Below are 144,179 nucleotides of genomic sequence, written 5' to 3'. Positions count from 1 at the left end.
TGGTGTACACTTTAATACTATAATTGTATCAGTTAAAGCAGAGCTCTCAATTTCACCATCACCTTGGTCCTCTTTACACCTACGTTTGACAGCTAGTGCTGTCTTAGTTGCCCACTTAGTTGCCATTGATAACTTTTTAATCAATAAATCTCTGAATTGCATACGATTTAAAATTATTTTTCTCTTTCAGGAGAGTGCAAGGTCACCATGATCATTGCCACAGGAAACTTCTGTTGTGTTTATATCAGTGGTTTTCAAACAATTCTGTGTGGAGGAACCCCCTGCAAATATTCGCCTGGATTTTGTGGTCACCTGCGAAGGAATGACGCTTCCTGTTCACTACGGTGACAACTGCCCACAGACTTTTCACGGGCTTTTGGGTGTGGACTTACTGTCATCAGATGCCTGATCCAGCGCAGCGCCCTCTACAGGGGATCTGTGGCGTCTGTGAGCAGATTAAGCAACAGCGAGGCTCTTCAACCAATCAGATTGAGGAATTCCCACTGAGACACGCTGGCCCCGATTTTAATTTTATGACATGCTTGGGGTGAGGGGGGTGGCGGTGGTGCAGTCGGTAGCACACAGGAAACCCAGAAGTAAGTGCAGCACATCTGTCAGTGGCTTTTTAATTAAGCCAACTCATTATAATTTTACTTCCGAGTTTCCCATCCAATCAGTGGCAGTGGGCGTGATGTGGGTTAGGTTGATTGGCTATGATAAATTGACCCTTAGTGTTAGGGGGATTAAATACGTGGGGTTACGGGGATAGGGTGGGATATGTGTTGGTGTAGGGGTTACGGGGATCGGGTGGGATATGTGTCGGTGCAGGCTCGATGGGCCGAAATGGCCTCTATCTGCACTGTGGGGTTTCTGTGATTCTGTGATTCTGTGACGCGATTTCAACTCCAGTGTTTAAAGGGACAATCCAAACATGCAAGTTGAAGGAGTTTGGAGTTGGACAGAAAAGAGAAACAAGTGGCAGAATGGATTCCACACGGGCAAAGGCTGTGCCTAGTTTCAGTGGCGCCTCCCTGGTTGTGCTGCTGGGGGCTGTGAGGAGTCAGAGAGAGATACTGTTCCCTACTAACAGGAGAAAGAAGCCTGCAGTTGATACCAAGAAGGTGTGATTGGAGGTCATGGAGGAGGTCAGCAGCAGGAGCGTGGTGCCCTGCTCCTGGGTTAAGTGCAGAAAGCACTTTAATGATCTATGCGGGTCAGGAAAGGTGACACACAGGTAATAGAATTCACTTGCATCCTGCTGTGCATATCACCCCACCACCTCATTCTGCGTTGTCAAGCTTACTCCAACACATCACTCCTCACATCCACTTACCTTGAAGGTACACCCATCCTCTTTCTATGCACTTCCTCACATCTATCCATCCACCAGTCCCACTCACTCTCATCCTTATGCAATGGCATGCCTCTCCCTCATAGTCACCCTTACCAAATATACTCCATCCATCAGATGAACACATGCTATTACACTCACTCATACATCTCTTCTTTCCCTCCTTGCAGTAGAAGAGAGTGCTGAACACCGGGGAGAGGGAGGAGGCACTGGAGATCAGTGGAGTTTCGGCATCCCTGGCCATTGTAGATGGGGAACATAAGAACATAAGAAATAGGAGCAGGAGTAGGCCATTCGGCCCTTCAAGCACGCTCCACCATTCAATAAGAACATAAGAACATAAAAAATAGGAGCAGGAGTAGGCCATACGGCTCCTCGAGCCTGCTCCACCATTCAATAAGATTATGGCTGATCATCGACCTCAACTCCACTTTCCCGCTCGATCTCCATATCCCTTGATTCCCCTAGAGTCCAAAAATCTATCTATCTCAGCCTTGAATATATTCAAAGCCTCAGCATGCACAGCCCTCTGGGGCAGAGAATTCCAAAGATTCACAACCCTCTGAGTGAAGAAATTCATCCTCATCTTGGTCTTAAATGGCCTACCCCTTATCCTGAGACTATGCCCCCTAGTTCTAGACACTCCAGCCAGGGGAAACAACCTCTCAGCATCTACCCTTCAGAATCTTGTATGTTTCAATTAGATCACCTCTCATTCTTCTAAACTCCAGAGAGTATAGGCCCATTCTACACAATCTCTCATCATAGGACAGCCCTCTCATCCCAGGAACCAATCTAGTGAACCTTCGTTGCACTGCCTTCAAGGCAAGTATATCCTTCCTTAGATAAGGAGACCAAAATTGTGCACAGTACTCCAGGTATGGTGTCACCAAGGCCCTGTACAATTGTAGCAAGACTTCCTTACACTTATACTCCAACCCCCTTGCAATAAAGGCCAACATGTCATTTCCTTTCCTTATTGCTTGCTGTACCTGCATGCTAGCTTTCTGTGTTTCTTGCACGATGACATCCAAATCTCTCTGAACACCAACATTTGAAAGTTTCTCACCATTTAAAAAAATTTCTGTTTTTCTATTCTTCCTACCAAAGTGAATAACCTCACATTTCCCTACATTATACTCCATCTGCCACCTTACTGCCCACTCACTTAGTCTATCTATATCCCTTTGCAGACTCTTTGTGTTCTCACAGCTTACTCTCCCGCCTAGCTTTGTATCATCAGAAAACTTGGATACATTATACTCGGTCCCTTCATCTCGGTCATTAATATAGATTGTAAATAGCTGAGGCCCCAACACTGATCCTTGCGGCACCCCACTAGTTACAGCCTGCCAACCTGAAAAAGATCCGTTTATCCCTACTCTCTGTTTTCTGTCCTTTAACCTATCCTCTATCCATGCTATTATTATATTACACCCAACCCCATGAGTTATCTTGTGTAATAACCTTTTATGTGGCACCTTATCGAATGCCTTTTGGAAATCCAAATATACTACATCCACTGGTTCCCCTTTATCTACCCTGCTATTTACATCCTCAAAAAACTCTAATAAATTTGTCAAAAATGATTTCCCTTTCATAAAACCATGTTGACTCTGCCTAATCATGTTATGATTTTCTAAGTGCCCTGATACCACTTCCTTAACAATGGATTCTGTAATGTATATACCTTTAAGGGGGGAACTATCTTTTACAGCTCATGTATACTGCAGTACCGGCAATGACCACACCTGTATATAGCACTGAGTAGTAATCTGTACAGATCAGTTCCCGTGTGAGCCACGTTGAGTAAAGACCTGTTATACCGTTCTCCTGCAGTCTCTGTCTTATTATACACGGACACAACATTGGCGACAAGGCAAGTTCGAACCTACCTGCAACTCTGCATCACCTCCCGGGGAGTCGTTCCTGGAGATCAGTGGATTGGAGGTCAAGGCAAGAGACTCAGGCGTCGACCATGGGCAACTGCCCAGTCATCCAGCAGAGACTCGAGAATTGCGGGGGAGGCTGTCGAGAGCCAGGCTTGGCTTTCCAGTCAAGGTGGTCCAGCAAAACGGGCTGGCAACAGGTAGTGCGCAGACCCTTCCTGGACAGCGGCGGGCTAGAGCCCAACCGAGCGGCACAGCAAAGGGCCGAGCAGCGTCGACGGGGGAGAGAGAGGGCAGAGCGCACAGGGGGCAGCCGGTGTTCAGGGGCAGAGCAGCGTTGAAGAGAGGGAGAGAGAGACGCGCAGAAACCCGCGAGGCGCCGCCATTGCCACGAGGACCGCCGAGAGCAGCATTGGCAGCAGCGCAGGAGGAGCGCGCGAAACCTACAGGGCACCACCATTGCCATGAGAACCGCCGGGAGCGGTGTTGGCAGCAGCGGGGGAGGAAGGAAAGCGTGGGAGACGCCATTTTAAGCCATTGGGAGATGCCATTTTAAACCACACCCAAAATGACGAAGAGTGGCAGTATCACCGCGTTTGACAATGAAGTCGAAGATTGGACTACATATGTCGAACGAATAGAGGTATACTGCAAGGCAAATGAGGTGTCAGATGACAAGAAAGCGTCGATATTGTTAAATTTAATGGGTGCAAAGACGTATGGGTCATTACAAAATCTAGTAACCCCAACGAAGCCAATGGAAAAGAGTTTTGAAGACATAGGAACGATACTACAGGAACATTTAAACCCCACACCGCTACTGATAGCAGAAAGATTCAAGTTTCACAAACGGAACCAGCATAAGGATGAAAGCAATGCTGATTATTTAACAGAACTGCGCAAACTATCGAAACACTGCCAGTTTGGAGCGGGACTGGCAGATACCTTAAGGGACAAGTTTGTGTGTGGGCTTCAAAGTGAAGGAACCCAGAAACGGCTTTTATCTGAAAAGGACCTTACACTGGAAAAGGCTTTCAGCATTGCGGTATCATATTAAGCAGCAGCACGGGGCGCTGCAGAGATACAACAGAGACCGCAAGAATATGGCACAAACGAAATGTCATATGGAACAGAGAAGTGCTATCGCTGCGGCAGAACAACACACGACCAGAATGATTGCTGGTTCAAAGACAAAGTGTGCAGACAGTGTGGAAAAGTAGGGCACATAGCACGAGTCTGCAGGTCAGGAAAGAAAACCAGCAATAAGAAACCTACCAAAGGAAAGTAGAAGAAGGTACATAAGATGACGGAGAATAGTTCAGACGAACAAAAGAGTGATAACGACTCCGAAAGCAGGGAACTGAGTTGTCTGAAACTACATAATGTGATCACAACAGAGGATCACCGAACCATTTGGGTCACTCTCAAGATAGCAGGAGTCCAGGTAAAGATGGAATCGGACACAGGATCAGCCCTAACAGTCATAAACCGATGGGACTACGAGCGGCTATTCTCACACATACCCTTGAGAGACACAAAAATTATTTTGAAGACATACACGGGGCAAAAAGTCTACCCCAAAGGAAAAATAAGGGTGACCGTTATATATAACGGTAAGGAAACACCAAAACTAGACCTGTATGTATTGCAAGATGGAGGACCACCATTACTGGGATGTGAATGGATCTGGAAAATACAACTGGATTGGCATTTCATACAGGCACTGACTGTGGCTGACAAAAAGGATGACGACGTCACACCTGGGCGACTGTCAAAGTTCCTAACTGACGCGAAAGAAGTGTTCCAGCAAGGACTCGGAACACTAAAAGGCATGACAGCGACGATTAAAATTGAAGAAAACGCAAGCCCAACATTTTTTAAGGCCAGACCGATACCTTATGCGATCCGCCCAGCCGTCGAAGCAGAGCTGGAGAGTCTGGAACGTTCAGGTGTACTGTCCAAGGTAGACTGGAGCGAGTGGGCTACACCCATCGTCCCTGTGATGAAAAAGTCGTTGAGCAGCACGCCTGGGGAACCAAGGAAGGTTCGCATCTGTGGGGACTTTAAGGTAACAGTGAACCCGGTCCTTCACACCGTACAATATCCACTTCCGCGGATTGAAGATATTTTCGCCTCGCTATCTGGAGGGAAACGCTTCACTAAGATTGATCTGGCCCTGGCGTATCTGCAAATGGAGGTAGAAGAAGCATCAAAAAAATACCTCACAATCAACACCCATAAAGGTCACTGATATACCTATCAATTCATTCCATGAAAAGCGACGAGTTAAGATAGTAACTATAGGTTTTTATTGGCTAAATAACAGAGCCCACCCTCGTGGGCGATTGGTTCCAACAAGGGAGAATACTAGCCAAGCGGTCACCTTTATACCTGGGCAAGCAGGCGGAGCCATGGGCGGAGTCGGCTGAGGTAAGCCCAGGTATAGCAGTGTGCGTGGCAAGAGGTAACCTTGTGTAGCGATAACAACAGTGTAAACAGTGATAACAACAGTGTAACAATAGTGAACGGTTGTGAACGGTAACAGTGGTTTACCACATTCACCCCTTGTTTAAAATTGAGTCCGGCAGGGTGAAGTGTACTACCAGTTCGTGTATGTCAGTCTCTCAGGAGGCCTCGTAAGCCTTTCTGATCGGCGCAGCAGCGGCGGCGGAGGTGATGCAGTACCCGATGGTAATGCTGGTGTCTGCGTGGTCGACGAAGGCTCCTGGGATTCCGGCATGCCGTCTGCAGGAGCTGGATCTGGGGGAGTGGTGGGAGGTAACGGTGGTATCTCGGGGGTGCCCGAGGGTGCGAGGTCTCGCAAGGAGACAGTGTCCTCCCGCCCGTCTGGGTATGCCACATAGCCGTACTGGGGGTTGGCATGCAGGAGGTGCACCCTCTCGACCAGGGGGTCTGTTTTATGGGCCCTCACGTGCTTCCGCAGCAAGACGGGCCCCGGAGAAGTCAGCCATGTTGGTAGCGAGGTTCCCGTAGTCGACTTCCTGGGGTAAACAAACATTCGTTCATGGGGGGTGGCGTTAATGGCAGTGCAAAGCAGTGACCAGATGGAATGGAGTGCTGCCGGGAGGACTTCCTGCCAGCGAGAGATTGGGAGGCCCTTAGACTTTAGGGCTAAGAGGACGGCCTTCCAAACTGTCGCGTTTTCTCTTTCCACCTGGCCGTTCCCCCGGGGGTTGTAGCTGGTGGTCCTGCTCGCAGCAATGCCTCTCGCGAGCAGGAACTGGCGAAGTTCCTCGCTCATGAAGGATGCGCCCCGGTCGCTATGTATATAGTTCGGGAACCCGAACAAGGCGAACAGGTCGTTCAGGCATTTGATGACCGTGGTACTGGTCATGTCTGGGCAGGGGATGGCAAAGGGGAAACGGGAGTACTCGTCAATAATGTTGAGGAAGTACACATTACGGTCAGAGGACGGGAGGGGCCCCTTAAAATCGATGCTCAAGCGCTCGAAGGGGCGGGTGGCCTTGATCAGGCTTGCTCTGTCCGGCCTATAGAAATGCGGTTTGCATTCGGCACAGGTTTGGCAGTTCCTGGTCATGGTCCTGACCTCCTCGATGGAGTAGGGCAGGTTGCGGGCCTTAATGAAGTGGTAAAGTCTGGTGACCCCGGGGTGGCAGAGGTCGTTGTGGAGGGTCCGTAGTCTACCAACTTGCACGTTTGCGCAAGTACTTCGTGATAGAGCATCCGGGGGGTCGTTGAGTTTACCAGGCCGGTACAAGATATCGTAATCGTAGGTGGAGAGCTCAATTCTCCACCTCAAGATCTTGTCGTTCTTGATTTTGCCCTTCAGCTTGTTATTAAACATAAAAGCAACCGAACGCTGGTCGGTGAGGAGGGTAAATCGTTTGCCTGCCAAGTAATGCCTCCAGCGTCGTACCGCCTCCACAATCGCCTGGGCCTCCTTCTCGACAGACGAGTGTCGGATCTCAGGGCCCTGGAGGGTCCTTGAGAAGAAGGCCACAGGTCTCCCCGCCTGGTTAAGGGTTGCCGCTAGGGCGAAGTCGGAGGCATCGCTCTCCACTTGGAAAGGGATGGACTCATCCACAGCGTGCATTGTGGCCTTCGCAATGTCTCCTTTTATGAGGGAGAAGGCTGCGCCTGCTTCTGCTGTCAGGGGGAAGGAGGTGGACTTCATGAGGGGTCTGGCTTTGTCCGCATAATTCGGCACCCATTGGGCATAGTAAGCGAAGAGCCCCAGGGTTCTCTTCAGCGCCTTTGGACAGTGGGGGAGGGGAAGCTCCATGAGGGGGCGCATTCTTTCGGGGTCGGGGCCGATGACTCCGTTCTCTACTACGCAGCCGAGGATGGCCAGGCGTGAGGTATTAAACACACATTTATCCTTATTGTAAGTGAGATTCAGCCGTTGGGCCGTACGGAGGAATTTCTCCAGATCAACATCATGGTCCTGCTGGTCGCGGCCGCAGATGGTGACGTTATCTAGATAAGGGAATGTGGCCTGAAGCGCGTTCTGGTCGACCATCCGGTCCATCTCCCTTTGGAAGACCGAGACTCCGTTGGTGACGCCGAAGGGAACCCTAAGGAAGTGGTAGAGGCGGCCGTTCGCCTCGAAGGCGGTATACTGGCGGTCCTCAGGGTGGCTAGGGAGTTGGTGATAGGCTGACTTGAGGTCGAGGGTGGAGAATACCCGGTACTGTGCAATCTGGTTGACCATATCAGATATGCGGGGAAGGGGGTATGCGTCCAGCTGGGTGTACCGGTTTATGGTTTGGCTGTAGTCGATGACCAGGCGGTGTTTATCGCCGGTCTGAACGACTATGACCTGGGCACGCCAGGGGCTGGTGCTCCCCTCGATGATGCCCTCCTTCAGGAGTCGCTGCACCTCAGAGCTAATAAAAGCTCTGTCCCCGGCGCTGTACCGCCTGCTCTTGGTAGCGACGGATTTACAGTCACGGGTGAGGTTAGCGAACAAGGAGGGGGGCGGGACTTTGAGGGTGGAGAGGCCGCAGGTGGTACGCGGTGGGCGGTTTAAAATTTGCTGGTTGTAGACTGTGAGTGGGGGGAGGGGTCCACCGTAAGCCAAAGTGACACTTTGAAGGTGGCATTGGAAATCCAGCCCGAGTAGGACGGCAGCGCAGAGCTGGGGCAGGACGAGAAGTTTAAAATTTTAATATTCCGTGCCCCTAACCAACAGGGTCACTACACAGTAGCCGCTAATGTCTGTTGAATGGGACTTCGCCGCCATCGAGATCCGATGGCGCGCTGGCCGGACAGTGAGGGAGTAGCAGCTCACCGTGTCTGGATGAATAAAACTCTCCGTGCTTCCGCTGTCGAACAGGCAGGACGTGGCGTGGCCGTTTACTTCGATGTCCATCATGGACTTGGACAGATGATGCGGGAGAGCTTGGTCAAGCGTGACGGAGGCTAGTGTATGGCTGAGCGAGCTGCTGTAGTCTGCAGGCGAGGCGGTGGTCGGGTCTGGAGACAGAACGGCGGCTGAGTGCGGTGAACAAAATGGCGGCGCCCATGACGCGGGTCCCCACGAAGTTGGACAAAATGGCGGAGAAGATGGCCGCCCCCACAACTCACATGAGGCACTGCTGGCGTCTGTGGCCTTGATCAAAGATGGCTGCCCCCACGACCCACCTGAGGCAATGCTGGCGTCTGTGGCCTTGATCAAAGATGGCCGCCCCCACAACTCACATGAGGCAATGCTGGCGTCTGTGGCTTTCCCCCTGCAGGCGTTTACAAAGTGGCCTTTCTTTTTACAGCCGGAGCAGGTCGTGTTCCTTGCAGGGCAGCGCGCCCTTTGATGTCTCACCTGGCCACAGAAGAAGCAGCTGGCGGCCCGATCGCGGAGGTCCGCTGCCACAGCGGGTCCCGGGGGTGGCGGTCCCGATCGATTCCAGGACACCGACGCCATGGTGGGTCCCAGGGGTGGCGGTGCGAGGGGAATTGCGGCCAGAGTCAGGCCCGAGTCCCAGGGTCGCGCAGCACAGTACCTGGAGTATGCCTCGAGGTCCCGATGGGCCACTTCCAGAGAGCGAGCGAGGGCTGCAGTTGTATTCAAGTCGAGGTCCTTTGATTCGAGCAGTCTTTGCCGTGAGTAGTCGGACCGAAGGCCTTTCACGAAGGCATCGCGGATATTCCCTTCAGTATTTTCTGCAGCCGTTACAGCTTTAAAGTCACAGTCCCTGCCGAGTGTTTGTAGCGCCCGTAAAAATTCATCTACAGACTCTCCTGGCTGTTGCGAGCAGGATCTTAGGAGATGTCTGGCATACATAGAATTTACAGGGCTCCGGTACTGCTCTTTCAGCAGGTTGAGGGCATCCTCGTATGTAGCAAGATCCCGGATGAGTGCAAATACTTTAGGACTCACCTGGGCGGTCAGAACTCTTAGTTTGGATCCCGGAGGCACGCCAGATTCTCCCAGGTAGGATTCGAAACAGCTCAGCCAGTGTTCGAAGTCGAGGGCTGAGTTCGCTGCCTGTGGGTTTAGATCCAGGTACGGCGGTCGGAGGGCTCGCAGCCAGGCCGGCTGCTGTGGCTGTTGTAGCTGGCCGTTTGGCTGGTCGTTTGGCTGCTCCGATCAACTCATTTCAAAATTTAGCCAATAAAATTGATATACCTATCAATTCATTCCATGAAAAGCGACGAGTTAAGATAGTAACTATAGGTTTTTATTGGCTAAATAACAGAGCCCACCCTCGTGGGCGATTGGTTCCAACAAGGGAGAATACTAGCCAAGCGGTCACCTTTATACCTGGGCAAGCAGGCAGAGCCATGGGCGGAGTCGGCTGAGGTAAGCCCAGGTATAGCAGTGTGCGTGGCAAGAGGTAACCTTGTGTAGCAATAACAACAGTGTAAACAGTGATAACAACAGTGTAACAATAGTGAACGGTTGTGAACGGTAACAGTGGTTTACCACAGTCTCTACCAACACAACCGGCTGGTATTCGGGGTAGCATCAGCTCCGGTTATTTGGCAGAGGGCAATGGAACAAGTCCTGCAAGGGATCCCAGGGACCCAGTGTTATTTGGACGACATCCTGGTCACGGGCGAAAATGACAGTGATCACCTTGCCAACCTGGAGCAGGTGCTCACTAGATTGCAGGAATATGGGCTCCGAGCTAACCGCCCCAAATGCGAGTTTTTTAGAAAACAGATCTCGTATTGTGGCTCCGTTATCGATAAAGAGGGGTTACATAAGTCCCCAGAGAAGATTGAGGCAGTAGTCAAGGCTCCAGCACTGGAAAATGTGTCACAACTGAGGTCGTTCCTCGGGCTGGTAAACTACTACCATAAGTTCTTGCCAAATTTGTCTACAATACTACACCCACTGAACACCCTACTGCAAACTGGGGTGACACGGAAGTGGAGTGACGAAGGTAGATGAGCTTTCCAGAAGAGCAAAACACTAATCACATCAAAAGAGGTATTGGCCCATTACAACCCGGCATTACCAATTCGGTTGGCATGTGATGCGTCACCCTATGGCATTGGAGCGGTGCTGTCGCACAAATTTTCAGACGGCTCAGAGAGGCCAATAGCCTTTGCGTTACGATCACTAACCTCAGCCGAGCGTAGCTACGCCCAGATTGACATGGAGGCACTCAGCCTAGTGTGGGGAGTGAAAAAGTTCAATCACTATCTGCACGGGCAGAAATTCACCTTGCTGACTGATCACCAGCCTCTGGTTTCCATTTGTAATCCGAAGAAGGGCGTTCCGGTGATGACTGCGCAACGACTACAAAGATGGTCACTTTTTCTAGGAACGCACCGCTATGAGATTGAATATAAGGGCACGAAACAGCATGGAAATGCTGATGGGCTATCACGCCTGCCACTGCCTACTGCGGAGGAAGCAGCAGCAGTGGATCCTGTCGAAATATTCCATTCGACTATAGTTGAATACTTACCGGTAAATAATGCTTGTATCGAAAAGGAAACCCGAAATGACCCGACACTGTCTCGGGTATATGATTTGACGGTGAAGGGATGGCCAGCACATGGCGACTCACTGTTGCCAGCATTCTCGACAAGGAGAGAACAGCTGTCAGTGTGCCGGGGGACCTTGATGTGTGGATCCCGAGTGGTAATTCCACCCAAGTTAAGGGATAAAGTGCTCATTGAGCTTCACGAGGGTCATCTGGGAGGGGTAAAAATGAAAAGCCTAGCCAGGGCTTATGTGTGGTGGCCGGGAATCGATAAAGAAATCGAGGACCTGACCAAGAGCTGCTCAGGATGCCAGAAAGTCCAAAATGCACCACCACAGGCCCCTCTACACCCATGGGAGTGGCCCTCATCTCCCTGGCAACGGGTGCATATTGATTTTGCTGGTCCGTTCATGGACTCAATGTTTTTAATAGCCGTGGATGCACACTCGAAATGGCCTGAGGTCATCAAAATGTCCTCCACCACCACGGAGAAAACTATTGCAGTCCTACGGACCATTTTTGCCAGGAATGGCTTGCCAGAACAGATTTGCTCCGACAACGGACCACAGTTTGTGTCCGAAGAGTTCCGGAGATTCTTGAAAAAGAATGGGGTAAGGCATTACACATCCGCCCCGTATCATCCAGCCACAAATGGATTGGCTGAGAGGTTCGTACAAACCTTTAAGAAGGCAATAAAGGCTATGTACAATGACAACATTCCGCTGCAGCACAAGGTGGACAATTTCCTGTTCGCCTACCGGAATGTGACACATGCAGTCACCAACTAAGCCCCAGCCATGATGTTCTTTAACCAAAGGTTAAGATCTCGCCTGGATTTGCTCAGACCAAACGTACGAAGAGATGTTGAGAGTAAGCAATTCCAGCACATCCATGAGAAGCCAGCAAGGAGCTTCAATGTAGGGCAACCAGTCTTGGCCCACGACTACCGAACAGAAAAATGGCAGCCAGGAACGATATGCACACGGCAGGGCCCCCTAATGTACACAGTGGACGTTGGGGAGAGCATCGTGAGACGCCCTGCTGACCAGATCCTAGAGTCACAGGAACAAGTCAACCCCATGCCTCGCCCATACGTACCTGGTGATGAACCCGACGTACAGGTCGCATCTACCCCAGAAACAGTAGCATCGGAAGCTGATGAACCAACCGACGACAGGGGGCCAGAATCGCCTCCGCACCAAGAGCAAGACACTCGGGAAAGGCGCTGTCCAGAAAGAATCAGGAAGCCTCCCCAAAGACTGAGGCCTAGAAATTCGGTAGGCTTAGCCCCGCATTTGAGGCGCTAGAGGGCCTAGCGCCGGAGTTATGGCCAGTTGAGAAATTCCCTGGGGCCCTAAATCGGCGTTGCACCGGTAGCGCTGCGCCGGCACCGATGACGTCATCGGTGTGCGCAGCGTCCCGGTTGCCGTGGTAACCCGGCCCCAAGCCGAAATTCAGTTGCGCCCGCCTCGCCCGTGGCAGGCGCAACTAAGACTCTGGCAACAGAGTCTTCCCCCAGTGCGCGCCGGCGCATAAAGGTGGAGCGGCGGCCGGCCGCGTTCCCGGCGGCCGCCTGCCTGCACCTCCCTTCCCGGACTCCTGCATTCCCCCCCCGTGGCCCTGATCAGTGTCTCATGCGAGCCCGGCACTTCCCCGAGGTGCCGGGCTCAGATGTCGGGTCAATCCGCCGGACAGTTGTCGGCTGCAGGCAGCTCCTCCTTAACAGGAGGAGGCGGCTGTTAAGTCTGTGGGTTGTATTGTAAATAATACACAGACTCCACGATTAACAAAATAAAACAGGTCTTTACTATTCAGAGGTTCGGGCGATTCTGCCCTAGTTAACGTATCACAACCCTTATATACTGGTGTGGTCACTATCGGTATTACAGTATACATGAGCCAACAAATAGTGCCACCCTAAAGTAGTGCTCTTAAAGGCGAACGGTTACATTCTATAGTTCCCTTAAAGGTAAACGGTTACATACACAACACTCCTCCCTTTTTAGCTTATTACTTACAGAATCCCCTTTAAACGTACAATCTTCAACTTCATATAAACAGTTTACAGATATACTCTCGATGGAGTCAACATCATATAACTTCATGTTTAACATAACATAATAACATATATAACTTCATGTCAAAACAGATCACAGATTCAGTCTCTGCGGAAAACAGTTCACATTGCTGAAGTGACTCATTCAATAGTCCTTACAGATCACAGATTCAGTCTCTGCGGAAAACAGTTCACATTGCTGAAGTGACTCATTCAATAGTCCTTCCATGGATTTAACAGTTTGAACTTCTGAACTGATTTGGCTCCATTCGGAGGGACCACGTGTGTGATCTGGTAGAGGTGATAATGGTTCAGATGGGTCATCTTCTGTTTCGACTTTTCCTTTTCTGCTTCTTGGAGACTCTCTGGGCTCCACTGTCAGCTGCCAGCTGCCTGCGCAGTTCCTCCTTCTCTGCCTCCTGTTTCCGTCGTAGAGCCAGCTTCACCCGATGTTCCGTAGACTTTTGGTGCTCCTCCATGATTTCTGCACTTTGGGAGTCGAAGTTACAAGCTGGGCAGGACAGGACATCGCAATATTCGGTGTAGTCCACCAGGTCATGGTAATATTCGGTGTCGTCCTGAGCTCGGCCAGCGAGAGGGTCGTCTATTTCCTCCATACCCAGCTGGACGTTAGCCAGCTCTTGTTCCAAATCCAGACATCTTTCCTGAAGAGACTTCTTCATGTGTACCTCTTCATCCAGCTTTTTCTGGGCTTTCAGCAAGTCGTTTACTAATGACCTCATTTGTGATTTTAATACTTCAACTTCCTTTGGAGATTGATTGATCGGACTATTCAATCCCTCTACCGGAGCAGCTGTTTCAGTGGTCTGTTGTTCTACATTGACGTGAGTCAGCGTACTTTTGGTATCCAAGGGTTGCTCTGCTGCCATCTTCTCAGTCTGTGTTGCAACCTCAGCTATTTCCATAACTTTTGAGAGCTCCAAACCCCTCTCCTCTTCCACCACTAATGTTTCATCTATGGATGGAATCTTTACCGATGAGGCAGCCTTGGCCTGGAGCTCATCAAACATTTCCTGCAGCCTTTGGACTTCTTGCTCATGTTCAACCTTTAGTTGTTCATATGCTTCTACTGAAACTAGCTTTTCGGGGGTTGCCGAGTTAATCCCCTCCAGAATTGTAGCCTGGGCCTGTCCATACTGTTCTTTCAACTTCTCACACTCTGCTTGTAAGGGGTCGTAAAGAAGGACTGGAATAAAATCCTGGCTTCCTGAAGATTCCTCTGCAATTGTTTTTTTTGCAATTTCCTGTTGGAGTTCAGCCAAGGCTGCTATGCTATCTGCCTCTCGAAGTCTCACTGCCATCAATTCTTCTTTATTCTTGCAGTCTATCTCAGCCATTTCCCGTTTACTCTCATTTAACTGAGTGAGTAGCCCCTTATTCTGGGCTGAGAGATATTGCACCTTCTCATGTAGACCATAGCACTCCTTCTCTGCTCGACATAGCTGATTTCTGCTGATTTGGTTCTGTGTTTCAAGTTCCAACATCCTTTGCTTAGCTTCTTTCAGTTTCGCCTCAATAATCCCCTCTCGCAACATGTCCACATTATTCACATCAGGTAAAGAAGCGTTTCTCTTTTCCATGTCCAAGATTTGTTTCTGCATCTCCTTAAGAGCACACTGCGATTCAACTTCTCTTAACCTTGCCTGCACTAGCTCCGTCTCTAATTGCAGAACAAAATCCTCAGTGTAGTGTGGTTTGCCCTTCTGCTGTATCTCTAGATCATGCAAATATTCTAACCCCTGAACATCATAAGGGAGATGTGATCGGTAATTGGTCACGATGGCTCTATGGTCGCTCTCTGCTTGAGCCAATAGGTTCTGTTGTCTTTCCAGCCTCTCCCATTCGGTGTCATAGAACTTTTTCATTGTTTTCATCTCTTGTACGAGGCGGTAACTTAATTGTTCTAATTGTTGTTGTTCTTTGAAATAACGTTGAGTTCGAGCCCGGTGTTCCTCCGTAATGCATATGTCTGTAACTTGAACAGACTCAGAATTCTCTGTCTTTATGCACGCCATCGATTTTCCAACCTTAGTCCGTGAGTTCATGTTAACCTTGTTTTTGATACGTAAGCTGGACTTATCGTCTTCCGGCTCGGAGTCTGAGCTGCTTGTCTGCACCGAGTCCTCATTCGTCATTGCTTGTAGGTAGTGCCATTCCATGTCTATTTTCTGCATCCACTCCCGCCCTAGGAGTGGTGGTCCTCCCTCAGGTACTACGTACAGATACATTTGTGGGTGTTCTTTGCCCCTATCCCTCACTTTGACTCGTATTTTTCCCATGGGGTATACATTATGCCCCGTGTATGTCTGTAATACGAATTTGGTATTTCTTAAGGGTATGTGAGAGAACAGCCGGTGATAGTCCTTTTGGTTGATGACGGATACAGCTGATCCCGTGTCCAGCTCCATTCGTACCTGGACTCCCGCTATTTTTAGTGTGACCCAGATCATCTGTAGATCAGTTACTTTACCCACATTGTGGATTCTCAGACTTTCCAGCTCCTGGCTGTTTGGGTCTGAGTCTGAATTTTGTTCGTCTGAACTCTTTTCAGCCATCTGATGCACCTTGTTGTACTTTCCTTGTGGTGGTGGCTTCCTTTGCTTGTTGGTCTTCTTTCCGGACCTGCATACCTTCGCGATGTGACCCAGTTTGCCACATTTCCTGCACTCCTGGTTCTTAAACCAGCACTGATTCTGGTCGTGCGTTGTCTTTCCACAACGGTAGCATTTGGAAGTGCTTGCAGTAATTTGGTCCACCCCGAGTGCCGCCGCCTTTTGCTGCATTTCCACCGTTCCTTTCGCTGCGGCTTCGTGCGATGAAGCTATGAGGACAGCCCTGTCCAGTGTGAGGTCGTTTTCTTCCAGAAGTCGCTTCTGCGTTCCTTCTTTGGCCAAGCCGCATACGAACTTGTCCCGCAGCGCCTCTGTCAAATTCCCTCCAAACTGGCAGTATTTCGCTAGCTTACGCAGTTCGACTAAGTATTCCGCATTGCTTTCATCTTGCCTCTGGGTTCTGGCATAAAATTTAAATCGTTCAGCCAGCATCAACGGTGTGGGGTTCAAGTGATCCTTCAACACTGTTACGGTCTCTTCGAAAGTCTGGTCCACTGGTTTAACTGGTGCTATTAGATGTTTCAAAAGCCCGTATGTTTTTGCTCCCATCGAATTTAACAAAGTTATTGCCTTGTCGTCATCCTCAATTTCGTTGGCTACGCAATATATTTCTATGCGTTCCACATACATGGCCCAGTCTTCTATTTCAGCATTAAAATCATTAATATTTCCTCGCTTTGGCATCTTCTTCTCTTTTCGAGAACAGTACAAGTATTTCTTTACTTATTATTAATTTTCTTCTCTTCTTGAGAACACCACAAGTATTGCTTTACTTATTCTTATTTTTCCTCTCTTCTTGAGAACACACAAGTATTGCTTTACTTATTCTTATTTTTCCTCTCTTCTTGAGAACACACCAGCCTTTCTGAAAATTCTAATTAATTTTCTAAGATGGCGGTTTCCCACTTCTGTCTTCTTCCCCAGCGGTTTCCCCGTGAAAAATGGCGGCTTTCCCGCGCTTCTCGCTCTCCCCGCCCACTTCAATGGCGGTTTTCCCACGCTTGACGGTCTTCACCCATCCCCCGACGCTGTCTTTCAGCCCGAGTGCGGCCCTTATCAGCGGATGCGATCGATGGCCCGGCTGCGCCTCGCACTTGAAAGCGGCCCGGCCCTTATCAGTGCTTGCGATCGATGGCCCGGCTGCGCCTCGCACTCCAAAGCCCTTATTTCCCGATCGCGATCGATGGCCCGCGCTGTGCACCGCGGCTCTCGCGCCTTCAATTTCTGCAGCCGCTGCCCTTTCAGCCCGAGTGCGGCCCTTATCGGTGGTTGCGATCGATGGCCCAGCTGCGCCCCTCACTTCAAAGCGGCCCGGCCCTTATCTGCCGATCGCGAGCGCCTGTACCTCTGTCTTCCCAGCCCTGTTTCTTCTGCACTCCAGTTTTCAGTCGCTGATGGAGGCTGCAGGGTCCTAATGCCTGTCGCTTCCAGTGGGGTGGTGAGGATTGAAACCTCTCTTCAACGTCCTGTCTTTGGACGAAGCCGCCGTGGAATAACTGCCGCAGGGTTCGAATCCGACTCGTCGCCAGTGTTAAGTCTGTGGGTTGTATTGTAAATAATACACAGACTCCACGATTAACAAAATAAAACAGGTCTTTACTATTCAGAGGTTCGGGCGATTCTGCCCTAGTTAACGTATCACAACCCTTATATACTGGTGTGGTCACTATCGGTATTACAGTATACATGAGCCAACAAATAGTGCCACCCTAAAGTAGTGCTCTTAAAGGCGAACGGTTACATTCTATATTTCCCTTAAAGGTAAACGGTTACATACACAACAGAGGCCTGCAGTTCCCCTGCCTGCCGCACCGCATCGGGTGCCGCAGCGGGGGATTAGCGCCGGGAAACCCAAGTTCACGCCCGTTTTGAGGCGCTAAAGGAGGGTTTTAGCGCCCGCCGCCGTCTGGGCCCGGCGCACCCGAATTTTCGTCGCGCGCTGCCGCATTACCGCTGGCGCAAACTTTCTGACGCTACAGCCCTGGCAAGACCAGAACCCAATTTCTAGGCCTGAATGTATAAATAGACTATTTTCAGCTAATGTTGCATGTTAAAAGTGTTAATTGTAATTAGTTTGATATTTAATTGTTAAATGAGTGTTATGGTACTGTTAATCTAAAAGGGGAGGAATTGTAATGTATATACCTTTAAGGGGGGAACTATCTTTTACAGCTCATGCATACTGCAGTACCGGCAGTGACCACACCTGTATATAGCACTGAGTAGTAATCTGTACAGATCAGTTCCCGTGTGAGCCACGTTGAGTAAACACCTGTTATACCGTTCTCCTGCAGTCTGTGTCTTATTATACACGGACAAAGCAGATTCCAGCATTTTCCCGACGACTGATGTCAGGCTAACTGGCCTATAGTTCCCTACTTTCTCTCTCCCTCCTTTCTTGAATAGTGGTATTCCATTTGCTACTTTCTAATCCACTGGGACAGTTCTCGAATCTAGGGAATTTGGGAAGATCAAAACTAATACAGCCACTATCTCTTCAGCCACCTCTTTTAGAACCCTAGGATGTAGGCCATCATGATCTACCTCAACTTCATCTTCCTGTGTTATCCCCATATCCCTTGAGACCCTTATATCCAAAAATGTATTGATCTCTGCCTTGAATATACTCAAAAACTGCACATCCACAGCTCTCTAGGGTAGAGAATTCCAAAGATTCACAACCCTTTGAGTGAAGAAATTTCTCCTGAACTCAGTCCTAAATGGTCGACCCCTTATTCTGAGACTATGACCCCATGTTCTAGACTCTCCAGCCAGGGGAAACATCATCCCAGCATCTACCCTGTCAAGTCCTGTAAGAATTTTGTATGTTTCAATGAGGTCACCTCTCATTCTTCTATACTCTAGAGAATATAGGCCTAGTCTACTCAATGTCTCCTCATAGGACAATCCCCCCATCCCAGGAATCAGTCTGGTGAACCTTCGTTGCACTCCCTCTAAGGCAAGTATATACTTCCTCAGATTAGGAGATCACAACTGTACACAGTACTCCAGGTGTGGTCCCACCAAGACCCTATACAACTGTGGTAAGACTTCCCTATTCTTATACTCCAATCTCTTTGTAATAAAGGCTAACATACTATTTGCTTTCCTAATTGCTTGTTGTAACTGCATGTTAACTTTCTATGATTAGTGTACAAGGTCACCCAGGTCTCTCTGAATACCAACATTTCCCAGTCTCTCACCATCTAAAAAATATTCTGTTTTTCTAATTTTCCTACCAAAATGGATAACTTCACACTTCTCCACATTATACTCCAGCTGCCATGTTCTTGCCCACTCACTGGCCGGAATTTTCCCATTGCTGGGCGTGCGGGTTTGGGAGAGGGTCAGCAGTTAAAAACATAGAAAATGACAGTGCTTCGGGAACCCGCCGTCATCCCGCTGACTTCCGGCTTTCACTGGGGCGTGGTTCAAGGTGCGCCACAGACTCATTTACAGACCCTTAACTGCCTTTTTAACCCCAGGTTTGAACTTTAACTGGTTGCGCACAGGATTCATGAACCTCGGGAACCTCACCTGTGAAGGTTGAGGCGGGAGCTCAATGGCCATTGTGTGAGTTCATTAAGTGACAGCTGGAAAAAAGCACATAAATACTCACACCTCACACCTGCTCCCTTGCCGAAGGGAAAGGCTCTGGCTGACACCATTTTGTACAGAGATTTTGCTTTCAGGAATTTGCAGGTGATTTCTGCAACCTCAGAAGCCACTCTCACCACATTGCAAGTCACTCTCATTACATTGGAGGATTGTACCTCTGATCTCCACTTTACCTGGCATCTATCATATCAGCATAGGCACTGCTTATGCTGTCTCTCCTTGGACCTCAGAATCGAACCAAGATGAACACCTAACAGCACTGTGGGAGTACCTTCACCACACGGACTGCAGTGGTTCAAGAAGGCGGCCCAGCAACTTCGACTGGCACATTTGCTGCTCCATGTGGGTGGCCACCCTATCCATGGAACAGCACATCATCGCCATCGCCTGCGAGATGGTGATGCTCATGTTGGAGATCGACTCCTCCATTCTCTCTACAATTCCACACGTCACAGCTGCAAAAGCTGCCAGAGCCTCGCACACTTGTTGCTGCTCCTCCAAGATCACCCTCTTTCTCGACGGCCCCCGAGGTTCAACATCTGTACGCAGCTGAGCAGAGCTGGGAGCATCCTGCACCCTCCAGCGAGGACTCTCCACTGCTGTCCCTGTTTCCACCATCTGCTCTTGCTCACTTGTGATCTGTGAGACACCAGGTGACAACACTACTCCATTTCTCGCTGGACCCACCGAGGTGTGTGTATCTGAGCTGGTGCTGGGTGCGCATGGGTCTGGTGATGGTGCACCCTCAGAGAGTGGAGCTTCCACTGAGGAGTCGTCTTCCTCCACTGTCTGGACAGTGGGGTGGGGGGGGCACTTGATGGACCTGTGGAAGAGTAAAGACATGAATTAAAAATGTAATGATAAGAATGCGTGATGTTACCATCCTGCACATGATGATATTTCACTGGTTGCTGACATCAGTCACCATGAGTGACTGTTGTATGCCATGTGACTGTATGATATTTAATTCTGTCAGCAGGTTGCTGGGAGGTCCCCCTCTCTCCATCTCCCACCGCCAGCAGCTCTGCAACTCCAGTGATTTTCCGCATCTCCTCCTCTGCTGGAGTCAAGTTGGTGTAAATTGGAGGGCCACCTCCGGTTCATTGCCTCTCCCTGTTGTTCTGGGCTCTCTTCTCCTGCAAGGCGGGAAAGAAGAGAACTTTGAGTGAGAGTGATGGAATGAATGTAAGGAATGGATGGGCTACATCTGTAGAGGGTGACTATGAGGGAGTGGCATGGCATTGCCAAATGGCCTCCTTCTGTGGCATTACTTCTTATGATTGCATTAGGATGAGGGTGCGTGTCAGTGGTGGTTAGTCAGATGGGGATGTGTGTAGGTGCCTGGAGAGTGAGGGATGGGTGCACCTTGCAAGGTAGGTCAGTGTGAGGATTGACGTACAGGAGTAGGCTTGGGAAGGCAGAGTGATGGGGTTGGAGTGGCAGGCACATCAGGATGTAGTTGAATGTGGCATTGCACTCACCTTTCCTGACCTCGTGAGATCATTAAATCTTTTGCGGCACTGGATCCAAGACCGCCTTACTACATCCCTACTGCTGACCTCCTCCGTGATCTCCAGACATGCCCTCTTGTTGTCTCTGGATGATCTTTTGCACCCAACCCCAGGGAACAGGACGTCCCTGTGTGCTCGGACTAACTGGACCAAGACTTCCAGGGAGGCATCAGAGAACCTGGGCGCAGCCTTCTGTCGCTGTGACTCCATGTCCACCTGGACCCACACAAATCTCTGCGATATCAAGCAATTGCCACCTCTCCCAACCAACTTTATATCCCCTCCAACAACCTTCAACTGGGATGTGTGCAAGGCTGCTTTAAGTATATGAGCTGAAAACGAGTCATCGGTGACATCAGTAGACCCGCTCCATTTCATTGGGCCGGGAAACCCGCATGATTGTTTCAATTGATGTAATTGAGTTAAACGCGCAGTGCAGAACACACTGGCGACCTGCTACATGGCCCGCACACACCTGCCCCGACTCTCAGGTAAAGATTTCTGCCACTTAACCTGCCTATATCCTTTTGCAAAATAACAACAGAAAATGCTGGAAAAACTCAGCAGGTCAGGCAACATCTGTGGAGAGAAATTTGAGTTGACGTTTCGGGTTTGACCCTTCTTCAAAACTGGAGAGAAAAGGAACTAGATCGAAGGCAGGGCTGCGATCGGACAAAAGAATAAAAGAACCAAAAGAAGTAAAAGAGATTAGAAGCTAGACGAGATGGTAATAGGCTGGGATTAGGTGTAAAGTGTAATGGCAGGGCAAAAGATAGCTGCCAGGTGTGAGAGAGAAACAAAAGGAAAGGGGGGGGGGAGGAAGGGAGTGGAAAAATATAAGTAAAAATGAAATAGGGGCCGAGGTTATGATCTGAAATTGTTGAACTCGATATTGAGACCGGAAGGCTGCAGAGTGCCTAATCGGAAGATGAGGTGCTGTTCCTCGAGTTTACGTTGAGCTTCCGTGGAACAGTACAAGAGGCCAAGGACGGTGAGGTCCGAGTGGGAATGGAGCGGTGAATTGAAATGACAGGCGACCGGAAGCTCGGGGTCACCCTTACGGACTGAACGGAGGTGTTCCGCAAAGCGGTCACCCAATCTTTTGCAGCCTCTTTGCGTCCTCCTCACAGCTTACTTTCTCATCTAACTTTGTATCGTCAGCAAACTTGAATACATTACACTTGGTCCCCTCATCTAAGTCATGAATATAGATTGTAAATAGCTCAAGCCCAAGCACTGATCCCTGCGGTATCCCTTGAGTTACAGCCTGTCAATCCGAATATGACCCGTTTATTCCTACTCTCTGCTTTCTGTCCGTTAACCAATCCTCAATCCATGCTAATATATTAACCCCAATCCCGTGAGCCTTAATTTTGTGTAATAACCTCTGGTGTGGCACCTTATTGAATGCTTTTTGAAAATCCAAATACACTACATCCACTGGTTCCTCCTTATCTACCCAATGCTCAGTTTGGGTTCCACGTGGCTCCAGACTTCATTACAGCCTTGGTCTAAACATGGACAAAAGAACTGAATTACACAGGTGAGGTGAGAGTGACTGCTTGTGACATCTTGGCAGCATTTGACCGAGTGTGGCATCAAGGAGCCCTAGTAAAATTGAAGTCAATGGGAATCAGGGGGAAACTCTCCACTGGCTGGAGTCATACCTAGCACAAAGGAAGATGGTTGTGGTTGTTGGAGGTCAATCATCTCAGCCCAAGGGCATCGCTGCAGGAGTTGCTCATGGCAGCGTCCTAGGCCCAACCATCTTCAGCTGCTTCATCAATGACCTTCCCTCCATCATAAAATCAGAAATGGGAATGTTCACTGATGATTGCACACTGTTCAGTTCCATTCGCAACTCCTCAGGTAATGAAGCAGTCCATGCCCACATGCAGCAAGACCTGGACTTATAAATGGCAAGTAACATTCTCGCCACACAAGTGCCAGGCAATGACTATCTCCAACAAGTGAGATTCTAACCACCACCCATTGACATTCAACGGCATTACTATCACCAAATTCCCCACCATCAATATCCTGGGGGTCACCATTTACCAGAAACTTAACTGGACCATCCATATAAATAATGTGGCTACAAAAGCAAGTCAGAGGCTGGGTATTCTGCGGCGAGTGTCTCACCTCCTGACTCCCCAAAGCCTTTCCACCATCTAAAAGGCACAACTCAGGAGTGTGATGAAATACTTTCCACTTGCCTGGATGAGTGCAGCTCCAACAACACTCAAGAAGCTTGACACCATCCAGGACAAAGCAGCCCGCTTGATAGGCAGGCCATCCACCACCTTAGTCATTCACTCTCCCCACCACCAGTGCACCGTGATTGCAGTGTGTACTATCTACAAGATGCACCTCAGCAACTCGCCAAAGCTCCCTCGACAGCACCTCCCAAACCCGTGACCTCTAACACCTAGAAGGACAAGGGCAGCAGGCGGATGGGAACACCATCACCTGTAAGTTCCCCTCCAAGTTACACACCATCCTGGCTTGGAAATATATCGCCGTTCTTTCATTGTCGTTGGGTCAAAATCCTGGAATTCCCTCCCAAACAACACTGTGGGAGTATCTTCACCACACGGACTGCAGTGGTTCAAGAAGGCGGCTCACCACCTTCTCAAGGGCAATTTGGGATGGGCAATAAATGCTGGCCTTGCCAACGACGCCCACATCCTAGGAACGAATAAAAAAAAACATGCTAGTTACAACCTCAAAAAACTCTTTCAGATTTGTCTAACATGATTTCCCTTTCTAAAATCCGTGTTGACTCTGCCCAATCACATTATGATTTTCTAAGTGCCCTGTTACCCTAATAATAGATTCTAGCATGCGAGATGGAGAGCTCCCAGCGAGCTGGTAATACAATTAAATAAAATCCACCCACATGTCATACGGCACTCAGCCATGTTGTTTATTTCAACAGTGAGTGAAATATGATCATCTTCATAATGATAACTTGCAACATATTCTTACCTTGCTCGGACTATTTCATGTCTTTTATCTCCGACAGGGCCTTCACGCTTACAGCAGAAGTCAGTGCAGGTCGCTGACAATGATTCCTCAGAGGAGCTGAGTCATTCTGAGGGTGCACCCTCACAGGACCCATGCACCAACTCAGATACTCGCACTTTAGTGGGACCAGGAAGGTAAGATAGTTGGGTATTCACCTGATGACTCACACTTCACAAGTGAACAAGAGCAGATGGTGGAGACAGGGACAGCAGTGGAGAGTCCGCGTCGGAGGGCACAGCCCTCTCCAAACTCTGCTCAGTTGGACACAGATGCTGTACCTCAGAGGCCGTCGATGAAGAGGATAATCATTGAGCAGCAGCAGATAATGTGCACACTGACAGAGAGATTGGAGGAGTCCACCAGCATGGAGAGAGTGGCTAGTGCTATGGACCATCATGTGCTCCAATCAAATGAGTCCATGCACGCCTTCAACACTACCATGCAGACTCTGGATGCCAACATGTCTGACACCTTAACTAGGTCCACAGACACCAAAGTGTTCTCCAGCACAGTGGTAGCCGTGAAGTTTGGCTGGGCCATGAGAGGGATGATGGTGAAAGGGGAAATGAAAGTGGGGACTCCACTCAAAGCACTTCCACTTCTCACCCACAGCTCACCCCTGAGTCAGTACCCCACATGCTGCCTCATCTCCCAATGGCCATTTCTGCCTCTACACAGGTGCAGGAGGAGCAGTCTTTGACGGGGCCCTCGTGGGCTCCAAAACCCAGAGGATGTCAGCCAAGAACATCTCAGCAGGGATCTGAGTAGCCTACTGTTGCATTTCCTTGTGACATGGATGCATTGGTGCAACCTAAGTGAACCTTGCACTAATAAGGGCATCACTGATATCCCAGGCTGCAATGTGAGCAGCTGGGGGTGCATTGCCCTCACCATTCTCCTCCTCTTTTTCTTCCTCCATCTCCTTTGAATCGTCCGAGGAGGATCTGAGCTCTTCGCCTTGTTCCTCCTGTTGGTCCAAGCCTCGCTGTTGCACAATGTTTTACAGCAAACCACAACCATTCCGGAGACCCTGGCTGGTGCGTACTGAAGGGTACCTCCAGATCTGTCCAGGCACCTGAAGCACATCTTCAGCATGCTGATGGCCTGTTCAATCACACATCTGGTGTTGATATGGCATTCATTGAAGCACTGTTGGGCTTCAGTGGTCGGGTTTCTGATGGGTGTCATGAGCCAAGTTTGCAGCGGGTATCCCTTGTTGTCTAGCAGCCACCTCTTGAGTCTGCTTCCAGGTTCGAATAGATCAGGGAGTTTGGACTACCGCAGGACAAAAGCACAATGGCAGCTGCCTGGGAATCTTGCGCACACCTGCATAAACATCGTTTTGTGGTTGCACACCAGCTACACATTGATGGAGTGAAAGCCCTTGTGGTTGATGAATGCTCCTGGTCATTCTGGGTGTGCCCAAATTGCCATGTGTGTGCAGTTGATGACGCCCTGCATCTGTGGGAAGCCAGCCAGAACCGCACAGCCGAGCACCCACTCATTCTGACTGCCATCATTGGTGGCAAAGTTGACATAATTGCTGGCTCTGGCAAACAAGCCATCAGTCACCTGTCTTATGCATTTGTGGGCGGCTGACTGGGAGACCCTGCACATGTCTGCAGCAGATCCCTGGAAAGATCTGGAGGCTAAAATGTGGAGGGCAGTGGTGACTTTGACAGCCACTGGTAATGCATGGCAACCAGGTCCAGCAGGCAGCAGGTCGTCTTCTAGGAGGCTGCAGATTTCTGCCACCACCTGACATGACATCCTGAGCTCCTGAGCCACTGGGGTTCAGGCATGTCAAGGAAACTGAGCCTCTGCCTGTAGCCCCTGTTTTGAGCTGCATCTCTCTGCCGGAACCTCTTTGCTGGTCGCCTCTTTGCTGGTCACCTCTCTGCTGGTCCTCTCTCTACTGATCCCCTCTCTGCTGCGCAGCTACAGGTCTGTGAGCAGAAGGCTGCTGCGGGTACTGTTGCTGGTCATCTTTGTCCTTGTTTGAGGTCGAATCTAACACAGCATAACCGGCACCCATCCTGATGTGATAGAACAAACCTCCAAAGTGTAGAAAGTAACCTCTAAATTGTACAAAGTAATCTCGCAGCAAAAGTACTGTGAAAACACCGTTTCCCTTTAGCAGGTAAGTAATCAGCTGTGAGTACTGAGATTGGATCTTTGCCTGAGATTGCTTTAGCCCCTCAATTGCCACTGTGCACTCGGCTTGGTTTCACTGGCAAGTTTCAGGAAGCCTGTGGACCTGACGTTATTGGGGTAATTTTAAACCTACTCGCTCAGCAGAAACATAAGAACATAAGAACATAAGAAATAGGAGCGGGAGTAGGCCAATCGGCCCCTCGAGCCTGCTCCGCCATTCAATAAGATCATGGCTGATCTGATCCTAACCGCCAAACTACTATCACAGAACCATCTCCTGAATCTAACAGAATTAGACACACGAAATAGGAGCAGGATCAGGCTACACGGCCCCTGGGCCCGCTCCGCTACCCACAGGGCCATGTCCGATCCGAACCTAGACTCATGTCCAAATTCCTGCCCGCTCCCCGTAACCCTTAATTCCCTTTACTTCTAGGAAACTGTCTATTTCTGTTTTAAATTTATGTAATGATGTCGCTTCTACAGCTTTTTGGGGCAGCATATTCCATGGACCTACCACCCTCTGAGTGAAGTAGTTCCTCCTCATCTCAGTTTTGAAAGAGCAGCCCCTTATTCTAAGACTATGCCCCCTAGTTCTAGTTTCACCCATCATCGGGAACATCCTCTCCGCACCCACCCGATCCAACCCCTTCACAATCTTATATGTTTCAATAAGATCGCCTCTCATTCTTCTGAACTCCAATGAGTAGAGTCCCAATCTACTCAACCTCTCCTCATATGTCCATCCCCTCATCCCCGGGGTTAACCGAGTGAACCTTCTTTGTACTGACTCGAGAGCAAGTATGTCCTTTCTTAAGTATGGACACCAAAACTGTATGCAGTATTCCAGGTGCGGTCTCACCAATACCTTGTACAACTGAAGCAATACCTCCCTATTTTTATATTCTATCCCCCTAGCAATGAAAGCCAACATTCCATTGGCCTTCTTAATCACTTGCTGCACCTGCATACTAACCTTTTGAGTTTCGTGCAGCAGGACCCCCAGATCCCTTTGTACTTCAGTACTTTCCAGTTTCTTGCCATTAAGATAATAACTTGCTCTACGATTTTTCCTGCCAAAGTGCATAACCTCACACTTTCCAGTATTGTATTCCATCTGCCAAATCTCTGCCCACTTACTTAGCCTGTCTATGTCCCCTTGCAGGTTTTTTATGTCCTCCTCACTCACTACTTTCCCTCCCATCTTAGTATCATCTGCAAACTTTGATGTGTTACACTCGGTCCCCTCCTCCAAATCGTTAATATAGATTGTAAAGAGTTGGGGACCCAGCACTGACCCCTGCGGAACACCACTAGTTACTGATTGCCAGTCTGAGAATGAACCATTTATCCCAACTCTCTGCCTTCTGTTAGATAGCCAGTCCTCTATCCATGCCAGAATATTACCCCCAATCCCATGATTTTTTATCTTAAGCAATAATCTTTTGTGTGGCACCTTGTCAAATGCCTTTTGGAAGTCTAAATACACTACATCCACTGGTTCCCCTTTATGCACCCTATATGTTACTTCCTCAAAGAACTCCAGCAAATTTGTCAAACATGACTTCCCCTTCATAAAACCATGCTGACTTTGTCCTATTAAATTATGATTATCCAAATGTCCTGTTACTGTCTCCTTAATAAACCTGTCAGATGGGCAGTTAAAATCGTCCTGGCTCTTACCTGTCCATAAGCCCCCATGTTTGCAACATCTGCAATTTTAACCTGCTCTCCTCATTGAGACTCGACTGTAATTTTAAATCAGGCCTGAGCGGGGAATCCACCTGGAGTTAACAGTGTGTCAATATCATTCTAAATGAGCGATTAGCATATGAAAATTGACACCCCACCTCTCCCGATGGGATTGTGCGCACACAGTCTAATGTACTGTAGTCAAATGAGGAAATCGGCGGGTTGGAGCCGGTTTCCCGATGTGCTGTCAATTACGCCGGTTTTAACTCCACACCCAAACCCACCCGGTCTTCCAGATTAAAATTCAGTCATCAGATTCTAAACCAGGACATATAAGTTAGATTTAAACCATGTACAGAAAGCAAAATAAAGATTGGGAAAAAAAGATGGCATTAAGAGAGAAGATAAAAGAGATGACAAAAAAATTTAAAAATAAATTGTTAGTTTCTCCTAAATCACCAACACTAATTAAATTCTGAAGGAGTGAGACTCCATACTTGCAAATTTAAATTTTCAGGGCCAGAGAGGTAGTTTGGCAGTAATTATGACTGATCACACCATTAAAAATTCACTTACAACTGTATGCACTAGCCCACCTTTTTCTGGCATGTTTAGTGGGCAACTAATGGGTAAGTTTCGCAACTTCACACACTTACATTGATTTCATGCAGAATCTATCGGCCAGGTACTGCTATAGCGCAGCCTGTGGAGGATTGTAAAAATAGTGCAAAGAAAATTTAAGCTATTTACATTTGGTCAAATGTTGCTGCAATAATTATATATGCTTTAAAATAATTAAATAATTTGAACAAAGTTTTAGAATTTTTCTGATAGCTCAGTTGATAAAGGCAACATGCAATTGATCCATAAGGACTAGGAGGTCCTAGGTACAATCTCGTCTGTACTGAGTTAACCTGATGTCAGCTGAGTCAGTGGTAGGACCTCAGAGAAATTAGCCTTAGCACCAGTGGGTTAGGGAGTGTAAAATTGGCCACGGTTCCTATTCATGATTGTTATCCAGTGACACCCACTGGCAGTGCACATTTGTGGACATTGGGTGAATATATGATCTGGCTCAGATATGAGGTCTCCCTTGGATGGAAGGTTAGCAGAATCCACCATCTAGACTCACACATGAAGAATGGCCACTTCTGCAAGATATTGAGGGATGATCATATCTGTAGAGTCACGTGGCAGCAGAAGTTAATGCTTTCAGGGGAAATTCAGAGAAATTCTTGTTGCCTTATCACTTTTTTGTGTTTCTCAGTAACATTTGATAAAATGCCTGAACATTAAATAAAGCTAAAACACACTAATGGATTATGAAATACTTTATGTCACAAAAGCATGGCACCTTTACTTAACTACCATAGTTATGTTGTGATTAATACAAAACAGCAATATTTTTTGCCACAGTTAACATGACATCCCTAACCAGGTATTAAAAAAGAATGATTTACTTCAGACTGGAATACAAAGCTGTGTAATTTTTTCAGAACTTGTTATTTGTTACAACGCTATGCATTCTTATATTGCATTATACTATATCAAACAACCAATAGACACAGCATCTTGAACTGTAAACCACTACCATTAATAACATTGTGATTTTGTTTTAAAAAAGATGGCAATTAGACAAAGGCAAAATGCTATGACTTAGACGAGCCAACATCTTCAAACTCCTGACCAAAGAGCAACCAATTTTAATAAAATGGTACTCACACTCATTTACTCTTTATACAAACATATGCAGGGAGGTTTCTTGTTACATTAAAAATAGTTTCCAGTGTACAGTAGCAGAGTCAAACAGGTCTCAATTATTTTAGCACACTGTTTAAAAAGAGAAAGGACCAATGTGCTGAGCTAAGAAGAGAACAGATGAGCACTCCATTTACAACTAACTGTAAAACATATGGACCAGGACTTTACGCTTCTGTGCTCTCCAGCACATTAAAATGAACAGGGCTGGCCATATAGTCAAATTATTAAGTCACAACCATCAGAACTATATATAAGGTTACAGTGTTCATTAAGAAGTGATTGGCAGATCTTATTTGTTTGTTTGCTAGACGATCAATGTGACAATGGAATTTGCATTGAAATGTATAACTTCACTGCAAAATCATTATTACATCACCTGCTCTCTGGCAATAAAGACAATCCTGATTTAAAAAACAGCAGAAAATCTGATCTGCTGCCTCAGGTGAATAAGAAATTTGTTGAGTATTATTTTTCAATGTTTTTATCCAGGAGTGCCATGGCGGCTTTACACAGCGTATGGTGCAAGTTACCTAACAATTTGTCACAGCCAGCTCCTTAAAGGCCCTGTCACCTTCAAGACTTTCTCAGGCCTGATGGTAACTGCATCTTTCTGACATTCACCATTTATGGTGGATATGAGCTTGCAGATATTGATAGCTGACATGACATGCTACTGTGTTCACGATCATTGCTTTTGCAAACAAGAAAACAGACTAAACAGGGATGTTTAAAAGTGCAGAGTAGCATCTTCAGGTCAAGCGTAATTTAAATTCCAAGAGATTGCAAGGCTTCCTGTGACAATCTGATTCTCTTCAGTGTTTATTTGAACGTTTCCTGTATTTTCAGCCAATTTTAGGGCTACTGCTTTTTGATTCCTGAAAGTTAAAATAAAGAAATTTAAATGTGAAATGTATTTAAATCTGCTTGCAGAAATGTTCAACTTGTTTTCTATATGGTTGAGGCAATTGCTGCTGCACTGAGAGGCACTTGAAGATGTTTATAAGAACATGTTCTATAAAACTAAGAAGGATGGAGCATGGGCCCTTCTGTAGGCCTCATTCAGGATACTTCGTTTCTGTGACATTCAGAAACTCTGAAGAAATCATAATGCAATTTATCAAAGCAGCAACTAACAAGCAAGGCACACAAATCACTTACCTAGGTTAAAAAATTGTATTCATGAATGAAGCCAAAGTTCCACACTTAAAATAGATCTGTGTGGAGTATTCCAAAATAGTGCTTCAGTTTAGAATGGAGGTTAAAGGGGAATGAGTGTTTAGGGGAGTACTGTTTTATTCAATACTCTTTTTATAAAAGAGAATAATACACTGACTAAATTAATTTGCCTTTTTTTGGTTTGACGTCAATTTTATTGCTGTTGAAGCCTCTCAAATAGAGTCTGCTTCCTTGTTACGTCATTCCCATGATGTAAAGTTCTCACATGTCCTGGAGCAGCTTAACTGTGAAAAGTGGGCAACGTGACTGCAAGCTGGCCTGAAGACTGCACCCGAACCACCTGACCGAAGAAAGCCACCCGACACGATAGACCGAGAAACCAAGCTGGCTTGAAGGTGTGCTCTCCACTATTTGCAATGAACTCACTTCAGGGTATTTCCCGTAACCGGCAATGCCAGAGTGGTCCATCGGAGAGGGGGCCTCGGTGGTAAAAGATTTCCTCTGACCTTAATGTGGTAATTACATCAGAAACATAACAGGAAGTTTTCCTTTGATTGGAACACTTTTACAATTTTGCTACAAATAACAAACATAGCAATTGGACGAGGAATTGTTTGCTCCACGTCAACAAGAAAACCAGCATTTAAAAATAGAACAAAGTAATTTACCATGAGTTTATAAAAAGGGAGAAATGCTTTGAACAAAATGTACTCCTGCAGGTCTTTCAATCCTCTTTAAAAGTGAGCTGAAATGTATGGTGCTTGAAAACAAGGCAAGTATTAATTATATTGGAACAGAATGGGAATTTTCACTCTTTCCCCATGTGTTTACATGTAGTATTCTACCAGTCTAGCTTTTAAGTTATTTTAAAAGGTCATCTTATTTCTTATCTTTTATGGTCAGGGCTTTTTGTGTCACATATACAGTCGGACATTTGTGAGCCACTGAACTTGGAAGTGACCTGCCTGAAATTTGTAATATATTAGGGGATGAGGGATCTATTGAATTGGGTTGGGAGGGAAGAGACTGACTGGAGAAAAGCTTTCAATAATAACCTCTGCTGTTGAACACTTACATTTGCCACTTTTGCTTTTCCTTTTAAAAAAACCTAGCAGTTTGCAGGCAACAATTTTCACCCGTTCAGGTAATTAAATTACTGGTGCCCTGAAGGCTCTAGTGACAGAATGCTGAACTCTTATTCTGGGACCTAGGTCTGAACATTCAAAATTAGCTACTCCCTCAGGGCTACTCCCAGCCACTAAAATAACTACTTTTCATTTAATTTCATCATTAATCAGTAGAGGGAGCTGTTGCTTTTTGGTTCAATTTTCCAGGTTTTTTTTTCACGAACGAATCAAGTAAAAAAAAACAACAATGGGGTCGACATTAAACAGTTAGCTTTCAGTAGAGTGACAAGTTCATGAAAAATATACACATAAGATGCATTCTGGGAAGTGTAGCCAAACTCTGTCTACTGTTCAAACAGCTGATGTCAAGTTTAGTTTTATGGTCATTGGGTTGATTAGTTTACCCTGGTCTAACCATGTTTAAAATAGTTTGAGGCTTCTTCAACAGAAAACATACATCATAGCAAAATAATTTCAGCATCCATCTTAAAATGGACATCAGATATTTTGTTTGCAAGTTTCCAGGTTATTTTTAATATATGTTGCATTGATGAGTAACTCCAACATATGCTGAATATATCCTAAAAGGATTTTTAATTGCATCACCCATTCTATATATACTTGGTCTATAATAAGTGTATTTGTACAGCATAATTACTATTACTTTTAAAACTTGTGGTGCTCATTATATTCAGTGTAACTCAAACTCTTCTGCTATATTTAACTTTGGGAGTGAAATTCGATTGCGCAAAAAAACGGGCCCAAGCACTGCGATGCGAAGTATGCCCATGCAGGCGGCACGTCAGTTTGGTGTTGCCTGCTAAGTAACATGACAGGAGTGCACAGCCTAGTGAGGAACGAGCTGCTGACAGACTGTGTGCTCAGCAGGGGGCCGAAGTTCGCGTCGCTGGAGCGAGGCTAGCTTTACTTAAAGCTAGCCTGCAGCTCTTAAAGCTGAAATGTCTTCTGCATATAAAAAATTTAAAAATCCTTCAGAACAAGGCAGTCTGCAGCTCTTAAAGCTGAGCTGTCTTCTGCACATAAAAAAAATGCTAGAAGTGCTTCAGCACTAACACAAATGCGTCACCAGGCCAGAAAAAGGGCACCCAGGGTCTCAGACCCAGCTTTGTGCAGGGGGTCATGAGAGGTCCTCCAGAAAGAAGGATGTGGGACCAGATCGCCGAGGCCGTCACTGACAGTAGTTTTGTCCCCAGGACCTGGCTCCAGTACCCAAAGAAGTTTCATGACCTCAGACAAGTGGTCAAGGTCAGTGAATGCATCTTCAAAAGCCATCTCCTACCAACTGCACCACTAGTCTCACACACTGCTCAACGGCCCCCATCTCCTCCCATCACTCACCTACGAACAATCTCTACCACTCACAAGGCACACCTCACACTCCTAGCTTCACCTCACGCCCTTGGAGGAGACGGTGCTGGACATTCTTGGCAGGGGCATGGCTGAGCCCTTCGCCAGAGGCGGCGCTGACAGAATACAAGATGCCGGTATCCTCATATGTTATCCTCCTTCTCACATCCCACTTCTTCCTCATCCCACAATTTCTTCTGACGTATAAGCTGCATATGGTGTAAGCATGCACCTCTTGCTTTTCCCTCCTCCCCTCACCACAACCCTACCTTTGTGCCTTTCTCATTTCAGACACCCAAAAAATGCAGCCTGCCCAGCCAGTGGTTGACCAAGAAGAGGGAGAGGAGAGAGAAGGAGAAGAAGAAGAAGACGACAAAACACCATCACTCGATTTCACACTCCCAGCCACCAGCTCCTCGAGGTCATCCTGCAAGGTCATCTTCAGTCTCCCCCACTGAAAGTCAGCAGCATTCCACCAGCCATGCTGCAGCCACTGGGGTAGCACTGTGTGACATCACTAGGATAGGCAAAGGCGCACGGAAGACGCTCACTAAGGGAATGCACAACGGTGAGTAGTTGATATTTTAAATCTAATTTTGGGTGCATATATGGATAAAGTTGAATTGGAAAGTTTGCTTTGTGGTGGCTTTTATTTCAGCAATGTGGCCAAGAGGACTCTATGATGGTCAGTAACAGAGGGAAGGTAAGGTGTAGGACAAATGTTAAAAGGAGAATTGGGGTTGTGTTCACTGGTACCGCAGGGGGATGATTCGATCCCGGATATCCCGGCCAGAAAGGGCTGTCTTGGTTGCCTCCAATGTTCCCTTTAAGCTGCGGTCTGGAGCTCCCGCACAGCGGGCTCACCAGCTTTTAAATGCAAAAACCGTGCATGTGCAGATTCTTGAATGGGTCATGCATCTCGTTAAATGCACCGCGCAGCAAAAGGAAAATTAGACGGAACAATAGTTGCCGCCTTCTGCTTTTTTTCTCTTCCGCTTCCTCCTCTTCTGCTTCCTCTTACTTCTGCGAGCAGCTTGTCCCCTTTGCTGCTTCTGCTCCATCTCCATGTGATGCCACAGCCCAACAGGGACTGCAAGTAAAGCCCCCAGGACTGGGAACAAGTGGTCTTCTCAGAGGCCTTCTTTTAAAAGCCAGAGCCTTACAAATGTCCAGCAGCAGGCCCTGCAGACTTTAACAACTTTTTTAATGTATTGCACCAAGCCACTACTCCAATAAAATGTATTAAAAAAGTCCAAAAGTAAAAATCTAAACTTACCTGAAAGTTATGTGTATTCCTTTAAGAAGCACTGGTAGTGTCTCTGTTGCACTGTTGCACACACGTTGTGTGTGTGCTTTGGAGAGGTCGGTATTAAGAGCAGCAACATCGAAAATCACAGATTGTGCATCAATTTAGGCGTTGCACGGCAACTGATATCACGATCTGCATCATTTAAATATGTACGGCGAGCGCAGGCAATGGCAGCGCTGCCGACCTGCCTGAAATGGCGGTCGCCGCGTTCCGCGCCGGAATCCGGCGGAAGCAAGGCGGCCTCCATTTTTTCTGCAACACCAGCCTTAACGACCGGTGCTAAAGGGCCCACTTTCTGGCCCATAGCTCCACCAGCTCCTATTACTGTATTAAGCAGCACAAGAACAGAGGTTCTTGTTTCACTATATATACCTTTTCTGCAGGCCCGACGACATATCTGTTTGCTGTTAAAATTGTTCTGATTTCCTCCACATCCACTGTAGATGAAGGTCTCGCAGTTGTCAATGGAATGGTTGTAGAAGTATTTGTTTATGGATGCATTGCAGTCACCTTTGTCAGCAGGGGCCTTACAGAAGGCTGGGAGATTGGAACGCAAAACTGTTGAGACAAAGATAGCAGAGTAATTAACCCTGACGTATTTGATGTCTAGAAAGTAACACCAAAATGACTTTCAATTCCAAGATCAATTGTGGTCTAGGCGATAGTCTCCAAGTTGGAGCTCCATCTACTGCCCCATTGTGCTGCATAAATTAAATCAGCAATCTGCCATTTTTAATATCATACAGTCACTGCAGAAATGCTCAGGAGGATCTTACAGCTTCAGGGAGGAATCTTGTAGTTCTGCCATTAACTTTTTTTGTCTCAGTTAAAACACTCAGTTTTTCCACATTAAACATTCCTGAATTTTTTATTACTTTCAAATGCATGTTTAATTTCTCCTATGCAACAGTTTCCAGTGCTTTATATTGAAAATAGAACGAGGCCCCGATTTTAACTGGGGTGGGAGTTGTGCGGGCGGGCGGGCGGCCGGAGACGGAGAACAAACCGCCCCGACCTCGGCAGTGTGAGGCCCGCAAGATCTTAATACCCGCCCAAAACCGTTGGGAAGTGGCAGTCCGCCCAATTGTCCTTTCCAAATCCTTTCTCCTTATGGTTATCCTTACTACCCTGTTTCCCAGACAACTTACAATATCTGAATGTTTTCCCTTTATCTTAAAGAGATTTTGTTAGTTTCTTCATCAACTAAGCTGGCTTTCTCCCTGCTTAGTCCTCACTCTCTTGGTGCTTGATTAAAAGATGTTGAAATGTTTAAAATGACAGCATATACCAATACAGACTAACTCCTCCCCAGACCCAATTCTTTCAGTTCCAACTCCTTTAAATAAAAGAAAAATACTTGGTTGCTCAGCCAAAACATCACTCCAGCGTAAATTTCACTCCCACTCTCTGGAGACAAAGCATCCAAGTATCAAATGTGCGTGGCGCAAGTCAGTATTTTGTTCTGGTGGTGAGTGGACGGAGCTCTCAACTGCCTACGCAGGCCATTAAAGAGGTTTCCACATTCTGCTGGCTTATACTGACCGACCCCCACCTTTAGAACAACAGTGCAAGACGTTCCAGACATGGACCAATTTTACAAAATAATGGTCTGAGCGTGGATGTGCTCATTGCATATGCATGGCATGATCTCAGCGAGATTCTCGTGATCAAGAGACATGGAGCAAAGGCCTCATCACCCGAGTTTGCAGACATTCTCTGCTGCAAACTCGCTCAATTTTGGGAGGGATTGTGCAGCAGAATTCTCTGTAGTGTGCCAAGCATTGTGCAGTCTCCTGGTAACCGTTTACATTCCAACATGTGCTACTCCTTACCCCTCCTCAGAAGGATGAAGGGGTGTGGGCATTGAAATCTAGGGCCAACAGTCCGACACTGAACCAACTGGGTTACTAAAACTACAGATTGAACACAAAATTATGCAAATAACTGGACATATACCGACAGGCTTACAATTCCTTTATAATTATATACATTTAATGGAACAGTCTTAGCTTCCAGAAAAATAAATAGGGGGAATTTTGGCTGTTGAATGTTTTTACAGTCAAAGTAATAAATTTAAAATTGCTGTCACTGAATATCTGTTGCAATGGGGTGGGACCGATTAGGGACCCAAAAGGAGACCTACGCATAGAGGCAGAGGGTATTGCTGAGGTGCTAAATTAGTACTTTGCATCTGTCTTTACCAAAGAAGAAGATGCTGCCAGATTCATAGTGAAAGAGGAGGTAGTTGAGATACTGGATGGGATAAAAATTGATAAAGAGGAGGTACTAGAAAGGCTAGCTGTACTTAAAGTAGCTAAGTCACCAGAACGGGATGGGATGCATCCTAGGATGTTGAGGGAGGTAAGGGTGGAAATTGCGGAGGTACTGGCCATAATCTTCCAATCCTCCTCAGAGATGAGGGTGGTGCCAGAGGACTGGAGAATTGCAAATGTTACACATTGCAATTGTTCAAAAAAGGGTGTAAGGATAAACCCAGCAACTGCAGACCAGTCAGTTTAACCTCGGTAGTGGGTAAGCTTTTAGAAATGATAATCTGGGACAAAATTAACAGTCACTTGGACAAGTGTGGATTAATTAAGGAAAGCCAGCATGGATTTGTCAAAGGCAAATCATGTTTAACTAACTTGACTGAGTTTTTTGATGAGGTAACAGAGAGGATTGATGAGGGCAATGCATTGATGTGGTGTACATGGACTTCCAAAAGGCGTTTGAAAAAGTGCCACATAATAGGCTTGCCAACAAAGTAGAAGGCCATGGAATAAGAGGGACAGTGGCAGCATGGATACAAAATTGGCTAAGTGACAGGAAACAGAGAGTAGTGGTGAACAGTTGTATTTTGGACTGGAGGAAGGTATACAGTGGTGTTCCCCAGGGATTGGTACTAGGATCACTGCTTTTTTGATATATATTAATGACTTAGACTTGGGTGTACAGGGCACAATTTCAAAATTTGCAGATGACACAAAACTTGGAAGTCTAGTGTACAGTGAGGAGGATAGTAATAGATTTCAAGAGGACATGAACAGACTGGTGGAATGGGCGGACACGTGGCAGATGAAATTTAACACAGAAAAGTGCAAAGTTATACATTTTGGTAGGAAGAATGAGTAGAGGCAATATAAACTAAAGGGTACAATCCTAAAGGGAGTGCATGAACAGAGGCCTGGAGGTATATGTGCACAAATCGTTGAAGGTGGCAGGGCAGGTTGAGAAAGCGGTTAAAAAAGAATACGGGATCCTGGGCTTCATAAATAGAGGCATAGGGCTGGATTTTCATTGAGGAGGCGGGACTACAACTTTCAGGGTTGTTGTCCCGCCTCCATCGAGTTGTAGCCAACCCACGTGATTTTGACTTGATTGACCTTGTTGAACCCGCCAAGCGGGCTCAGCAGGCCAATTAAGGGCCACCCGGCAACAGGTGATGTCACAGATTGATATTTCATCTGTCAAGACCTATTGACAGATGAAATATCAGCGTTTGACAGCTGTTTGAAGCTGTCAAACACTAACAATCTGTACTCTAAGTTAATTCCTTCCTCTCAGGATGATTTAGAGATCTCTCCGGAACAGAAAGCTGAATGCTGCAACTTTTGACAGATCGCGGCCATTCTGCTTTCTGTGCCGGTGAGATGAGGGACTCCCGAGACCTGAAGGAAGGACGGCTGTAAAGGTAAGTAAAACTTCTTTAAACACTTTAAACACACCAAACACACTTACCTCTGCACTCATGCACCCATCACTCACCTGAACACCAGACATCTCGACCCCTCCAAGCCCTTCAGCCCGACGGCCCGCCTCACTAACTTGGCATGGTTTGGAGCCGTCGGGAATTCCACACTTCAACATTAAAAATAGGGATTAGGCTAAAAACTGCCTGTTAACAGGCAGTTAATTGGCACTAATCCCCTTCCCGCCTCGGGGAGGCGGGTCCCAGTGCGGGTCGGGTATCCGCCTCCTTTGAAACTGGCATGGAGGCGGGTTGGGAGCGGGATGGGTTCGTGCCCCCGATTTCAGGATTTTAACCCCCACACGCTTCCAATCCCGCCTCCACGGCCCAATGAAAATCCTGCCCATAGAGAACAAAAGCAAGAAAGTTATCATGAACCTTTATAAAACACTGGTTCAGCCTCAACTGGAGTATTGTGTCCAATTCTGGGCACCGCACTTTAGGAAGGATGTGAAGGCCTTAGAGAGGGTGCAGAAAAGACTTACAAGAATGGTTCCAGGGATGAGGGGCTTCAGTTACGTGGACAGACTGGAGAAGCTGGGGTTGTTCTCCTTAGAGCAGAGAAGGTTGAGAGGAGATTTGATAGAGGTTTTCAAAATCATGAGGGGTCTAGACAGAGTAGATAGAGAAAAACTGTTCCCATTGGCAGAAGTGTCGGGAACCAGAGGACACAGATTTAAGGTGATTGGCAAAAGAACCAAAGGCGACATGAGGAAAAAAAAATTTACGCAGCGAGTGGTTATGATCTGGAATGCTGGAAAGGGTAGTGGAGGCAGAATCAATTGTGGCTTTCCAAAGGGAATTGCAGGGCTATGGGGAAAGGGCGGGGGGGTGGGACTAGCTGAAGTGCTCTTGCAGAGAGCCGGCATGGACTCGACGGGCCGAATTGCCTCCTTCTGTGCGGTAAGCATTCTAGGACTCTATGCTCCAATCCTTTGATTAAACTGCAACCATCTGATTACCGAAATTTTCTTCCAATGTGCAGTTGAAGAAAGGGCGCAGTGAGGAAGATTAGAGTTAACAGCAGTTTTCTGTTAGTTACCCAATTTTGCATTGATGATTGACCGCTGGCTGACAGCAAGGTCACTTTCTCAGGTGCTTAGGCTATGGCGATTTCTGAAAAATTACCAGCAAGTCTTGAAGATGACTTTCAGATATCCATCCCTTAATACTACGAGAACGTGATGTGGTTTTAAAAATGCTAGAAGCTGTACCTAGTGTGATGATTGTGTTCAGAAACAACTTTCTTAATGAGGTGTAAATGAATGCACAATCAATTTTGAGATAAGGTACAGCAATTGATTGAAAAGCCAATTCCATAGACTAAGGAAAAACCATTTTGATCAGGAATATAGCCACAATACACACTAAACTGAGGATCATTCCCTCAGTTTAAGGCATAGTCCAAAACAAATACATTGGATATGTTCTTAAGGCCCCTCATTTACATATGTACGGGACCTAACGCCTGTTTTAGGTGGCCCCCTGGGATGCCTGAAAAATGGCCTGGACCAACTTCAGGTTGGACATTTTTCAGGCATCCTTGGGGCACAGGACAGCATAGATTCATAGAATAGTACAGCACAGAAGAAGGCCATTCAGCCCTTCGAGTCTGCGCCAGCTCTTTCAAAGAGCAATCCAGTTAGTCCCACTCCCTCCCTCTTTCCCCATATCCCTGCAATTCTTTCTCCTTCAAGTATTTATCCAATTCCCTTTAGAAGGCTACTATTGAATCTGTATCCACCACCCTATCAGGCAGTGCATTCCAAATCCTAACCACTTGTTGTGTAAAAAAGTTCTTCCTCATGACGCCTCTGGTTCTTTTGCCAATCACCTTGGTTGCGATCTTACCTGAAGAGGCGAGTTGGGAGCGGATCAGCTGACTTGCGGGTTCCGATCCCGCCCCCCAACGTCATCCGACGCACAGACGCTATTTTGCGTCAATTGGCCTTGTTAAGCCTGCCCTGCGAGCTCGCTGGCCAATTAAGAGAAAGCTGGTGTCAGATGACATCAGTTGATGACGCGTCATCTGCCAGTTTTCTTAAAGGGGACATGCTTATTTTTGTTTGACAGATGATTTTTCAGTGTTTGACAGCATTGAGGTGCTGCAAATACTGACAGTCACTGTACAAAGGTGAGCCCCTTTACCCAGGCTCTCCAGAGACTCTCTCCTTAGGATAAAACAGATGGCAGCTGCAAGTGAGGTTACATAGAAACATAGAAGATAGGAGCAGGAGTAGGCCATTCGGCCCTTCGCGCCTGCTCCGCCATTCAATGAGATCAAGGCTGATCATCCAAGTTCAGTACCCTGTCCCTGCCTTCTCCCCATATCCCTTGATCCCTTTAGCCTTAAGAAATATATCCAACTCTTTCTTGAATATATTTAATGAACTGGCCTCCACCGCCCTCTGTGGCAGAGAATTCCACAGGTTCACCACTCTCTGGGTGAAAAAATTCCTCCTCATTTCAGTCCTAAATGGCTTACCCCTTATCCTTAGACTATGACCCCTGGTTCTGGACTCCCCGGCCATCATAAACATCCTTCCTGCATCTAGTCTGTCCAGGCCTGACAGAATTTTATAGGTTTCGATGAGATCCCCTCTCAATCTTCTAAACTTCAGTGAGTATAAGCCCAATCGACACAATCTCTCCTCATACATCATTCCTGCCATCCCAGGTATCAGCCTGGTGAATCTTCGCTGCCCTCCTTCCATGGCAAGAATGTCCTTCCTCAGGTAAGGCGACCAAAACTGCACACAGTACTCAAGGTGCGGTCTCACCAAGGCCCTGTACAACTGTAGCAAGACATCCTTGTTCCTGTACTCGAACCCTCTTGCTACGAAGGCCAACATACCATTTGCCTTCTTAACCGCCTGAACAGAAAACAGAGAGTCGGGATAAATGGGTCATTTTCAGGTTGGCAAACTGTAACTAGCGGGGTGCCACAGGGATCAGAATCGATCTGTTGCTGGTGAGAGAGGCTCTCCCAATGAGGTGGGACTACACAAACACTTCAAATCTTATTACCTACAGAAAAGTCTAAATATATTAAAAATTATTTTACCAGCATTTCCTTACCTCTGAAATTCACCAGTGTACCATTGGATCCTTCACACCACTTCGGCAGCTTTCATCAATGAAGAAACATTACAGTAGACCCACAGCATGCCACACTTACCCAGGCGTGGTGTCCGGACATCGGGAAGCCCGCAGTCGACATGGCAAAATTGAAAAAAGCCTCTTAACTGCCTGTTAACAAGCAGTTAAGTGGCTATAATCCTCTTCCCGCCGCAAGGAGTTGGGTTCCTGCGCAAATCGGGGACCCGACTCGACTCATGGGAAGATTGATTGGAGGTGGGTTGGAAGCGGGTTCGGGACCCGCTGCCAATATTTTTGATTTTGCCAGCAGTCCCGCCTCCAAACCTGACCCCTGAGCGCCGGCAAAATCGCCCCCATTAAATCTGTGCCCTCTCGTTATCGACCCTTCAGCCATTGGAAACAGTTTCTCTTTATTTACTCTATCTAAACCCTTCATGATCTTAAACACCTCTATCAAATCTCCTCTTAGCCTTCTCTGCTCAAAGGAGAACAACCCCAGCTTCTCCAGTCTATCCACATAACTGTAATCCTTATCCCTGGAGCCGTTCCTGTAACCTCTCCAAAGCCTTCATGTCCTTCCTAAAGTGTGGTGCCCAGAATTGGACACATTACTCCAGCTGGAGCTGAACTAATGTTTTATATAGGTTTAGTCCCGAAGCCCATATGTTTTATTAACTGCTTTGTTAACCTGTCCTGCCATCTTCAAGGATGTGTACACAAGCACCCCCGGGTCTCTATATTCTTGCACTCCCTTTAAAATTGTACCATTTACCATGTATTGTCTCTCCTCATTCGTCCTACCAAAATGTATAACCTCACACTTCTCTGCGTTGAATTTCATACACCCATTCCACCAGCCTTTTTATTTCCTCTTGAAGTCTATTACTATCTTCCTCAGTGTTTACGACACTTCCATGTTTTGTGTCATCTGCAAATTTCGAAATTGTACCCTGTACCCCCAAGTCCAAGTCATTATTGTATATCAAAAACAGCAGTGGTCCTAGTACTGAACCTTGGAGAACAGCACTGTGTACCTCCCTCCAGTCCAAAAAAACAGCCATTCACCACAACTCTCTGTTTTCTATCCCTTAACCAATTTTGTATCAATGCTGCTTCTGCCCCTTTTCTTCCATGGGCTTCAATTTTGCTAACAAGCCTAATCTGCGGTACTTTATCAAACGCATTTTGAAAGTCTATAATCACATCAACTGCACTGCCCTTATCCACTCTCTCTGTTACCTCATCAAAGTTAGTCAAACACAATTTCCCTTAACAAATCCGTTTCTCCTTTATTAGTCCATGCTTGTCCAAGTGGCTGTTAATTTTCTCCCGGATTATTGTTTCTAAAAGCTTCCCTATAATTGCCAGGTTTATCCTTCTCCCCTTTTTTGACCAAGGGTGTAACATTTGCAATCCTCCAGTCCTTTGGCACCACCCCTGTATCTAAGGAGGATTGGAAGATTGTGGCTAGCACCTCCGCAATTTCTACCCTTAATTCCTTCAGCAATTTAGGATACGTCCTGTTAAGTCCGTGAATGATTGAGACACGGACTAGCAGGAGAGAAACAAAGAGATCTTTACTGGTGAAAGGCATAAACGAAACTAACCAACAGAGGCTCTCTAGCGCCTTTTATACAGGGGTGGTCACTGCCGGTACTGCAATCTGAGACCAGTTATTCTCTTAAAGGTACATACACAACACATCCCATCCGGACCAGGTGACTTTTCTACTTTATGTACTGCCAGCCTTCCTAGTATCACCTCTGTTGTGTATGTACCTTTAAGAGAAGAACTGATTCTATACTGCAGTACCGGCAGTGACCACCCCTGTATATAAAGCCATAGCAGGCTTCTGTACTTCAGTCTTGAATTACTCTCTGTTCAGTAAATACGTCTTTTATTGTTCTCCTGCAGTCTGAGTATTATTGATCCTCGGACACTACACTGGCGACGGGCAGGTTTGAACTCACCTGCAGCAGTTGTAAGATTCGCAATTTTCAGCAAAAATCACGCAAGAAAACTGGATAAGGTGGGACTGTTTGTTGACCAAGGTGAGCTTGCACAGAAAAACCTTTGATGGAAGGGCGTGCAAGGTGGCCGCCAGGCCCCGTGATCAGTTTATGGACCATTTTGTTTCTGTTGCTGCGGGCCAGACAGGCTTGTGGATTGAGGACGGTGGGCCCGCGAGGGCCAGTCTCTGGGAGCCGAGGCTCGGAGCGGCAGCGTGCGTATTCAGTGGATTGTGGGTGCAGGATGGGGCCCATCGAGATGTGGGCGGACAGTGTGGGAACGCTTGTGCCCATTTGTCGTGCAGGGGAGGGGCCGTTTGGCAGCCATCGGGGAGGGTGTCCGGACCGATCGGTGTGCGAGCCGAGCCACGGTGACAATGCAAGGGACATTGGGGGACGTTGTCGGCCGGGAAGGCCAGTTTGGGTTGTCGCCGGCTCCGTTGCAAGACGGGGCGCCCCTGCAGAGATTTCTGCCCGCCAGGATTGGTGCAGGGACGGGACTGTGATTTGGCGGGAGATAGGACTGTCCCAGGGGAGTGTAGCTATGGATTGGAGGTCCGTCTGGGTTGCTTCGGACTTCGGGTTGCTTGAACGGCTTCTTCTTCGCTGCCACGGCTTCTTGTTGGGCGACTTCAGGCTTCCATTTCTTCGGGAACTTTCTTCTGCGGGGAACGAGGGAAGGGCGGACGGTGCCCAGATCGGCGCCTCTTCCGCTTCGGCAAATCGATGAAAACGTTTTCGTCTTTTTAAAGGCGGACGGTTTCGGTGGAAGGACGGCGTGGTCGGTGTTCGGCCGGACGGGGCTCGGCCGCGACGAGAGGACGACGAGGGTGGCCCGGGTACTGGGGTCGGGAGATCGTCGACGACCCAGGCCGACGGAGAGGAGGCCCTCTGGAGAGCCGGCGATCGATGTCACGGGATTCTCCCGGGTGCATGGCCTGCATCTGGGTCTGCTCCATGGACCCAAATTGACTTGGTGGATCTCAACCTTGGCGAGCGCTCATCGAGGCTGGGTCTACCCCACCGCCTCGAGGGAGGAGAGAATATCGACTGCGCCAGAAGTTTCCAAATCCACGTGACGACGGAAAGCGGTGCCAAAAAGGCTGCGAACCCCCCCTTTCTCGCGATTTCGAGAGTGGTGAGCATGATCCCAAGTTCCCCAGGTCGAAACTTAGTTTAGGTATAGGGGAGGGAGTTAAGGGAAATCGTAATGTGTTTCCCCTTTTTCGATGTGCCGTGTGTTCCCCATTTCCATAGAGTCAAGTTCATAAATTTGTGCATGATTGTAGTAACTTTAATCTGTGCCTATGACATGTATTTTGTAATGCTTCAAACTGTTTAAAAATAAAAGCATCCATTTCGTGCTATTCAACCTGGTCTATTGAGTTCTTTCTCTGCACTACTGTTCTCTGCACCTAAGTCCAAGGTCTAGAACCGTAGGGGGGAGTGGGTCGAACCACTCAAGGGTAATTATTGCACGAAGCCTGGCAGGAGACCAGAAAGAGCAAGAGAAACCCCCTACAGAAATGGCGACCGCGGCAGGACCTTGGCAGCAGGAAAGTAGTGTGTTAGATCAAGATCTGAATAAACGAAATGTGATGGATGAAAGAATAGCAGATTATGTTTTCGGAAAAGTCAACCTCACAAAACAATGGATATCTGATCTACTAAGGGATAGGCGCCCGCTAGACGCAGCCATCAAGTGGACAGCGGGTAGAGAGCATAAGAAATCTGTAGAAAAGGCGGTCTGGCTGATGTGCTACAAGAAGCAAGTCCAGCTTTTGGACCAGGTAGTTGCAGCACAGACAGTCCAGATCAACGGCTTGCTTAAAGGCGTGGAGGAAAAGGTTGCGGGAGGTCAAAAACTGATTGAATCGCTTGACGCGCTGAACCAGGAACGCCGCTCTGTAATTCGCTGCCACGAAACCCGGGTAGAATATTTAAAATGTCAGGTCGTTGAGGCCAAGGCCAGTGAAGGTAGAATGAGAGAGAGGTGTTCCCGTCTAGCCAAACAAGTAGATGCCCAAGAGGAAAAGCTCCTGGGAGCCAGGGCAGCATATAAAATGGCCATGGAGGATAGATCTGAGAACACCGACCACAGCACTTGCCGCCGGGAGCTAGAGGACCTGAGAAAGGCCCTAGCGAAGGCAAACGGGTTGGTGTGTCTCATAAATCCACCAGCGAGTCAGCTGTTGCTAGCCAAGGAATCCAAAAGACCGATTCCACAAGAGGCAGTTGGGGTACCAACCCCCGAACCTTCTGCGCCTCCTGCCTATGAGGAGTCTTGGACTCCGGGACAGGAGACGGAGACGGTAGAGGAAGAGAGCCCTGAGGTAGAGCAACCCCAGACAGTAGAGTCGGGGTCGGCGCCAATGTGTCCAACGAGACACCGGAGGATCGGTCCAAATGAAGAAAATGGCGATGACGGACCCCTTGAGAGTCAGATCATAATGCCTCATAGCGCACGACAGCTAAGAGAGATGATAAGTCACATCCCAAAACTCTCCGAGTCAGGAGATCCCTCCGTGCATTTCAGGGACGTGGAGCAGACCGCAGCAGTCAATGACTGCGACGGGGTTGAACAGTCTAAAATGCTGCTGTTCTCCCTGGACAGTTCGCTCCTCCAGTGTCTCCCTGACGAGAGCAAGAGAGGGCACAGGGACTATGAGTTGCTACGGGATGAGATTCTGGAGATCATGGGAGAGGGGGACGGAACTCCGTTCCTCCGTTTAGAAAAGACAGTGCAGCTAGAGGGAGAACCCCCACAGGTTTTCGCCGACAGGTTGTGGCCAGTGTATCGGCGCAGCTGCCCGGGCGGGCCGGCCCGGGCCGAGCTGGATGGCGAACAAAGGGCTCACTGGCTTCGGTGCCTGGTAGCAGGTTGCCTGCCAGTAGTGAAGGAACAGGCCAAAGCATGGTTTGACCCCACTAACGCCCGCTCCATGGAGGAAGTAGTACTAGATCAGCTCACGATCAGTTATAGAAACAACAAGGGCAAGAAAACGCCTGTTGTGAAAGGAAAGGTGCATGAGGTGAGACCCGCAGCCTCTGCTAAAAAGGAATGGCGTCAGGAGGGAAATCGCCATCCCCAAGCAAATAGCAGTTGTTACGGGTGTGGGAAGGAGGGTCATTGGCGCAAGGACTGTAGGAATCCTTGGAAGAATAAGAGGGAGAGAGCGTTCGCCGCAGCCCAAGATCAAGCCCAAGCCCGAGTCGCCAACGGCCCGAGAGTTTACCCAACACCAGCACAACCACAAGTGCAGGCCGCTGCCCCAACACCAGTCCAGAACCCAACCGTAGCCTTTGCCCCGAATGAAGGGGGTGGTGCGGTTGTGGACCCCGCTGCGATCGAGTCAGTCTTGGAGACTATGCGGTCTCTGATGACCTGGCAGGGGAAGGTAACGGTTGCTAACAGCCCTATCGCCCCCGAGACCCCAGCCGAAACACCTAAATGACTGACGCCCGCGCAGCCCATCTACTTGTGTCCGCTCCGCTATGACGCTTGGAGAAGACCTGTGGTGGAGATGGAGGTGGAGAAACAAAGGGGTAGTTACCTGTTGGATACGGGAGCTTCGTGTACCTTGATCCACACGGACAAACCTTTTGCCTCACCTCTGTCCGCCCAGGCTCCATATTTAGTAGCGGGTTTCACAGGTAGAGCACAGGCTAGCGCGCACTCCCTCCCGCTCTCCATTCAGTTGGGAGCGCTCCACACCACATGGACGTGCATCCTATTGAAGTGGAAATAGGGGGGGGGGAAAGGCATCCTCGGGGCTGATTTCTTGGTGGAACACGGGATCCTCGTGGACCTGAGAAATCACTGTCTCTGGGGAGCCGAGGGCGGTTTAGGTAAGGTAGTCGTAATCCCGGGGAAGGAAGAAAAGGGGGCCCTGTGCACTATGAAGCCATCAGGAGGTTACGATCTCGAGCTCATGATAACAAATGTCCCAACGGACTTGCAGGCGCGTGTGTCAGAAAATCTGACCGCGTTCGCCACCCACAAGCACGACTGCGGGAGAGTCACTGGGTTCGAAGTCAGCGTAGACGGGGACCCCATGATCCGACCCCAAAAGCAGTATAATTTCCCCAAGGAGGCAGAACCCGACATGGAGACAGCAATATCTTCATTGGTACAGCAGGGCGTATTGAGGACGATAGCCACCCACGTGAACTCCCCATTATGGCCGGTAAAGAAACCGGACAATTCGTGGAGAGCCACGGTGGACTATAGAGTCCTCAATAGTAATATCCCAGCCTGCGCGCCCACGGTAGCAGCAGTTGCAGACTTAATAGGGAGTATTCCAGCATCGGCGACCACATTCACGGTGCTGGACATCTCGAACGGTTTTTGGTCCATTCCGCTGCGGCGGGAGGACCAGTACAAGTTTGCCTTTACTTTCAAAGGGCAACAGTACACCTGGAACTGCTTACCACAGGGTTTTCACAACAGCCCCAGCATTTTCCATCAGTGCATGGCGGGGAGTTTGAAAGAGTTCAGCCAGCCCAACCAGATAGTGCAGTATGTGGACGACTTACTCCTGTTCACAGGTACAAGGGAGCAGCACGGCCCACTGTTAGCCGAATTGTTGGAACTGTTAGAAAGGAAGGGTTTCAAAGTAAACCCAAAGAAAGCCCAGATCGGCCAGCAGGAAGTTAAATTCCTGGGTCTGGCCATCCGCGCTGGGGAAAGAGCCATAGATAAGGCCAGACGGGAATCTATACAAGATCTGCCGATTCCCAACACAGTAACGGGTGTAAGGTCCTTTTTGGGACTGACCGGGTACTGCAGAGATTTCATCGAGGACTATGCTGCCACAGCGGCCCCGCTACTTCGACTCTTACACAAGGGAGTCGCGTGGTCTTGGGACGAGGGGTGCCAGGCAGCATTCGAGAAGTTGAAAAGAGATCTGCAGACCGCGCCAGCCCTAGGGGCCATAGATGGGGGAGAGGAGTTCTTTCTGGAGGTAGCCGCTAGTGGGGACAGCCTGAGCGCAGTGCTGCTCCAAGAGCGGCACGGCAAGCTAAGACCAGTAGTTTATTCCTCCAGGGTGCTCACGGATGTGGAGAGGAGTTTCTCCAATTGCGAACGGCATCTCCTGGCCACGCATTGGGCTGTGAACAGATCAGTGATCTTCACAGGGACCTCTCCCATTACGCTCCTCACCCATCACACCCCCACGAAGATGCTTCTGGACGGGAGGATTAAGGATGGGACCGTAAGCAGCGCTCGGATTGCGCGCTGGACCCTCCTCCTTTCCCAGATGGATCTCAAAGTTAAAGGCCTCTGCGCGCCAAGGCTCGTAGCCAATATGGCATATCCCGGGACAGCCCATCAATGTTCCGTAGAAGGGGTATGGGAAGTTAACATAGGTTTACGGGCCGGGATACATCCCACGGGCCGCGAGATCTACGTAGACGGTTCTAGCACTGTAGCTGACGGCAAGCGACTCACAGGGTGTGGAGTTTATGACCCTGCGGCAAACATTGCCCTGGCAATTAAGCTCCCCAGCACTATGAGCGCGCAGCAGGCTGAACTGTCCGCGGTGGCGTACGTGGTTACCCACCCCGAGATTTTCCCAACCCCATACACGATTTGCTCAGACAGCATGTTCACGTGCAATTCGTGTACGGAGTACCTCGCCATCTGGTCCCGACGCGGGTACACCTCCGCGGACGGGCGGCCTTTAACAGTTAAGCCCTTGCTGGAGAAGATCCTAGCAGCTGTGGGGGAGAAAGGAGAGGTGTTCATCCATAAGGTGAAGGCTCACTCCATTACAGAACCCCGCAGTCAGGGCAACCAGCAGGCGGATGCGCTAGCCAGGGAGGGTGCCCGCAGCGGCATTCTCTGGGACCCATACGAACCCGGACCCGTGGCGGCGATCCAAGGCAGGGAGGGAATTCCCGGGAACACAGGGGTGACACCGCCCCCAGACCTAAAGACCGTCCAAACCCTGGATCCCGCCCTAAAAGCAGTCCTAAAAGCCATCACAGAGGGCAAACAGGTAGAAGGTCCGTACAGTACGGCAGCCCTCACAGTCAAAGAAGGTATGCTGTTCCGAAAGGAGCAGTGGGTTGTGCCGCAGCAGCACCGAAGGGAATTCCTGCAATTGGCCCACGAGGGTCCAGGAGCGGGACACCCCGGACCTGAGGTCACCTGGCAACGGGTGGAGCAGGCGGGATGGTGGCCGGGACTTCGGGACGATGTCCGCGAGTTCTGCGCAAGCTGTCTTGTGTGTGCTGCTAACAACCCAGACCCCCACAAAAGGAAGGTGCCCATGGGGCACATCAGGAGGGTAGAGGGACCATGGCAGTCGATTCAGGTCGACTACATAGGGCCCCTGCCCGCCGCCCAGGGAGGCTATAAGTACTGCCTTGTCCTGGTAGATGTGTTCACCAAATGGGTAGAAGCCTTCCCGTGCAGAACAGCTACGGCACTGGGTACTGCTAAGATCTTGATTCGGGAAGTGTTCTCACGGTGGGGACTCCCCCGTTTTGTAGAGTCCGACCAAGGGAGTCAGTTCACCGGTCAAGTAATGCAGAACGCCCTCAGGCTCTTGGGCATTGAGGGGAAGTGGCACGTAGCATACAATCCCCAGTCATCCGGGATTGTTGAGCGTATGAATCGGACCCTCAAGGAAAAGCTGAGGAAAGAGACAATGGGCTCGCCCCAGAAATGGGCGGAGGTCCTGCCTTTAGTCCTCATGGGGATCCGAGCCAGCCAGTCCAAAAGCACGGGGTATTCCCCGCACGAGTTAATGACTAGAAGGATCATGCGAACACCCACCCATGTGCTAGCCCCGGTGCTCACTGAGGGCCAGCTCCGAGAGGTGAAACGGGACAAATTCGCCCAAACCCTCTTGGAGCGCCTGAGACAGATTTATGGGCAGGCGGCTGGGAACATGAGAAGACAGCACCAGGGAAATAAACTGTTGTTGGAACCTCGGAAACAACAAGAGTGGGTAGTCGGGGACCAGGTCATGGTCCGAAACTACGCCAGGGTAGGGAGTTTTGAACCACTGTACATGGGGCCATACAGCATTGTAGACAAAGCCAGCCCCATGGTTTATGCAGTGAAGACGCCCCGACGTACCAAATGGTTTCACATCAACCAGTGTAAACTGTTTAAACCGGGTACACAAGGGCCACCAAAGGGGACCAGGTCTGAGAACAAAGATCCTCAGCCTGTAACAGAGTCACAGACCACACAGGCTGGAGCAGTAGCCTGCGTGAAGGGAGAGGCCATCCCATTGGAGTGGGAGGTCTCATCTTTTGAATGGGATTTAGGCAGGGGAGAGCCCGAACAGCTCAACCTCGCTTTAGACCCAATCACGGAGGAGGAAGAGTCAGAGGACGGCAGTCCCGCCCTCGACTCAAGCTTGGGGGAGGTAGGGAGTGGGGGTGGAGACTCGTTACCTGTAGGGACAGGTGAGGTGGAGTCGGAAGCCACAGATCCCGACCCCGGGGGGGCGGAGCCTGAGGAAGGGGAGCTGGAGCCGGCAGCTGTGGAGGAACCACAGGCTGTGACGGTAACAGTCACGACCCCAGGTCCATCGGCCCCGGGAGCCCAACCCAAAGCAGCCCCTCGTAGGTCAGCTCGAGCGCCCCAGCCCAGAAAATTTTGGCCAGATTCTCCCCATCCTCCCCAACCACGGTTTAAAGCAGCCCCAGGAAGACATGATCCCCGTTCAGCAGCGACAGGCTGCGGGGGATCAAGGCCAAAGATCAATGCAGCCCCACCGCAGGGTGTGGCACGCGACAGACCTCACAGGGATTCGGAAAGCCACCCCACGGAGGGCGGCGCTGTACATAAGTTAAGATAGGTAATTATGGTCATAGTTTAAGGAATGTAAAGTATATGGTGTTAAGAGTACAATTTTGAAGTCTGCCCGGTATGTGTGTTTGTTAGGGAGCGGGGTCCAGGAACCCGCGCGTCCAATTAATTTAGGCCAGCACCTATCGGGAGCCCGGCTACATCATTTTGTTGGTTACAGAAACCTGGGATACGATGGAAAGGATTGTCGTCGCGTTCATGGCGATCGGGTGCGGGTGGGCCTACCGAGGCCGCACCAAGGACGTCATCATTTTCGGGTGCTCCGGGGACACGGCCCCCATCGCAACGGATGGGACGGGGGAGCGAGAGGTAGAGGAAACCGCCACCTACTTCCACCAAGGGAGATGGCCAGGTTGGCTGGGAACGAATTCTACGGAATATTCCAGCAATTTCGGTTTTGCCTACCAAGAGACTTCATTAACGTGCCCTCGAGTGAGGATCCTAGCGCCCAGAGTCAGCGTCACCGTGGGAAAGAGGATTTGTCTGGTGTGCAATGGGAACGTACCACCAAGGCGATGGTGGTGGCTACGAAAGCTGGGAAAGGACATGAGAAACTCTACGGTCGAGTGGGAGCGACTGGGTAATAATACCCATCGGACTATTACGGGAACTCACGGACAATTACGTGTGTGTTGGGACAAATGGTGGGAACCGGATGAGGGAATATATGTCTGTATGTGGGGTTCGAGACGCGTCTGCCCCAAGGGCGTGTCCATCTTCTTCCAGAGGCAGTGGCAGGATGAAGGGAAGGGGATGAGATGGGATGTTAGCACTCGAGCGTGCGGAGCCCCATACTCCCCTATTCCGGTGAACGCCACTGAACTCATCACCCGCCCACGCAAGCCCCTGCCCACGCTTCCGGTAGCACTAGCCCAGAAAGGAGGGTGCCCAACCACCACCAAGGGACCCGGGAACGGTTTAGTATTGGTACCCACCGGTCAGGTGCTGTACCAAGGGGTACACTACGCGGTGGCCTCAGTGATTTTAAATCTCACTGAGGTAAGATTGCCGGAGTGGTGTCCCAAAGAAACGGAACAATTATACCAGGTCCTGTTAACCAGTATGTTTAGACAATTTTACGAATTTGACTTTGCCGACATCGACAGAGACAAATTATACACCACACCGCCAGAAGTTTTGGATCGAGTCGGGAGGCAAAGAAGGGGTACTGTAAATGACATATTCACTGCTTTTAATACCGGGACATCTGTTGTCAACGCTCTAGATAACGTGGAGCTGCAGACACAGATCAACGGTTTAAAAGCCCAGTTAAGGAACATATTGACAGACGAAAACAAGGTCGTGGGTTCTGAGTTGCATGAGGACCAGGCCATGACACTACACTTTAAGGACATAATTGCTGAGCTGGAGAAACACGCGAGAACGGTAAATGCACTCATTAAGGAGGATCGGAATGCGTCCGATCAAGCTGCGCAAAACGAGGCCTGTGTGCTGTACGGGGCGTGGTTATTGGGCGAGGGCCGCAGTAATCTTGAGGATTTAAAACAGGGTTTGGTCCCGTCCTGGATCAGCAACAAGCACTTGCAAGCGCTCCACCCTTTTGAGAATGCATTAAGCCCGTGCCAGCTCAAACTAGCCGCAGAAGCATACCCAGTTCCAGTGGACTGCGGACATTCGAATCACACTATTATGGGAATAGTAGTAAGAATGCCGGTGTTGGGTCCCGCAGCAAAGCCCGCCCCGGTATACAGAGTAGAGAACATTGGAGTCATTCAGGGGGGCGCACACATTCGTTACGCAGTGGTCCCGCCTTACGTCATCAGATGGGAGCGTACGATGACAGGCACCGACCTCTCGGGATGTCGGAGCCGGGGAGCACACATCATCCTGTGTCCCCAGCACTTGAATGCCTTTTTGAAACCACAGTGCGGGTTCAGAACCGCTAGCGCGAAGCCGGTGAATTGCACCATGGAGGCAATGGCAGAGGACCATGTGCCCCCACAGGTAGCATATATCGGGGGTGGGACATACTGCGTCACCACTGCAGCGCCTCAGTACCGATATGGACAACACGAGTGGTGTTCGGTCGGTGATAGCAGTTTCTGTTTCAAACCCAGGGCCGAGGTTCAAGTGGCACAACAACGAATTGTTCCCATTCCTGCGCCCTCCACTGTACACATCACTATCAAAGAGAATTTCACAGACTTACAACGATTTGTCGCGCATTTTGGTTATGTCATTCCCCCTCTTCCCGAACACCTCACCAAGGTTTTAAAAGCCGTTATAGTTTCGCAGAAACATTTCTATACACTGGAGCAGAAGACTTTAGAGATAGGAAAAGACATATTGGACATAACCATCCCACCATGGTGGGACTTGTTCACCAACATAGAGGTCCCCGCCTGGATTAGAATAGCATCCCATATCCTAGTAGTATGTCAGGTTTTGATTGTGATATTTTTGCTCTTCGTGCATTGCAAAAGAGGCAAACGCCTCCAGAGGCACGAGAACACAGGAGAATGGAGAGAACGCTATGTGCGGATGGGGGAAGCAGATACCCCACTCTAAGCTGCTAGTATAAGATTAAGCGTCCCTCCATTTAAAAAATTTTTTTGATTGTTTTGGGTTATAAGGAAATAAGTATTGTCATGTTATTAGTTGTTCTTAAGTTTTTTTGGATTAATAAAAGATGCATGCAGATGGCGCAAAAGGGTATCAACCCCTGCCCATCTGACAGGTGAAGGTGTTATAGTTTAAGATTTGCTGTCTATGATTCCAAATGTGCATGAGGTAATTTTCATTTTTCTCCGGAAATGGGAACTGCATGTGTCGTGAGGGGCATAGATAGTTAAGTGCCAGGAATGTTTGGATGTGGGGAATCAGGGAAAATTTGCTCATCAAGGATTATTGATACTTTAAGCAAGCTATCAGTATCACAGGGGGGCCTGTAAGATTCGCAATTTTCAGCAAAAATCACGCAAGAAAACTGGATAAGGTGGGACTGTTTGTTGACCAAGGTGAGCTTGCACAGAAAAACCTTTGATGGAAGGGCGTGCAAGGTGGCCGCCAGGCCCCGTGATCAGTTTATGGACCATTTTGTTTCTGTTGCTGCGGGCCAGACAGGCTTGTGGATTGAGGACGGTGGGCCCACGAGGGCCAGTCTCTGGGAGCCGAGGCTCGGAGCGGCAGTGTGCGTATTCAGTGGATTGTGGGTGCAGGATGGGGCCCATCGAGATGTGGGCGGACAGTGTGGGAACGCTTGTGCCCATTTGTCGTGCAGGGGAGGGGCCGTTTGGCAGCCGTCGGGGAGGGTGTCCGGACCGATCGGTGTGCGAGCCGAGCCACGGTGACAATGCAAGGGACATTGGGGGACGTTGTCGGCCGGGAAGGCCAGTTTGGGTTGTCGCCGGCTCCGTTGCAAGACGGGGCGCCCCTGCAGAGATTTCTGCCCGCCAGGATTGGTGCAGGGACGGGACTGTGATTTGGCGGGAGATAGGACTGTCCCAGGGGAGTGTAGCTATGGATTGGAGGTCCGTCTGGGTTGCTTCGGACTTCGGGTTGCTTGAACGGCTTCTTCTTCGCTGCCACGGCTTCTTGTTGGGCGACTTCAGGCTTCCATTTCTTCGGGAACTTTCTTCTGCGGGGAACGAGGGAAGGGCGGACGGTGCCCGGATCGGCGCCTCTTCCGCTTCGGCAGATCGATGAAAACGTTTTCGTCTTTTTAAAGGCGGACGGTTTCGGTGGAAGGACGGCGTGGTCGGTGTTCGGCCGGACGGGGCTCGGCCGCGACGAGAGGACGACGAGGGTGGCCCGGGTACTGGGGTCGGGAGATCGTCGACGACCCAGGCCGACGGAGAGGAGGCCCTCTGGAGAGCCGGCGATCGATGTCACGGGATTCTCCCGGGTGCATGGCCTGCATCTGGGTCTGCTCCATGGACCCAAATTGACTTGGTGGATCTCAACCTTGGCGAGCGCTCATCGAGGCTGGGTCTACCCCACCGCCTCGAGGGAGGAGAGAATATCGACTGCGCCAGAAGTTTCCAAATCCACGTGACGACGGAAAGCGGTGCCAAAAAGGCTGCGAACCCCCCGTTTCTCGCGATTTCGAGAGTGGTGAGCATGATCCCAAGTTCCCCAGGTCGAAACTTAGTTTAGCTATAGGGGAGGGAGTTAAGGGAAATCGTAATGTGTTTCCCCTTTTTCGATGTGCCGTGTGTTCCCCATTTCCATAGAGTCAAGTTCATAAATTTGTTCATGATTGTAGTAACTTTAATCTGTGCCTATGACATGTATTTTGTAATGCTTCAAACTGTTTAAAAATAAAAGCATCCATTTCGTGCTATTCAACCTGGTCTATTGAGTTCTTTCTCTGCACTACTGTTCTCTGCACCTAAGTCCAAGGTCTAGAACCGTAGGGGGGAGTGGGTCGAACCACTCAAGGGTAATTATTGCACGAAGCCTGGCAGGAGACCAGAAAGAGCAAGAGAAACCCCCTACACAGTGCATCACCTCACGGGGATCTTTTTACTGAAGAGAAGCTTCTTGGAGGTCGAAGTCAGAACGGCGGGCGTCGACCGCGGGCAACCGCCCAGGGATCCATCGGAGAGTTGCAGGGGAGGCTGTGGAGAGCTGGGCCTGGCTCCCCAGTCGAGGTGTTCCAGCAAGTCGTGCTGGTAGCAGGTAGTGCGCTGACCCTTCCGGACTGCGGCGGGCTCGGGCTCGATCGAGCGGCTCTGCAAATGGGCCGTGCAGCGTTGTCGGGAGGAAGAGAGAGAGAGAGGGTGGAGCGCACAGGGCGCGGTCGGTGCTCAAGAACAGGGCAACGTGGAGAGGATAGAACGCGGGGAAGGAAAAGTGATACGCGCCGAAGCCGCGGGTCGCCGCCATTACCCTGTAGAACGCTAGGAGCAGCGTGGCAGCAAGGGGAAGAAGGAAAAGCGCGGGAGGCGCCATTTTATTACATTGGGGAAGAAGGAAAAGCGCGGGAGGCGCCATTTTATTCCATTGGGGAAGAAGAAAAAGCGCGGGAGGCGCCATTTTAAATCACTCAAGATGCCGAAGAGTGGCAGTATCACTGCTTTCGACAATGAGGTAGAAGACTGGACCATGTATGTGGAAAGAATTGAAGTGTACTGCAAGGCAAATGAGGTGGCCGATGGAAAGAAGGCGTCGGTATTATTAAATTTGATGGGCGCGAGAACGTACGGCCTATTGCGGAATTTAATTACCCCAGCTAAGCCAATGGAGAAAAGTTTTGAAGAGATTGTTAATATCTTACAGGAACACCTAAACCCTGCACCGCTGCTGATAGCAGAAAGATTCAAGTTCCATAAAAGAAACCAGCACAAAGATGAGAGCAATGCTGACTATCTTACGGAACTACGCAAGTTATCGAAGCACTGCCAGTTCGGAGCAGGACTGGCAGACACCTTGCGGGATAAGTTTGTCTGCGGGCTCCAGAGTGAAGGAACCCAGAAACGACTACTTTCGGAAAAGGACCTGACGCTAGAACAGGCTTTCAGCGTGGCAGTATCCTACGAAGCAGCAACACGGGGAGCTGCGGAAATACAACAGAAACCACAGGAATACAGCGCTAACGAAATGGCGTATGGAGCAGAAAAGTGCTATCGCTGCGGCAGAACAACCCATGATCAGAAGGACTGCTGGGTTAAGGACAAAGTATGCAGGCAATGTGGGAAAATGGGACACATAGCAAGAGTCTACAGGTCGGGAAAGAAAACCAACACTACAAGAACTACTAAGGAAAAGTACAAGAAAGTAAAGAAATTGACAGACAGTAGTTCGGAAGATCAGGAGAGTGATAAGGACTCCGGGAGCAGAAGACTAAGTTGTCTAAAGTTACACAACGTGATCGCAAAGGAGGATCACCGAACCATTTGGGTCACCCTCATGATAGCAGGGTCCCCAGTAAAGATGGAATTGGACACAGGATCAGCCCTAACTGTCATGAATCGACGAGACTATGAGCGGCTATTCTCACACATACCCTTGGAGGACACGTCCATTGTATTGAAGACATACACGGGGCAAAAAGTCTACCCCAGAGGAAAAATAAGGGTGCCAGTTGAATACAACGGCAAGGAAACACAGAAACTGTATCTATATATACTACCAGATGGAGGACCACCATTATTGGGACGTGAATGGATCCGAAAAATACAATTGGATTGGCATTCCATTCAGGCACTAACTGTGACTGCTAAAAAGGATGATGACGTCACACCTGGACGACTGTCAAAAATTCTAACTGACGCGAAAGAGGTGTTCCAACAAGGACTTGGGACTCTAAAAGGAGTAACGGCAACGATAAAAATCGAAGATAACACAAACCCAAAATTTTTTACGGCCAGACCGATACCTTACGTGATCCGCCCAGCCATTGAAGTAGAGCTGGAGAGTCTGGAGCATTCGGGTGTGCTGTCCAAGGTGGACTGGAGCAAGTGGGCCACACCCATCGTTCCTGTAATGAAGAAATCATTGAGCAGCATGCCTGGGGAACCGAAGAAGGTTCGCATCTGTGGGGACTTCAAGGTAACTGTGAACCCAGTCCTGCACACAGTACAATATCCACCTCCACGGATAGAAGATATTTTCGCCTCACTATCTGGAGGGAAACGCTTTACAAAGATTGATCTGGCCCAAGCGTATCTACAAATGGAGGTGGAAGAAGCGTCTAGGAAATACCTCACGATAAACACTCACAAAGGCCTTTACCAGTACAATCGACTGGTATTCGGGGTAGCATCAGCCCCGGCTATTTGACAGAGGGCAATGGAACAAGTCCTGCAAGGGATCCCGGGGACCCAGTGTTATTTGGACGACATCCTGGTTACGGGCGAAAATGACAGTGAAGACCTTGCCAACCTGGAGCAGGTGCTCACGAGGTTACAGAAATATGGGCTATGAGCCAGCCGCCCCAAGTGCAAGTTCTTCAGGAGACAAATCTCGTATTGTGGCCACATGATTGATGAGGAAGGGTTGCATAAGTCGCCGGACAAGATTGAGGCTGTAGTCAAGGCTCCAGCACCGGAAAATGTGTCGCAACTGAGGTCGTTCCTCGGGTTGGTGAACTACTACCATAAGTTCTTGCCGAATTTATCTACAATTCTGCACCCACTGAACGCCCTACTGCAAACTGGAGTAACATGGAAATGGAGTGATGAGTGTAAGTGTGCCTTTCAGAAATGTAAATGCCTAATCACTTCAAAAGAAGTCTTGGCCCACGACTACCGAACAGAAAAATGGCAGCCAGGAACGATATGCACACAGCAGGGACCACTAATGTACACAGTGGACATTGGAGAGAGCATCGTGAGACGCCATGCTGACCAGATTCTAGAGTCACAGGAACAAGCCAAACCCATACCACGAGCAGGTGCACCTGGTAATCAACCCGAAGTACAGATTGCGTCTACCTCAGAAGCAGTGGTATTGGAAGCTGACGAACCAACCAATGGCAATGAGCCAGAATCAACTCCGCCGCAAGAACAGGGTACTTGAGAAAGGCGTTATCCAGTCAGGATCAGGAAGCCTCCTCAAAGACTGAACTTATAAATGATTATTTCAGTTGATGTATATAGTACAGAGAAAATTGTAATTGTAATTAGTTATTATTTAGTTGTTAAATGAATGTTATGTACTGTTTATCTAAAAGGGGAGGAATTGTTGTGTATGTACTTTTAAGAGAAGAACTGATTCTATACTGCAGTACCGGCAGTGACCACCCCTGTCTATAAAGCCATAGCAGGCTTCTGTACTTCAGTCTTGAATTACTCTCTGTTCAGTAAATACCTGTTTTATTGTTCTCCTGCAGTCTGAGTATTATTGATCCTCGGACACTACAGCCTCTTTATCTATTTTTATCTGATCCAGTATCCTGGCTAGGGTTGCAAAGGGGCGGAAAGTTTTGGGTAAATTTCCGGAAATTTTCCACAGGAAGTTTAGCTTGGGAATTTTGCCCAAAAATCACATGCTAGCATAATATTGTTTTTTTTGGATTTCTTTCTTTTTTTTCCACAGGTCCTCTCTTAAAATTACTAACAGAGATGGAATCTTAATTATTAAGGAATTTCTTAATCAATATATGTTTATCTTCTTACTTGGCTTGTTTTAATAATTACAAGTTTTGTGTGTGACTGTGAACAAATGTGTCCTGATTGGTTGGATGAGTGGATGAGCGATTAGCTCCCTCTACTTGTAATATTTGCATATCGAATTGTGATTGGCCTGCAGGCATCTGTAAGACTGCTATAGTTTTTTAAAGATCCAGGTTAGGGGTCCTGAGGGAAGTCATTTTGTTTTCTGCTGATGTTGTGATGATGCAGTAAGTAAATCAGACTTTATACCAAATAAACCAGTTACTTGTTGAACTCTGTTGTCCTTCAATTTAAAATATACAAAATAATACACTATTGGTGATGTAGCGTCGTGTGTGTACAGGTCATGCTTCCATGACATGGAGCATCAGCAAAAATGTACTCACCCTGTTGCAATCGTGCTGATCGACCGCAGTTCGACACAGAGATGAATGCCCTTTATTTCTCTGCATAGAACAATGCCACGTTTACCGTCGGATGTGTGGAAGCATTTTACCCCAGGCATTAAAGATGGAAAGACTGTGTACATGTGCAAACACTGTAGAAAGCCATATGTAAAGAATGCCACAAAGATGCAGCAGCATTTATCCAAATGCAACAACTTCACTCAAAGCTCACAGCAGTCAGCCCAGAGTTCCTCTGCTTCCATTCAAGAAGATGATGGTTCTCATTCAGCATCAGGCTCTTTATCATCAGCAACTCCTGGCCCACTTGGAAGGTTCTTTGATACAATGGATAACCATAGCCAGAAGAATGCAGATGAGTGCCTTGCTCGAGCTGTATATGCAACAGGCTCACCCCTCATGCTCACAGCCAATGTGTACTGGAAGAGATTTTTCAATGTTATTCACCCTGCATACTGTCCTCCCACCAGACATGCTTTGTCTACTTATTTGCTGGAGGCTGAGTATAACAGAGTCCAAGGAAAGCTCAAAGAAACGATAGCGATGGCAGACTGTGTTGCAGTTATCTCAGATGGGTGGTCAAATGTACGAGGGGAGGGCATCATAAACTACATCGTCTCCACTCCTCTCCCAGTGTTCTTCAAGAGCACAGACACGAAGGACAACAGACACACAGGCACATACATTGCTGATGAGCTGAAAGCGGTCATCAACGATCTTGGATCACAAAAGGTCTTTGCAGTAGTTACTGACAATGCTGCGAATATGAAGGCTGCTTGGGCTCAAGTGGAGGAGGCCTACCCTCATATTACGTCTATTGGGTGCGCAGCTCATGGGCTTAACCTGCTCCTCAAGGACATCATGGGTTTGAGAACCATGGAAGCACTGTACAAGAGAGCCAAGCAAGTTGTTAAGTATGTCAGGGGAAAACAGGTAGTTGCAGCAACCTACAACTCCAAGCAAATGACAAAGAACAAGAACACCACGCTGAAGCTGCCCAACAACACTAGATGGGGTGGTGTTGTCATAATGTACAACAGCCTTCTGGAGGGTAAGGAGTCGCTGCAAGAAATGGCAATATCCCAATCTGGGGATATGGAAACCACCATCAAGAAAATACTGCTGGATGATGTGTTTTGGGAGAGAGTGGTTAGCAGCCTTAAACTACTCTCACCAGTAGCATCTGCAATTGCTCAGATTGAAGGAGATGACGCTGTCTTGTCAGATGTTCTCAGGCTTTTTACTGATTTAAAAGAACAAATCAGCATTGCCCTACCCACATCCCTGCTGCTCAAAGCAGAGGAGAAGGCAATTGTTCAATTCATACAGACGCGTCAAGAATTTTGTGTCAAGCCGATTCATGCTGCAGCATACATGCTGGACCCAAAGCATGTTGGGAGACCAATACTTTCTGGAGAACAGATCAACAGCGCTTACAGTGTGATTTCTACCCTCTCACACCATCTCAATCTGGATGTGGGCAAAGTTCTGGGAAGTCTGGCAAAGTTCTCTACCAAGCAAGGTCTTTGGAATGGGGATGGGATATGGGAATCATGCAAGCATATCAGTGCACATACCTGGTGGAAGGGACTTTGTGCATCTGAGGCCCTGTCACCTATTGCATCGGTGATACTCCAAATCCCACCTTCATCAGCGGCCTTTGAACGAAACTGGTCACTTTTTGGGAATACGCATACAAAGGTGCGCAACAGGCTGACTAACAAGAGAGTAGAGAAACTGGTGGCTATCCGGGCGAACCTACAACTTATTGAGCCAGATACAGAAGTGTCCATCACACAGCTAGACACTGACACAGAAGAGGAAATGGACATGTCAGAGCCAGAGTCAGAGAATCAGGAGGAGCAATGAGTAGTAGAAGACTCAGAAGACTCATGAGTAGAAGACTCAAAGGGACAAAATAAGGACAAATTACAGGCTAAATAAGCTGACGCTCTTTTTATTTTATTTTAGATGGGTCTTTTTTGTGGGGGTTCAATAAAGTTCAAAATTATAACCTAAATAAAGTTTTGAAAGCCTGTTTTTATTTGTATGGAACAGTATGTCTATTTTGACGACAAAGATAATATAAGGGTCAGAGACAAAAACCATCAGTGTGCAAAAAAACTCAAAATTCCCATAAATTCCCATAAATTCCCGAAAATTCCCATGGAAAGTTTCCTCTTTTAAAAATTCCCAGAATTTTGCAACCCTAATCCTAGCAATCTCCTCATTTAGCATAGCTTTGGCAGAGTCCTCTTTCTTGGTCCCCGACATTGTGACTATTTTATGCCTGTAAAATGGGATACAACAAGGTCCATTTTCTACCCCACCTCTTGTTTGCATTAGCACACTTCCATTTCCACTTGTACTCATTCAAAAATTAGTCCTTCATTTACCTTTTTTATGTTATCAATTGCAATCGCCTATAATGCAGTCTAACAAACAGGCTATACAAAGAAGTCTGTGAATTTTTTGAATGAGATTAAGGGATAGATAGGGCTTGTAAATAAAATGGTGGAATAGCTTGGTTAAACACTGTTGGAGTTTTGGGTACATAGCCTAAAAAGAAAGAGTTGGATATATTTCTTGAAGTTAAAGGGATCAAGGGATATGGGGAGAAGGCAGGAACGGGTACTGAATTTGGATGATCAGCCATGATCTCATTGAATGGCGGAGCAGGCTCGAAGGGCCGAATGGCCTACTCCTGCTCCTATCTTCTATGTTTCTATGAAGACAGTTCCAAACTTTGTGTATAGAAATGTTTCCCAACTTCACTCCTGAAAGGCCTGGCTCTAATTTTTAGGCTATCTACCCGAGTCCTAGTGCTAAAAATTTGTGTTAGCCACGAAAGTTGCGGATGGAGCTAACGGCCATTGAAAATGGCCGCCACCCTAAACCGAGTAAATTCATCTGGGAGGCTGGAGAATGGTGGTGCAGCGCTTATCTTGTGTGCAATGCCCTCCTGGTGGCATTAATGGAGACCGCCAAGGCGAAGTTCACATCATGACATGGTGTTTGAGCTTTGCACAGTCTCTGGGAGTGAGGCTGTGGAGCTTGCAAGGAATTGTGGGTAATTAAAGGGCTATGAATTAAAGGGGTCATGCACTCAGTAGCAGTACAAATTAAAATGCAGTTAAAAATATGAAGTTTTCAGCACTTACTGCCTTTCAAAAAAATGTTACCATTAAAAAGAAGTCCCAAATGGGATTATTCAGCTGTTAAAGCTGAATTCTTTTCCGAACCTCAATAAATGGGAAAAGTGCTTCAGCACTAACACAAATGGCTCAGCAAGCCAGGGAAGGGGTCCCCAGCGTCTCACAAGCAGGAGTCCAGCTTTGTGCAGGGGGTCAACACTGCAAGGCAGATCCTCTACCCACAGGGGCCAGGAGGCCCTCCAGAAAGAACGATGTGGGACCACATCACCAAGACCATCACTGCCAGCGGTGTCGCCCCCTTCCCCAACTACCTGGCTCCAGTGCCCAAAGAAGCTTCATGACCTCAGACCAGTGGTCAAGGTCAGTAAGTGCATCTTCAAAAGCCATCTCCTACCAACTACACCACTAGCCTCACACACTGATCAATCCCTGACCCTCACTCCCAATCACTCACCTACCAACAATATGCACCAATCACAAGGCACATCTCCCATTCCTAGCCTCACCTCACCCCCTTGGAGGAGACGGTGCTTACCATTCTTGGCAGGGGCATGGCTGAGCCCTTGGCCAGCGGCGGGGCAGAAAGGATACAAGATGCTGGTATCCTCATACGTTATCCTCCTTCTGGCATGCACCTCTTGCTTTCCCGCCCTCCCCTCATCACACCTCCACCCTTGTGCCTTCCTCATTTCATACACCAAAGAAATGCAGCCTGCCCAGCCAGAAGAGGGAGAGGAGAGTGAAGAAGAACAAGAAGAAGATTAATTTGAAACTCCCAGCCACCAGCTCCTCAAGGTCAACCAGCAAGGCCATTTGCAGTGTCCTCCATGGAAAGTCAGCAGCCTTCCACCAGCCATGCTGCAGCCACTGGGGTAGCACTGTGTGACATCGGTAGGATAGGCAAAGGCACACACAAGACAGTCCCTAAGAGAATGCATAAGGGTGATAAGTTAATTTCTTGATGTCATATTGGATGGCTAGATGTATAAAGTTGGATTGGAAAGTGGTGGCTTTTATTTCAGCATTGTGGCCAAGAGGACACTGTGATGGTCAGTAACAGAGGGAAGGTAAGATGTGGGACTAATGCTGAAAGGAGAATTGAGGTTGTGATCACTGGGACTGCAGGCAGATGATTCCATCCCAGATATCCTGGCCACAAAGGGGCTGACTGGGATGCATCTTTCCATCTGCTTCCTCCTCTTCGGCTTCTTCCTCTTCTGTGTCTTCCTCTTCCCTTTGTGAGTGGATGCTGTAAATCTGAAATGCCAGCATAAAATGCTGGAAATACTTGGCAGCTCAGGCAGCATCTCGACCTGAGACGTGAACTCTGTTTCTCTCTCCACAGATGTTGCCTGACCTGTTGAGTATTTGCAGCATTTTCTGTCTTCTCAGAGGCCTTCCTTTAACATCCAAGGCCTTTCAAGCATCCAGCAGCACTCCCTACACACTTAATACTTTAAACATCTATTGCAGCAAGTCACTACTTCAATAAAATCAAGAAAACCCAGTCCAAAAGCTTAAATCCAAACTTACCTGAATGATGTGTGTGTCCCTTTAAGAGGTGTTGACATCGCCACTGTCAGCCTGCTTGCACACCAGGCTTGCCTAAACATAGGGATTCATTCCACAATATATCACCCATCAGATTCCGCAAATCCTCAGCTCTCTTGCCAGCTCACATGAAAGCTAACAGCAGCGTTTAAAGTGTTGCAACAGAAAGAGAAGCCAGGGCAGTGGATTCCTGTTACTATCACTTACATGTCTGGCAGCCATATACGGTACCATTACAGGTATCACTGTCTCCCCCACCCCATGGCACATAGTACAATTCCTATTGCAATGGCAGCAATATAAAGTAAACTTATTGCAGAGACTCCTACTTGTAATTTTGTGGAGATTTTGAAATACTGTACCATTTAGAGGGGAGCTGAAATCACACATACTGGGGTGGTGTCACTAGATAGTAGGCAAACTATATCTGGAAATTTAAGGGGTGATTCCATGCTCTCAATGGGGAGCTGCACTTGCAGGGAGCATGGGTTGGACAATCATGGCTACGGTGTTGTGTCCCACCTTCACTGTAAGCAAGACTCCCCGCTGGGAGTGCGGGATCACAGAATCACCTCATTAATGTACTAATAAAATACAACCACCAGCATAGCCCATAAATCCCTCCTGCCTTATAGGACTAACCACCCTTTCAGCTTGTATAAAGATGGTTATGGCTATGGAAGAAGCGTTTACATTGTGACCCATCAGAATGTTAAGCAGCCTGCGAATCCTTCCACTATTTCACACTATTGTCCAAGGAGAAGAGTGTGAAGATGTGAAAACAACAGGAAACAGCATAGGAAGATGTACAAATTGTGCACACATTTATTTTCTGGTGGTGGGGTGGGGGGATAAAACCAGCCAACAGGATTATTCACAAAAAATACATTTCTGTTCATATATTATGAGTAACCATAGAAAACCACAACATCTGCAGAGAAAACACATCATCTTGTTTTGAACTGTGTTATTTTCCGCTTACCTCATTCACTCATAACCTGAGTATAACCTCAACCACAGCTTACCTCACTTGGTCATAACACACTGGGGATAATCTTAACTTTAATCACAGGGCGAAAAACAGGTGACAGCGAATCAGCAGCGCGTTTTCAGCTTGCCTGATCTCCTTTCCCATTGCTAACCTCAGTGCTAACTTCAATTGGTGCTAACTGTGCTTCATGCATGGACTGGATGCTAGAAAATTTCAGAACAAGGGATTATAACAAAATTAGCTGATAGGTATATGACGAATAAAATTCACTTAGAATTCAGTTAAAACCACTCCAGTGGGAAAATGAGGCATTGTTTGCTTCAGTTTTACTATGAGCACAGGGATGATACCAGTACTATTTTAATACAGCCCCACCGCTTATAGCAAACGTGTTGGTGTCAATGCGATTTGTCCGCTATACATAGTGAACACTGTAACCAAGGAATTTAAAAAGAGTAGTTTGGTGCAACAGAGTACTCTCCTCCTTCCAAAGCCTGTGATAAAGTTTTGGGGCGGGAATCCTCAATTGTCTGATGGCTGAGATCCTGAAGCTGGTGGGCAACCCAACACGAGACAACAAGAAGTCGTGCATTATCCCCGCAATGACAAGGAACTTAACAAGCCGGTAACAAGGGCTCGCGGGAGGTCTAGAGGTCCTGGGGGGGAGGTGGGGGAAGAGTGAAAGAGGCGGCGCCCCGGGGAGGAAGGGAAGGGAATGAGTACAAGCAGTTCCAATGACAGTCATTTTCATCTCTTGTCCTTAAATAATGTAATCGTGAAAGGGTCACCAAGAACCATGAAAGGACTTGATGGTATTCACACTTTAACAAGATGCAAACAGCTGAGGCAAAAAATGATTCTGCCCGAACTGCCCGTAACACTCAGCGTGATTAATATGTTTTAAGCGGCACCTTTGTAACCGCTGCCTATGGTCAGCGCCATTTACCCGATATAGGCGGCTGCCTGGGATAGGCGGAGATGGTGTGAGTGATGGGGTTTGTAGTGCAATTGAAGAGGATGGAGTTCCAGTATCACTGCGCACTATTTTGAAACTGGGGAAAGTACAGTTCTACACAAGGTGTAATTAGACACAAGTATAGAGCTGTGCTTGGTGGCCTCTGAATGGTTGAAATTTCTAAAATTAGGAAAGACTGTCTATCAGTAGAAAGTTGACAGCAGCAATGATTCCCTTTATGAATGGTGAAGTGTGAGTAATCTGATGCGTTATAGCCACAAACATCTTTCAGACTGATTAAAACAGGTGGCTTGCTAATTAAGGTTTAATTGTTATTAAAACAGCAGTATCTCTTTCTCAGAGTCTTTTCAGACCTATATTGATTGAAATCTCAAGCACAAGAAAGGACATTGTCTCCAGTTTGAATTTATAAAATTATTTATTTCTAAGTATTTTTGTTACACTCAGTAATCTATTTACAGACACTTCCATTCCTAAATTGTCCCACCTCTGTAGAAATCACTGACTACGCCTCACTGCTGAATAAACAGTCAGTCCATATGGTTAGCTCCAGAAATGCTGTGGCAAGCACATTGTGCATTAATTAAGTTAATAATGGACATACATGCCCACTGTCTTGCCAAAGTGATAGGACAACTGAAGGACAGGATCACTAGTGGAGGCCATCAATCATCTGGCTTATCTACTTTCTGGACAGTGCATATGTAGTTCATTATTACTACTCAGACAAAACCTCGGTAGATTTTTCTCTCCGATTCCACAGGGGTAAGTCAAGAGAGAGTAACCCGGGTGTAAAACGGACCTTCGACCCGAACTTGCCCGTTTCCTGCCCAATGGGTTAGGCTAAAATGGCCTCTCATATGTTTAAATTTATTGACCAAGCATTAATCTGTTTCTGCAGTCTCTCCCACTTCTGTGGCTGCCAAGCACAACAGTCTTCAATCAAAACTGAGGATAACTTTCAGACAGACTTCAGTGCTCCCTCTGTCCAAATAAAACACATATATGGCAGGAGTTCATGCAAAGGTCATTTCTTTTTCTTACTCCTTTCCTTCTCTGAAAATGTTCTCCCTTCACAAGAAACATCTATTAACTAGCGGAAGCATGTTTTCTCGGCAGTGCCTTTACCTATAGATCCGGGATCAAGGAAAACATTGGAAGTGGATTGTCTATCTCTGGTGCTACCTGACCTACCTGACATCCCTACTTTGCTACTCTTCTTCTGCCTTCAAATCATATCAATAAAGAAGTCTTTCTATAGGAATACCCATGATGCTAATGTAATCCACACCAACTGAAAATGGCAGTGCCGAAACTCTTGGCACAAACAGTTTGAAAATAAAAAACAAAAAAAAATAATGTTGCTCTCCTGCAGGCTCCAAAAATCTATTTTTTTTAAATGACAGCTCCATCATAGATGTTGGCTTCCTGTCAACAGGCCTTGGAAGAGTGTCTGGTTTATATAAGCAGGCTGAATGCACATCACATATATATATCAGAAAATTGCACATACTCATTTAAATATGGTTCAATATAATTATAATATTTAAAATAAGCTATTACTATCCCTGAATATCACGCAACCAGAAGCTGATAGGAGGAGATCAAGTATAGCTATGAAACTGGCAACTCAGAAAACAGGATAACTCTAACCCAGCCAATTACTGCCCTATCAGCTTCCTCCGAATCATCAGTAAAGTGATGGAAGGAGCAATCAACAACACCATCACCAATAACCTGTTCATCACTTTTCAGTTTGGGTTCTGCCAGAACCACTTGGCTCCAGACTTCATCAAAGGCTTGATCCAGACATGAGAGTAGCTGCCCTTGACATCAAGTATGGCACCGAGGAGCCCTAGCAAAACTAAAGTTAATGGGATTAAAAGAGAAAACCTTCCAGTGGTTGGAGTCATATTTGACACAAAGGAAGATAGTTATAGTTATCAGAGGCCAAATGTTGCAGCCCCAGGACATCATTACAGGAGTTCCTCAGGAAAGTGCCCTCGGTCCAACCACCTTCAGTTGCCTCATCAATGAAGTCAAGAGTGGTACTGTTTGCTGATGATTCCACAGTGTTCAGGTCCTCTGATAATGAAGTGGCCTATGCAGTAAGTGGATTACAGCAGGCCTTGGGTTGACAAATGACAGGTAACATTCATGTCACATAAGTGCTAGGTAATGACCATCTCAAATAAGAGAAAGCCCAGCCATCTCGCTGACCTTCAAAGGCACCATCATCACTGAGTTCCCCATCATCAACATCTTGGGGGCCACCACTGACCAGAAGCTTAACTAGATCATCCATATCAAAGCAGAGGCTGAGTATTCTGCAATGCGTGGCTCACCTCAAAAGCCCCCATCTATAAGGCTCAAGTGACAGAAACCACTGGCCTGGATGAGTTCAGTCGCAACAACACTGATGAAGCTCGACACCATCCAGGACAATGCAGTTTGCTTGATCAGATTTCTTGTCACTGGATTCAATATTTAACCCCTCCATCACCAATGTGCTGTGGCTGCAGTATTTACAAGATGCAGTGTAGCAACTCACCGTGGTTATGGTGACAGCACCTTCCTTTCTTGTGACCTTCACCACAGAGGAAGACAAGAAGAGCAATGTCATGGGAGCACCATCACCTACAAGATCCCCTCCAAATCATATAGCATCTTAACCATTCCCTTATTATAGCTGGGTCAATATCCTGGAACTTCCTAACAGCATTGTGGGTGCACCGTCACCATAAGGTCTGCAGTTCAAGGAGAATGCCTACCACCACTTTCTTAGGCCAAGTAAGGATGGGCAATAAATATGGCCTCGTCACATCCCGAGAACAAATAAACAAAAGGTGAGCACAATCTCTACCCAGAATCCTGATGCTTCCTGCTGAATGCGTGCCACCACTGGTGGTACAATATCCTCATATCTTTCAACTGAATGATACCAGGCAATTAAGAGCAGCACCTTTTAAATTGATGAAATGCACACTTATTGTTCTTAACTTCAAAATTCTTGGCACAAAATTTAGTTTGCTTTTGTATAACATTTGCTTTGGAGATGTTTTGGGCCCCACCTAATTCTCAATGTTGTGTCAGATAAGAACATAATTGTTAGGTTGGTTCTGAGTTACATTATTGCTTTCAAGGGGACGGTATCACCAAGGAAAACTGTGTACAAAATGCACAGTCACATCGTTACACAAAAGGCAGCACAATTATGTAATTGTTAGTGTGTATAATGTCATTGCAGCACTAACTGTGTCTGATCTTGTTTTCTCTTGTTGTGAGGTATTGTGGTACATTGGGTCGGGTTTTGCAACCCCTACGGGTGCGTGCGAGGTGCACTGAAAACCAGCACTTGCGATCTGTCAAGAATTCTCGTAATAGATCATCCGAATGCCCAAGAAATGTGTCTTTGCGGGTGGAGAGTTGCGCTTTTTGCACAACTTCCGCCCGCTGAATGATTGTCAAATTCTTACGCCTGATAAAAGCAGGCATATGGCCTGCTTTTACCAGCTTAAGAGTTTTAAAAAATAGAAAAATGAAGTTTGTTAACTCATTTATAAATTAAAAATACTCTTCAAAAAGGTAAGTTTATTTTTAGCTCCATAAAAACATTCAATTTTTTTTCAAAAATTAGATTTTTGTTTAAAATATTTAATTAAATGACATTTTAATTAATTTTAAATATGTAATGAAAATTTTTTTTTTAATGTGTTGGTATATTTTTTAGGTGATCCCCATTCATACTTTTGACAGTCTGTATGTACAGAACAGTCAAAAGGTAGAATGGGGATTCCCTTCTTCCATTGGTTAGGCTGGCCCACATGATCCCAGGATGTCTGCGAACTGCAGGCGCCCCTGGGATACGTGGGGCTCTGCCCGCGCAGGCCCGGAGAGGCCCAGGAGCGCAAGCCGCCATTCTTCCCGGGCCACCAGGTAAGTTCATAGATTTTTTTCTGATCGGAGGCATCCACCCATAGGAAGCCTCCAATTGTAAATTCAGGGCCATTGTCTATTTTATCCTCTATTTCTCTTAGGATGCAAACTTTGAAGGAGGACAGGTTACTTAACCCTGGATATCCTCCAATGCCATGATATAACTAAATGTTAGGAGGTGCACGAGACAGGAGGTCAGAAATCTGCTACTGACCCTACTGGGCTTTCCGAGGAAAGGGGGAGATTTCCTCATTACCTTAGGGTGCAACTGGGGCATGGTACCCTGTTCACCCTGATCTCGAAGCCTTCCGAAACCCCCACCCAGCGACTTACCTGATACCAGGGACTGTTCCTTTGGTCGCCGGCAGCGGCCTCCTGCCGCTTTACATTGCACTCCCACCCACCAGCCACCAGTCGCTTCCCGCCGGTTTCGGATGGACAGGAGTTAAAATTGCTCTGGCCTCATGCTGCCATGATCAGGACAGCTTGCCATCCGCTTCAGTCCCCGCCCGCCCAATTCCTGCCTCGAGTTCAAATCGGGGCTATAAACCTGGGTGCTGGCACAACTCAAAGAAATTTCACTTTGTAATTTTGTTTTGTACCTGCAATTTTTAATTTATAATTTTTAATTTTAATTTGAATCAATAAATGATGAAGCAACAGAAATGATCTGGTTACAAATTGTGAACAGTGCTTAAAATAAAAATGTTACTAAGAAGGCTGTTCCTCAATGAAGAGTAACGTTTGCAGAGAGTGCAGCTTAGAAAATTGCAGGCCCTCAAACCATGTTTTTCTGTCCATTAAAATGAATGATGGTAAACTATGGTGTGCAGGCCCACCATTTCTTGACCTACGCTCCCAGCAAGCATCACTCCTCAATGCAGGTACCCAATCATGGAATCAGTCCTGAGAAAAGCAGTTGCAAATGCTACTAAGATTAGGACAACTTTATGGTTTGGTTCAACTCATTACCTTCATCAGCTATATTGATAACAGATTATCTGGTCATTTATCTCATTGGGACCTTGCTGTGTGCAAATTGGCTGCTGTCTTTCTTACATTATAATAGTGATTGCACTTTAAAAGTACTTAATTGACTGTACAGTGCTTTTAAGACATCCTGAGATAATGAAAGGTGCTATATAAATGCAAGTTCTTTCTTTCCTATAACCCAAACAAAAAAATGTAAATGTAGAATATTTTAGGAATGTAACTTTGATGCATTGGCCCAGAATTTTCAGTAGTAATAACAGTGAGGCTGTCAGCACTCACCGTTATTACTCTGTTAAACTGATAGCAACTTCAGGCGTCCGCACATGCGCAGTTAAACGTGGAAATCCGGAAGTTGCTGTCAGTGATACCTTGCTCCTCCACAGGGTGTGCGGTTGCAGTCTTCGCAGATGGAATCAAAATAGAAATCACTGATTTGTCATGAACTTCAACTATTTACGTATTATTCTCACTGTAAGGACCAATGAAAAAGTTAAGCCTGGTTCAGTCAGGAGTAACTGAGTTTTTAATGGCATACTAAGTCATAATTATTGCTGAACAACCTCTCTAGCCCTGAAAAACTAATTTTACAAGTGTGGAGTCTCATTCCCTCAGAAGAACATTTAAAAATTGCAGAATTTAAAAAAAATATATATCTTAAAGTTTGTGTTCTGATATTTAAGTACCTCCCTTAATCCCATGTGTATGTCCCAATCTTTGTTTCGCTTTCTGTACAATGATTTATGATTTATATTCCCTGCTTTTTACTTCCTGCTTTGCCATCTCTGATTGGCTGATCAGCCTGCCTGCTGCCTGCCCTGTTGCTGGACCATAGATCCACTGTTGGTGGTGCCAAATTCAAACTGACATCAAAAAAGAGGTAGTCTGTGCTTTAGAGCCCACTAAAACTTTGTCAGCTGCTTTTTTTTAGAGGTCAACGGCAAGTGGCGTCCCTTCGCTGCTGACAGCAAAATCCAGGCCAATATCTTAAACTTGACTAAGCTTTAATATTTTAAGATTATTTCGAACAATCACCAACTGTTAAGGGAACAAGCTTGAAGTGAAATGATTCAGAATGAACTCACTTACCTTTTGTTTTATGGCACTCCTTCTGGCAATCCTTCTCAGTTCTGAAGTTGTTCTTGTTTCCAAAGCAGCCCCCATAAATAAACTGCTCACACTGTTTTGTGAGCTTATTATAGAAATACCGATAAAAAAGCCCTCGACATGGTCCAACATCAGCTTCCATACGGCATGGGTTTCTTCGATCTGTTAATTATATATATTTTTATATTAGTAATATCACAAAACAAAAGCTTCAAAGTTTTTTAGTGCTGTGTTTACACTCAGTTGCACAGTAGCATCCAACAGTCAGGAGAAGTCATCCAATTGGTACTATCTACTATTCACTTTGGGTATCTTCATAGCAATTAAACCTTAGACACCTTCATTGCTTCAGTAAATACAGAAACAGCACAGTTCACGTTCAGGCTATCCATTGCAGATAGGCATATGTTCCTCCAATAAATTAAATAAAAAATATCTAATCACTTTTGCCAAAGTATACATTTTTAAATAAAAATCATAATTGAACATTTTAGTACCGAAGAGGTTTCTTTTGTACATTTCAAAAATGCTTTTGTGTTGAAAGATCATTTGAGACAACAGCAACAACTTGCATTTACAGAGCGCCTTTCACGTGGAAAGAAACAATGTGAGGCGCTTGACAGAGGCATAACTAAAAAAAATGGACCCATAGCCAACGAAGAAGATATTAGTTGGGGTGGTCAAAATCTTGGTCAAAGAGGTGGGATCTAAGGAGGGTCTTAAAGGAGAAGAAGGAGATGGAGAGACAGATGGGCTTAGGGATGGAATTGCAGAGCATGGGGCCTAGGCAGCTGAAGGCATGGCCACCAGTGGTGGGGCAGAGGTTGTTGCGTTTAGCCGTCCTGCTTTCATATATGTTACTAGCAATCAATTATATTGAATCTATGGCTTCTGAAGGTAGGACTGGGGTCTATTAGAGACATAAATAGTATGATTTGTCCTACTGGTTTTCACTTACTTACCTGCCTGTTATAAAGAGGACAAAGCAAAGCAAAGCTGCTACATGGGTTACTTAGACCAAAAGCTGAGGGTGGCTATTGGTAGGATCTTAAGAATGAGTTGCTGTGTTTCATTATGCTGTTAGATATTGTGCAAGAATCCAATCAAATGGAATCTGCATCAGGGAAGAATTAGGAATGCTCATATGCATCATAACTGTTTAGTCACTAAATCATTAAGAGACTCAGCACACACCAGGGATCAGTGTGTTTAACAGTAAACCAGGGCAGACGATGAGCTCATGTCTAAAGAGTAGGGTATGTCACTCTTGACTCAGCCTGCCTTTAGCAACAAATCTGGACCAGCACCAAACCTGTAGGCTTATTGAAGTAGGAAGGGAGAAATTGAAATGCCAAGTAAAAAAAATCAATGCAGTGAATGTAAAGTTACTGGGTAATGATGAGTAATTGGACAGTAGTGATGATTAACAATGAATATTTACTAACTCAGTGAATGCTTTCAGCATCTTCATTATTGCTTCAGTTGCTCAGCATATTCCCCAGGAAATGAATGCTTGTGAAATGATCTTATTCAACTAATAGGGAAACAATTAGCTAAGTATTTTATAACCATGCTTTAAAAATTATGAATTTAGTCACTTAATTTGTGAAAATAGACATTACTTTTTGTTTGTGTTATTATGGCTGAAGAAGCTTATCCCCCAATAAATGGTACTTCATACAGTTCAGGATTCTATTGATAAAACTGTAGCCTAAACACAATGAAAAACCAATGTAACTGAACTGATAGAAACTATGGGAGGGCAGAAGGGACCTCGGTTTAACGTCTGATCCGAAAGACAGCACCTCTGATATTGCAGCACTCCCTCAGTTCTGCACTGGCCTGTCAGCCCAGATTTTGTACTCAAGTCTCTGGAGTGGGACTTGAACCCATGACCTTCTGACTTAGAGACAAAAGTGCTATCACTGAACCATGGCTGACACCCATGACAACAAAGCATAACTGTCTGGGAGCACTGCCTAAGCCTATAAGTTGCTTTTCACCATGTCCACTCCAATTGCCATTATTTCAGTTACAAATTTAATACTGGAATAAGCTCTCTTCTGTTTCACTTCTATTGTCCTATCTTTCACTTTTAGCTGTATAGCTTTTCCACAATCCTGTAGGAAGCTATAAAATTCCATCGTCGTGAATTTTCTTGGAGGTTCTCCTGCAGGACACATCCTAACTTCGAGCTTTCCTCCAATCTTTCATTGATGTTACGGCGCCAATTGGCAGAAGCCTTGAGGAAATGCCGCTACTGGCCTGAGTTAAAAATTGTTCTGATGGCAGTGATCAGTACCTCTGAACCCGAGAAAATATCAAATTTGTACCAACGACGAAAGAACCCTTAAAACAAACAGTAGTTAACAGAAACCAGTTTGAATTTGCAAGTATAGACCCAGCTGAAATTTCACATGAAAAGATATATATGTTCAAATCCTTATGATTGGGAACAGGGTGGTTCTTAGATCTGTTATAACAGTGTTGTTTAGCCATATAGTCAGTGGCACATACAATGCACAATTATATCAGCTCTTTAAGCTACAGCATATCCTCTGCATCAGTAATGCAAGCTGAATTCATGCTTTAAATAACGTACAGCCCTTAATGAATAGTAGGAATGATTTTGAGATCTCAGTGAAGTGGAGCTGAGAATGGCTAGCTGCTAGCTCAGTTAGTCAAAAGTACACCGTGCAGAATGGCCTCAAAGAGTGGCCGCAATAGTGATAGGGGATTCATTAGTTAGGGGAACAGATAGGTGTTTCTGTGGATGCAGGCGTGACTCCAGGATGGTATGTTGCCTCCCTGGTGCTAGGGTCAAGGATGTCACTGAGTGGCTGTAGGAAACTCTAAGGGGGGTGAACAGCCAGAGGTCGTTGTCCATATTGGTACCAATGACATAGGCAGAAAGAGGGATGAGGTCCTGCAGGCAGACTATAGGGAGTTAGGAAAGAGATTAAAAAGCAGGACCTCAAAGGTAGTAATCTCTGGATTACTCCTGGTGCCACGTGCTAGTGAGTACAGGAATAGGAGGATAGAACAGATCAATGCGTGGCTGGAGAGATGGTACAAGAGGGAGGGCTTTAGATTCCTGAGGCATTGGGACCATTTCTGGGGAAGGTGGGATCTGTACAAGCTGGACGAGTTACACCTCAACGGAGCCGGGACCAATATTCTCACGGGGAGGTTTGCTTGTGCTGTTGGGGAGGGTTTAAACTAGCTTGGCAGGGATATGGGCACCAGTATATAGGAGTAGAAAGGAGGAATAAGGTGCATAAAAGAGTGAGTGTGTTGGATAGTACTAGAGAAGAAAGTAGTATTAGAGGCGGAAGTAGTACCATATTAGACTAAGACTACGAAAAATTCAAAATGGGTTTAGAATGCATGTACGTAAATGTACAAGGTGTGGTGAATAAGGTTGGTGAACCACAAGCACAATCAGCCATATGGCAATATGATGTTGTGGCAATAACGGAAACGTGGCTTAAAAGCGGTAAGGACTGGGCACTTAATATTCAAGGGTACAAGGTGCTCAGAAAAGATAGGGAAGGAAAAAAGGGAGGTGGGGTGGCAGTGCTGATTAAGGAAAACATTGTAGTGTTGGAAAGGGAGGATGTTCTTGAGGGGATAAGGACAGAATCCATTTGGTTAGAGTTTAGGAGCAAAAAGGGTATGATCACGCTATTGGGGGTATTCTATAGGTCTCCAAATAGTGAGAGGGAGGTAGAGGAGCAAATCTGCAGGGAAATCGCAGAGATATGCAAGAGCTATAGAGTGGTAATATTGGGGGAATTTAATTATCCAACTATCAATTGGGATAATGCTAGGGTAAAGGGAAAGGAGGGGGAGGAATTTCTGAAATGTATTCAGGATAATTTCCTTCACCAGTATGTTCTTGGCCCAACTAGGAAGGAGGCATTGCTGGATCTGATGCTGGGGAATGAGATGGGCCAGGTCGACCAAGAGTCTGTGGGAGAACACTTGGGTTCGAGTGATCATCGTAACGTAAGATTTAGATTAGCAATGGAGAGGAGCAAGGAACAATCTAGAGTGGAATTTCTAAACTGGAATAGGGCTAACTTCAATGGGATGCGAAAGGATCTAGCCAGGGTAAAATGGAACCAAAGACTGGCAGGAAAAACTGTAATGGAACAATGGGTGATCTTTAAGAAGGAGATGTTCCAAGTACAGGCTAGGGACATTTCAACAAGAGGGAAGGGTAAGGGAACCAAAGCAAGGGCTCCTTGGATGATGAGTGAAGTAGAGAAGATGATGAAACAAAAAAAGAGGGTGTATGATGCATGTCAGGTGAATTCTTCAAGGGAGAACCAGACCAAATACAATAAGTTGAGAGGGGAAGTGAAGATGAAAATAAGATTGGCAAAGAGAGAATCTGAGAGTAGAATGGTGGTTAACATAAAAGGGAACCCAAAAGTCTTCTACCGGCATGTAAACAGTAAGCGGGTAGCAAGAAGCGGGGTGGGGCCTATCAGGGACAAAGAAGGTGATATAAGCTTAGAGGTGCAGGGCAAGGCTAGAGTACTCAATGAGTACTTTGTATTGGTGTTTACTAAGGAGGTGGCTGCTGACAAAATATCGGTAGAAGTGGAAAAGATAGAAGCAATGGAAGGGGTGAAAATTGATAGACAGGATGTACTAGAAAGGCTGGGTATGCTTAAAGTGGATAAGTCGCCTGGTCCAGATGGCTTGCATCCCAGATTGCTAGGGGAATTGGGGGAGGAGATAGCGGAAGGGCTTGCCATAATTTTCCAATCTTCCTAGATGAGGGGGAGGTGCCTGAGGATTGGAAAGTGGCAAATGTGACACCATTGTTCAAGAAAGGGTGTAAGGACCGGAAAGTTTAACATCAGTGGTGGTCAGGCTGGTCAGTTTAACATCAGTGGTGGGTAAAGTTTTAGAAACAATAGTCAAAAAAAATTAATGGGCACTTGGAGAGGTTTAAGCTAATTAAGGAGAGCCAACACGGATTTGTAAAAGGCAGATCGTGTTTGACTAATCTAATTGAATTTTTTGACGAAGTAACAGGGAGGATTGATGAAGGGAATGCAATGGATGTCGTCTACATGGATTTTCGGAAGGCGTTTGACAAAGTACCACACAGAAGGCTGGTAAACAAAATTGAGGTTCATGGAATAGGTGGGTCAGTGGCAGCTTGGATAAGGAATTGGCTTTAGGATAGAAAACAGGGAGTTGTGGTAAATGGCTGTTTTTCAGACTGAAGGATGGTAGACAGTGGTGTTCCCCAAGGGTCAGTGCTGGGGCCACTGCTTTTTGTGATATATATAAATGACCTGGATATTGGAATACAGAGTAGAATTTCTAAATTTGCCGATGACACCAAACTTGGGGGTGTGGCAAACAGTGAGGATGATACCAATTGACTGCAGCAGGACATAGAAAGGCTAGCAGATAGGGCAGAAAAGTGGCAGATGGAATTTAGTACAGAGAAGTGTGAGGCGATGCATTCTGGCAGAAGGAACAGGGAGAGGCAATATACACTTAATGGCACAGTTTAAAAGGTGTGCAAGGACAGAGGGACCTGGGAGTTAATGTGTATAGGTCCCTGAAGGTGGCAGGACATATTGAGAGAGTGGTTAGCAAAGCATATGGGATCTTGGGCTTCATAGAGAGAGGTATTAAGTACAAAATTAGAGAAGTTATGCTGAACCTTTATAAAGTGCTGGTTAGGCCACAACTGGAGTATTGTGTCCAGTTCTAGTCACCACACTTTAGGAAGGATGTGAAGGCCCTTGAGAGGGTGCAGAGGAGATTTACCAGAATGTTTCTGGGGATGGGGGATCTTAGATACAAGGACAGATTGGAGAGGCTGGATTTGTTTTCATTAGAGCAAAGGAGGTTGAGGAGTGATTTGATAGAGGTGTATAAGATTATGATGGGTTTGAATAGGCTAAACGGGGAAAGGCTGTTCCCACTAGTTGATGGTAGAAGGATTGGGGGACACAGATTTAAGGTTTTGGGCAAGTGATACAGGGGGGACGTGAGGAAAAACTTTTTACGCAGCGAGTGGTGAGGACCTGAAACTCACTGCTGACGAAAGTGGTGGAAGCGGACACACTCAATGTTTTCAAGGGGAGACTGGATAGACACTTGAGGGAAATAAACTTGCAGGGCTACGGGGATAGAGCGGGGGAATGGGATTGACTGGTTTGCTTTACAGAGAGCCGGCACGGACTTGATGGGGTGAATGGCCTCCTTCTGTGCCATTACGACTCTATAACTGAGTTCTGGGGTCAGCTTTTTGAAAAATTAGTAGAAGCTCCCAGCACAGCTTTGGTTTGCATTAGCAGTTAGTCTAATGGGCAATGTGGGAATTTAAAGGGATGAGACTATTTAAAAGTCAATGGCCCGGATTTTGCAGTCAGCGACAGTGACAGCGCTCACCGCTGACTTTGAAGAAAGCGGCCCACAAATATTTAGCAGCCTCTGTAGCGTTGATTTTACACTCGATGGAAAATGTGACTTTCCATCTAGCACCATCTATAGGGGACCTGTGAGGCATAGGGGAGCAAATACTGGTTCAGCCTTTATAAAGAGTCAAATGGTTTTTAAATATTTGCCAATATTTGCCAAGCATGAAATAGTGACAGGCAAAAATGAAATGAAAAGAAACCCAACGTGGAGGCATTAAACAGAGTCTGTGGGAAGTAGCAGAGCATTTGATGGCTGATAAAGTGGGTGTGTTGCTGCATGAGTCTAGGGCAATTTCCCTAGAGGTACCATGCTTTTCAGGAGGTGGTGGTTCCTCTTTTGATATCAGGAGGTGGTGGTTATGCTCAATGGTTTGTACTGTACATAGCTGTCATCTAGGATGCTCTGCTCTCTCTTTCTCTCTCAAGGAGCTTACTGCCTGGAAAAAGTTCTTTGCCCTGTTAAGCTGATGCCTCCTTTCAACGGGGAAAGTGATGAACATAGTTCCCTTGCAAGCAATGTTTCTGCAATTGCCTAATTTAGCATACATTGCCAGTGGTGGCTTGGAAGGATCCAGTGATGCAAAGGTTTCACACAGTGGTAACCTTCACACCATAGGAAATTCCAGGTACAAGTAGTTCGCAGGTTGGCCTCCAGGAGATGGCACAGCTATATGGCAGTATCTTTTGTGAGGCCGAGGCATTGAAGACAGATCTCTCTGGCAGGCCCAGAAAGGACTGTCTGGGCTAATACATGAAGGTTCTGGGATGGGTGTGTACATTATGCATAAGGTCCAGTTGCACCTGCCTTTCTTGTCCCTTCAGCAACTGCTCTTCTTGCTGTAAATATAGTAACACCATTAGAACCCCCAAAGGAATTCCACCCTGCACACTTTGCTACAAGTGAAACTGTATCTAGAAGCAAGACTGTTGTAAAAAAATGTTAAAAATAAAAATCAGACCTAAGCAGCAACAAAATTTAAAGCTCCAATAAAAATACAGGTTAAAACATCGCCTTCCGCCATATTCAGTGGGAGTTTTGTGGCGGTACTACAGCGTTGCGCCCCGATCTCCTACACCCAGAGATCGTGACGTCATTGCCGTGCGCATCATCCCGGTAGCACACCGGACCCGAAATTGACTCCCGCTCCCTGCTGCAGCACCGGTCGAAAACACCGACAGCTGCAGGAGGCGTGCATCAGGCGGCCAGCCGCTTCAGGGGCGATAATTAAAGGCGAGGTGGCCGAGAAAAGTAAAACAAAACTTACCTTTCCTGTTCCAGTTTTTTGCGCGTGCTGCTGCCGGCGATCGATCAGCCTGGCACTCTGCTTGAGTGCTGGGCTGATCGTGCGGGATCGCAGCTGCCTTGGTGGTCCAGGTAGGTACCTTTTTTATTGCAGAGCCTGCAGCGATGGCCCTCCCCTTTAAGGGAGGAAAGGAGCCTTTGAACGCGGCAGTGCTGCACGGTCCAGTGTGCAGCGCTGCTGAAGTCTCCGCCCCAGCTGCTGCCGATTGCGCTCTAAGAAGGAAGTAGAGCGCTTGATTTAGTGCTCCACTTCCTTCTTGGAATGCAAATGCCTGGTGCTAACTTTTCAAACTTTAAAAAATTAGCGCCTCAAACAGGGCGATAGTGAATTTCTCCACCCCAATCTTTTCACCATCAACTATGAACTAATGCTAAAACTCTACTTTCGTACACACTGGGAATAAAAGTGAAGTAACATGAAATCAATATGTAATATGAATTGACTAAAGATGAACACTTGGGTGGGAACGATGATTAACTAATAATATTTATGTGGTCTTATGTCAACTGGCTTGGTGCATGCTTTCAGTCTTTGCATATCAGTGCTCCACTTATTCAGCATATTCCCCTGACAAATAATGTCAGCATAACAATCACGCAAAGCTAATAAGGCAAGGAGTAGGGAAATTATTTATTCCTGCTATCTCAAAACTGTGTTTACATTGTTTTAGAGAATCATATTCATACCTATATATTCAAAAGTTATTGTTTGGGTTTGAAAAGGATACCCTAGAAACATACGATAAGCTGTGCTAGTCATTAGTCTGTGCAAGTTGCTATTTTTTATACATGTAAAGATTTTGGCTTCTCTTTCAGACTTACAGCTGCAATGCACTTTAGCTGCCAAAATTTAAGTTGTGCAATTGAAAAGTTTCGTCTCTGTGCCATAAATCAAGTTGTTTTGTTCGACCAATTTCATGGAATGCAAGAAGAATTTTCTGTTCCTGAATGTGTTGCCATGGGTTTCAGAGTTTGTGTGGATCCAGCCTCTCCTGTCTATTAACATGCATCACACTGTAAGTTCCAGCATTATTGTCCTGCTTCAATAATGTCTGTTAGCAGGGAGAAAGCAAATCTTCAGCAGAAATAAGTTAGTTGCTGATGCTCCTCTGGGAGGAGGGGAGTAACTAGACTGGAATTATCAGCAATATTTTTGAATTACTTTATACTGTTCAGTCATTACAGAAATACATACAGGCAAAAAAAAACTTACGATTACAACAAGATTTAAAACAAAGTGTGTATAACACGAGCTACTACGAAGGGGAGAAAGATTAGCAATGGACAATTTTCTTATTGTGATAAACTGAGCAGACTCATCACGTAAAAACAAATTTCAATCATCGCAGTATTTTTAAATATCTCAGTATCATGTGCTATGTGGCCAGAAAAGCCGACTATCATTCAATATAATAAATGGAAAATCCATGTTTTTTAATTTCATACAATGATTCCAAATGTGCTTTGGTGTAACAGTTCGCTGCACATGACTGATGGGTTAGTCATCTAAGGCAGCAAACATCAGGTTACGGTGATATATTTAGCAATGAGTCCCCAACAGTGTTGTCTATACTGAAGCAAGGACAAGTTGTCTTGCATCCAGCTGAAAAGAGCAATTAGAGATATTCAGATAGCTGTTCTCATGTGACATCAACAGCTTTGAAATTGGCTATATGTCACGTCAGTGGTTTGCTTACTAACATCAAAACCGTACGTATTGACTAAGCTGTTATCTGCTCACAACACATACAGGTAATGTTCCTATTTCTGCAGATAACCCAATCGATATATTAAATGTGTATCTTCCAGCACTGTTCCTAGGTCTTTTGCTCTTGGAAGTATTAAGAGAATATATGTAAAATTATATTTTGCTAATGCAAGTCGCACAGTATAAAATAACTTTTTTTTCATTGTCTATGGAACTCTAAACACTTACGGTTTGATTTTAACTTGGAGCAGGTGTCGGGCAGGTGGAGGGTTGCGGCAACTGCAAAACGCACTCACTGGCCTAAATTTCAGGTCTGGGGTGTTTTAACTCCCAGGCCTCATTTAAATGCTTTTCCCACCTATTCCAGGCAGGATGAGGACACAGAGCGGCTGCTGGCAGGGGAAGATCGAGTGGCAAAGGGTCGCACACCAACTTCCAGGTAAGTGGTGGGGTTGAATTTTCGGGAGTGTCTCATGGGATGAAAGAGGGAATTCTGGGGCCGGGGAAGCCAAGGCTTTCCTTGTGGGGCCCGCAAGAGAAATTTTCTGACTTACCTGGAGGACCTCTACATCCTTCCCACCAGCTCCCGACCTGATTCAGCCTGGCGGGAAGGCCACAGCAGCTTCCCCGCTCAAGCCCCAGATGAAATGCCATTGGTTGCATCTGATGTAATAGGACTCTGATTTGCATACATTCATGAGACTCCTGCCTGCTTTAGGTGGGCGCCTCACTTGCCTGCAGAACCTTGCAAGTTAATATTGGAGATGGCGGGAAAGGGCCGCGTTCCAAGTGGGTAGTTACCAACTCGTTTTTAACTGCCCACATGCCAGTTTTCCACCAGGCAGTTAGAGTTAAAATTAGGGTTTCCCTGAGGCCTGGGAAACCTGCCAGCCATAGCTAAATTTAAAATGGTGAATCACCATGAGGCACGCAGCCTCATTATAATATTTAAAGTGCCAACCTGCCTCATGTGAGTGGGTTGGCTGTCCGCCCCCCATCCTCCATTAAAACCGGAAGTACGCGGGTTGGAGGCGGGTTGGGGACACGATTCAGATTTTTAATTCTTTAACCTCCCACCTGACCCCAACCTACCCGTTTTTTGGGGTTAAAGTTTCCCCCAAAGAGAGGGGAAAGAAAGATTGGATTAACATGGAGAGAAAAAAGAGACAGAATGGAAAAGTTAAAAAAAATTAAAATTTGACACTTTTAAAATCAACTATTAAAACCTGAAGGGATGAAACTCCTCACTTGTAATAGTAAATTTTCAGTGCCAGAGAGCTTTTTTGGCAATAATTAACACTTATCTCGTCATTAAAGGGTACTTAGATTGGAATGGGCAAGACTTAGCCCGAATGAATAAAAACCCCACGGGATTGTCCAACTGTGGCTAACAAGAGACGTTAAAGATAATGGCCCAGAAATTCAGGTCTCCACGGGTGAGTACACACGGGGTACTCACCCGTAAGCCCAATGGAAGTGCCGGTTTCCTGCATGCACTTCCGTTCCCCTGAATGAAGTGGTTCAGAGGTCAAATGCGTGCGCGGGAGAGGCTGTGCGTGCGTATCGAACTTTTTTTTTTTTTACAGGTTTTCCCGGGAGGGTAAGTCTCCAGAAGTTAGACATGTAAAAAGCAGGTGTAAGGCCTGCTTTTTACAAGGTAAGTGGTGAATTAATTAAAATTAAAACATTTTTTCCCACAGGTTTATTATTTTTAAATACTTTAAAGCAAGATAAGTTTATTTTTAGCCCCGTTAGAAAATAAAATCATTTTTTTCAAAAATTTAAATTATTGTTTAATAGTTATTTCATGTAATTTATAGTTTATTTAAAAAATGTGATTTTTAAAAAATTTATTTGAAGATTTAGTGCTGTTTTGGAGCCGTAGTATTTATAGCTTTTGACAGCTCTTCCTGTCAATCTTATGAATGGAGCATTCCCTGCTCCGATTGGCTCCCCATGGCCCACGTGATCCCAGGGGACGCATTGAACTAACTGCGCCCCTGGGATACGCAAGCACTGCGCACTGGCAGCTGGACCAGGCCCCGGATCAGAATTCCACGGGGGCCCACAGCTCAACGGCCGGCGCGCAAGGTAAGTGCAGGTTGGGGGCTTACACACGCGAGAAGCCCCCGACCCGAATTTCTGGGCCAGTATTAGATTAAAGGAAATGGCTTATAATGTTGCCAGAAAGAGTAGTAAGCCTGAGGGTTGGAAAGTTTATAGAATTCAGCAAAGGATGACTAAGAAAGAGAAAAGGGAATATGAGAGTAAACTAGCAAGGGACATAAAACAGATTGTAAAAGCTTCTATAGATATGTAAAAAGGAAGAGATTAGCAAAAGTAAATGTGGGTCCCTTAGAGGCAGAGACAGGAGAAATTATAATGCAGAATAAGGAAATGGCAGAGACATTAAACATATACTTTGCATCTGTCTTAATGGTAGGAGACGCAAATAACATTCTGGAAATAGTGGGGAACCAAGGGTGCAGTGAGAATGAGGAGCTTAAAGAAATTAGTATTAGTAAAGAAATAGTACTGGAGAAATTAATGGGACTAAAAGTCAACAAATCCCCTGGACCTGATGGCCTACATCCTTGGGTTTTAAAAGACATAGCTACAGAGATAGTGGATGCATTGGTTGTCATATTCCAGAATTCCTTAGATTCATGAATGGTTCCCGTGGATTGGAGGTAGAAAACGTAAACCTGCTGTTCCAAGAAAGGAGGGGGAAAGAAAACAGAACTACAGGCCAGTTAGCCTGACATCAGTAGTAGGGAAAATGCTAGAATCTATTATTAGGGATGTGGTAACAGGGCACTTAGAAATTCATAATATGATTGTGCAGAGTCAACATGGATTTATGAAAGGGAAATCGTGTTTGACAAATCTGTTAAGAGTTTTTTGAGGTTGTAACTAGCAGGGTAGATAAGGGGGAACCAGTGGATGCGGTGTATTTGGATTTTCAGAAGGCATTCGATAAGGTGCTACACAAGAGGTTATTGCACAAAATTAGGGCTCATAGGATTGGGGGTAATATATTAGCATGGATTGAGGGTTGTCTAACGGACAGAAAACAGAGAGTAAGAATAAACGGCTCATTTTCGGGCTGGCAGGCTGTAACTAGTGGACTGCCGCAAGGATCAGTGCATGGGCCTCAGCTATTTACAACCTCTATCAATGATTTGGATGAGGGGACTGAATGAAATATATCCAAGTTTGCTGACAATACAAAGTTAGGTGGGAAAGTAAGCTGTAGGGAGGACACAAAGAGCCTTCAAAGGGATATAGACAGGTTAAGTGAGTAGGCAAGAACATGGCAGATGGAATATAATGTGGAGAAGTGTGGTTATCCACTTTGGTAGGAAAAATTGAAAAGCGGAATATTTTGTAAATTTTGAGAGACTGGGAAATATTGGTATTCAAAGGGACCTGTGTGTCCTTGTACATGAATCACAGAAAGTTAACATTCAGGTACAGCAAGCAATCAGGAAAGCAAATGGTATGTTAGTCTTTATTACAAAGCGTTTGGAGTATATATAGGGCCTTGGTGAGACAACACCTGGAGTACTGCATACAATTTTGGTCTCCTTACCCGAGGAAGGATATACTTGCCTTTGAGGGAGTGCAACAAAGGTTAACTAGACTGATTCTGGGATGAAGGAAGTGTCCTATGAGGAGAGATTGAGTAGACTAGGCCTATATCTAGCGTTTAGAAGAATGACAGGTGATCTCATTGAAACATGTCAATTTTTTAAAGGGCTTTACAGGGTTGATGCTGGGAGAATGTTTCCCCTTGCTGGGGAGTCTAAAACTAGGGGTCACAGTCTCAGAATAAGGGGTTGGCCACTTAGGACTGAGATGAGGAGACATTTCTTCACACAAAGGGTTGTGAGTCTTTGGAATTCTCTACCCCAGAGGGCTGTGGAGGCTCAGTCATTGAATATATTCAAGACAGAGATTGATAGATTTTTGGATACTAAGGGACTCAAGGGATATGGGGATAGTGTGGGAAGATGGAGTTGAGGTAAGAGATCAGCCATGATGTTATTAAATGGCGGAGCAGGCTTGAAGGGCCGGATGGCTTACTCCCACTCCTATTTCTTATGTTCTTATGTTCTTATGTTAACTTTCTGTGGTGAGGTTAGTTCATATCTACCATGCAAATACAGCAGCTTCACACCATTCAATGGGTTTTTAGTGGTGAGATATGCAGCGAGAAGCCATTTTCACGAATCTAATGATGGAGCTGTGCAACTCGGAGAGCAACTTTTGGATATCTGCGTTTAATTGCACATCTGACCCTCATCTGAAGTTGCTGTACCATTTACTCATGAATAACAGCGAGCGCCATTAGTCTCACCGTTATTTTGACTGCAAATTCTGGCCCATTATTTACTACTTCCTCACATACCACTAAAATAACGGGCCATATTTTGCAATAGAAATAATGATGAGGCTAACAGTGCTCACCGTTATTAAAGTTTAAATCGGACAGCAACTTCCAGCGACCGCACAGGCGCAGTTAATCGCGGAAATCAGGAAGTTGCTGTCCAAGATGTCTTGCTCTCCAAAAGCTTCCCAAAAACGGCATCTCGCCGTCTGAATCACCATTCAAATACACAGAACAACATGAAGTTCTGTACTTATGTGAAATATACAAACTAAATTTGCCAGAAAAAGTTACGACTTGTCCATTCCAGTTGCCAAACAACCTCTCTGACACTGAAATTTAACTTTTACAAATGTGGAGTCTCATTCCTTCAAATTTTTATTATTGTTGGTGATATAAAAAAAATCTAAAATTGAAATACTTTTTCTCACTTTTTCTTTCTGTCTCTTTTATCTCTCTTTCTCTTAATCCAATCTTTCTTTCCTTCCCTTTATTTTGCTTTCTGTACCTGATTTGGCATTGAATTAAATATTCTAACTTACACTTCCTGGTTCAGACTCTGCGCTGTTCATTAATGATTCTTTGTTAATGAGACACACAGTAGCTTACCCTGTTCACACAGGTCCCAGATGCCCTGCAGAGGGCACTGCGCTTTTTGGCTGGTTGGCTGACAGGACCTTCCGGTGCAAAAGCCCATAGAAATTCTGTGGTCAAGTGTAACAAATGGCTGGCGCCATTCATTCGCCGTTGACCACAAGATCCAGCCCAATAAGATCTAGATATCCAGATTCAAGGCAGTGTGTGTTATATTCGCACAGTCACAGTGAGGTAAATGAGCTTACCCTTCACTTTACACTTTGCCAGACATTCTTTCTTGGTTTCAAAGTTGTTTTCATTTCCATTACATCCACCGTAGATAAATTCTTCGCATTTCTGTGTGAATATGTTGAAGTAATATCTTTTGTTTACAGCTTTGCAGCGCCCACTATCAGCCTTTAGTGTGCATATTTCATTGCCGTACAGCAGCTCCCGGAGCTTGTGATCTGCATGAGAAAAAAGTAAGTATTATTCTTATTGGATTTAAGTAAATTAAATATTGATTTCAAGTGAAAGTTCCATTTGGTCATGTTTTTCCCATAAAATTATATGTTAAATTTTACTTGAATTTTGCAATCTCTTGTCATAGAGTCATCATGTCATTGGCTGCAATTTTGTCATTGGATGCGGGTTGGGAGCGTGTCAGGTCGTTTCCGGCTTCCAGTCCCGCCCCCAACTGCATCTGGCCCACGGACGTGATTTTACGTTGATTGACCTTGTTAAACCCGCCTTGCGGGCTTGCCGGCCAATTAAGAGGAAGCCGGTCAGATGACATCATCTGCCGGTTTGCTTAAAGGGACCACGCACAATTTTTTTTGACTTCTCATTTCTCAATGTTTGACAGCATTGAGGTGCTGCAAACAATGAAAATCACTGTACAAAGGTGAGCTCTTGCACCCAGGCTCTCCAATGACTCCCTCAATAGGCTGGATCAGATGGCAGCTGCAGGTGGGGTGACAGGAGTGATCTATCACTGGTGAGCAAGGTTCTCCCAATGAGGTGGCAATAGATATCGTTTTCAAAACTTGTTACCTAAAGAAATGTGTAAATGCATTAAAAATGATTTTCCCAACATTTTCTTACCTCTGAGACTCACCAGTGCACCATTGGATCCTTCACACCACTTCTGCAGCTGTCATCAATCCAGAAACATTACAGCAGACTCACAACATGCCACACTTACCTGGCGTGGTGTCTGGACGTCGGGAAGCCCAAGGTAGAAGCAGCAAAATTTTAAAATAGCCTGTCAACTACTCTCAACTACCTGTTAACAGGCAAGTAATTGGCTTTAATCCACTTCCCGCCCCTAGGTGTCAGGTCCATGCGTAAACCGGGGACCCGACACTTTGGAAAATTGTTTGGAGGCGGGTTGACGACGGGATTGGACCCTGCCGTCAACCAAAATGATTTTAACCTTTGACCTACCTCCAAACCCGCCCTCTCAGTGCCGATAAAATCGCGACCATTGTGTCTGATTTCAGAGTTCTAAACTATCAAATAAACCTCCCTACCACTGAAAATGTCATCTTTGTCCATTATGAGCATTGTAAATGAGATCTAACCTGATCTCACACAATTCTGGTGACAGATACCTGCTATTACTGCAGTCAGTTGTTTCCACTTTCTTTACTGTTGAGACACCTATTGACTTCAGAATGGTGTAATTTATTTTCCCTATTTCCAGAATACTGTCAGATTCCACTGAATGGAGCTTAACCCTTAATCGGCTGGATCGGATCAACATATGCTAAAGTCCAACAAATAATGGGACGAGCATTTTTAGCACTGAAATGCAGAAACTTAAAAGGTTTTTAGCATGGTTCATCACAACCTTTATACTGTTGTAGGTACGAATCTGTGGTTTAAATTGCAAATTACAATTCTGACCAACAATATTTCAAAACAACTAAAAATGTAGTATTTTTTTAAATCATAAACTCTTGCAAAATTCTCCTTACAGTTTGAAGATGAAAGAATTTGGGCTTTCCTTTTGAGAGACTGACTTGCATTCATATTTTTATTACAGTGGTAGTAGTATTTTGAGATCATAGAATCATACAGTACAGAGGGAGGCCATTCGGCCCATCATGCCTATGCTGGCTCCTTGAAAGAACTATCCAATTAGTCCTGCTCCTTTGCTCTTTCCCCATTGCCCTGTAAATTTTTCCTTTTTGAGTAATTATCCAATTCCCTTTTGAAAGTTACTACTGAATCTGCTTCCACCTCCCTTTCAAGCAATGCATTCCAGATCACAATAAATCGTTGCATTAAAAAAAGTCACCTCATCGCCCTTCTTCTGAGATGTTTTCATCATTTTTTTAAATTTCTTTCAATAAACGTTTGGATCCTTCTTATCAATAGTGATGTAAATCTTGCAAAACAGCACTATAAAAAGGTAGTTATTAAAGCAGAGTCACTAGTTGTAAAAAACAAAATTAAAATGTTACTGTATTGGTGAGAGCTGGGCCCTAGAAAACTGTCTAAACTATTGAGCATTATAGAGTCAACCATGAGGAGACAGCACAAAACTCAAAGTCAAAGAAAGCTGCACAATCTGAGAGCAATGCAGCTCTAGTACGGCTTAGCTCTGTCAAATGATTGATGCCCCATCTGAAGTGTCCTCAAACTGGTGAAACCGCCTTGTGAGCTGCTATGAGCTCTCTAGAATGAGGACTAAGACAAGCATACTTCCTCACAAAAATATCACTGCTTAATGTACCGAATGTACTTACTGCGGTTACAAAATAGAAATAGCCCAGAGATGTTATAATGTTTATGTTGACTTCTTTATAAATCATACTTTAAATATAGGAATCAGAAATACTGCAGTATTAAGGTAAAGTGGAAATATTAAGGGGAAATAAGACTTCCACTCACTGTCTCAACCCCGCTGTGACTCTGATTCATTTTCTTGGTTCAGGTTTCAATACACCTGTAGGGTGGGCTCTTAATGGAAATTTCACTCTAAATAGAGGGCCTGCCACTGCCAGCCAGGGAAATTGGGGCACTCTCTGCAGCACCCAAAATGGGGAGGAGCAACATTTAAAGGGGGCGGAAGCCTCCTGAAGACTTCCAGGAATTTTTGTGAAAGGGCTTTGAATGAGCTGTCATCTTGCAACCTGGTGTTAGAAAGGAACAAGACGCGGGGGAGATCTACCAGGACTTCATTCAGTGTCTTCCTGTTGCTGCTCCAGCAAGGACCATTTCCCCTCTTCTGTTGGCAGTATGGAGACGGAAGGGCAAGGAAATGGGACTGTTTCCCTATCCCCACTCTCCGCAATCATTTAAATGTAGTGAAATGGTCAAGGAGTGACCAAGATCCTTCCTGGGGGGTAGGGTAGGAAGCATGCAAACAGAGTTTTAAGGGGTGGAGATCCAGCAATAATCCTCCCTGCCCCATTTTCCTGTTCCACTGCGAATACAGCACCCAGTTTTGGGTGGTATAGCAGAGGAAAATCGAGGCCTTAATGTTATCAAAAAGGCTAATGGAATGTTGGCCTTTGTATCTAGAGGACTAGAATACGAGGGGGTAAAAATTATGCTATATCTACACAAAGCCCTAGCTAAACCACACCTGGAGTACTGTGTTCAGTTCTGGGCACCACACCTTAGAGGGAGTGCAGTGTAGGTTTACCAGAATGATACCTAGACTCCAAGGGTTAAATTACAAGGAGCGATTACACAAACTAGGGTTGTATTTTTTAAAAATCATTCCTGGGATGTGGGCGTTGCTGGCAAGGCCAGCATTTATTGCCCTAATTGCCCTTGAGAAGGTAGTGTTGAGCCGCCTTCTTGAACCGCTGCAGTCCTTGTGGTGAAGGTACTACCACAGTGTTGTTAGGGAGGGAGTTCCAGGATTTTGACCCAGCGACGATGAAGGATCGGCGATATATTTCCATGTCAGTATGGTGGAATTTAGATGGTTAAGGGGTAATTTGATCGAAGTTTTCAAGGTATTAAGGGGAACTGATAGGGTAGATAGAGAGAAACTATTTCTGCTGGTTGGGGATCCTAGGACTAGCCTACAAATTAGAGCCAGGCCTTTCAGGTGTGAAGTTAGGAAACACTTCTACACACAAAGGGTGGGAAAAGTTTGTAACTCTCTTCTGCAAACGGCAGTTGATGCTAGGTCACTTGTTCATTTTATATTTGAGATTGATAGATTTTTGTTAACCAAATGTATTAAGGATATTGGGCAAAGATGGATATATGGAGTTAGGTCAAATATCAGCCATGAGCTCATTAAATTGCGGCAAAGGCTCCAGGGGCTAAATGGCCTACTCCTGTTCCTATGACTTTATATATGTTTCCAATGTTCCTCTAAAATTTGGGAAAGAGGAACAAAATAGTATGTTAGATTTTCAGGAAATATTAATCCAACAAAGTGAAAACAAATTAAGTGTAGAGTCCAGATAGAAAAACACAGGAAACTGATTAGAAATGGGATTCCCTACATTCCTAAAGACTGCAAGCTTTCAATTCTGTAATTTACTCCACAGTATAACCACAATTCAATCCATCTTTTCAAGATGGCTGCTGCTAGGCTGGCAGTTCCATGAGGAGCTCTTCATTGCTTCACCTCTATCTAGGGGAATCTGCTGCCATCCTTTTCCCTCTCCCAAATCTCCTCGCTTCCACTGTACAAGTTTGGCTCCAATTATTTGGTGCATTTTAGTTCTAACTACAAGCTAACTACAAGTTAACTATTATGTTAAACCGCCATTACAGATCCCCCACCCCTATGCCTGCTCTCTGCTTCTCTCACTGAGCTGCTGAATCTCTTCTCAAATTTGGTTTCCGAATTCCTGGACTTCTTTGGACATCAAGACTAATGCTCCTGCACTGGACTACACCATAAGACTCATCAGCTGTGTCTCTGATTCTGCTGCTAAAACATTTTTAAAGTAACTTTGGCAATCTACCCCAACTGCTGTTGTTTCTCTGCTCAGCTGGTTGACTTGTTCTACTGGTTTTTCAGCTTTGCTGGTTGCTGGCTAGTGGGTTATATTTCTCCGCCGCTTCTGATCTACGGTGACCTCCAACTTCACGTCAACTTCACCACCATCTTCCTGCACCACAACCGATTCTGCACATCTCCTGGATTCTCATTCCCACGTAATAACCTCCATCCTCCAATTCTCTACCCTTCAAATAGCTTCTGGACTTCACCAACCGGCTACACCTGTCTTTGAACTTACCCAACAGTTCATCAATGCTCCATGCCAACTCCACCCTACCTATGTCAACTTTATCCCTCCACAGGACCTCTGACTTTAACTCTGGACTCTCACCTATTGTCTCCTACCTATTCCCTGTTACTACCAGGAAATATGTATCCCAATAATTGCTACATAACCAGGCCTATGTAACTTGAGTTTTCCCTGTGTCCATTCGCGTGCGCATTTTGGCTGTCATTACGGACCCGAGCCGATCACTTCTATTTCCACTTTTTTCTCCCCCTTTTTCTTTTCTCTCTAACCCTCCTTGACCGCTCTCCCCTGTCATCAGGCCTCCTTTCACCTCTCCTCTCTTGGGTACTCTGCCCTCCCAAATCCCTACCCCAATCCTTCATTACTCTTCAACCTTCCTACTCTCCTTCGCCGTCCAAGGCTTGACTCCCTCTTAGATAAGCCTACAACTTCCCGCTGTACCTCTCTTGACATCCTCCGAAGGACCCATCGAGGCACTCATTGCTGCCTCCTTACGAGCAGCAACCCCAACTGTCCTATCCCACTCTCTCACCAACTTTCCTGCCCAGCATGCCCGCTGGGGGCTAATCTTGTCAAGCTCCTCCACGTCCAACTTGCCCCTCCGAGCACTGACCCTGTGGACCCTGGCAGTGGGTCAGCCATCACCGACCCTCTCCACATCTCCCTACAGAATGTCCGCTTGCTTGTGAACAAGGCCCTTGCCATCCCTGAGCTTATCGTGGATGATCACATCGACATCATGACCCTGACGGAAACCTGACTGAGGGGTGATGACACCCTAACTGAAGCCTCCCCACCTGGCTATATCTTCCAACACTTGCCCTGTTCAGACCGCCGTGGTGGTGGCGTGGCTCTCATCACCAAATCACACCTTGGTTTGTCCCCCAACTCCTCCGGCACGTTCTCCTCCTTTGAGCATCACACCTTATTCCACCCCTCACCTCTCATTTAAAATTCTCGTTCTCTACCGCCCACCCAAGTACCATAAAAATTTTATTACCAAGGTATCTTCACTGCCTTCCTCCCTCAGCCTCTGCACCAAGCGACCTCTCATCCTCAGTGATTTCCACCTCCATCTCAATTCATCATGCTCTCTTTCCTCTGAGTGCACTAGCCTATCCTCCATTAATCTCTCCTTCCATGTAAACTCCCCATTCATGGCCACCCCTTTGATCTTGTCATCTCTTGTGGCCTCGCTACTCCCATCGTGTCAATCGCAGATAAGGCATTCTCTGACCACTTCCTTGTATCACTCCCCACCCACATTCCCCTTCACCCCCTGCTAACCCTGCTTCCTTCTGTGTCTGCCCTGGAAAAACTCTCTCCCAACTCATTTACAACTGTAGTTACGAAATCCCAATCCATTCACCACGACATTTCTGCAGCTACCGAACTGCTCAACCATACCCTCACCACCACCTTTGATGCCCTAGTCCCTATTAAAATCATTACTCTCTCTCACCCTGGCCATTCCCCCTAGTATGGCCCTCATCTCTGCTCCCTTAAGTCCAAGGGACGCAGACTTGAACGGATATGGCAGACAATTGGTTTAGCCATTCACCACCAGATCTGGCTGGAACAGATAAAGCATTATCGGGTCCTGCTCTCGTCTGCCAAAACTGTTCACTATTCCAGGATCATTCTGGAATACAAAGATAACCCCTGGCTTCTATTCTCTACTGGTAACCGTCTTCTTAAACCCCTCTCCCCGTCTCCTCCACCCTCACCTCCAACAAGTGTGAGGAGCTCATGGACTTCTTTGTCTCTAAGATTGAGACCATCTGATCAGCTGCCTCTGCCGCTTCTTTTCCTTCCCCAGCCCACCAGGCCAAAATTCCTCTAAGATTTCCCCTGCCCTAGCCCTGAACTCGCATCTTTCTCCAGTTTCTCTCCGATCTCCCCTCATGACCTCTCCGCGTTCATCTTGTCCATGAGACCCACTTCCTGCTCCCACCAAACTGCTGGCCACCCAACTTCCTTTTCTGGCTCCCATGTTAGCTGATATTGTTAACGGTTCTCTCTCCCCTCTCCTTCAAATCTGCTATTATCACCCCTCTCCTCAAAAAAATAACCCTTGACCCCTCCACCCATGCAAACTACCGCCCCATATCCAACCTCCCTTTCCTTTCTGAAGTCCTTGAATGTGTCGTCGCCTCCCAAATCCGTGCCCATCGTTCCCGCAACTCCATGTTTGAATCCCTTCAATCAGGTTTCTGCCCTTGCCATAGTACTGAAACAGCTCTCATCAAAGTCACAAATGACATCCTTTGTGACTGTGACAAAGGTAAATTATCCCTCCTCATCCTTCTTGACCTGTCTGCAGCCTTTGACACGGTTGACCACTCCATGCTCCTTCAACACCTCTCCACCGTCGTCTAGCTGGGTGGGGCCACACTCGCGCGGTTGCATTCTTATCTATCTAATCATAGCCAGAGAATCACCTGCAATGGCTTTTCTTCCCGCTCCCGCATTGTTACCTCTGGTGTCCCCCAAGGATCTATCCTTGGCCCCCTCCTATTTCTCATCTACATGCTGCCCCTCAGTGACATCATCCGAAAACACAGCGTCAGTTTCCACATGTACACTGATGACAACCAGCTCTACCTCACCACCACTTCTCTCGACCCCTCCACGGTCTCTGAATTGTCAGACTGCTTGTTTGACATCCAGTAATGGATGAGCAGAAATTTTCTCCAAATAAATATTGGGAAGACCGAAGCCATAGGGCTGGATTTTGTCAGTGTGGGCGGACTGGGGCGTGTCAGGTGGAAATCGTGTCAGGACCCCGATTCCTAATTGAAGTGTTGAAAAAGTGGGATTTTCCCCTAATTGGGCAATTGATTTCCTGCATGTGGGAACACCTGGCCCAATGAGTCTTTTCATACAGAAAGTCACCTCCGATGATGTCATCAATGCTGCTAGATTTAAGACCTGCAAGCAGCCTTACTTCCTCTGGAGACTGCAAAGGCTCTGCAAATTGTATGAAGGTGTTGATTTCCCGACAATGTCCACGATCAAGAAAAAGTGTGCACCTCGGTTTGATGAGCCCTCCCTCCAGGCTCTGATGGAAATAAGGAGGTGCTGTTCCCTTCCTCAGGGAGAAAAAGCCACTCCAGCAGACAAAAGCTGTGTGGCTGCAAGTGGCCCAGGAGGTCAACTCCATTTCGCTGAGTCGCAGAACCTGGCTGCAATGCAGGAAGAGGTTTCATGATCTTCTCCGCACAGGAAAAGTGAGTATGACTTTCCCATCACCCTCAATCTGATCCCCATTGCCTCTCCTCACCAGCACTCTGCTTTGCCAAACTCTTCCTCCACATGCCACTTGACACTTACAGGCCTGCACCCTTACCCATTCCCTCTCTCTCGAAGGTCACATTTGCGTAACTATTCTACCATGCAGCCCTCACACTCCCTATCACTGTGATGCCATGACAACAACAACTTTCAACACACAGTGAGGGTACTTTGTATCCTTCTAAGCATCTATGCTATAGATTATCTACACTCACTCCTTCATTCTCACTCAAACTCCACTTGTGTCCTTCATTGCAGGAAAAGAGAGCCCACAATAAGAGGGAAAGAGCCATGACAGGAGGAGGGCCACCCTCAGTAGCCCAGCTCACCGCCTGGGAGGAGGCAGCCCTGGAAATCGCCGGGATCGAGGAGGATTCCCAAGTGGGGGACGGAGAGATGGGCACATCACAGCAATCTGGTGACAGAATAGTTTGGCATCTCTCTCATTGACATTGCATGAGTCACTGATAATGAATCTGATGCTCTAACAGATTGACTTATGATCATCTGCAGTATTCAATGTGCATGTAACCTTGACCTCACATCTCTCTTTCCTTTACTCCCCACAGGACCATCGACAGCCCCTGTCCCCACTGTCCAGGAGCAAGAGCCTGAGTTTCCAGACTCCTCAGAGGAAGCTGCAACCTCTGAGGGCGCAGCGTCAGCAGAATTCAGCACACCCAGCACCAGCGCAGACACTCACACCTCGGTGGGACCTTCGCGAGATAGAGTAGTGTTGGCACCTGGTGTATCACAGCTCACATGTGAGCATCAGCAGATGGTGGAGACAGGCACAGCAGTGGAGAGTCCTCGTCGGAGGGCGCAGGACTCTGCCAGCTCGGCTCAGCTGCATGTCGACCCTATGCCTCTGGGTCCATCCAGAAAGAGAGCGGTGCTGGAACTCCAGGAGCAGGTGCAGGAGTCTCTGGCAGGTTTTGTCTCCAGGGTCACTGCGAGTGTCGACCGAATGGAGGAGGCCATCGCGAACATGAGCAAAGCCTTTGTGGAGGCATTGCCGCATGAACGCATCACCACGGAAAGGATGGCAACCTCCGTGGAAAGGATGGCTACAGTAGAGGAAGGGATGGCTATGGTCATGGAGGAGCTAAGTCGCCAGAGTTTAGAAAACATGGTCATTGTTCAGAATAGACTGGCATCTCTTGAGGAGCGATGGTCAGCTACTGATCATAGAAACCAGACCTTCATGGAAGTCCTCTGGAGTAGGACTTCCAGTGCAGAAATGGGTCCTCATGGCCCCCCTGAAGTGCAGCAAGGTGCTGTCAAGCCACTTGCTAGCTCTGAAGTGGGGCTGACCCATGAGAGGGATGTTGGTGGCAGCGCTCAAACGACCATGCCACTGCAAAGCCCTCAGTCAGAGCCCCACCAGAGTCCTTACCCAACTGAGATGGGCGTCTCATCCCCTGCACAGCCACAGGAGCAGCAGACTGTTGCCGAGCCCTCACAGGTTCGCCACCCCAGAGGACGGCCGCCAAAGGTGTTGAGACAGGAGCAGCAAGAAAGTGAGCAAGGCGCCTCCACATCTGCTGAAGCCACAGGGGAAGCATCACGTAGGAGCATGCTAAGAGGAAGATAATGCACAAGTAATCACAAGGGTACTCACTTGGGTGTTACATTGTGTTTATTTTTGAAATGCCACCAATTGCTTGTTGTTATCAAAAATTCTGATGGCAAACTGTTGAAGTTGTGGCCTGTGTCATTTCGCAAATGGGACTTCCACATTGAGGGCTTAGAGCGACTTGCAATTGTCAGTATGGTGGTCAGAGTGATAGGAATCCGCAGGTTCTTGTCCATTTTCGATGCTCTGGTAAGAAGGTGCGAGGCAAAAGTGTTTGATTGTACAGGCTAAGCAAATGTGACCAAAATGAGTGCGTCCCTTGCATCCCAGGCAGCAATATGGTCGCGCTCTGGCGACTTCTGGTCTGTGCATCTTCAGGTGGGTAACTAGCAGTTTGGCGTTCCTGTTGATGCTCCTGCTGTTGGTGCTGCTGTTGCTCATGGTTCTGCTGCTGCCACGGCTGGACTTCATCTGAATCTGATGTCCAGGAGGAAAGGAATTAAATGGTCACCATGCTTCTGAGATATGCCTCAGTTGAGGAAGCACTTAGTCAAGGTGGGGAGAGGGGTTTCCCAGGAGGTCACACTGGAGATGGGTGTCAGGCTCCAAACTTCCACAACACTGAGTATAGCTGCTAAAAGTTCCCCCAGACCTGAAACAACAAAGTTCTGCCACCTGCAAATGATCATTGGTAAAAACTCCTTTGTAATGGTGGAGCTGCAGCTGTTCGTAAGCAATCCACTTGTGAGGCCACCAGGATTACCTGGCGTGTTCCAGAGGAGGCCTGAGGGATGGGGGAAATGACTAAAAATTGAAAAGGCCTTTCAAAATGGGATTATAGAGGCTATTAAGTGGTTGTTAAGGGCCTTAAGGTCCTATCCCTCCTCTTGGAGGCGGGATGGATAGGGGGTCAGAAAACATGCTTTTGGGAAAATTGCTCGGAGGCGGGATGGAGGCAGGATCGGGCCCACCTGCAATTTTTGGCGATTTTAACAACTCACACGCCTCCAATCCTGCCTCCTCGGGCCTGGCAAAATCGAGCCCATTGTTTTCGGTCCTTGCCACAAATTCCGTTCCCTAGACACTGACTCCATCAGTCTCCCTAGCATCTGTCTGAGGTTGAACCAAACTGTTTGCAACCTTGGTGTCATATTTGACCCTGAAATGAGCTTCTGATCACATATCCATGCCATAACTAAGACCGCCTATTTTCAGCTTCATAACATCGCCTGTCTCCGCCCATCCTCAGCTCATCTGCTGCTGAAACCCTCATCCATGCCTTTTTGTTACCTCTAGACTTGATTATTCCAACGCACTCCTGGCTGGCCTCCCACATTCTACCCTACACAAACTTGAGGTCATCCAAAATTCAACTGCCTGTGTCCTAAGTTGCACCAATTCCCGTTCACCCCTGTGCTCGCTGACCTACATTGGCTCCTGGTTAAGCAATGCCTTGATTTTAAAATTCTCATCCTTGTTTTCAAATCCTCGACCCTCTCTATCTCTGTAATCTCCTCCAGCCCTACATCCCCATAGATATCTGCGCTCCTCTAATTCTGGCCTCTTGAGCATTCCTGATTTTAATCGCTCAACTGTGACTGTGCCTTCAGCTGCCTAGGCCCTAAGCTCTGGAATTCCCTCTCTAAACCTCTCCGCCCCTCTAACTCTCCTCCTTTAAGACGCTCCTTAAAACCTACCTCTTTGACCAAGCTTTTGGTCATCTGCCCTAATTTCTCCTGATGTGGCTTGGCATCAAATTTTGTTTTATAGCACTCCTGTGAAGCGCCTTGGGATGTTTTACTACGTCAAAGGGGCTATATAAATACAAATTATTGCTGTTGCTGTTGTTGTTGTTCATATTAGTCAACAATGTGCAGAATACTAAGCAGTATCCAATCTGCCACAAATTCACGCTGGAGATGTGCATTCAACAAACTACAACCATATCAATTTAGGATGCAGGATGTGGAATGTTAAGAAAGTCCTCATGCCTTGTGGTATGATAAGTGAAATGATTCAGTCTTCCAAGTTCCTGTATACTTTTGGTACAGACACTATTAGCACATTGCACACAAGTTCCTCTAATACAGCTTTTCTGAATACAATAAACACCTGGGCATGCCAATATCTCAGAGGACTATCTCAGAGGAAATTGTATTCATTGCAATCTTCTGTACCTTACACAAATGTTAAAGTTGTCTACCTACTGGTTGACAACTTTGAGCACAGTTACCGCTTGCTGTAAGGTTGGAGACAAACCAATTAAATTTTGAGGGAAAGAAGAAATTAATCTTGGAGATAATGAATTGTTTAACTTTAAAAGTTACAGATTGAGAGGAGAGTCACAAGGCCAGAAATGACTGGTTATATATGACTGCCATATCTCGTCCAATTCCTGTTTGGTTAGTGACATCCTACCCACATTTTTATTTCAGTGCTGGGAATGAGGTCATTTTCTAACTTCAAAAATGCCCTAAGTGCAAGGCACACTATATAATGGAGTTCAAAAATCCTGATCGTTCATCTCTAGACAGAGATTTCACATTCCAATGAATGTGCTATTCCTGCTTGAAAACATGTTCATATCGCACGACAACGTCACAAAAGTATATTAATTTGAGATCTCTTGTGCTTGGATTGTATCTGAGCAGCTCCAGGTACACAAAATCTAACTAAAAGAATGTGAAGAACTTGCATTTATATAGTACCTTTCACAACCTCAGGACATCCCAAAGTGCTTTAATTGTAATGTACTTCTCCATTATAGTACAAAATCATAACAGCAGAATGTATCAAGGTCCAATATGTTTTTTTAAGTGGCAACGCTGGTTACAGGGACTTAGTCTACACAGAACCCATCTGACATAAATTGACATAGTTCTTTCCGTTTCCATGGATTACTCGAACTTACCAGAGCTGAGTGCACGTTAGAGTGAATCCCACATTTTGCACAGCTGACATTCAATCAAAGTAGATGGATTTTGTGCCTTGATCAGCAACATATAGCATATATAATTTATAGTTAGAAAAAGTGGAAGAACTCAATTTATCAACCTTTCCCATTTTTTCTCCAGTCAGTATGGCATTGCTGCTGTATAGCAATATGTAATACCGCAGCAGTATGTAATGGAATACAAATCCTCCGCTGCTTCGCTTGGGGGAACCTCTGACAGATCTGAGAACATTATCAAAGTCCTGTGCAAACAAAAATTTATTCTACCTGTTCTTGCATGTCTGTGTGAAAAATTGATATCACAGAGATGGTTAATGTCAGAGCCGTATCAGATTCTCCCTCTTGTTTTTGCAGTGTAACAACAATAGCAGCCAGGGGATAAAATCATTTGGATCTTCTGAAATATAAAACTCTTCCAGGTCAATATACTTTTAAACTGAATAATATATAACCCTGAATAATATATAACCCAAAAATACAAGATAAATGTACAGTCTTTGCTAGCTGTGCCTCATCATTCCTTGGACTTCTTCACAGTAATTCTGGGTCACTTTCCTAGGCATTGATTCTATGTTAACTCAGTAACAGTATTTCTGCAACTGTGTATGATTTTTTCTGTTGAAGTTAATTATAATCTGTGAACCAAATTGTTATCTAGGTGCCACACATTTTAGATATCAAGAAACAGTTCTGTGAATTTTACCAATGTTCCACAAATTCCAGCCCCAACCTCTTGGGATCAGCAATTTAATATTGCACTGAAAAAACAAAATAAGTACTCTTTTTAAAAAAAAAAAATATATATATTTTCCTCATTGTTGGTACTAACAACTGATGTTACATAGTATTTACAGCATAGAAACAGGCCATTCGGCCAACAGGTCTATGCCGGTGTTTATGCTCCACATGTGCCTCCTCCCATCTTACTTCATCTCACCCTATCAATGTATCCATCTATTCCTTTCTCCCTAATGTACTTATCTAGCCTCCCCTTAAATGCATTTATACCAGTCACCTCAACCACCCCATGTGGTAGAAAATTCCACATTCTAACCACTCTGAGTAAAGAAGTTTCTCCTGAATTCCTTATTGGATTTAATGGTGACTATCTTATATTTATGGTCCCTAGTTTAGGACTCCCCCCACCAGTGGAAACAGCTTCTCTACATCTACCCTATCAAACCGCTTCATAATTTTAAAGACCTCTATCAGTTACCTCTCAGCCTTCTCTTTTCTACAGAAAAGAGCCCAGCTTGTTCAGTGTTTCCTGACAGTTATTACCTTTCAGTTCTGGTATCATTCTTGTAAATCTTTTTTGCACCTCCTCCAGTACCTCTATATCCTTTTTGAAATGTGGAGACCGGAACTGAGCACATTACTCTAAGTGTGGTCTAACCAAGGTTCTATATAAGTTTTACATAAATTCTTTGCTTTTGAATTCGATTCCTCTAGAAATGAACCCCAGTGCTTTGTTTGCATTTTTATGGCTTTGTTAACCTGCGTTGCTACTTTTAATGATATGTGAATCTGTATCCCTCGATCCCTTTGCTCCTCTACCACATTTAGACTTATCTTCCAAGGAGTAGCGGCTGCCTTATTCCTCTTACCAAAATGCACTACCTCACACTTATCCATATTGAAATTAATTTGCCATTTACAGGTTTGTTATTGGCTTGTATTTTGTCAGTCTTCCTCAGTATTGACTATACCCTGACCCCCAACTCCGCCCCCCCCCACACCAAATTTGGTGTTTAGATGCTTCATTGAGTAAGTTCAATCATTAAATTAATAAATTATGCAGGTTGAAAATATATAGAAAGCACAACATAGGCACATTAGTACAAAGTACAAGGATTTAAATAAATCATAGTTATTTGAGATATTGTTTTAATGAGAACAGGCCAAAAACTGTGACAGTTACTAAAGGAACCATCAGCAGCTTGTTCAGTTCTTTCTGGAGCACTAAACTGCTGAAAGGTATTAACTACTATTTCCTACATTAGAACAGTGACTACACTTCAAAAGTATTTCATTGGCTGTAAAGCGCTTTGGGACACCCTGTGGTCGTGAAAGGCGCTTTAGAAATGCAAGTCTTTTCTTTTTATTTCGCGCATGTCAAATATGGATCATGTGGACAGCGAATTTAAAAATCAAAACCATGTAATGATAACTATACAACTGAGTTCTAAGTATGAAGTATTGCACCGACGTGAGTAGGTTAATCCACCATAGTGGATATACTACATTCCACCGGAACCCAGAGATGATGGGTTGCGGTAACTTGTAACCCGCTGCCTTTTTCTTGCAGCTCTATGTTATGCTCGGTAACATTTCTCCTTGTGTACTACACACGTACTACCTCCATCTGCACTGCCTGATGGAGTTCCACGGCTACAGCACTCCCAGCAGCGTCCCACCCAAAACTTCCTGGCCAAAGGGGTTTACATATTTCAGAACCGCGATTAGTGACCCACTCATACTGGTTAGCTGCGCAAGTTTGATCGCAACGAGGATCCAAGTCAACAACTCTTGATTCCCCAAACAGTCCTTCCTAGTCTTTACCTGGTGCCTGGGCAGTCGCGTCGCAGTCCACAGCGAGTAGGAGCACGCTCACTTTCAGCAGAGTGAAGATCATGATGGATCTGAGAACGGGACTGCGGTGGGGATGGTCGCTCTCACCTCACGGGGGACCGAGATTGCTGGAAGTCGGCGCCGATCTCTCCACTTTTCTGGTTCTGTTCTTGCTCTCGAAGTTCTCTGAAGTAAGGTCCCACCTACTTCCGGCTGCTGGATGACTCCACACTGAAGCAGAACTCTTAACCCCCGTCTCTGTCCAAACAAACCCAGAAAGTTATCACATCCTGTGATACATTGAGTAATCGTTACAGATGAAAGTGACACCAAGACGTGTCATCAGTTAGTTATTACTGGTCGATAAAAAAACCAATTCAAATGCAGTGTGCAAGTATATGTAATGTCACTTTTTCTGAGAAATCACCACACAGACGCAACATGTTTTTCTTGCTTAGCAATTGGATACTGCTACATTCATACCAGTGCAAATATACCAACAAAACTGACAAGGAGATTTCTGTCTTGAACATATTCCTCCAAATAGGTTATTTGATACGTGACATGAGCATCAACTTCTGATGGTAAAATGATCAGAGGTGTGGGAGAAGGGATGTGGATTATTACATTTTTTATTTTAAATGACTGTGCTACAGAGACTTGAACTGTGATCCTCTTTCAACTCAACAACACCATCAAACACCCTATACATTGGGTATGGAAGGAGTTTTCAAATGCCCTTTTGAATGTATACCTATGTGTTTCACCACTGAGCAAGTGTCACCTGTGATTACTGAATAACTTGGATGCATTTCATGTGAAATTATTTTTGCACAGCACTACACTGCCCATCCTTCTGTTGTTTCCATGTAAACCATATAGGCTTAGTTTTAATATTGGTAAATTTACTCCCAAAGATACAGATCAGGAGTAAGGGTGAGTCACTGTCATGTCAATGGGATCAGAGTGCTGTTGGTTAATCACCAAAGGTATGAGAGCAGCATTGATAAGGTTTGGCTATGTTTCGGTGGAGGCAAAATGTGTTTCCTGCAGCTAAAATGATTTTTTACCATGGTCTGTAGTTATTGTTAATTTAATTTCAAACTCAAACTCCTCAAAATAAAATTTGAGCATGACAATTGCACAAGCCTATAAATGCAGGTAAGGACAGAAAACTATAATAGTTGTTTCTGGCTCCAAGGAGTTCCTAATACTAAAGAATAATGCAGCACACCACTTCTACTATTACCCCTACCACTTTCTCAGATATACTCTCAGACATAAATGATGGCCCCTTGATATTCAACAGCATTACCATCGCTGAATCCCCCAACATCAACATCCTGGGGGTCACCATTGACCAGAAACTCAACTGGACCAGCCACATACATACTGTGGCAACAAGAGCAGGTCAGAGGCTGGGTATTCTGCGGCGAGTGTCTCACTTCCTGACTCCTGAAAGCCTTTCCACCATCTACAAGGCACAAGTCAGGAGTGTGATGGAATACTCTCCACGTGCCTGGATCAGTGCAGCTCCAACAACACTCAAGAAGCTCGACACCATCCAAGACAAAGCAGCCCGCTTGATTGGCACCCCATTCACCACCTTAAACATTCACTCCCTCCACCACCGGCGTACCGTGGCTGCTGTGTGTACCATCTACAAGACGCACTGCAGCAACTCGCCAAGGCTTCTTCGGCAGCACCTCCTAAACCCGCGACCTCTTCCACCTAGAAGGACAAGGGTAGCAGGTGCATGGGAACACCACCACATCCAAGTCACACACAATCCTGACTTAGAAGTATATCGCCGATCCTTTGTCGTCGCTGGATCTAAATCCTGGAGCTCCCTACCTAACAGCCCTGTGGGAGTACCATCACCACATAGTCTGCAGCGGTTCAAGAAGACGGCTCACCACCACCTTCTCAAGGGCAATTAGGGATGGGCAATAAATGCTGGCCTTGCCAGCGACACCCACATCCCATGAATGATTTTTTTTTTAATTACTCCAATTACTATTGACCCTCCTGCTGTACAAATGAATATGCTCTTACTGCTGCTTCAAAGAGCTGAGTTACATCTGGTACTTTTCCTGGTTCCCACATGAGGCATTATTACTGTAGTGTCATCTTTACCCTTAGCATGTTTAGCTTCAGAATCTGATTTGTATTGTGAAAACGAAAACTCTGACATAATCCCCCCCTCAGTTTTTTCCTCTCCCCTCCCTCCTTCCCTCCCCTCCTTCTCCCTCTCCCTCTCCTCTCGATACTGGGGTAAATTCTTTAGGCACCAGCAGACCTATGGGGGGCAGCAATTAGTCTGGGCCTGTTTCTGCCATCTGCGGCCCTCAGGTAAGTTCCGGGAGGGGAGTTGCATTGGAGCGGGGGTGGGGGGGTGGTGGTGATCGTCAGTTCTGTGGAGTCGGAGGGAGCAATATTGCTCCTCTAGGATTCACAGAAAGGGTTTTTTTTTTAAATTAAAACACTCTCTTTTGGTTGGCGGTTGCGGGGGTCGCTGAAGAATCCTGATGGGGGAGGTCCGATGTTTGTTCCGCTTATTGGGAACTGGTTTCTCAAAGGGTCCTTCAAGAGGTATAATATATTTAAAGGGCCTAACGCCTGTTTTAGGGTTCATGAACTGATGATTTTCTGATGCAGAAGTGAGAGTGCTACTACTGAGTCAAGGCTGGCCCTTCTTAAAACACACCTCCTTGACCAAGCTTTTGGTCTCCCCTCATTTGAGATTATGGCAAGTAAACGTATGATTAGAGATTGTGTTAGAGAAAGTAAGCTGCATCTTTGCATACTCATATATCAAGGATTGCAGGGAAAAATATATCTCAGTGCTAAACTGTGTACTGTTTATGCATCTATTTCAAGCGAATAAAACTACATATTTGATCAAAGCCTGTGTCTTGACTCAGTAAGACATGATTACCCAGTCTTCCAACTTTATAGGAAGGAGAATTCACGTGGCAGTACGTGATATATTCCAGTAGCTGATGTATGGAGTCGGGATCTCTATTATGATTTCTAAGTCTTGCTATAGTTTATCTAAATATTGGGTGGCAAAAGGTACACTCCAAATCATATAACAACAACAACTTGTATTTATATAGCACCTTTCATGACCTCAGGACGTCCCAAAGTGTTTCGCACCCAATGCATTACTTTTGAAGTGTCATCCCTGTTGTAATGTAGGTGAAAGGGGACAGCCAATTTGCACAAAGCAAGGTCCCACAAACAGTAATGAGATAAATGTCCAGATAATCTCTTTTTGGTGGTGTTGTTGAAGGATAACTGCTGGTCAGGACACCTGAAGAACTGGCCTGTTCTTCACCAATTATTGCCATGGGATTTTTATGTTCACCTGAGGGGGCAGCACTTTCTCAGTACTGCATTGACGCGTCAGCCCAGATATTGTGCTCAATCTTAACCATGGTAAAGGTCACTTTTATTGCACTCCCTAGGTGACTGATGCTAACTATATTTTTTCTTTTAATGACAAGACTTATAACGTGAGTCTTGATTTAAAAATTTACCAAGCACCTATCACTATGTCAGGACATGGTCAGGATTGGGAATGGAAGAAGAATTCATGGCAATTTCCCATTTAATTCTCAAATGTGTGACAGTGGCCTGCAGTCTGACAGTATGGGAGGGATTTCAAGTACCTTCTCATGTCAGCCGATGTGCGTTTTGATGGAGCTAGTTTTACCATGACAGCATCTGCCTGCATACATCCAATCCACACATGACACACGTTACAAAATAATTTTCCTATTTATTGAAATTTTCTTTAAACATCACGTTTGCATATTTTTCTATTTTAAAGCACTTGTGTCCTCTTCTCTTTTTATGGTATCCCAGATCATGTGCTGTCCTAGCTGAAAGGGCAGGGGAACTATTTGTTCTCAGGTCTTTGACTATGGCCAGTTTACCAGAAGAGTGCAGCTGACTTGGTCTGAAAGACTTCCTTTAACCTTATATAAGCAAGTCTGTGATTTTTCCTCAGCTGTCTTACACCAGCACTGGCTGAAATTTGTAAATCAGCATGTAGTGAATCACAGGCATGAATCCAAGTCCTGCATTCTGCAGCTTCAGTAAAGTGTCTTTTCATGCTATCTTTTAACATGAAAGTTTACATATTTCAGCAGCGTACATTTTGCTTGCATGACATTTGCAGGAGAATAACAGAATAAATTCATACTGTTGCCTTGAAAGTATATACTTGGATATACATAGTAATGTTACATAAGCTTTAAGATCAGGATCTTTTTGTTGGTGGTGGCCAAGGGTAACTACACAGAGGTGTACAGGGTTGGCCCATCTTGTCTAGAGGCGGAGTCACTATTCTTGTGCTTGGGTGGGTGATGTACTCCCATCTACTCACTTGCCTGACTCTTCCCCTAATGGTATTGTAATTTGAACGTGATGAAAACTTCTTGTTTTGCCTTCTAGGAAAGGATTTAGAATGTCCTTTTGGTTTTTGTTGAATCCATGAGTTTATACTTACATGTGGATAAATGAATAATGAGCACAGTAAAATAAAAGTCTGTGAGGAAAATATTTATGATTCACCTTGAATTTGTTGCTTGTGGTCGTAGAGGCATAAAAGTTGTGATACAATTGGAAAAATACAAATGTTACTCTTCAAGATGCAATGATCACACTGTGATGTTATGCGAGATTTTGAGAGTATCCGAGCAATCTGATATTTGTAAGCAGTTAAGATGTGAAAATAATCTTATTCAACTGTCCAGGGATGTGAATCCTGGGTGAGAGGATTATTCATGAAATGAGAATATGTACATGAAAGAAAGAGAGAACTTTGATTTATTTAGTGCCTTCCACACGCTCACGGCATCCGAAAACAATCTACAGCCAATTAATTACTTTTGAAGTTAGTTACTGTTGTTATATAAGCAAATGTTACAGCCAACTACACAGAACAAACAGAAATGAGTTAGTAGAAGGAAGGAAAAGACAAGAAGTCATTCTGGCTAGTTTCATGCATCCACAAGGAGTCGTCTCAAGAATGACATTACTTGAGGCTTGAGAGTAGGCTCCCTGCCGAATGGCAGTGGTTAAATGATTCGTGAGAGAGAAAGATCCAAAGAGGAAAATAGATTGTGTGACAAAAATGAGAAAATTATATTAGTAGGGTTTGACAATAGTGACATTATCAAATCAATGGATTCCCTTGATAATTGGTTGGTAATAGTGGAAGGTGACTGGAAGTAGGCTGCATTGTTTCATTAAATGAATATAAAAGTACAAACCCGGTGACAATATTTACTGATTATAATGCTGTGCAAGTCTTATCCATATCATTCTAGTTGTGCCTTAATAATTTTAGGTGTGACTCAGTCACCCGTAGAATTGTTGGTTTTGCTAATTGTTGGTGCCTTATAGAGAGCAAAGGTAGACAAGACAAGAAAAAATAATGATGTTACTAACTAGAGGATTTCAGATTGCATGATTGAAACTATCTGGGAGCATAATTTAGTTGGGCAATTACTGAATACTATTTAATGATTATTATCTTTATAAAACATACATGTGGTCATTAACACCATGTGCCAATTGTTTCACATATATGTGACATGGAATTTATTCTATATAGATGATATAACAATTGGCCCTACCTTCCCGCAAGCCATCATCAGTTGAGGGGAAAAACTCCAACAGAGGCCAATCCATAGCAATCAGGAGCAGGACCCCAGGCTGTTTTTCTCCCCCTCTCCCACAGCCTAGGCAAATTGAAAGAACCCTCCACCTCAGTATTAATTAGGCTGAGCCAGACTTTTAGTTTTGTAATTTGTTTAAAAATTGACTGTTTGTTTTAAATTCTGCAGGGCAGCCTTTCCTGTCATATCTAGTGCACAAAAGAAGCAGGGAGAATGTCCTTGTTGGCTCTTTCTAGTAAGTCCGCAGTTTAACTAATATATTCAAAATCTTATATCTGTAGGCACTTCCTGTCAACGTTCCCCATTATAAATTCCTATGTCCACATTTATAATGGAAACTGCTTATGTTGGTTTGTCACCTACCCACATTGGAGGTACTGTATGACTTTAAAATGAGGACTGAATTATGTCTGCATGCCCCAGTCCAATTATCGTCACCCTCAAACCTCACTTCACTGAAAACTATATTTGATTTTGATTTCCAATGTGCACCACTAAAGGAGATCAACAAATATATATTGACCCAGATTTTGCAGTCAGCAGTGAAAGAATGGCGCTTGCCGTTCACCTCAGAAAAAGCTGCCTACAAAGTTTTAGCAGGTTATAGAGCACAGATTTCCTCTTTTACCCGATGTCACTTTGAATTTGGGGCCTTCTACAGGGGGTCTGCGGCATCTGTGAATAGATCAAGCAGCAGGGAGGCTGATCAACCAATCAGATTGACGAATCCTCACAGACGGCAAAGCAGGAAGTAAACACAGAAAATATAAATTACATTTAAATCATTGTACAGAAAACGAAATAAAGATTGGGACATACACATGTGATTATGGGAGAAACTTAATTAGAAAAACACAAAAACCCTGAAAAAAAATGTTGAATTTGAATTTTTCTAAAAATTTGCAACATTACATTTCTTCTGAGAGAATGGGACTCCACGCTTGTAAAATCATTTTCTTCTGGTCCAAAGCGGTTGTTCAGCAGTAATTATGACTTACTATGCTGTTAAAAACTCAGTTACTCCGAGCAAGACTTAAGTTTTTCGTCTGTCTTTAGTGCAATAATAGTGGGTAATTAGTTTAAGTTCACACCTTAACAGTGATTTCTATGCAGAGTCCATTGGCAAAGACTGTAATAGTGCAGATTGTGGAGGAGCACGGTATCTCTGACAGCAACTTCTGGATTTTTACGTTTAACTTTGCATGTGCGGATACCAGAAGTTGCTGTCAGTTTTACCCAGTAATAACGGCGAGCGCTGACAGTCTCGCCATTATCAGTACAGCAAAATCCGGGACATAATTGTTCCCCAGTGCCAATATGCACAGAGCTAAAATCATTAAAATGTAGTATTTTGGGGCTGTACTTGTTTCTTTTTTTGGCGAATAACATTTTCATGAGAAAGTATCAGATATAGCTGGCTAATTACAGATACATGTAGTGTACTAAATAAAAGAAGTATAATTATACCATTGTTATTATCTACCTCATGGTGTGTGGAATGGATGAACAAAATGTGTACTTCATGACCTTATTCTGTCACTTACATTGCATTCTTCAGGTTGAACCTAGCTTTGCCCATTTTTAATCCTTAATCAATGATTACATGGTTTCATGTAAGTGCAGATTTCCTTGCCCTTCCTTGCATCTTGGAGATTTCCTCTAGTCTAGCTATGTTTAATGGAGATATTTTCTGCTTTAGAGCCACCGCTGCCCCCCACTCAGGCCTCAGGCTAAAATAGCAGGTTGGGCCTCAATGATGTCACTGGAGACCAATCTGCATACTTAAAGAGGACCCTGCCAGCTTGGGGCGGGTGTCCTTGCTGCCTGCAATTGTCCGCTATATCACTCAAGATTAATATGGGATGATCCTTTAATAGCAATCTGTCACGTTACAATCAGGAAAGCACTAATGATGTCTTTCTGTTGTGGGAGCTATTCTCACCTATGTTGTCTTCCACAGAACATACCCTTGCAACATCCAAGAAATTAAATTAAGTGTATATCCAATATAGGTCCTGGATTTTGTCCCTGGTGGTAAGGATACTGTTTGATTATTGATATGCTGATAAACAATCATCTCAGCCCCAGGACATCGCTGCAGGAGTTCCTCAGGGCAGTGTCCTAGGCCTAACCATCTTCAGCTGCTTCATCAATGACCTTCCATCCAACATGAGGTCAGAAGTGGGGATGTTCGCTAATGATTGCACAGTGTTCAGTGCCATTCACAACTCCTTAGATAATGAAGCATTCCATGCCCTCATGCAGCAAGATCTGGACAATATTCAGGTTTGAGCTGAATAACATTTGTGCCACACAAGTGCCAGGCAATGACCATCTCCAACATGGGAGAGTCTAACCACCTCCCCTTAACATTCAATGGCATTACCATCATCAAATCTCCCACTATCAACATCCTGGGGGTTACCATTGACCAGAAACTTAACTGAACCAGCCACATAAATACTGTGGCTACAAGAGCAGGTCAGAGGCTGGGTATTCTGTGGTGTAGATGAGTGCATCTCCAACAACATTCAAGAAGCTCTACACCATCCAAGACAAAGCAGCCCGCTTGATTGGCAACCCACCCACCACTTTAAACATCACTCTCTCCATCATCGACACACCGTGCCTGCAGAGTGTACCATCTACAAGATGCACTGCAGCAACTTGCCAAGGCATCTTCGACAGCACCTCCCAAGCCCGCAACCTCTACCACCTAGAAGGACAAGGGCAGCAGACGCATGGGAACACCACCACCTCCAAGTGCCCCTCCAGGTCACACGCCATCCTGACTTGGAAATATATCGCCGTTCCTTCATCGTCGCTGGGTGAAAATCCTAGAACTCCCTACCTAATAGCATTGTGGGAGTATCTTCACCACTCAGACTGCAGCGGTTCAAGAAGGCAGCTCACCACCACCTTCTCAAGGGCAATTAGGGATGGGCAATAAATACTGACTTGGCCAGCAATGCCCACATTCCTTGAATGAATAAAAAAAATCACCATTTGTTCCCTATCCCTTGAAACCGTTACCTAACAATGTTTGTCTAAATAGAAGGATTATGAAGGATGTTCAAAGTTTCTAGGAAGTTACTAGATAGCTATCTAATTTAAAATATTTACCACCAAAAATGCATATGTCCACGCAGAAGGATTCTCTTTAAGTGTTGGTTCATTAAAGTCAATGCATTTGCAATCAGTGATTTTTTGTTTACTGTATTCAATTTGCATTTTAGCTTGCCATTGCTTTTAGCTGAGTTGGTTGAGGGAAGAAGAAATAGTTCAGTACATGCATGGAATTCTTGTGGAATTAGTAAGCATAGTACTGTAAGGAAGCAATATACAAAGGAGAAAGACTAGCTGTCTGCCATGTGTAGGGGTTACTGTTATATGAAACGTGCAAAGAGGAAAGATTCCTATATTTATGCAGGAATGTCTGTTTATTGAAACTGCCTTCTTTGCTGTGAACACAAGTATTGGAACAGGCCCTCTGGGCATAATTCAGTTTGGAATGTGAAAGTTGACTAAAGGCTTGGTGAGTTGAAAAATGACAGGTATTAAGGTAGTTACATAAAGTAATATGTTGTACACATCTACAATTGGCTGTAGAGCCCTTGGTTACATAGAATTACATAGGAATTTACAGCACAGAAACAGGCCATTTAGCCCAACTGGTGTATGCCAGTGTTTATGCTCCACACCAGCCTCCTCTCACCCTACTTCATCTCACCCTATCAGCATATCCTTTTATTCCTTTCTTCCTAATGTACTTATCTAGCTTCCCCTTAAATGCATCTATGGTTAGTGAAGGGAAAATCAACCAGATTGTTTCCTAATCATTACAAACTAATAGGCTTATTAATTTCTCTAGCCTTCATCCCTGATCATACTACCCACAATTACTATTTATACAAGTTGATAAATTATTTGTAATTTGCATTTGAAAAAGGAGCCTCAGTAAGAAATCTTCCTTATTAATGTTACTATCATAAGACGTGACAACTGATATTGGTGGACTACGTTTAAAGATCTAGGGGGAAAAATTCAGTTGTTTGCGCCACCCGTTAGCGCCTTAAGAGGGCACTAATGGGGCACAAAGCAACTAGTGCCCGGGCGCGGCAATGTTTGCGCTGCTCGCGAAATTAACTAGACATTTTGAGACGGCGCTAAACACTACCGCCACGATCTCCTGCGCCAGCAGGTCATGATGGCAGTCAAGTGCGCAACGCCCCGGTAGCGCCTCGGACTGGATATTGAGTGCGCCCCCTGCCTTACCGCCTGCCGCTAGCAACAACAGGTTGAGGGGCGCGTTTTGCAGTCAGAAAGGGACTGGGGGAGCGCTATTTAAAGGCGACTGCTTCTTGCCTTTTTTTGTTGGTGACATTTGTGCACCACATATTTTGAGAGAGAGAGAGAGACTTCTGGAGAGATTCAATGCTGTGTGAAGGAGTTTTGGGTACTGAGCAGCACTTTGCAGGTTCATTTTGATTTGCCCTTCCTTGTATCTATTTAGAAGAGACTGTGCGGGTTGCACTCTGAGCTCTTTCCCTTGGTCTCTCCATTGTTCTTTCCAGCAGATTTGATGTACAGGTCTCTCCAGGCCGAGATTCAACGCTGCAATGAGCAGGATGTGGATGGAGAGCAAAATCAACCCTCCCCTTAAAGATAAAAACAGAAAATGCTGGAGAAACTCAACAGGTCAAGCAGCATCTGTGAAGAGGGAAACAGAGTTAACGTTTCAGGTCAATGACCATTCGTCAGAACTCCCGTTTAAGAATTGGCCGGTGCCAGTGTGTCTGTGTTCCATTGCTGACTGACATCACATAAGCTTCGCCAGCGCTGTGAGGTAGCACCTTGCTCCTTGGCCATTGCGCCTTAAGACAGATGTGAAGCGCCTGATTTAGCACACCAATCACCTCCAGGGGCGATAAAAGCCAAGGTGCTGTCGGAGGCGATAATTAGCGCACGGCCGACAATGGCGCCCCAAACGGGGCGATACTGAATTTTTCCCCCATATATTTTTAAATAAAACTGTTGTGTATATTTCTACACAGCAGCTATTAGCCTACCATGCCACAATAGCAGAAGAATCACAATAGCAGAGGACAACCAAAAACTGAAATGCTCATAATTATCCAAAATTTGAGTACTTTTGAAATATCCCGAAATGCCCTAGTAAAGTTTTAAGTCTATACTGTTGTGATCCTTCTAATATCTATGCTCATAGCAAGCAAGGCAGTTTCCATAAACAGATCAAGTCTCCTATAAATCAAAACCCTTATGCATATCATGAATAGGATAGTAACAATTACCCATTAACCACACTATAACAAAGCAAGGACCAAGTGTGATACCCATCACATTCTCATGTCTGCTTCAAAAAGTGATAAATACAATATTGTCAGACAAGCTAAAACTAATAATGAAGTTTATTTCCAAGTGGATAAGACACAGAAGTCAAAATAGGTAGCAGTTCACTGATGCTACAGATGCTTGGAAAACAAAGGTCAAGTCAGTTTGAACAAAGTTAAAATAATTTATTTCAAATCTATTTCTTCCACAGTTGAATAATCTGCAAGATTTTTGCAGAAAATTATGTTTCTTAGACTTCCCAATTCACATGAATGGGTTGAAAATCTCATTTTAACCTCCCCACCTGGTGAAACCAGGGGTGGGGAGAGCAGTTAAAATGAAGCAGGGGGCTTATCCACTCCTTTCCCTTCCCGATCTGGCCAACTGCAATTTTAAATTGCAGCCGGCAAGGATACTCACACCAAGCTGGCAGGGCCCTCTTTAAACTTGCTGATGGTCACTGGGCTCTATCTGCTATTTTAACCCAAGGCCTGAGCAAGGGAAGCAGTGGAGGCTGCTGGAAACCTGCTAAAAACCTGCTGGAGACAGCTGCCTGGGTCAGAAGATGCCAGTAAGATAAGTTTTTGAAGTTTTTTTTTTTACAGGCTTCTTTGTGGACCAGGAGGAGCAAGAGTGTTCCTGCAGGGCCTGCAAGGAAGCTCTGGACCTCCCCTGCACCGGAATTCCCCCCTTCCCCGATAGGGATTCCCCTCCAAGAGCCCTCCTGACCACTCACATTGTTCTGGGGACCATTTCCGTGGGTCCCCAGCAATGGCCTTCAACCGCAGGATTTTAACAGCCGGGCAGCCACTTTCCACCAACTTCCTGACCCTTTTACTTGGGATGGAAAGGTCTTTTTGGTCAGGAAGTTGGCAAGTGCCATGTTAATGAAGCCCAGCCATTAAAATTGTCCACACCTCCCTGCTGCCGCTCCCATTCAAGCAATTGGCTCGCTTAGCTGCACTCCCACCTGGGAGTAAAAATCAATCCCGAAGTGTCAAATCCAGAAACTAAATCAAGATTTAACCAAAGATATTGAACACTGAGCTAAAATTAAAGCAATACCTTTATGCCAAATGCAGCCTTCCATATCACAAGTGTTAAAACTTGAGAGATTAACCATCTTCATTTCAAATATTACCTCTGGTGGGTCAGCTTTCCCAATTTGATACAGGGCAAAAACTCTACTTTCATTACAGACTAGAATATTAGCAGAAATATAATTATAGCCTAATAGGCGTTTATGTATTCCTGATCAATCCTTTTATGATGACTTTTTATTAACGGCTAGAAATTTCCAAAGAAAAGGATGGAAAGGCTCTTCAGATAGCTTAGCCAGGGAGTAACTGAGTTATACAGAGCAGCAAGGTGCTATGTTTGGACCCTGCTCTATGCTGAGTTTCTTGATCTCAGTTGAGGCAATGTAGGGTTGCTACAATTAGTCTAATTATCCCTGGATTAGAGAGGGCAGAGTTCATTCTGGCTCCTTATTGGCAATGCCCTGCTGAAAGAGTGCCTATGTGAACATCAGGTAAGGGCAGGATTGTGATGCCTTTTGAGGTTGAATAGCCTACTGACATGCACTGTCAACGTTTACACATGAATAATAGTCAAACAGGTGAGAGGGTGATCACATCCATACAGTCAATTCCTTTAGGAAGGAGGGAGGGGAAACAATTGGGATGTGGAGGTGGGGATGAAAAGGTTTGTTAAAGATGCATTCACATTTTTTAAACAATTCTGAAAATGCTGTGTGCAGTCATCTAGACAGATATTATTTCCATCCAGCTAACAGTGTACTCCAATATCTACGACAATTAATTTCCCAGATGTTGGAGTCCATGGGCTGGATTTTCATTGAGGAGTCGGGTAGGAGGTGGAACTATAACTTTCGGGGTTGTAGTCACGCCTCCATCAAGTTCTAGCCAACCCATGCGATTTTGACTTGATTGACCTTGTTGAGCCCGCCCAGCGGGCTCAGCAGGCCAATTAAGGGCCATCCAGCAACAGGTGACGTCACAGATTGATATTTCATCTGTTAAGACCTTTTGACAGATGAAATATCAGCGTTTGACAGCTGTTTGAAGCTGTCAAACACTGACAATCTGCAATCTGTACTCCAAGTTAATTCCTTCCTCTCAGGGTGATTTAGTGATCTCAACAGAACAGAAAGCAGAATGCTGGAACTTTTAACAGATCGCGGCCATTCTGCTTTCTGTGCCGGTGAGATGAGGGACTCCCGAGACCTGAAGGAAGGCTGTAAAGGTAAGTACATGTAAGTACAACTTCTTTAAACACTTTAAACACACCAAACACACTTACCTCTGCACTCATGCACCCATCACTCACCTGAACACCGGACATCTCGACCCCTCCAAGCCCTTCATCCCGACGGCCCGCCTCGCTAACTTGGCGTGGTTTGGAGCCATCGAGAATCCCACACTTCAAGAATGAAAATAGGGATTAGGCTAAAAACTGCCTGTTAACTATCTGTTAACAGGCAGTTAATTGGCACTAATCCCCTTCCCACCTCGGGGAGGCAGGTCCCAGTGCGGGTCGGGTACCCGCCTCTTTTGAAACTGGCATGGAGGTGGGTTGGGGGCAGGATGGGTTTGTGTCCCCCAATTTTGGGATTTTAACCCCCCACATGCCTCCAATCCCGCCTCCATGGCCCAATGAAAATCCTGCCCCACTTGTTTTGCAGTGATGCTTGGATGCGACATAGGAGAGTACTATTAGAAATTGAGTCACACAGCATGTACATTCCCAGATGATTAAACACTGCTGTTTATTTTTGCTGTCAGCCAAGAGAGCAAAATTGTTGAACTTGGTAGGTGCTTCTCTGCTGCTGGTACAGAATAGCTATGGTTAGCACTAATGCACACCACAAGGGATTATATAAAACTGGTCAACAGCCAACTATAGCATCTGAAAACTAATACAGTAACTGTAGTGTATGTAACCTGTACTACCTTAAGAGGATACCTTAAGATGATGGACTACTTTTTATCGGCTCCTGTACATTGTAGAACCAGTGGTGACCACATTGGTATATAAACCCTGCGGAGCAAAGTGTACCTCAGTTCTGCCCTGACTCTCAATCACTAAAGACCTGTTTACTTACTTCTGTTGTCTGTGTCCTGTTATTCATTATAACTGCACCTGTAAACACAGACTCAACAGTGGCGACGAGTCTGATCGTACCGAGCGGCAGTTTTGCATCACTTCCCCCAGTACTGATTCTGGGGCCCATTCCAAGGAAGCTTCGCCCTCAGAAACGGGCGTCGGAAAAGGGCATCCACCCTCAACATCCTGCTGAACACTGCATCACACGGGAGGCCATCGGGAACCCGGGTTGGTTTTCTGGCCACGAAGTCCAACATCAGCAACAGGCAGTGATCATCCCTTCTATGACAGCGGCGGGTAAGCCCGATCGAGCAGCACGGGGCGGAAGTCGGCCGAGTTGTCAGTGGGAGAAGGGGAGGGAAAACGAAGAAAAAGGGCGGAGAACACGACCGCAGCCGGTGTCAGGGGCTGGACTGCAATCGGGGCAGAGACGCGCAGCAGCCAGAAAAGCGCTTTATTGCCACAAGGACCGCGGGAGCGGCGGGGCAACAAGAGCAGCAGCGCAAGGAAGCGTATACATGGGAAAATAAAGGCAGGAAGGTCCGCTGGGAGGCGTGGACAGCAACAGCGCGGGAATCGCCATCTTGAGTCGGCGGGGGAAGAAGACAAGTGCGGGAAAAGCCGCCATCTTAAATAAAAAATTAAAAAATAAATAAAAAGTCATCATATTAAATAATATCCGAAGGGAAAGGAGAAACTCAGCAAGGATGCCGAAAACGGGTAACATCACTGCCTTCGACAACGATGTGGAAGATTGGGCCACTTATGTGGAATGCATCGAAGTTTACTGTAGAACGAATGATGTACCGGATGATAAGAAAGCACTAACCCTATTAAACTCGATGGGTGCGAAGACGTACGGGTTATTAAGGAACCTGGTAACCCCAGACAAACCGGTAGGGAAGAGTTTCGCGGATATTGTTACTATCCTGCAAGAGCATTTAAACCCCACACCGCTGCTGATAGCGGAACGATTTAAATTCTACAAAAGAATTCAACTTAAAGAAGAAAGCAACGCTGAATTCCTAACAGAACTGCGCAAGTTATCAAAGTACTGCCAGTTCGGAACAGGACTAGCAGACGCACTGAGAGATAAGTTTGTGTGTGGGCTCCTAAGGGAAGGAACCCAGAAGCGACTACTAGAGGAAAAGGATCTTACGCAGGACAAAGCTTTCAGCATTGCAGCATCCCACGAGGCAGCAGCACGGGGCGCTGCAGAGATACAGCAAAGGCCACTGGAATTCAGCACCAATGAAATGGCATTGGGCGCAGTAAAGTGCTATCGTTGCGGAAGGACAACGCATGACCAGAACCAGTGCTGGTTCAAAGACAAAGAATGCAGGCAATGTGGCAAACTTGGTCACATAGCGAGAGTATGCCGGTCAGGAAAGAAGACCAGCAGCAAAAAGTCACCGCAGGAGAAGTACAAAAAAGTACACAAGGTGACAGAGAACAGTTCGGATGAACAGAAGACGGATTCGGACTCCAGCAGTAAGGAACTGGGTTGTCTGAAAATACATAATGTGGGTAACACAGCAGACCACCAAACTATCTGGGTCATGCTTCGGATAGCAGGGGTCCAAGAGAAGATGGAATTGGACACAGGGTCGGCATTAACGGTCATGAATAAGCAAGATTACAAAAGGTTATTCTCGCACATTCCCCTGAGGGATACGGAGATTGTATTGAAAACATACATGGGGCAAATAGTATACCCCAAAGGAAAGATAAAAGTAAATGTGGTCTACAATGGTAAAGAAAGTCAGAAAATGGACTTGTACGTGTTACCTGATGGAGGTCCGCCACTACTGGGACGGGAATGGGTCCGGAGAATAAATTTGGACTGGCATTCCATACAAGCACTGACTGTGGATGCCTGTAAGGAGGACAACGTCAAACCTAAACAAACGACTGTCCAAAATCTTAGACGATGCTAAGGAGGTGTTCCAACAGGGACTTGGAACACTGAAAGGAATTACGACAACCATCAAGGTTGAAGAACATGCAAACCCAAAATTTTTCAAAGCCAGACCGGTGCCTTATGTGATACGACCTGCTGTGGAAGCAGAGCTGGAAGGGCTGGAACATTCAGGGGTACTGTCCAAGGTGGACTGGAGCGAATGGGCTACACCCATTGTTCCTGTCATGAAGTGTTCGTTGAGCAACAAGCCGGGGGAACCTGGGAAGGTTCGCATCTGTGGCGATTTCAAGATCACTGTTAATCCAGTTCTTCACACGGTGCAATATCCGCTTCCGCGGATTGAAGATATCTTCGCTTCGCTGTCTGGCGGAAAGCACTTCACCAAGATAGACCTGGCGCAGGCTTACCTACAGATGGAAGTTGATGAAGCGTCACGACAGTATCTCACAATCAACACACATGAGGGCTTATATCGGTATAATAGGCTGGTTTTTGGAGTGGCATCGGCTCCAGCGATTTGGCAAAGGGCCATGGAGCAGGTATTGCAGGGAATCCCAGACACACAATGCTACCTGGATGACATCCTGATTACAGGAGATAACGATAATGATCACCTCGTGAATTTGGAGCAGGTGCTCATCAGATTGAAACAATATGGGCTAAGAGCTAATCACCAGAAATGCGAGTTCTTTCAAAAGCGAATCTCGTACTGCGGCCACGTCATTGACCAGGAGGGGCTCCATAAGTCACCTGACAAGATCGAAGCTGTTGTCAAAGCTCCAGCACCGGAAAATGTATCCCAGTTGAGGTCGTTCCTCGGGTTGGTTAACTATTACCACAAGTTTCTTCCAAATTTATCCACGGTGTTACACCCGCTAAACACTCTTTTGCAAACGGGAATACCATGGAAGTGGAGCGATGATTGTAAGCGGGCTTTTCAAAAGAGCAAGGCACTGATCACCTCTAAGGAAGTGTTGGCTCACTTTAACCCAACGCTGCCTATTCGCTTAGCTTGTGATGCTTCTCCATATGGTATCGGGGCAGTGCTCTCACATAAGTTTCCAGATGGCTCGGAAAGGCCAGTCGCTTTCGCATCCAGATCATTGACCTCTGCTGAGCGCAACTATGCTCAGATAGATAGGGAGGCTCTCAGCCTCATGTGGGGAGTTAAGAAATTTAACCATTACCTGCAAGGCCAAAAGTTTACGCTGCTGACAGATCACCAGCCGTTGGTTTCCATTTTCAACCCTAAGAAGGGTGTTCCGGTAATGACGGTGCAGAGGCTTCAGAGATGGTCCCTTTTCCTAGGGGCACATCAATATGATATTGAGTTCAAAGGTACAAAGCAACATGGTAATGCTGATGGGCTGTCACGCCTGCCACTACCTACAGCGGAAGAGGCACCGGCTGTTGACCCTGTCGAGATATTTCACTCGACCATCACCGAATGCTTACCAGTCACCAATGCGGGTATTGAGAGAGAGACCCGAAATGACCCGACACTGTCTCGGGTCTACGACTTGACAGTGAAGGGATGGCCAGCACATGGCGAACCACTGTTACCAGCATTCTCAGCCAGATGAGACCAGCTGTCCGTATGTCAAGGAACATTGATGTATGGAACAAGGGTGATTATTCCTCCTAAATTAAGGGAGAGAGTTCTAAAAGAATTGCACGAAGGTCATCTGGGGGGAGTCAAGATGAAAAGCCTTGCTAGGGCTTATGTGTGGTGGCCAGGTATCGACAAACAAATAGAGGATCTGACTAAAAGCTGCTCAGGGTGCCAAAAAGTTCAGAACGCACCTCCAATTGCACCGCTGCATCCGTGTGAATGGCCTTCAGCCCCATGGCAACGTGTGCATATCGACTTTGCAGGTCCATTCATGGATTCCATGTTTTTGATAGCAGTAGACGCACATTCTAAATGGCCAGATTAAGATGTCGACCACTACCTCTGAGAAGACGATTGCAGTGCTAAGAACCATATTTGCAAGGAATGGATTGCCGGAGCAAATATGTTCAGACAACGGACCACAGTTCGTGTCAGAAGAATTCCAGAAATTCATGAAAAAGAATGGGGTGAAACACGATACATCTGCCCCATATCATCCGGCTACAAATGGGTTGGCCGAGAGATTTGTACAAACGTTCAAAAAGGCGATAAAGGCCATGAGTGAAGATCATATTCCACTACAACACCAGGTGGACAATTTCCAAATGGCGTATCGAAACGCCACGCATGCAGTGACAAACCAAAGCCCTGCCATAATGTTCTATAACAGAAGGTTGCGGTCCCGGTTGGATTTGTTAAAACCCAATGTGCGATGGGAAGTCGAACACAAGCATGTAAATAAAAAGGCCACTCGTAGTTTTGAAATAGGACAACCAGTGTTGGCCAGGGACTATAGGGATGATAAATGGCAACCTGGGACAATTTGTGCACGACAGGGACCCTTGATGTACACGGTAGACGTTGTAGAGAACGTAATACGACGTCATGCTGATCAACTTGTGGAATCGAGAACAAGGGTCGACCCCATGTCTACAGCAGAGACACCAGTTGAAGAACTTATTGAGCCTGTAGCATCTACCTCAGACTCAAACGTATTGGATGATGTTGAATCCATAGGAGATCAAGTGGATGAGTCACCCCAGCAACGGGAACCAGAGATCCCTGAAAGGCGTTATCCGGGCCGGATCAGGAGGCCTCCTCAGAGACTGAATCTTTGAACAGTTCTTGTGTGTAGATTGTACATATGTTATCCATGCAGTGTATTAATTGGGGGTGTCCACTGTTAAGCTAAAAGTGGAGGAATTGTAGTGTATGTAACCTGTACTACCTTAAGAGGATACCTTAAGGTGATGGACTACTTTTTATCGGCTCCTGTACATTGTAGTACCGGTGGTGACCACACCGGTATATAAACCCTGCGGAGCAAAGTGTACCTCAGTTCAGCCCTGAGCCTCAATCACTAAGAGTCTTCAGTGCATTTCTGGCTGTGCAGCTGTCTCAGTCAGCAGGAGAAGGAGCAGCCAAACCAAGAGAGTGGAGAGTGGAAAGTGGTGGTCTCCTGACCAGGAAGAGGAGGAGAACGATAGACCACCACCTCCACCTCCTCCACCATCATCACAGCAACTGAGGTGCCTGGAGAGATAGGACAGAGGAGGAGAAGGAGAAAGGAGGCCAGCAACAACCCCAACCAGGGGAGAGGCCTTTCCATTACTGCCTCCCCAAATTGGCCTCCACTTCAGGAGAGGGAGAGAGGGGAGAGCAACAACCACCAATTGTTTGGAAGGAGGGAAGAACAAAATCATCTCTTCTGAACATCTACAGGTGGGTGCTTTTTGGGGCACTCTCCCAAAGACTTTGTATTTTAGGTGGGGGGAGAAAAGAAGAAACAAGGCTGGATCATCAAGGGGTGTAGTGTGTGTGTGTGTGGCTCTTGTTAAAAGCTAGGCCACACACACCACTAATAAGCACCCCTTCTATTGCCTGGCCTGGGAGAGCTGGAGCTGCCTAGGTGAAGTCTTTAATTCCATTAATTGCATCGTTAAGACCTGCTGCAGGACTGAGCCTGGGCATCTCCAGCTTTCCCAGGTGAAGACATCTTCTCCCCCTGCCAGAAGACCACCTCCACCAAAGACTTTTAAATCCCATCGGAGAGTGCACCCCTGCCAACACCCACCCACCATCCTGAGTGGCAACACTGCCCTTGCGGCCTCCCTCCTTCCCACCCCCCTCTCTCTCTCTCTTTGTCTCTCTCTGCCTATTTCTCTGAGGCACCTCATTTTCATCTCTTTTTATTAATTGCCTATTGAGCAGAGGGGAGAAGGCCCCTCTCCCAATTTCGATCAATAAGGGGGAGAGGTGTGCCTTCAATTTAAACAGCTCCCTCTGCTCAATAGAGGACCAAAAAAATACCTGAGGCCATTAAAACCTTCAGGTCTGTGACTTGGGGTGAGTGTAGCCCTTATAAAAGCACCCCAGAATGGCGACTGCATCTTCGCCGGTGGCGGGGCAAGCCAGGACTTATGCAGGAGTGGCAGCCACAGCCACAGCTGCTCCCGCTGCTTCTGCTGCCCCGTCACCATTCAGATTAATAACTATAAAGCTTGGGGTGAAGAGCTACACTCACCCCACTATGACCATTGAGGCCTGCGTTAAAGCCATGGCTGGGGTTGTCGGCCCCTCAGCCATCGTCGCGGCCTCAAAAATGTATGGGAAGGCTGTGTTCTTCCTGGGGTCAGAGCGGGCGGTGCCCCTGGCCGTCGCCAAGGGGCTCACCGTGGGCGGGACCTTCCTGCCGGTGGAACCTCTCGAGGCCACCGCGCAGAGGATCGTCATTTCCAACGTCCCGCCCTATGTTCCTGGTGAGCTCCTCCTTCCCCATTTACGTCAACTTGGGGAGGTGAGGTCGGGGATCACACCCATGCCGCTCGGCTTCCGGGAGGCCAGCCTTCGCCACATCTTCTCCTTCTGGCGCCAGCTGTTTATCCAGCTGGCGCGGGAGGACTCCGACGGGGCGTTCGTCGTCCTCCACGAGGGGACCGCCTATCGCGTCTTTTGGACGTCGGACGGTGTGCGGTGCCATGCCTGCAAGGAGGTGGGGCACATTAGGAAAAACTGCCCAGCCTCCAAGGCCGCCGGATCATCTCGTGCGGCCGAGGCTGGCGCCGCCGTCGCTCCTCCCCCCGGATCTACCCGCGCGTCGAGAACGTCTTATGCGCGGTTGTCGTCGGGGGCCGATGCCACCAAGGCCTCCGGCGGGGGGGAGGGAGCGTGTCCGGCCGGAAAGAAGGCGCGGGGAAAAAATAAACACCTTAGGGCAGGTCCCCCCTTGGATGGCCAGCCCTTGCCCCTTGAGCCCCTTACACCCGCGCTCCTCACGGAGTTAATCGGGGCAGACGCGAGCGGGAGGGGCCTCGTGCCCGAGCCTGTGGCCGCAACCGCCGCAGCGGTAACGCCGATACCTGCGGCCGGGCTCGGGCCCGAGGAACCCGACAAACCTGCTCCGCCGGAGGGAGCTGAGGAGGAGGCCTTTGCAGACATGGAGGTCTCCCTCGCTCCCTCCGTGCTAAAAAGGCGCGACCCCCTGGAAGAGGAGGAGGACCGGGAGGAGGAAGATCCCTCCGGGCAGGGGGAGTCGTCGCCCGCCGCGGGTACTGCACCGCCCCCCCCCGCTGTCATCATCACCAGCGATCGGCTGTCCCTCGGGAGGCTGAGGCAGATGTGTCTGTCCGGCGCGTGCCTCCCGGGGATGGGGACGGGACCCTGCCCGTGGTGGGGGTCGCGGAACAACCCGCGGCGGAAAATGAAATTGACATTCTATCGGTGCCGTTACCCCTCGCCGGGTCGGGCAGCCTGGGGTCTGGGTCGGGCGAGCTCGGGGATAATGAGCTCGCCCAATGCGACCCGGACATCTCCTAGGGGCTGCTCGACCTGGTAGAGGTTTTTATTCAAAATACCCCATCCGCTGGGTCGGAGGTTGGTGGCGGGGAGGAGGATGGCCCCCTGGCTGCGTCTCTGGTGCCGGACGTACTGGAGGAGCTGGCAATTGTTCTCTCCCCAGTTTCTCCGGTCGTTCCGGCGTCTGGGGCAGAGGGGAGCTCTGAACCGCCGCCGTCTTCTGGCCCAGCACCCCTAGAGGAGCCCAGGGAGGAATCCTCTGCCGCGGATCCTGGGGGTGGGATCCGGGCGGAGGCGGGGCTGGCTGGTGCGGCCGAGCCGTTCGCTGCGCATTGCGCGGCGGACGGGTCGGCCGCTGGTGACGACCCCCTGGAGGAGGATGGGAACTTGGTGATGGGCACGGAGGACGATTCGGACTCCAGCGCCGACGAGGCGATGGATGACCTCGTGCCCCTTGCCGAGTCTCCCCTCATTCCCGTAAGCGAACTCCGGGATTTTATGGCCACGTGCCTGTGTTGGCGCAATAAGGTCCGGCTGGCCCTCGACAGGTGGTCGTAGCTGGCGCTGCTCATCGTATCCGTCCGTGCCGCCGTTAAGATCATGGGCGCGGACGAGGGTGTGAACCCGCTCGAGCTGCGTCGGCTCAGAAGGTTTCTCACTGGGCTGCTGAGGAAGTGGCGGCTGACCAGCGGCTGCGCTTCCTCCCCCCGTTAGGTGTAGGTAGAGGTTGCACTATGCTTCTGACATGAAGATAACCATAGCCAGCCTCAACATCAATGGCAGCAGGGAGGCGCGCCGCAGATTCAATAACTTCTCGGTCCTTCGGGACGGGAAGTATGCGGTGTGCTTCCTGCAAGAAACCCACACAGTTCCGGGAGACGAAGCCACATGGCTCCTGGAGTGGCAATGAGGGGTCAGCATGAGTCACCTCTCCAACAATTCCAGCGGGGTGGCTATCTTGCTGGCCCCGCATTTTCAGCCGGAGATCTTGGGGGTCAAGGAGCACGTACCGGGCCGCTTGCTCCAGGTCACTGTTTGCCTGGGGGGCGTGCCGCTCCATGTAGTGAATGTGTACGCCCCTCAGGCCGATGCGCAGCAAGTGCGCTTCTTTCAAGAAGTGTCCGCTCTTCTGGGCTCCATCGACGTGGGCGAGTGCGTCATCCTCGGGGGGGGATTTTAACTGCACCCTCGAGGTGAGGGACCGTCCGGGTCCCCCGCGATGCCTGGCGGCGATGGAGAAGTTGAAGGACCTGGTCGGGTCCTTCGACTTGGTGGACGTCTGGCGAAATCTTCATCCCGACTCCAGCGCCTTCACTAGCGTGAGGTCTGGAGGAGGAGGGTCCAGAATCGACCGCCTCTACATTTCCCGAGCGTACGTCTCCTGTGTTCCGGCGGCTTCCATGCGGCCGGTGCCGTGCACGGACCACCACCTGGTGTGGGCGGAGCTCGTTCCGCTGCGCACGCGGGGGGGGGTCCGCGTACTGGCACTTTAACAACCTGCTGCTGGAGGACGCGCGGTTCCGGGATTCATTTCATCGGTTCTGGGCCGACTGGAGAAGGAAGCAGGGGGGGGAAGCCCGGGTCGGGCGGTTGGAGAAGGAGATGCTCGACCTGGAGTCCCGTCTCAGTCAAGTCGTCGGGGACCCGGCCCTGCGGAAGGTGTACGAAGAGAAGAAGGGCGCGCTGAAGGACCTGCAGCTCGTCGGGTCCCGAGCCGCGTATGTGAGGTCGCGGATCCTGCTCCTGCGGGACCTGGACCGCGGCTCCCCCTTCTTCTACTCGCTGGAAAAAAGACAGGGGGTCCGTAAGCAGCTCTTGGGGCTGCTGGCCGACGAAGGATCTCTGATCTCGGATCCGGAGGGAATCAGCACGGAGACCCGCGCCTACTACGGGGCTCTGTTCTCTCCGGATCCGTCCAGCGAGGATGCGGGCAGAGTTTTGTGGGAGGACCTGCCAAAGGTCAGTCCGGAGCGCGCCGAAAAATTGGACGCTCCGCTAAGCCTGACGGAGCTGACCGGCGCCCTCCGCCAGCTCTCTAGGGGAAAGTCCCCGGGGCTGGACGGGCTGACCGTGGAGTTCCACAGGACGTTCTGGGACGTCTTGGGGGGTGACTACGCGCGGGTCCTGGGGGAAAGTTTGGCGACCAGGGAGATGCCCCTCTCTTGGCGCAGAGCGGTCATTCTCCTGCTGCCTAAGAAGGGCGATCTCCGCCTCCTTAAGAACTGGCGCCCGGTCTCCCTCCTCAGCACGGACTATAAAATCTTTGCCAGGGCCATGCCTGTTCGCCTTGGCACCGTCCTGGCCCACATGATCCACCCCGACCAGTCCTACACGGTCCCGTGCCGGACCATCAACGATAACATCCATCTGGTCCGGGACCTGGTCCACTACTCCCAGAGGGCTGGTCTGTCGGTCGCCTTCCTCTCCCTGGATCAGGAGAAGGCGTTCGACAGGGTGGATCACGAGTATCTCTTCGGGACTCTGCGCGCATTCGGGTTCGGGACGCATTTCATCGCCCGGATCCGACTTCTGTACGCCGCCGCAGAGTGTCTGATTAAAGTTAACGGGTCCTTGACGGCGCCCCTTCGCTTCGGGAGTGGGGTGCGTCAGGGGTGCCCCGTGTCCGGTCAGTTATACGCCATTTGCGTGGAGCCATTCCTGCGCCTCTTGCGGAAGAGGTTGACGGGACTGGCTCTGCAAGGGCCGGGCGTGGAGGTGGTCCTCTCGGCTTACGCCGATGACGTGCTCCTCACAGTCACGGATCCCGCTGACTTGTGGAGGATGCGGGAATGCCAGCAGATTTACTCGGACGCATCCTCCGCCAAGATCAACTGGGAGAAATGTTCCGGACTCCTGGTGGGTCAGTGGCGGGTGGACTCCCTGCCGGAGGAGTTCAGGCCTTTCGCCTGGAGCACCACGCACCTCCTCTATTTGGGAGCCTACCTTAGCCCTGCCGAGGACGCCTGGCCGGCGAACTGGCAAGAGTTGGAGGCCAAAGTCACCGCTCGCCTAGGATGCTGGACAGGACTGCTCCGAGTGTTGTCCTACAGGGGTCGAGCGCTGGTCATAAACCAGCTGGTGGCCGCCATGTTGTGGTACCGGTTGGTCACTTTGATCCCTCCCCCTGCGTTTGTCGCCAAGATGCAGAAGAAGCTCATCGACTTCTTCTGGGACAAAACCTCTGCCGCGGTTCTGTGTCTCCCGCTTAGGGAGGGCGGTCAGGCGCTGGTGTGCCTTCGCACCCAGGCTGCGACTTTCCGTCTTCAGACGCTGCAGAGATACCTGTACGTCGGGAATCCTCCGAGATGGTGTGCGCTGGCGACGTTTTCCTTCCGCCAGCTGCACGGCCTCAATTACGACACGCAGCTCCTGTTTGTGAAAGTGGGCGGCAGGCGTGCCGACCTGCGGGAGCTGCCTGTCTTCTACCAGGAACTACTATGGGTTTGGAACTACGTCGCTTCCAGGCAGAACTCTCCCCCGTCAGGAGCGACGGCTCTCCTTCGGGAGCCGCTGCTCAGTAATCCGCACCTCCACGAACGCGGGTTCGGGCGGCTGGCGGAGGGCAGGGCTGTGCCTGGCGGGGTGACCAGAGTCAGGGACCTGCTCGATGGCGGAGGAGCGGGCTGGATGGCGCCGGAGGAGCTGGTGTGGCGCCTGTCCTGGGCCAACGTCCGGCTCGCGGCCGAAGCCATCGAATCGGTGAAAGCGGCACTGGGCCCCGACTCCACTAGGTGTATCGAGGCGGCTCAAGCACGTGGGGCGATCCCGTCTGAGCTTACCCCCGTCCGGACGGAATTCCTCATCGGCGCCCGGCCCCGAAACTCCCCTCGGGAGCCGGCGCCTCACAACTTGAGCCGTCTCGAGGAAATACCCTCCGTGCCTTTTCATTCCGCGCGGAGGGGTTTCCTGTACGGGCTGCTCCTGCACACTCTCCACTTTGCCATCTTCGTCTACCGTCCGGACACGCCTTGGCGTGGCGTCTTGCCGACTGGCGGTGGCGGAGGTCCCCAATGGAGGGCTCTCTACGCGGGAGTCCTCCCTTGTTCCATCGGGGACTTGGCCTGGAGGGTGTTGCATGGAGCGGTCCCGTGCAATAAGGTTTTAAGTAGGTTCACGGACTCCCAGGCCGCCTGCATTTTTGCGGCCTGGAGGAGTCCGTGTTTCACGTTTATATGGAGTGTGAGAGGTTGCAGCCCCTCTTTCACTAAGGGCTGCTCCTCGATTTTTGGTTGCACTTCAGTCCCACGCTCTTGATCTACGGTCACCCGGTGCGGAGGGGAGCGGACAGGCTGGTGGACCTCCTTGTGGGCCTGCTCCTGGGCCTGGCTAAAAGAGCAATCAATTGGTCCAGGCAGCGGGCGGTCGACCGGTGGGCGCCGCGGGGACTGGAGTGCATCATCAACCCGGAAAACCAAATTTTAATTTGATTTGTTAAGATTTAGTTGAACTTTTGTTTATTTGCAGTCCAATTGGGTTTTTTGGGTTCAAACAAAAAGAGGACCCTCAATCACTAAGAGTCTTCAGTGATCCTCTGTTCCAACATTTCTGGCTGTGCAGCTGCATCAGTCAGCAGGAGGAGAAGGAGCAGCCAAACCAAGAGAGTGGAGAGTGGAAAGTGGTGGTCTCCTGACCAGGAAGAGGAGGAGAACGATAGACCACCACCTCCACCTCCTCCACCATCATCACAGCAACTGAGGTGCCTGGAGAGATAGGACAGAGGAGGAGAAGGAGAAAGGAGGCCAGCAACAACCCCAACCAGGGTAGAGGCCTTTCCATTACTGCCTCCCCAAATTGGCCTCCACTTCAGGAGAGGGAGAGAGGGGAGAGAAACAACCAACAACCACCAACTGTTTGGAAGGAGGGAAGAACAAAATCATCTCTTCTGACCATCTACAGGTGGGTGCTTTTTGAGCACTCTCCCAAAGACTTTGTATTTTAGGTGGGGGGAGAAAAGAAGAAACAAGGCCAGATCATCAAGGGGTGTAGTGTGTGCGTGTGTGGCTCTTGTTAAAAGCTAGGCCACGCACACCACTAATAAGCACTCCTTCTATTGCCTGGCCTGGGAGAGCTGGAGCTGCCTAGGTGAAGTCTTTAATTCCATTAATTGCATCATTAAGACCTGCTGCAGGACTGAGCCTGGGCATCTCCAGCTTTCCCAGGTGAAGACATCTTCTCCCCCTACCAGAAGACCACCACCACCAAAGACTTTTAAATCCCATCGGAGAGTGCACCCCTGCCAACACCCACCCACCATCCTGAGTGGCAACACTGCCCTTGCGGCCTCCCTCCTTCCCACCCCCCTCTCTCTCTCTCTCTTTGTCTCTCTCTGCCTATTTCTCTGAGGCACCTCATTTTCATCTCTTTTTATTAATTGCCTATTGAGCAGAGGGGAGAAGGTCCCTCTCCCAATTTCGATCAATAAGGGGGAGAGGTGTGTCTTCAATTTAAACAGCTCCCTCTGCTCAATAGAGGACCAAAAAAATACCTGAGGCCATTAAAACCTTCAGGCCTGTGACTTGGGGTGAGTGTAGCCCTTATAAAAGCACCCCAGAATGGCGACTGCATCTTCGCCGGTGGCGGGGCAAGCCAGGACTTATGCAGGAGTGGCAGCCACAGCCACAGCTGCTCCCGCTGCTTCTGCTGCCCCGTCACCATTCAGATTAATAACTATAAAGCTTGGGGTGAAGAGCTACACTCACCCCACTATGACCATTGAGGCCTGCGTTAAAGCCATGGCTGGGGTTGTCGGCCCCTCAGCCATCGTCGCGGCCTCAAAAATGTATGGGAAGGCTGTGTTCTTCCTGGGGTCGGAGCGGGCGGTGTCCCTGGCCGTCACCAAGGGGCTCACCGTGGGCGGGACCTTCCTGCCGGTGGATCCTCTCGAGGCCACCGCGCAGAGGATCGTCATTTCCAACGTCCCGCCCTATGTTCCTGGTGAGCTCCTCCTTCCCCATTTATGTCAACTTGGGGAGGTGAGGTCGGGGATCACACCCATCCCGCTCGGCTTCCGGGAGGCCAGCCTTCACCACGTCTTCTCCTTCCGGCGCCACGAGGGGACCGCCTATCGCGTCTTTTGGACGTCGGACGGTGTGCGGTGCCATGCCTGCAAGGAGGTGGGGCACATTAGGAAAAACTGCCCTGCCTCCAAGGCCGCCAGATCATCTCGTGCGGCCGAGGCTGGTGCCGCCGCCGCTCCTCCCCCCCGGATCTACCCGCGCGTCGAGAACGTCTGATGCGCGGTTGACGTCGGGGGCCGATGCCACCAAGGCCTCCGGCGGGGGGGAGGGAGCGTGTCCAGCCGGAAAGAAGGCGCGGGGAAAAAATAAACACCTTAGGGAAGGTCCCCCCGTGGATGGCCAGCCCTTGCCCCTTGAGCCCCTTACACCCGCGCTCCTCACGGAGTTAATCGGGGCAGACGCGAGCAGGAGGGGCCTCGTGCCCGAGCCTGTGGCCGCAACCGCCGCAGCGGTAACGCCGATACCTGCGGCCGGGCTCGGGCCCGAGGAACCCAACAAACCTGCTCCGCCGGAGGGAGCTGAGGAGGAGGCCTTTGCAGACATGGAGGTCTCCCTCGCTCCCTCCGTGCTAAAAAGAAGGCGCGACCCCCTGGAAGAGGAGGAGGACCGGGAGGAGGAATGTCCCTCCGAGCAGGGGTAGTCGTCGCCCACCGCGGGTACTGCGCCCCCCCCCCCCCGCTGTCGTCATCACCAGCGATTGGCGGGGGTCGCCTGTCCCTCGGGAGGCTGAGGCAGATGTGTCTGTCCGGCGCGTGCCTCCCGGGGATGGGGACGAGACCCTGCCCGTGGTGGGGGTCGCGGAACAACCCGCGGCGGAAAATGAAATTGACATTCTATCAGTGCCGTTACCCCTCGCCGGGTCGGGCGGCCTGGGGTCTGGGTCGGGCGAGCTCGGGGATAATGAGCTCGCCCAATGCGACCCGGACATCTCCCAGGGGCTGCTCGACCTGGTAGAGGTTTTTATTCAAAACACCCCATCCGCTGGGTCGGAGGTTGGTGGCGGGGAGGAGGATGGCCCCCTGGCTGCGTCTCTGTTGCCGGACGTACTGGAGGAGCTGGGAATTGTTCTCTCCCCGGTTTTTCTGGTCGTTCCGGCATCTGGGGCAGAGGGGAGCTCTGAACCGCTGCCGTCTTCTGGCCCAGCACCCCTAGAGGAGCCCAGGGAGCAATCCTCTGCCGCCGATCCTGCGGGTGGGATCCGGGCGGAGGCGGGGCTGGCTGGTGCGGCCGAGCCATTCGCTGCGCACTGCACGGCGGACGGGTCGGCTGCTGGTGATGACCCCCTGGAGGAGGATGGGGACTCGGTGATGGGCACGGGGGACGATTCGGACTCCAGCGCCGACGAGGCGATGGATGACCTCGTGCCCCTTGCCGAGTCTCCCCTCATTCCCGTAAGGGAACTCCGGGATTTTATGGCCACGTGCCTGGGTCGGCGCAATAAGGTCCGGCTGGCCCTCGACAGGTGGTCGTAGCTGGCGCTGCTCATCGTATCCGTCCGCGCCACCGTTAAGATCATGGGCGCGGACGAGGGTGTGAACCCGCTCGAGCTGCATCGGCTCAGAACGTTTCTCACTGGGCTGCTGAGGAAGTGGCGGCTGACCAGCGGCTGCGCTTCCTCCCCCCGTTAGGTGTAGGTAGAGGTTGCACTATGCTTCTGACATGAAGATAACCATAGCCAGCCTCATCATCAACGGCAGCAGGGAGGCGCGCCGCAGATTCAATAACTTCTCGGTCCTTCGGGACGGGAAGTATGCGGTGTGCTTCCTGCAAGAAACCCACACCGTTCAGGGAGACGAAGCCACGTGGCTCCTGGAGTGGCAAGGAGGGGTCAGCATGAGTCACCTCTCCAACAATTCCAGCGGGGTGGCTATCTTGCTGGCCCCGCATTTTGAGCCGGAGATCTTGGGGGTCAAGGAGCACGTGCCGGGCCGCTTGCTCCAGGTCACTGTTCGCCTGGGGGGCGTGCCGCTCCATCTAGTGAGCGTGTACGCCCCTCAGGCCGGTGCGCAGCAAGTGCGCTTCTTTCAAGAAGTGTCCGCTCTTCTGGGCTCCATCGACGTGGGCGAGTGCGTCATCCTCGGGGGGGATTTTAACTGCACCCTTGAGGTGAGGGACCGTCCGGGTCCCCCGCGATGCCCGGCGGTGATGGAGAAGTTGAGGGACCTGGTCGGGTCCTTCGACTTGGTGGACGTCTGGCGAAATCTTCATCTCGACTCCAGCGCCTTCACTAGCGTGAGGTCTGGAGGAGGAGGGTCCAGAATCGACCGCCTCTACATTTCCCGGGCGTACGTCTCCTGTGTTCCGGCGGCTTCCATGCGGCCGGTGCCGTGCATGGACCACCACCTGGTGTGGGCGGAGCTCATTCCGCTGCGCACGCGGGGGGGAGGTGCGCGTACTGGCACTTTAACAACCTGCTGCTGGAGGACGCGCGGCTCCGGGATTCACTTTGTCGGTTCTGGTCCGACTGGAGAAGGAAGCAGGGGGGCTTCCCCTCCTTGAGGCTGTGGTGGGACGTGGGCAAGGCTCACGTCCGTCTCTTCTGTCAGGAGTATGCGAAGGGGTCGACCAAGAGGCGGGAGGCCCGGGTTGGGCAGTTGGAGAAGGAGGTGCTCGACCTGGAGTCCCGTCTCGGTCAAGTCGTCGGGGACCCGGCCCTGCGGAAGGTGTACGAAGAGAAGAAGGGCGCGCTGAAGGACCTGCAGCTCGTCGGGTCCGGAGGCACGTATGTGAGGTCGTGGATCCAGCTCCTGCGGGACCTGGACTGCGGCTCCCCCTTCTTCTACTCACTGGAAAAAAGACGGGGGGTCCGTAAGCAGCTCTTGGGGCTGCTGGCCGACGAAGGATCTCTGGTCTCGGATCCGGAGGGAATCAGCGCGGCGACCCGCGCCTACTATGGGGCTCTGTTCTCTCCGGATCCGTCCAGCGAGGATGCACGCAGAGTTTTGTGGGAGGACCTGCCGAAGGTCAGTCCAGAGGGCGCCGAAAAATTGGATGCTCCGCTAAGCCTGGCGGAGCTGACCAGCGCCCTCCGCCAGCTCTCTAGGGGAAAGTCCCCGGGGCTGGACGGGCTGACCGTGGAGTTCCACAGGACGTTCTGGGACGTCTTTGGGGGCGACTACGCGCGGGTCCTGGGGAAAGTTTGGCGACCGGGGAGATGCCCCTCTCTTGGCGCAGGGCGGTCATTGTCCTGCTGCCTAAGAAGGGCGATCTCCGCCTCCTTAAGAACTGGCGCCCGGTCTCCCTCCTCAGCATGGACTATAAAATCTTTGCCAGGGCCATGTCTGCTCGCCTTGGCACTGTGCTGGCCCACATGATCCACCCCGACCAGTCCTACATGGTCCCGACCCGGACCATCAACAATAACATCCATCTGGTCCGGGACCTGGTCCACCACTCCCAGAGGGCTGGTCTGTTGGTCGCCTTCCTCTCCCTGGATCAGGAGAAGGCGTTCGACAGGGTGGATCACGAGTATCTCTTCGGGACTCTGCGCGCATTCGGGTTCGGGACGCATTTCGTTGCCCGGATCTGACTTCTGTACGCCGCCGCAGAATGTCTGATTAAAGTTAACGGGTCCTTGACGGCGCCCCTTCGCTTCAGGAGGGGGGTGCGTCAGGGATGCCCCATGTCCGGTCAGTTATACGCCATTTGCGTGGAGCCATTCCTGCGCCTCTTGCGGAAGAGGTTGACGGGACTGGCTCTGCAAGGGCCGGGCGTGGAGGTGGTCCTCTCGGCTTATGCCGATGACGTGCTCCTCACGGTCACGGATCCCGCTGACTTGCGGAGGATGCGGGAATGCCAGCAGATTTACTCGGACGCATCCTCCGCCAAGATCAACTGGGAGAAATGTTCCAGACTCCTGGTGGGTCAGTGGCGGGTGGACTCCCTGCCGGAGGAGTTCAGGCCTTTCGCCTGGAGCACCACGCACCTCCTCTATTTGGGAGCCTACCTTAGCCCTGCCGAGGACGCCTGGCCGGCGAACTGGCAAGAGCTGGAGGCCAAAGTCACCGCTCGCCTAGGACGCTGAACAGGACTGCTCCGAGTGTTGTCCTACAGGGGTCGAGCATTGGTCATAAACCAGCTGGTGGCCGCCATGTTGTGGTACCGGTTGGTCACTTTGATCCCTCCCCCTGCGTTTGTCGCCAAGATGCAGAAGAAGCTCATCGACTTCTTCTGGGACAAAAGGAAGCACTGGGTCTCTGCCGCGGTTCTGTGTCTCCCGCTTAGGGAGGACGGTCAGGCGCTGGTGTGCCTTCGCACCCAGGCTGCGACTTTCCGTCTTCAGACGCTGCAGAGATACCTGTACGTCGAGAATCCTCCTAGATGGTGTGCGCTGGCGACGTTTTTCTTCCGCCAGCTGCACGGCCTCAATTACGACACGCAGCTCCTGTTTGTGAAAGTGGGCGGCAGGCGTGCTGACCTGCGGGAGCTACCTGTCTTCTACCAGGAACTACTATGGGTTTGGAACTACGTCACTTCCAGGCGGAGCTATCCCCGTCGGGAGCGACGGCTCTCCTTCGGGAGCCGCTGCTCAGGAATCCGCACCTCCACGAACGCGGGTTCGGGCGGCTGGCGGAGGGCAGGGCTGTGCCTGGCGGGGTGACCAGAGTCGGGGACCTGCTCGATGGCGGAGGAGCGGGCTGGATGGTGCCGGAGGAGCTGGCGTGGCGTCTGTCCTGGGCCAACGTCCGGCTCCCGGCCAAAGCCATCGAATTGGTGAAAGCGGCACTGGGCCCTGACTCCACTAGGTGTATCGAGGTGGCTCAAGCACGTGGGGCGATCCCGTCCGAGCTTACCCCCGTCTGGACGGAATTCCTCATCGGCGCCCGGCCCCGAAACTCCCCTCGGGAGCCGGCGCCTCACAACTTGAGCCGTCTCGAGGAAATACCCTCCGTGCCTTTTCATTCCGCACGGAGGGGTTTCCTGTACGGGCTGCTCCTGCACACTCTCCACTTTGCCATCTTCGTCTACCATCCGGACACGCCTTGGCGTGGCGTCTTGCCGACTGGCGGTGGCGGAGGTCCCCAATGGAGGGCTCTCTACGCGGGAGTCCTCCCTTGTTCCATCGGGGACTTGGCCTGGAGTGTGTTGCACGGAGCGGTCCCGTGCAATAAGGTTTTAAGTAGGTTCACGGACTCCCAGGCCGCCTGCATTTTTTGCGGCCTGGAGGAGTCCGTGTTTCACGTTTGTATGGAGTGTGAGAGGTTGCAGCCCCGCTTTCGCTACTTGAAGGGGCTGCTCCTCGATTTTTGGTTGCACTTCAGTCCCACGCTCTTGATCTACGGTCACCCGGTGCGGAGGGGAGCGGACAGGCTGGAGGACCTCCTTGTGGGCCTGCTCCTGGGCCTGGCTAAAAGAGCAATCAATTGGTCCAGGCAGCGGGCGGTCGAGGGGGTCGTCCAGCCGGATTGCCTGCCTCTCTTCCGCGGCCATGTTCGCGCCCGGGTGGCCCTGGAGATGGAGCACGCGGTGTCCGTCGGTGCGCTTGAGTATTTCCGCGACCGGTCGGCTCCGCGGGGACTAGAGTGCATCATCAATTCGGAAAACCAAATTTTAATTTGATTTGTTAAGATTTAGTTGAACTTTTGTTTATTTACAGTCTAATTGGGTTTTTTGGGTTCAAACAAAAAGAGGGCCCTCAATCACTAAAGACCTGTTTACTTACTTCTGTTGTCTGTGTCCTGTTATTCATTATAACTGCACCTGTAAACACAGACTCAACAGTAACAACCTTGTCATTTGCTCATGTTCATGTTGTGATTTAAAAAATTGTGTCAATTTGGTTTCCTACTTTAGCCAAGAGGTCACAACTGTGAACTTTCCACAACTGTTATCCATTATGTTGTTTTCAGCAGAGAATGAAAACCGTGTTCCATTTTAAAGGAATGTTCTCGCCTCCTCAAGAGCTTGGTGGGTAGGTTCAGTGGCTGTAAAATCTCTTAGGGAGTTCTGCTTTGTAACAATGTGTTGCTTGCCACAGCAAATTTGTTACAGCAGAATTTTTCATTAAAATTAAACATAATGGAGCTTCAATATGCACACCATGGAACAATAGGTTTGCACCTGCAATTCTCTACAAAATCTCAGTTGCACCATCACGGAGAAGTGATAAATGAAGACCTAACAGAGAAGGAGGGAATATCTAAAGCATTGCCTTGGGCAACTCTTAGCACCCAGTTCACTGCCCTGCTCTCCTAGCCAGGAATAGTACACAGACTGGGGAGACTCTGGCAAGAGGAAGGGCTGAAAATAACTTTTTTTTAAAATAAAAATGCATCTCCACCTCCAAAAAAATTGAACAATAATTAGAAGTGCGAGCACACCCACCCGTTTGTACACAAGGTAAAATTTCAGCTTTGTAATCCATTAAGTGATAACAGACACTGCCTCAATTTCCAATGTGGGGGTGAATGTTATTAATTTTAGTACACTGGTGGCTACATCTGGAGTTCTAACGAAGGATCATCGACCTGAAACCTCTGTTTCTCTCTCCACGGACCTGCTGAGTGTTTCCAGCATTTTCTGTTGTTATTTCAGATATCCAGCATCCGCAGTATTTTGCTATTGTATCTGTGTATTAGGTATTGTGCAACAGTGTTCTAAAGATGCTACTTTAGTTGATGACTTTAAATGCTGCTCTGTACCAATAAATAAATATGAATGAAATGACTTGTTTCTAATATACTTTTGCATTCATCCACTTGAATATTTTTAGGGTATCTAGCTGAAAATGGTGGGCAGGTCTGACAACATATTTGTAAAACAATGTAAGCTACTTCAATCTGCAATAGCAGGGTAGCAATATGACCTTGTATTAAAGACACCGATACAATTTCGAACACCTGACCGACTTGTAAATATTTAAATTATTTGAATGTTTTTCACAATGGCTGTGGCAGGTACATTACGTAAAATGTAATAGAATGCCAATGGCAGTTCCTCAAACACCTCGTTAATACAACTACCATCTCTTCCTTCGTGATGCACTTCAAACTTAATGTGAACAGCAACATTTACTCATCTTAAATTGCACCTGGAGCCAGTTTTTGAAACAAAATAACATCTCTCAATTTAATTTAAATTGAGAGAGTAGTCATGCTGACATCCTTGAGTTATTTGATAGTTCTAATTGGATTGAATCAACTTTTGTTTTCTCCTGAATTTACTACACTGAATGCTTAATAATCACATTCTATTAATTCACACACAAACTAGGCGGAGTTAGTTAAGTGCTTTTCACCTTTCTCATAACGTCGGGTTAATGTTGATACCAATAGTAATAAATGATCATCTACTGCTCTATGGGGGGCAGCAGAGACAGTGTGCAGAAAGAATCCTTCCATACATGCTCATCAGAATTCTTCCTTAACCCTTTAAGTTGCAATATTTTTTCAGCTTTTGGGTAACACACCTTATTACTTTTATGTAACATTTGCAAAAATGTTTCCCTGTAAACTCTGAAGGATAAATGTTATAATGTTGCCTTAAAAATTAATTGTGGGAATTAATAAAACTCGTTCTGATGCAGATTTACACCTGAAATATTAACTCCCTTTTTCTCTTTAAAAATTGCTGGCTAATCTGTTGTATATATTTGCAGTTTAAAAAAAATAAACCTTGTAATCTTGCTTTTTGTTTTTTTGATGCTAAAGTGCAAAAACAATCCACAAAAAATGAATGTTTGCTATTAACTACAATTAGAGATTAGGATTTGTAATTCAACTTTCAATGTGACTGGTATTTGATTCAGTTCTGAAAAAATTCAAACATTCATGTATACTGAAACCTGAAAATCTGATTACAGCCATTAATAGTTAGTTTGTTTCTTTTTGGTTATACCACTGCGTGCATTTACAAACCTGATATGACTGGATGTTTTTGCATCCTTATCATTTAGTTAGACGCAGATGGGTAGCTTGAAATAGCATTCCCAGCATTTCCAACATTTCACTGATGCTTCATAAAATAACAAGCCATGCAATGCTTCTCAATTTCTCTTTGAAAAATGTAACAACTTATTTTATAAGATAACTTAACTCGATCAGTGAAGTGGTTACTTTCTCTCAGCTATGCTAACTCTGTGTTTACATTAACTTGAACATCAATTTGTTAATGGAGGTTATTCTTCCAGACTACCTCAATGGTACAACAACTTGGCAAATGTCTCATGAAGCTCCTGTTGTGGCTCCCCCAATAGCCCAGTTGCTAGCTGCACCTTTTGGTATCGGTCCAACAAGTCTATGTTGATATTTATAGTCATAATCTCGTGTGCCCATTCCTGTCCCCATATCCCTTTATCCCCCTTTCCTCCAACCACCTATTTAACCTGCACTTAAATGTTGACATGGTCTCTGCTTCAATCGTTAACTCTTGTAACCCTTCTGTCCTATATCTCTTACTTTTAGTCTTATATTTATGTACCCGTATTCTAGACCGTTCAGTCACTGGAAATAGTCTGGAGGTTATTTTCATGAAAGGGTGAAAACAGGCGCTAACTGGGTGCTGTGCTACGAAGACAGGCCTGTTTGATAGTCTGGTTTAAGCAGGCAATTTTGGTCCTAATTGCTGTTTACCATAATTTGGTGCGAAAACAGCCACCTACAGGTTTAGCACTCAAGCACTGATTAGAAGCAATTTTCGTGAAGCAGTATATGTGGGCCCCACACATCCAGTTCCACTGAAGGTGTGGAGCGGGCTGCCTGACACACAGCGGCAGGTTTCAGGATGGCTCAGGGACCAAGGGAAAGGGTGCACAGGTTCTCGGACACGGCACTGGAGGTCCTGGTGGAGGGGGTCCAGAGGAGGAGGGATAACAACAACAACTTGTGTTTATATAGCGCCTTTAATGTAATAAAAGTTCCAAGGCACTTCACAGGAGTATTATAAGACAAAAACATTTGACACGAGCCACATAAGGACAAATTAGGGCAGATGACCACAAGCTTGGTCAAAGAGCATCTTAAAGGAGGAAAGAGAGGTAGAGGCGGGGAGGTTTAGACAGGGAATTCCAGACCTTAGGGCCTAGATAACAGAAGGCACGGCCACCAATCAGGGATGCTCAAGAGGGCAGAATTAGAGGAGTGCAGATATCCCGGGGGGTTGTGGGGCTTAAGGAGATTACAGGGATAGGGAGAGGTAAGGCCATGGAGGGATTTGAAAATAAGGATGAAAATTTTGAAATCGAGGCATTTCTTAATCGGGAGCCAATGTAGGTCAGCGAGCACTGGGGTGATGGGTGAATGGGATTTGGTGTGAGTTAGGACACGGGCAGCCGAATTTTGGTGACCTCAAGTTTACATAGGGTAGAATGTGGGAGGCCAGCCAGGAGTGCTTTGGAATGGACAAGTCTAGAGGTAACAAAGGCATGGATGAGGGTTTCAGCAGCAGATGAGCTGAGGCAAGGGTGGAGACGGGCGATGTTACGGCGGTGGAAAATGCAGTCTAAGTTATGGCACGGATATGTGGTTGGAACCTCATTTCAGGGTCAAATATGACACCAAGGTTGCAAACAGTGTTAGAGAGAGGGATGGAGTCAGTGGATAGGGAATGGAGTTTGTGACAGGGACTGAAAACAATGGTCTTCCCAATATTTAATTGGAGAAAATTTCTGCTCATCCAGAACTAGATGTCGGAAAAGCAGCCTGACAATTTAGAGAAGTCACACAACACCAGGTTATAGTCCAACAGCTTTATTTGAAATCACAAGCTTTCGGAGCGCTGCTCCTTCGTCAGGTGAAGTGAAGAGTTGCATATAAGCACAGCATATATAGTCAGAGAGTACTGCCAGATGATTACAGGTAATCTTTCTAACTGCCCTTTATCACACCTCGGCAGAGAGATAATCATAGCAATCATAGGTGTGAATGGTGTCCAAACAGGTCAGTCAGGAAAACATTACATCAAAGAACAATGAGGTGGGGTCACAAGGGGTCAAATGTTGCAGATGCTGGGGTCTGTATGAAAAACAAAAAACAAACCAAAATGATTTTTTTGCTGGAAATCACAGCAGGTCCGGCCGCATCTGTGTAGAGAGAACAAGCCAATGATGACTCGAGTCTGGATGACTCTATGTCAGGTGGGGTTACATGTAGCGTGACATGAACCCAAGATCCCGGTTGAGGCCATCCTCATGAGTGCGGAACTTGGCTATCAGTTTCTGCTCGACGATTTTGCGTTGTCGTGTGTCTCAAAGGCCGCCTTGGAGAATGCTTACCCAAAGATCGGAGGCTGAATGTCCTTGACTGCTGAAGTGTTCCCCGACTGGGAGGGAACACTCCTGCCTGGTGATTGTTGTGCGGTGTCCGTTTATCCATTGTGTGATGGTGGTATCTGTGTTGATGATCTGGCATGTCTTGCAGAGGTTGCCGTGGCAGGGTTGTGTGGTGTCGTGGTCGCTGTTCTCCTGAAAGCTGGGTAATTTGCTGTGAACGATGGTCTGTTTGAGGTTAGGTGGCATCATGACAATTTAGAGACCGTGGAGGGGTCGAGAGAAGTGGTGGTGAGGTAGAGCTGGGTGTCATCAGTGTACTTGTGGAAACTGACGCTGTGTTCTCGGGTGATGTCGCCAAGGGGCAGCATGTAGATGAGAAATAGCAGGGGGCCAAGGATAGATCCTTGGGGGGACACCAGAGGTAACGTTGCTGGAGTGGGAAGAAAAGCTGTTGCAGGTGATTCACTGACTACAGTTAGATAGATAAGAATGGAACCAGGCGAGTGCAGTCCCACCCAGCTGGACGATGGTGGAGAGGCGTTGGAGAAGGATGGAGTGGTCAACATAGAAACATAGAAGATAGGAGCAGGAGTAGGCCATTCGGCCCCTCGAGCCTGCTCCGCCATTCAATGAGATCATGGCTGATCATCCAAATTCAGTATCCTGTCCCTGCCTTCTCCCCATATCCCTTGATCCCTTTAGCCTTAAGAAATATATCCAACTCTTTCTTGAATATATTTAATGAACTGGCCTCCACTGCCCTCTGAGGCAGAGAATTCCATAGGTTCACCACTCTCTGGGTGAAGAAATTCCTCCTCATTTCAGTCCTAAATGGCTTACCCCTTATCCTTAAACTATGATCCCTGGTTCTGAACTCCCCGGCCATCAGAAACATCCTTCCTGCATCTAGTCTGTCCAGGCCTGACAGAATTTTATAGGTTTCGATGAGATCCCCTCTCAATCTTCTAAACTCCAGTGAGTATCAGCCCAATCGACACAATCTCTCCTCATACGTCATTCCTGCCATCCCAGGTATCAGCCTGGTGAACCTTCGCTGCACTCCTTCCATGGCAAGAATGTCCTTCCTCAGGTAAGGCGACCAAAACTGCACACAATACTCAAGGTGCGGTCTCACCAAGGCCCTGTACAACTGTAGCAAGACATCCTTGTTCCTGTACTCGAACCCTCTTGCTACGAAGGCCAACATACCATTTGCCTTCTTAACCGCCTGCTGCACCTGCATGCTTACCTTCAGCGACTGGTGCACAAGAACACCCAGGTCTCTTTGCACTTCCCCTTCTCCCAATCTAATGCCATTCAAGTAATAATCTGCCTTCCTGCTTTTGCCACCAAAGTGGATAACCTCACATTTATCCACATTATAGTGCATTTGCCATGTTTCTGCCCAATCACCCAACCTGTCCAAATCGTACTGGAGTTTCACGACATCCTCCTCACAGCCTACCCTCCCACCCAGCTTTGTGTCATCTGCAAATTTGGAGATATTACATCCAATTCCCTCGTCCAGATCATTAATATATATAGTGAACAGCTGGGGTCCCAGGACCGATCCTTGCGGTACCCCACTTGTCACTGCCTGCCACTCGGAAAACGACCCATTTATTCCAACTCTTTGCTTTCTGTCCGCCAACCAGTTCCCTATCCAAGTCAATACCTTGCCCCCAATCCCATGTGCCCTAATTTTGCACGCTAATCTCTTATGTGGGACCTTATCGAAAGCCTTCTGAAAGTCCAAATATACCACATCCACTGGTTCTCCCCTATCTATTTTACCAGTTACATCCTCAAAAAATTCCAGTAGATTAGTCAAGCATGATTTACCTTTTGTAAATCCATGTTGACTTTGTCCGATCCTGTCAACTGTGTCAAAGGCTGCAGACAAGTCAAGAAGGACGTGGAGGGATAGTTTACCTCTGTCACAGTCACAAAGAATGTCACAAAGGATGTCCTGTACCCGCATTGGGGAAGGAGTCCACCTCATTCTCCCATCCCTCTCTCCTGCAGCAGCTGGTGTTGTTCTGCCTGGCCTCATGTCCTCCTCCCATTCTTCCTGCAGTCCAAGGAGACCCCTAGCAATATACGCATGACCAAGCACTCCCTTTCTCCTGGTGACTCCTATAAGGTGTCCAATAAGGTGGAGTAGCACAGCACCAACTCGATTTAGGTGAAGTTCTCAGAGAATTTCCAGAATTAATGTTAATAGAGTGTTGGTGAGGTCTTAACAGAATATCTCAGAAAGTCTCCCGATATGTTTCAAAAGTCCTCTTCAAACCTCCAGCAGCAAGTGAACAGTAAAAGGTGATACACCTTTAAGCAGCACTCGAATTCTTCAGCAATGACTTGTTTACTCCCAATCAGCTGGCTGCTGTTAGGAGAGGGCATTAGATCAAGAGCAATGCATCAAAATGCCGTTCAGCCTCGTTAATGAGTGCTAGCAGGCAAAGTAATTGTCAATCAGCCCCTTAACGATCCTCCGGGTGGCCGGTCCTAACCCATGCTTCAACTCCTTTACCAAGATGGCGCCTTGCGCTAAATGTGGGCTAAACTGGCATTTCAGCTCAAGACCCCATCTTGGCCACCTCAGAGGCTCTTTACCACCTAAAGGAGCCACCAAAAATTACCCCCCCCCCATTTTTATCTACCCTGTCCCATACCTTCTTTATTTTAAACACTTCCATTCAATCACCCCATAGTCGCACAGGTACTTGTGGTTGAAGGTCAACCATCACAGCTGCAGGACATCACTGCAGGAGTTCCTCAAGGCAGTGTCCTAGCCTAACCATCTTCAGCTGCTTCATCAATGAACTTCCCTCCAACATAAGGTAAAAAATGGGGATGTTTGTTGATGACTGCACAGTGTTCAGTGCCACTCACAAGTCCTCAGATAATGAAGCAGTCCATGCCCGAATGCAGCAAGACTTGGACGATGTTCAGGCTTGGGCTGATAAGTGGCAGGTAACATTCGCGCCACACAAGTGCCAGGCAATGACTATCTCCAAAAAGCGAGAGTCTAACCACCACCCCTTGACATTCAATGGCATTACCATCACCAAATCCCCCACCATCAACATCCTGGGGGTCACCATTGACCAGAAACTTAACTGGACCAGCCACATAAATACTGTGGTGACAAGAGCAGGTCAGAGGCTAGGTATTCTGTGTCGAATGTCTCACCTCCTTACTCCCCAAAGCCTTTTCACCATCTATAAGGCACAATTAAGGAGTGTGGTGGAATACTCTCCACTTGCCTGGATGAATGCAGTTCCAACAACACTCAAGAAGCTCAACACCATCCAGGACAAAGCAGCCCACTTGATTGGCACCCCATCCACCACCTTAAACCTTCACTCCCTCCACCACCGGCATACCATGGCTGCAGTGTGTACCATCTACAAGATGCACTGCAGCAACTCACCAAGACTTCTTCGGCAGCACCTCCCAAACCAGCGACCTCTTCCACCTAGAAGGACAAGGGCAGCAGGCGCATGGGAACACCACCACCTCCACATTCCCCTCCAAGTCACACACCATCCTGACTTAGAAGTATTTTGCTGATCCTTCATTGTCGCTGGGTCAAAATCCTGGAACTCCCTCCCTAACAGCACTGTGGGAGTACCTTCACCACACGGACTGCAGCAGTTCCAGAAGGCGGTTCACCACCACCTTCTCAAGGGCAATTACGGATGGGCAATAAATGCTGGCCTTGCCAGCGACGCCCACATCCCATAAATAAATTAAAATAAAGTCCCCCTGTTCTAATTCAAACAACCACAATTTAACTTTGTATTTGTATTTCCTCATAGCAGACAGCATCCTAGTGAATCTCTGCTGTACCCTCTCTATTGCCTCCCATCCCTCCTTTAGTTGGAGCCCAAAATTGCATACAGTACTCAAACTGTGATCTTACTAATGTTTATA

At 47.5% G+C, this 144,179-nt stretch overlaps 1 protein-coding gene across 1 annotated transcript; it reads right to left on the bottom strand.

Moving 5' to 3' along the window:
* Positions 1-29,163: 29,163 nt before the first annotated feature.
* Positions 29,164-102,796, bottom strand: LOC147120260 (carboxypeptidase inhibitor SmCI-like). The gene is made up of 5 exons (XM_085985911.1): positions 102,512-102,796; positions 87,162-87,362; positions 72,446-72,625; positions 34,961-35,146; positions 29,164-30,483 (listed from the first exon to the last, which is right to left on the bottom strand). Exons 1-5 carry the CDS (start codon positions 102,582-102,584, stop codon positions 30,467-30,469), a joined length of 657 nt encoding a protein of 218 aa, XP_085842037.1. The 5' UTR covers positions 102,585-102,796; the 3' UTR covers positions 29,164-30,466.
* Positions 102,797-144,179: the final 41,383 nt, after the last annotated feature.

This window comes from Somniosus microcephalus, chromosome 4, assembly GCF_052327205.1.
Source record: "Somniosus microcephalus isolate GS21.2 chromosome 4, FLI_Smic_1.0, whole genome shotgun sequence".
Classification (NCBI taxonomy): Eukaryota; Metazoa; Chordata; class Chondrichthyes; order Squaliformes; family Somniosidae; genus Somniosus; species Somniosus microcephalus.
This window is presented reverse-complemented; position numbering and strand designations above follow the sequence as displayed.

Bases quoted from the DNA above. Each gene is read 5' to 3' on its own strand.
- LOC147120260 (XM_085985911.1), bottom strand. From the start codon at position 102,584: ATGATCTTCACTCTGCTGAAAGTGAGCGTGCTCCTACTCGCTGTGGAC. The intron at 87,363-102,511 runs GTAAAGACTAGG...TTTCTCATGCAG, and splicing joins CGCGACTGCCCAGGCACCAG to ATCACAAGCTCCGGGAGCTG. The intron at 72,626-87,161 runs GTAAGCTCATTT...TATAATTAACAG, and splicing joins GGCAAAGTGTAAAGTGAAGG to ATCGAAGAAACCCATGCCGT.